Source organism: Panulirus ornatus, chromosome 3 (assembly GCF_036320965.1).
Source record: "Panulirus ornatus isolate Po-2019 chromosome 3, ASM3632096v1, whole genome shotgun sequence".
Classification (NCBI taxonomy): domain Eukaryota; kingdom Metazoa; phylum Arthropoda; class Malacostraca; order Decapoda; family Palinuridae; genus Panulirus; species Panulirus ornatus.
In genome coordinates this window covers 10802776-10946954 of record NC_092226.1, presented here as the reverse complement: position 1 = coordinate 10946954, position 144179 = coordinate 10802776, and positions in this window count along the sequence as shown.

Genomic DNA, 144179 nt, shown 5'->3' with positions numbered 1-144179 from the left:
ATAGAGCCGTGTATCATGCCTGTGTACGTGCTGTGTTACACAGAGGCCAGAGGTGTATCTCCGCCTCAGTGTGTCTTTACCAACCTCTGTCTTTAGATCTTGGCCATGATGGAGCGTAGAGGCGGCAGCCAACACTCGTGTGTGTGTATGAGTATAAAGTGGTGGTATTTACGGGATCACCTCCATCGTGTTTCCAGAGATGGAAGGAAGACCGTGTTTCGTGGATGATGTGTTTCTAAGGAAGAGAATTGGCAAGTCCCATGTTGGTGTAACCCCCTGTGTTTACGAAGACCGAATGCTTTGGTTGCTTCTGTTGTGCAGACGACCATAGTGGTGAGGTAGCACCACTAGAACGATGTGTTGGTGAAGATAGTGTGTGTGTGTTGGTGTTGACCATCGTCACGTTCCTGCAGGGGTAGATGGTGTGTGTGTGTTGGTGTTGACCATCGTCACGTTCCTGCAGGGGTAGATGGTGTGTGTGTGTTGGTGTTGACCATCGTCACGTTCCTGCAGGGGTAGATGGTGTGTGTGTGTTGGTGTTGACCATCGTCACGTTCCTGCAGGGGTAGATGGTGTGTGTGTGTTGGTGTTGACCATCGTCACGTTCCTGCAAGGGTTTCGCCACTGCCTCCTTAGATGCCCTGATGGCGCAGCTCCCAAGTTTTGTGCAGGTTGTTCATGGTGAGTGGTGAGGGTTGTAGAGTGATGGAGGTGTACTGGGTGTTGGTACTATTTGGATGTTAAGGAATATTGAACGTGATCATAGACCAGATACTGAACGTGATCATAGACCAGATACTGAACGTGACCATAGACCAGATATTGAACGTGATCATAGACCAGATATTGAACGTGACCATAGACTAGATATTGAACGTGACCATAGACTAGATATTGAACGTGATCATAGACCAGATATTGAACGTGACCATAGACCAGATATTGAACGTGATCATAGATAAGATATTGAACGTGACCATAGACCAGATATTGAACGTGACCATAGACTAGATATTGAACGTGACCATAGACTAGATATTGAACGTGACCATAGACCAGATATTGAACGTAATTAGAAACCAGATATTGTACATGACCATAGACCATAAACTGAACGTGACAATAGACCATATACTGAACGTGACCATAGACCAGGCATTGAACGTGATCTAAGCTAAATATGAGATACAAAAAAAAAATGGCTGATAAATCTTAAGCTTAACCCTTTATGTTTACGCCTTTCGGAAACGAAAACAACAAAACAGAACAAAACGTAAACTCGTATTTCTTGAAGCCAAAACGCGTGAGCCTCGGGCGTGAACTCCCGGGAGACGAGACGTGAATACAACATGACAAGCTACAGGAGGAAATACATGCAAAATGTCGTCCTTGTGGGAGCGTCCTCCATCTCCCACTCAGCCGGACGCCTCCCGCCGCTCCCACGCCGCTGCCGGAGGGCTCCCCACAGCCACCAGGGACTGGTGCTGTGGTAAATCCCCCACACAGCGTTCCAGTGCCACCCAGAGCTGCTGCTGCTGCTGCTGCCAAGATCCCAGTACCACCCATCACTCCTGTCACAAGGTCCCAGTAGCATCTCGGGCTGCCACAATATCCCAGGACCCCCATGGGCTGCCACCACAAGGTCCCAGTACCACTATGGGCTGCCACCACAAGGTCCCAGTGCCACCATGGGCTGCTACAGTATCCCAGCACCACCATGGGCTGCCACCACAAGGTCCCAGTATCACCATGGGCTTCCACAAGGAACCAGTACCACTCACCAAGCAATAGTTTCCTCACTCCTCAACATCTATAGACAACACTGGACCCTCTTCGTGAAGATTAATCAGAAGTGTCCAGACGGTGTGGGAATCTACACCATAAGAACGTTCGGATATCTTAGTAAACAATATATACATAGATTTCATTCTAATACATGGAAACTGTGTGAAGCAGCACACCAACTTAACCGAGGGAGAGTAAGACACTCGTGACCCAGGCGTTACATACAAGTGTTGGAAGATCAGCTGACTCATTGGTCCTCCTGCCTCGAAAACCATGCTGATGGTGATGACCTCAGCTGCGATATCTTGCCTCCGCCCCTGGGGCACTGTAGTGTCTCCCTCGGGTGTACGTGAGTCCTTCCCTTGGAGCAGTATAGTGTCTCCCTCAGGGGTTCGTGTGCCCTTCCTTCAGGAGTACTGTGGTGTCTCAGGAGTATGTGAGTCACCTCCCCAGTGGCACTACAGTATCTCCCTCAGGAGTTTGTGAGTCCCTTCTTCAGGAGTACTGTGTGGTCTCTCTCAGGAGTATGCGAGTCACCTTCCCAGTGGCACTACAGTGTCTCCCTCAGGGTTCGTGTATCCCTCCTTCAGGAGTACTGTGGTGTCTCAGGAGTATGTGAATTCCCTCACCAGTGGCACTACTGTCTTCCTCAGGGGTTCGTGTATCCCTCCTTCAGGAGCAGTGTAGCGTCTTCCTCAGGAGACCGTGAGTCTCTTCCCCAGGAACACGTTAGTGTCTCCCTCATAGGACCTTTGTCACTGGGATCTGTGCCGTGCCGGCTGCTGGGAGCCTGTGCAGTGCCGGCTGCTGGGAGCCTGTGCAGTGCCGGCTGCTGGGAGCCTGTGCAGTGCCGGCCGCTGGGAGCCTGTGCAGTGCCGGCTGCTGGGAGCCTGTGCAGTGCCGGCTGCTGGGAGCCTGTGCAGTGCCGGCTGCTGGGAGCCTGTGCAGTGCCGGCTGCTGGGAGCCTGTGCAGTGCCGGCTGCTGGGAGCCTGTGCAGTGCCGGCTGCTGGGAGCCTGTGCAGTGCCGGCTGCTGGGAGCCTGTGCAGTGCCGGCTGCTGGGAGCCTGTGCAGTGCCGGCTGCTGGGAGCCTGTGCAGTGCCGGCTGCTGGGAGCCTGTGCAGTGCCGGCTGCTGGGAGCCTGTGCAGTGCCGGCTGCTGGGAGCCTGTGCAGTGCCGGCTGCTGGGAGCCTGTGCAGTGCCGGCTGCTGGGAGCCTGTGCAGTGCCGGCTGCTGGGAGCCTGTGCAGTGCCGGCTGCTGGGAGCCTGTGCAGTGCCGGCTGCTGGGAGCCTGTGCAGTGCCGGCTGCTGGGAGCCTGTGCAGTGCCGGCTGCTGGGAGCCTGTGCAGTGCCGGCTGCTGGGAGCCTGTGCAGTGCCGGCTGCTGGGAGCCTGTGCAGTGCCGGCTGCTGGGAGCCTGTGCAGTGCCGGCTGCTGGGAGCCTGTGCAGTGCCGGCTGCTGGGAGCCTGTGCAGTGCCGGCTGCTGGGAGCCTGTGCAGTGCCGGCTGCTGGGAGCCTGTGCAGTGCCGGCTGCTGGGAGCCTGTGCAGTGCCGGCTGCTGGGAGCCTGTGCAGTGCCGGCTGCTGGGAGCCTGTGCAGTGCCGGCTGCTGGGAGCCTGTGCAGTGCCGGCTGCTGGGAGCCTGTGCAGTGCCGGCTGCTGGGAGCCTGTGCAGTGCCGGCTGCTGGGAGCCTGTGCAGTGCCGGCTGCTGGGAGCCTGTGCAGTGCCGGCTGCTGGGAGCCTGTGCAGTGCCGGCTGCTGGGAGCCTGTGCAGTGCCGGCTGCTGGGAGCCTGTGCAGTGCCGGCTGCTGGGAGCCTGTGCAGTGCCGGCTGCTGGGAGCCTGTGCAGTGCCGGCTGCTGGGAGCCTGTGCAGTGCCGGCTGCTGGGAGCCTGTGCAGTGCCGGCTGCTGGGAGCCTGTGCAGTGCCGGCTGCTGGGAGCCTGTGCAGTGCCGGCTGCTGGGAGCCTGTGCAGTGCCGGCTGCTGGGAGCCTGTGCAGTGCCGGCTGCTGGGAGCCTGTGCAGTGCCGGCTGCTGGGAGCCTGTGCAGTGCCGGCTGCTGGGAGCCTGTGCAGTGCCGGCTGCTGGGAGCCTGTGCAGTGCCGGCTGCTGGGAGCCTGTGCAGTGCCGGCTGCTGGGAGCCTGTGCAGTGCCGGCTGCTGGGAGCCTGTGCAGTGCCGGCTGCTGGGAGCCTGTGCAGTGCCGGCTGCTGGGAGCCTGTGCAGTGCCGGCTGCTGGGAGCCTGTGCAGTGCCGGCTGCTGGGAGCCTGTGCAGTGCCGGCTGCTGGGAGCCTGTGCAGTGCCGGCTGCTGGGAGCCTGTGCAGTGCCGGCTGCTGGGAGCCTGTGCAGTGCCGGCTGCTGGGAGCCTGTGCAGTGCCGGCTGCTGGGAGCCTGTGCAGTGCCGGCTGCTGGGAGCCTGTGCAGTGCCGGCTGCTGGGAGCCTGTGCAGTGCCGGCTGCTGGGAGCCTGTGCAGTGCCGGCTGCTGGGAGCCTGTGCAGTGCCGGCTGCTGGGAGCCTGTGCAGTGCCGGCTGCTGGGAGCCTGTGCAGTGCCGGCTGCTGGGAGCCTGTGCAGTGCCGGCTGCTGGGAGCCTGTGCAGTGCCGGCTGCTGGGAGCCTGTGCAGTGCCGGCTGCTGGGAGCCTGTGCAGTGCCGGCTGCTGGGAGCCTGTGCAGTGCCGGCTGCTGGGAGCCTGTGCAGTGCCGGCTGCTGGGAGCCTGTGCAGTGCCGGCTGCTGGGAGCCTGTGCAGTGCCGGCTGCTGGGAGCCTGTGCAGTGCCGGCTGCTGGGAGCCTGTGCAGTGCCGGCTGCTGGGAGCCTGTGCAGTGCCGGCTGCTGGGAGCCTGTGCAGTGCCGGCTGCTGGGAGCCTGTGCAGTGCCGGCTGCTGGGAGCCTGTGCAGTGCCGGCTGCTGGGAGCCTGTGCAGTGCCGGCTGCTGGGAGCCTGTGCAGTGCCGGCTGCTGGGAGCCTGTGCAGTGCCGGCTGCTGGGAGCCTGTGCAGTGCCGGCTGCTGGGAGCCTGTGCAGTGCCGGCTGCTGGGAGCCTGTGCAGTGCCGGCTGCTGGGAGCCTGTGCAGTGCCGGCTGCTGGGAGCCTGTGCAGTGCCGGCTGCTGGGAGCCTGTGCAGTGCCGGCTGCTGGGAGCCTGTGCAGTGCCGGCTGCTGGGAGCCTGTGCAGTGCCGGCTGCTGGGAGCCTGTGCAGTGCCGGCTGCTGGGAGCCTGTGCAGTGCCGGCTGCTGGGAGCCTGTGCAGTGCCGGCTGCTGGGAGCCTGTGCAGTGCCGGCTGCTGGGAGCCTGTGCAGTGCCGGCTGCTGGGAGCCTGTGCAGTGCCGGCTGCTGGGAGCCTGTGCAGTGCCGGCTGCTGGGAGCCTGTGCAGTGCCGGCTGCTGGGAGCCTGTGCAGTGCCGGCTGCTGGGAGCCTGTGCAGTGCCGGCTGCTGGGAGCCTGTGCAGTGCCGGCTGCTGGGAGCCTGTGCAGTGCCGGCTGCTGGGAGCCTGTGCAGTGCCGGCTGCTGGGAGCCTGTGCAGTGCCGGCTGCTGGGAGCCTGTGCAGTGCCGGCTGCTGGGAGCCTGTGCAGTGCCGGCTGCTGGGAGCCTGTGCAGTGCCGGCTGCTGGGAGCCTGTGCAGTGCCGGCTGCTGGGAGCCTGTGCAGTGCCGGCTGCTGGGAGCCTGTGCAGTGCCGGCTGCTGGGAGCCTGTGCAGTGCCGGCTGCTGGGAGCCTGTGCAGTGCCGGCTGCTGGGAGCCTGTGCAGTGCCGGCTGCTGGGAGCCTGTGCAGTGCCGGCTGCTGGGAGCCTGTGCAGTGCCGGCTGCTGGGAGCCTGTGCAGTGCCGGCTGCTGGGAGCCTGTGCAGTGCCGGCTGCTGGGAGCCTGTGCAGTGCCGGCTGCTGGGAGCCTGTGCAGTGCCGGCTGCTGGGAGCCTGTGCAGTGCCGGCTGCTGGGAGCCTGTGCAGTGCCGGCTGCTGGGAGCCTGTGCAGTGCCGGCTGCTGGGAGCCTGTGCAGTGCCGGCTGCTGGGAGCCTGTGCAGTGCCGGCTGCTGGGAGCCTGTGCAGTGCCGGCTGCTGGGAGCCTGTGCAGTGCCGGCTGCTGGGAGCCTGTGCAGTGCCGGCTGCTGGGAGCCTGTGCAGTGCCGGCTGCTGGGAGCCTGTGCAGTGCCGGCTGCTGGGAGCCTGTGCAGTGCCGGCTGCTGGGAGCCTGTGCAGTGCCGGCTGCTGGGAGCCTGTGCAGTGCCGGCTGCTGGGAGCCTGTGCAGTGCCGGCTGCTGGGAGCCTGTGCAGTGCCGGCTGCTGGGAGCCTGTGCAGTGCCGGCTGCTGGGAGCCTGTGCAGTGCCGGCTGCTGGGAGCCTGTGCAGTGCCGGCTGCTGGGAGCCTGTGCAGTGCCGGCTGCTGGGAGCCTGTGCAGTGCCGGCTGCTGGGAGCCTGTGCAGTGCCGGCTGCTGGGAGCCTGTGCAGTGCCGGCTGCTGGGAGCCTGTGCAGTGCCGGCTGCTGGGAGCCTGTGCAGTGCCGGCTGCTGGGAGCCTGTGCAGTGCCGGCTGCTGGGAGCCTGTGCAGTGCCGGCTGCTGGGAGCCTGTGCAGTGCCGGCTGCTGGGAGCCTGTGCAGTGCCGGCTGCTGGGAGCCTGTGCAGTGCCGGCTGCTGGGAGCCTGTGCAGTGCCGGCTGCTGGGAGCCTGTGCAGTGCCGGCTGCTGGGAGCCTGTGCAGTGCCGGCTGCTGGGAGCCTGTGCAGTGCCGGCTGCTGGGAGCCTGTGCAGTGCCGGCTGCTGGGAGCCTGTGCAGTGCCGGCTGCTGGGAGCCTGTGCAGTGCCGGCTGCTGGGAGCCTGTGCAGTGCCGGCTGCTGGGAGCCTGTGCAGTGCCGGCTGCTGGGAGCCTGTGCAGTGCCGGCTGCTGGGAGCCTGTGCAGTGCCGGCTGCTGGGAGCCTGTGCAGTGCCGGCTGCTGGGAGCCTGTGCAGTGCCGGCTGCTGGGAGCCTGTGCAGTGCCGGCTGCTGGGAGCCTGTGCAGTGCCGGCTGCTGGGAGCCTGTGCAGTGCCGGCTGCTGGGAGCCTGTGCAGTGCCGGCTGCTGGGAGCCTGTGCAGTGCCGGCTGCTGGGAGCCTGTGCAGTGCCGGCTGCTGGGAGCCTGTGCAGTGCCGGCTGCTGGGAGCCTGTGCAGTGCCGGCTGCTGGGAGCCTGTGCAGTGCCGGCTGCTGGGAGCCTGTGCAGTGCCGGCTGCTGGGAGCCTGTGCAGTGCCGGCTGCTGGGAGCCTGTGCAGTGCCGGCTGCTGGGAGCCTGTGCAGTGCCGGCTGCTGGGAGCCTGTGCAGTGCCGGCTGCTGGGAGCCTGTGCAGTGCCGGCTGCTGGGAGCCTGTGCAGTGCCGGCTGCTGGGAGCCTGTGCAGTGCCGGCTGCTGGGAGCCTGTGCAGTGCCGGCTGCTGGGAGCCTGTGCAGTGCCGGCTGCTGGGAGCCTGTGCAGTGCCGGCTGCTGGGAGCCTGTGCAGTGCCGGCTGCTGGGAGCCTGTGCAGTGCCGGCTGCTGGGAGCCTGTGCAGTGCCGGCTGCTGGGAGCCTGTGCAGTGCCGGCTGCTGGGAGCCTGTGCAGTGCCGGCTGCTGGGAGCCTGTGCAGTGCCGGCTGCTGGGAGCCTGTGCAGTGCCGGCTGCTGGGAGCCTGTGCAGTGCCGGCTGCTGGGAGCCTGTGCAGTGCCGGCTGCTGGGAGCCTGTGCAGTGCCGGCTGCTGGGAGCCTGTGCAGTGCCGGCTGCTGGGAGCCTGTGCAGTGCCGGCTGCTGGGAGCCTGTGCAGTGCCGGCTGCTGGGAGCCTGTGCAGTGCCGGCTGCTGGGAGCCTGTGCAGTGCCGGCTGCTGGGAGCCTGTGCAGTGCCGGCTGCTGGGAGCCTGTGCAGTGCCGGCTGCTGGGAGCCTGTGCAGTGCCGGCTGCTGGGAGCCTGTGCAGTGCCGGCTGCTGGGAGCCTGTGCAGTGCCGGCTGCTGGGAGCCTGTGCAGTGCCGGCTGCTGGGAGCCTGTGCAGTGCCGGCTGCTGGGAGCCTGTGCAGTGCCGGCTGCTGGGAGCCTGTGCAGTGCCGGCTGCTGGGAGCCTGTGCAGTGCCGGCTGCTGGGAGCCTGTGCAGTGCCGGCTGCTGGGAGCCTGTGCAGTGCCGGCTGCTGGGAGCCTGTGCAGTGCCGGCTGCTGGGAGCCTGTGCAGTGCCGGCTGCTGGGAGCCTGTGCAGTGCCGGCTGCTGGGAGCCTGTGCAGTGCCGGCTGCTGGGAGCCTGTGCAGTGCCGGCTGCTGGGAGCCTGTGCAGTGCCGGCTGCTGGGAGCCTGTGCAGTGCCGGCTGCTGGGAGCCTGTGCAGTGCCGGCTGCTGGGAGCCTGTGCAGTGCCGGCTGCTGGGAGCCTGTGCAGTGCCGGCTGCTGGGAGCCTGTGCAGTGCCGGCTGCTGGGAGCCTGTGCAGTGCCGGCTGCTGGGAGCCTGTGCAGTGCCGGCTGCTGGGAGCCTGTGCAGTGCCGGCTGCTGGGAGCCTGTGCAGTGCCGGCTGCTGGGAGCCTGTGCAGTGCCGGCTGCTGGGAGCCTGTGCAGTGCCGGCTGCTGGGAGCCTGTGCAGTGCCGGCTGCTGGGAGCCTGTGCAGTGCCGGCTGCTGGGAGCCTGTGCAGTGCCGGCTGCTGGGAGCCTGTGCAGTGCCGGCTGCTGGGAGCCTGTGCAGTGCCGGCTGCTGGGAGCCTGTGCAGTGCCGGCTGCTGGGAGCCTGTGCAGTGCCGGCTGCTGGGAGCCTGTGCAGTGCCGGCTGCTGGGAGCCTGTGCAGTGCCGGCTGCTGGGAGCCTGTGCAGTGCCGGCTGCTGGGAGCCTGTGCAGTGCCGGCTGCTGGGAGCCTGTGCAGTGCCGGCTGCTGGGAGCCTGTGCAGTGCCGGCTGCTGGGAGCCTGTGCAGTGCCGGCTGCTGGGAGCCTGTGCAGTGCCGGCTGCTGGGAGCCTGTGCAGTGCCGGCTGCTGGGAGCCTGTGCAGTGCCGGCTGCTGGGAGCCTGTGCAGTGCCGGCTGCTGGGAGCCTGTGCAGTGCCGGCTGCTGGGAGCCTGTGCAGTGCCGGCTGCTGGGAGCCTGTGCAGTGCCGGCTGCTGGGAGCCTGTGCAGTGCCGGCTGCTGGGAGCCTGTGCAGTGCCGGCTGCTGGGAGCCTGTGCAGTGCCGGCTGCTGGGAGCCTGTGCAGTGCCGGCTGCTGGGAGCCTGTGCAGTGCCGGCTGCTGGGAGCCTGTGCAGTGCCGGCTGCTGGGAGCCTGTGCAGTGCCGGCTGCTGGGAGCCTGTGCAGTGCCGGCTGCTGGGAGCCTGTGCAGTGCCGGCTGCTGGGAGCCTGTGCAGTGCCGGCTGCTGGGAGCCTGTGCAGTGCCGGCTGCTGGGAGCCTGTGCAGTGCCGGCTGCTGGGAGCCTGTGCAGTGCCGGCTGCTGGGAGCCTGTGCAGTGCCGGCTGCTGGGAGCCTGTGCAGTGCCGGCTGCTGGGAGCCTGTGCAGTGCCGGCTGCTGGGAGCCTGTGCAGTGCCGGCTGCTGGGAGCCTGTGCAGTGCCGGCTGCTGGGAGCCTGTGCAGTGCCGGCTGCTGGGAGCCTGTGCAGTGCCGGCTGCTGGGAGCCTGTGCAGTGCCGGCTGCTGGGAGCCTGTGCAGTGCCGGCTGCTGGGAGCCTGTGCAGTGCCGGCTGCTGGGAGCCTGTGCAGTGCCGGCTGCTGGGAGCCTGTGCAGTGCCGGCTGCTGGGAGCCTGTGCAGTGCCGGCTGCTGGGAGCCTGTGCAGTGCCGGCTGCTGGGAGCCTGTGCAGTGCCGGCTGCTGGGAGCCTGTGCAGTGCCGGCTGCTGGGAGCCTGTGCAGTGCCGGCTGCTGGGAGCCTGTGCAGTGCCGGCTGCTGGGAGCCTGTGCAGTGCCGGCTGCTGGGAGCCTGTGCAGTGCCGGCTGCTGGGAGCCTGTGCAGTGCCGGCTGCTGGGAGCCTGTGCAGTGCCGGCTGCTGGGAGCCTGTGCAGTGCCGGCTGCTGGGAGCCTGTGCAGTGCCGGCTGCTGGGAGCCTGTGCAGTGCCGGCTGCTGGGAGCCTGTGCAGTGCCGGCTGCTGGGAGCCTGTGCAGTGCCGGCTGCTGGGAGCCTGTGCAGTGCCGGCTGCTGGGAGCCTGTGCAGTGCCGGCTGCTGGGAGCCTGTGCAGTGCCGGCTGCTGGGAGCCTGTGCAGTGCCGGCTGCTGGGAGCCTGTGCAGTGCCGGCTGCTGGGAGCCTGTGCAGTGCCGGCTGCTGGGAGCCTGTGCAGTGCCGGCTGCTGGGAGCCTGTGCAGTGCCGGCTGCTGGGAGCCTGTGCAGTGCCGGCTGCTGGGAGCCTGTGCAGTGCCGGCTGCTGGGAGCCTGTGCAGTGCCGGCTGCTGGGAGCCTGTGCAGTGCCGGCTGCTGGGAGCCTGTGCAGTGCCGGCTGCTGGGAGCCTGTGCAGTGCCGGCTGCTGGGAGCCTGTGCAGTGCCGGCTGCTGGGAGCCTGTGCAGTGCCGGCTGCTGGGAGCCTGTGCAGTGCCGGCTGCTGGGAGCCTGTGCAGTGCCGGCTGCTGGGAGCCTGTGCAGTGCCGGCTGCTGGGAGCCTGTGCAGTGCCGGCTGCTGGGAGCCTGTGCAGTGCCGGCTGCTGGGAGCCTGTGCAGTGCCGGCTGCTGGGAGCCTGTGCAGTGCCGGCTGCTGGGAGCCTGTGCAGTGCCGGCTGCTGGGAGCCTGTGCAGTGCCGGCTGCTGGGAGCCTGTGCAGTGCCGGCTGCTGGGAGCCTGTGCAGTGCCGGCTGCTGGGAGCCTGTGCAGTGCCGGCTGCTGGGAGCCTGTGCAGTGCCGGCTGCTGGGAGCCTGTGCAGTGCCGGCTGCTGGGAGCCTGTGCAGTGCCGGCTGCTGGGAGCCTGTGCAGTGCCGGCTGCTGGGAGCCTGTGCAGTGCCGGCTGCTGGGAGCCTGTGCAGTGCCGGCTGCTGGGAGCCTGTGCAGTGCCGGCTGCTGGGAGCCTGTGCAGTGCCGGCTGCTGGGAGCCTGTGCAGTGCCGGCTGCTGGGAGCCTGTGCAGTGCCGGCTGCTGGGAGCCTGTGCAGTGCCGGCTGCTGGGAGCCTGTGCAGTGCCGGCTGCTGGGAGCCTGTGCAGTGCCGGCTGCTGGGAGCCTGTGCAGTGCCGGCTGCTGGGAGCCTGTGCAGTGCCGGCTGCTGGGAGCCTGTGCAGTGCCGGCTGCTGGGAGCCTGTGCAGTGCCGGCTGCTGGGAGCCTGTGCAGTGCCGGCTGCTGGGAGCCTGTGCAGTGCCGGCTGCTGGGAGCCTGTGCAGTGCCGGCTGCTGGGAGCCTGTGCAGTGCCGGCTGCTGGGAGCCTGTGCAGTGCCGGCTGCTGGGAGCCTGTGCAGTGCCGGCTGCTGGGAGCCTGTGCAGTGCCGGCTGCTGGGAGCCTGTGCAGTGCCGGCTGCTGGGAGCCTGTGCAGTGCCGGCTGCTGGGAGCCTGTGCAGTGCCGGCTGCTGGGAGCCTGTGCAGTGCCGGCTGCTGGGAGCCTGTGCAGTGCCGGCTGCTGGGAGCCTGTGCAGTGCCGGCTGCTGGGAGCCTGTGCAGTGCCGGCTGCTGGGAGCCTGTGCAGTGCCGGCTGCTGGGAGCCTGTGCAGTGCCGGCTGCTGGGAGCCTGTGCAGTGCCGGCTGCTGGGAGCCTGTGCAGTGCCGGCTGCTGGGAGCCTGTGCAGTGCCGGCTGCTGGGAGCCTGTGCAGTGCCGGCTGCTGGGAGCCTGTGCAGTGCCGGCTGCTGGGAGCCTGTGCAGTGCCGGCTGCTGGGAGCCTGTGCAGTGCCGGCTGCTGGGAGCCTGTGCAGTGCCGGCTGCTGGGAGCCTGTGCAGTGCCGGCTGCTGGAAGTACATGTAAAATGAAACACGGTGATTATAGCGCTTCCCGTGAGTATTCACTTTATCAGGGGTATAGGATGAATGACCAAAGAGGGGTTTTACAGACGTATAGGAGAGGTAAGGCCCGTGACCTTAATAGGTGAGGGTCAGGTGAAGGTCATGTAAGGATCAGATCAAGGATTGGGTTGTGAACTTGTACATATCACTTGACAGTTCTTTCGATTATGAAAGAATATAATTCTAGACTAATGTTGAGATTGTCTCGAAAGCTGTGTATATCTGTCCACAACTGAATGATGTAACAGTCAACAGAATGGCTGGAGTCTCGTACACACAAGAATAAATCGCTATACTGTTGCTGGTTTATTCTCAAATTCAGTTCTTGTCCACTCTGTTACGAGAAAACTTTATTACACACGTTGCATGGTATTTGGTAAACACAACCATCTGAATTTTCAAGCCAGTTTTTTTGTAAACGCAATATTCCCACTGTATTGCTCTTCGTAAATCCCATGTTGATGTAAGATCCCATAAACAGCTAAGGGATTCCTAAGAAGTTGTTGTGATAGGATAGTACCAGAAGGCTTTTAGTGTTATAAGATTCGTCGGGTTTCGAGTTGTCATTGAAGGTCTAGGGGTACTTTAAGGACGATGCAGTTTCAATTATTTTTACAAATTTCACCACCAAAAAAAAAAAAAATTCCGTCGTGTAAATGCGTTTTACTTTAGCCTGGTGAGCTGAGCAGAAGTGCAAACATGAGTCCGACACAAGTGGAACTGTGTCGCTCAGGCGGTTCGAAAGCTTGAGCCACACGGACTGGGAACACGGGAGCCATTTGGTCCTAATCGGATTAGAAACTCTCGAATCTTGGGGGTAAGATTGCTCTTAAATTTCTTAATGAGTTTGACTGTTGCCTCATCCACTCCATGAAGGACTCGGGAGCTGCCAGGACCTTATCCTACTGTAGGAGGATTCCAACGGCTTCGTTCCTTCCCTCCCGACCGCCGGGGATTTGTAGGAAAGCCTCTGATCTCAAAAAAAAATATGAATTTCATTTTCAAAATCTTTCATTCTTCTTTCATTTAAGCAATCAACATCCACACTGCTATTTTAACCTGTGTTTCTCCTCGACTTTTGGTCTGTCACACGTTGTTGATGCGCCTGACGGTAGGACGTGAGAGCAGCAGCAGCAGCAGTACACGGGGTCACGAGCTGCTCACCTTCACCAAGTACGACCTCCAGCCACGACGTGCATCGCTCTGTACACCAGGTCATGTCCTCCAGCTATGACGTACACTCCTACACACACCAGGTCATGACGTACACTCCTACACGCACCAGGTCATGATGTGCACTCCTGCACGCACCAGGTCATGACCTCCAGCCATGATGTACACTCCTGCACGCAGCAGGTCACGACCTCCAGCCATGACGTACACTCCTGCACGCACCAGGTCATGACCTCCAGCCATGACGTGCACTCCTGCACGCACCAGGTCATGACCTCCAGTCATGACGTACACTCCTGTACGCAGCAGGTCATGACCTCCAGCCATGACGCACACTCCTGCAGGCAACAGGTCAGGATTGACCGTCGCCTCCCCTGGCCTCAGGATCATGGGTACGACACACGTTCTCACAGGAATGATAAAATGACACAAGAATGTAACTTGAAGATTTGTGTCATGAATAGTGATGATATTGGCGTCTAGGGTGTGGAAGCAGCCAGATATCTCGGTCCTCTTGATGGATCTACACCGTTCAGCAGTGATGGTCGGTAGTATCTGATCTCAAGCTTCTGTCATCACCCGTACAGACGTGTGTTCAGGTTATACAACGTCATAACGTGAAGAACATGCCTGCATGTGTTTTATAACCTAGATATTGTTGCATGTATGATAGTCGTGTGTGCCTTCATGTAATGTCGCTGTAGTACTGTGCGACCTTGTGGAATGTGTTGTAGCACTTTATTGCTTTAATGGAATGTATCATGGTACTGTATGCCCGTATAGAACGCATTACATTACTGTGCGCCTTTATAGAACGTATGATAGTACAGTATGCCCTTTTAGTACGTATTATAGTACTTTGCGCCCTGATGGAATGTCTTATAGTATTGCACGCCTCTAAGGAACGTATTAGAGTACTTACGCCCTTGCATAATGTGTTTTAGTAGAAGAATGAATTTGGTAAACATGCATGTTTACCAAATGGCGCCCTAGCTTCGTCTCTTTGATGTATATCAACTGACTTTTATTTCTCTCTTGTGTCTACCCTGATGATGTGATTATTACACGAAAGTGCACTTGGGAACTTATCGTGTTTCATTTTCTCAGTGGACTCAGAGGAATATCTTGATCACACTCAAAATTGTGATCCTTTCCAATAGAGGGTGTTTTGAAGTGATTTGGGCACATGGAGAGAGTGAGTGAGGAAAGATTGACCAAGAGGATATATGTGTCGGAGGTGGAGGGAACGAGGAGAAGAGGGAGACCAAATTGGAGGTGGAAAGATGGAGTGAAAAAGATTTTGTGTGATCGGGGCCTGAACATGCAGGAGGGTGAAAGGAGGGCAAGGAATAGAGTGAATTGGAGCGATGTGGTATATCGGGGTTGACGTGCTGTCAGTGGATTGAATCAAGGCATGTGAAGCGTCTGGGGTAAACCATGGAAAGCTGTGTAGGTATGTATATTTGCGTGTGTGGACGTATGTATATACATGTGTATGGGGGGGGGTTGGGCCATTTCTTTCGTCTGTTTCCTTGCGCTACCTCGCAAACGCGGGAGACAGCGACAAAGTATAATAAAAAAAAAAAAAAAAAAAAAAATATATATATATATATATATATATATATATATATATATATATATATATATATATATGTATATATATATTTAAAAAATAGATGTCTTAACCTCGGCTTCCCCACCAATTCGCTGTGTCAGAACTTTTAACGAAGGAGTCATTACGTCAAAAAACACACACAAAGCAACAGGTTGCTGAAGAACAAACGTCTCTGTGAGTCCCATGTTATCAGCTCACAACTTGGTAATGACGACTACTCTGCTGTTTACTTATTTTTTTCCCACCCAAACTGGAATCAGCTGTTTTCTGACAACAAACCAGGCCAGGCAGCTGAGACGTGTATGTTTACGTTCTGTGACAGTTCGTTGGTGTTGGAAGACCTGGGTATTGACTGACACCTGTTGAGAGAAACATAATCTTGCAGCTTCTCCAAACATCGAGGGTAAAAGAATGCTTCAGGTGTAATCTGATCCAGCCAGTCATTTGCATATCAAGAACTCCTGCATGCATGATAACAGCGTATGTTGAGAGAACGTGAGGGATATGTCTGACGCCATGCATGATGAATCTACACGATGAGTATACATGGTAGATTTACGTGATGAGTATACATGATGACTGTGCAAGATGAACCACCGTTCGCTTGTAGTCTGGTTCCATTACGTCGTCACTGACGTGTAGTAACGATCAACAATAAGAGAACAGCAGCCACACGGGAATGGCCGGACCACAGCTGACCTGCTGTTCCCCCGACCGTCCATACCTGGCCGGACCACAGCTGACCTGCTGTTCCCCAGGCCGTCCATACCTGGCTGGACCACAGCCGACCGGCTGGTCCACCCACCGTCCATACCTGGCTGGACCACAGCCGACCGGCTGTTCCCCTGACCGTCCATACCTGGCTGGACCACAGCCGACCGGCTGTTCCCCTGACCGTCCATACCTGGCTGGACCACAGCCGACCGGCTGTTCCCCTGACCGTCCATACCTGGCTGGACCACAGCCGACCGGCTGTTCCACCCACCGTCCACACCAGGCCAGCCAGTATGGCGCCGCGTGAGTTAATTCTTGATTGTCTCAAAAGTAATTGGAAAGTTTCACAGAGGAAATATTATGTTTCTTTACTCAGTGATTAAAGCATCTAGATCTTGTAGTGTTAGCAAGGAATACACCTACTTGGTTTACATCTGGGGATATGCCTGCTGGTTCTATATCAGGGTATATCCCTGGTGGGTTTACATTAGGGATATACCTGCTTGGTTTACATCTGGGGATACACCTGTTTGGTATACACCTGCTTGGTTCACATCAGGGAATGCACCTTCTTGGTTTATATCAATAAAGACACCTGCTTCGTTTACATCAAGGGGGACACGTGTTTGGTTTACATCAAGGGAGACACATATTTGGTTTACATCAAGGGAGACACATGTTTGGTTTACATCAAGTAATGTAGAAACCTAATCGGTTATGAGCTCTGAATTATTCATTCTGGTCATTATTTTGAGACGGCTATTTTGCCGACGATTTTATTATTCATAACATCCGGAGAAATAATGGAATGTTATACGTAAGTTTTTGTTTGCGTTTAGTGGTTTAAACACAGCATGGTTCTAACTCATACGTCATACAGTAGGAATGTCGACTTGTGTTTGCGTCTAGTGGTTTACACACAGCATGGTTCTAACTCATACATCAAGAATGTCGACCATGTGTTTTGTATGCAAAAAGGGCGTATCTCTCTGTTTTCAGTGTATAGCCTCTTCTGCCGCGTGTAATATGCATGCAACATATACAATATTGTTTTTGGCTGTTATGTTCTGGCAGTTTTAGGACATTATGTACATTGGTGACGGTATAAAGTGTATTTTACGTTGATGATACTGTTGGTTGTATGAGGTATATCAGTATACTCAATTTACAAAGTAGTTTACATTATCATAAGTAAGTTATTCATGTTGATGTGTCTCTCGCTTCTAGTGTAGCGTTATATTATCATTATCATCATTATTCATATATATATATATATATATATATCTTTTTTTCTTTTCTTTTATACTATTCGCCATTTCCCGCGTTAGCGAGGTAGCATTAAGAACAGAGGACTGGGCCTTTGAGGGAATACCCTCACCTGGCCCAATTCTCTGTTCCTTCTTTTGGAAAAAAAATATATATATATTTAGATAGACAGATAGATATATGTGTGTGTGTGTGTGTGTGTTTGTGTGCGTGTGTGTGTGTGTGTGTGTGTTTGTGTGCGTGTTTGTGCGTGTGTGTGTGCGCGTGTGTGTGTGTATGTGTATTGTGTTTCAAATAAAATAATTTTTTCAGTAAATGTTTTATTGCCCTCTTCACGGCATGATGAATAGCCGGGTAAATTCAAGTTGATGTATTTATACAAAACTCATGAATAAATTTGAAAAGCCTGACTGCATACGAAAGGGAGATAGCTGTTTCGGCCCCATTCATTATTCACGTGTGAATGTGAATCATGTATTCTATGAATGGTTCTGATTTGAAAGATGATTCATGAGGGCGTGACTGTAATGATATTGTCTGTTTAGACTCACAGACAAACTGGCGGTCAGACAAACAGACAGACGGATATACAGACAAATAGATAGAAAGACACCCAGACAAACGAGAGTGTTCTCAGAGAAACAGACAAATATGGTGAGAGACAGAGTTTCAAATGAAGAAAAGGACAGACAGACAGAGACACGAGGTTATAGTCTGACGGACAGATGAGCAGACAGACGTATATATAGATAGAGAGACGTAGTGACAGACGGGTTTGTGGACAGAAAAAATGTCTAGACATACAGAAAAAATGACAGACAGTCAGAAAGACAGATACAGATGGACACACACACACACACACACACACACACACACACACACACACACACACACACACACACACACACATAAACTTGATCCCCTTGCCCTACGCCGCAAAGTTGGTCCACTTTCCCGCTTCTGTAAGTATAAGTTTGGTTTTTGCTCCCGAAAGCTGGCTGCTTCTGTGCCCCCACCACTAGCTAGACCACACAATACTCGGTAAACTGCAGCGTCACATGATTATTGTGTGGCCGTTGGCAACTCAAGGGTGGGCCGTTTTGATACCTGCCTCTTTCCCTCCACGTCGAAGCTTTGGAACTCTCCACCTTCTCATGTCTTTCCCAGTAACTATGACCTAGCACATTTCAAAAGACAGGTCTTTCACTTCCTCCAAAATTCGTAGATACTTTCCGTTATCTTTTCTTTTTCCGTTTCATGATTCTCTCTATATTTGAAATAAGGCCCACACACTTACACACACACACACACACACACACACACACACACGAAAACGAAAACAAAGAGACAAACAGACAGATACACACAAAGATAGAGAAATACACTTATGGGCAGGAATACACAGACAGAAAGACAGGCAGGTACGTAGAAAAATCAACTTTGAAACAGGAACACAGAGACACGGACAGATATAGAGACAATGTGAACCGGAAAAACAAAGTAACATACAGAAGAACACACGGGGAAGGGAATGGGGGTGTTAATGAGGGAGTGTTCACTGTTATATGTTCACCATTCGTCCTCAGCACAACACTGGGTGACTCCCGGACCAAAATGCTTATTTTCAAAGACTTGCCGACTTGTTGTGCTCGCTCGCTCACTAAGGTGTGGAACTGATGGATGTGTGAGAGGCTCTCGGGGAGAAGAGTTGACCACTGTAATACCTTCAGTCGAGTGCGTGTGTGTGTGTGTGTGTGGGTGGAAAGGCCCACATGAATCTTATACGAGTGTCTCCTCTTATACCATGCATGTAGGAAATGTATTCTGTGTGTGACGTGAAAGACAACCCTCTCGTAAAGAACACACAAGAAACAGGTAAACCAAACAGGTTCACCGACATTGCTATTGATCAAGCGAGTTCACCGCGGTCTGGACACTCGTGTGGCACGGGACACAAAGGATCCACTACCATCCACGTGGCTTGGACAGGTGTAGCGAAGTATTTATTGCACGTTCTCTCAGGGCCACAGGCAGCCTCTGCCTCGCTCCTGGGGAAGGCAAGCCTTAGAACCACTACCAATCCCGGCCAAGTCCCCCACCCAGCATTCGTCAGGCTCGAATATCACGGTAGAAAAATTGAGAGGGATTGTCAGCTCCGCCGCCACACCGTGGCTCCATAGTGGACGTCCAGAGCAACGGGTCGGGTGAGTGACGGGTTTATGCACCTTACCAGGGACCAGGGGAGCTGCCCACCAGGGACAGTGTGGACCGCGGGCACTGCCCACCAGGGACAGTGTGGACCAGGCATGGTGCCCACCAGGGACAGTGTGGACCAGGGGAGCTGCTCACCAGGGACAGTGTGGACCAGGCACGGTGCCCACCAGGGACAGTGTGGACCAGGCATGGTGCCCACCAGGGACAGTGTGGACCAGGCATGGTGCCCACCAGGGACAGTGTGGACCAGGCACGGTGCCCACCAGGGACAGTGTGAACCAGGCATGGTGCTCACCAGGGACAATGTGGACCAGGGACAAGGGACATTGTGGACCAGTCATGGTGCCCACCATGGACAATGTGGACCAGGGACAAGGGACAGTGTGGACCAGGCACGGTGCCCACCAGGGACAGTGTGCACCAGGGACAATATGTACCAGGGATGTTCAGTAGCGGATGGCCAGTGACTAGGGGTGTATGACAGAATGTCCGGGAGTCTTACAAACCATTGTATCGCCCGGGTTACGTGCCTCACGCCTGGATCATATGGCAAAGATCAAGAAACCACCACAGGTGTTGTGTGGCCACAGTGGCTCAGGAAACCGACCTGGTAATGATCAGCAATAGTAGTGTGTGTGGGTCAGTTTCTCAGACAGCTGGAGCCATGGCCTCCCTTCTGGCTACCTCAGGTCACCCGGTCAGGGGAGGTTCGTATGAGATCCCAGAGTGTGTGTATGTTTGTATATGTGTGTGTGTGTGTGTATGGATGTGTGTGCCTGCATGATATATATATGTGTGTGTGTGTGTGTGTGTATATGTGTGTGTGTGTATGTATGTGTTTGCGTGCATGATATATGTGTGTGTGTGTGTGTGTGTGTGTGTGTGTGTGTGTGTGTGTGTGTGTGTGTGTGTGTGTGTGTGAAATCAATCTAAACAATTCTACCTTTGCGCGCCTGAGAATCGAACCCTGACGGCCGAGAATGGCAGTGCGGACAGACTGTTCTCCTGGAACACCCGATGACCTTGAAGAACACACCATTGACCTCATCCGTTGCTCAGAGGCTTCCCTGTCCCTTCTACCACTCTCGGCGGCCCGGGTTCGATTCTTGGGCCAGCAGGAGTGGAACTGTTGTCTACAAGGAAAACTATGAGGAAAATTTACTTTGTGTAGCTAACCAACTGAGCTTAAAAATGGCACCATGCTTGAGTATGATGACCTGACCTTTGACCTTGATCCTTGAGGGTTAGGCTTACACCCACACCATCGTAGTTAAGAGTCGAATCATCGTGCTCGAGGGATGAAATGTTGTGCTTAATGATCGTACCGTCGTACTCAAGCATCGTGCCATCATACTCAGTGATCGTACCGTCGCACTCAGTGATCGTACCGTCGTACTCAGTGGTCATGTCGCGCTAAAAGATCGTACCATCGTGCTCAGTGATCAACCATTGTGCCCAAGGACTGTGCCATCGTGCTCAATGATCGTACCGTCGTGCTCAATGATCGTACCGTCTTGCTCAGTGATCGTACCGTCGTGCTCAATGATCGTACCGTCGTGCTCAGTGATCGTACCGTCGTGCTCAATGATCGTATCGTCGGGCTCAGTGATCGAACCGTCGTGCATCATGGTCGTCCTGTCGTGGTAAATGAGCGTACCATCGTGCTCATTGATCTACCTTCGTGCTCAGTGATCGTATCCTCGTATGGAAATACTAATCATTATTAATCAGACACATCACATGATAAAAATTTCATCGGGTAGATAATTACTTTCACATTAAATGTATAATCACTTACGTGTCATTAGTCTTCATTACCAGCAGCATCTGATCATGGTATGTGCCTCTCACAAGGGCATTACAAAATGGAATAGTCTTTGCTGTCACACATACTCCATCAACCTTCCGACACAAACCAGGCCTGATCATATATATACATATATATATATATATATATATATATATATATATATATATATATATATATATATATATATATATATATATGTGTGTGTGTGTGTGTGTGTGTGTGTGTATAGCGAGATAGAGCAAGGAATAGAAGAATCCTCATTTGCTCACCTTTAGTCTTTAGCTGTCATGTATAAATACATCGGTACCAGACCCACCTATTCACAGCCAAACCCCGTAGATCTCTCTGTGCTTTCCTCAGATCATTTCATATGCACTAGTACGGCCTACTGAGAGTATATCGCCCCTTGTATACCATATCAATCCAATTCGTTCTATCCCATGCCCGCCTTACACCCTCCAGTATGTTCAGACCCCGGTACCTCCTAACATCTTTCACTCCGTCTTTTCACCTCGTCATCAGTCTCCCTCATCTGACATGTAAACCAATCTTAGTAAGTTCCTCCTCACCCATTTTCTACATCCACACAAACCATTTAATCACATTCGCCGCCAGGTCCACTCCCAGGTATCTAAAACACTCTACTTTCTCGTAGTTGACTCCATTCAAACTAACATTCCAACTAACCAGTCTCTCTCTACTGCTAAACTCAGTAACTTTATTTTCATTAAAATCAGTTTTTCAAATTTCTCCTTCATCCATTCCTCCAAACTCAGACAACAGCTTCGGCAATTTCTTACCCGAATTTGCCTTGCGTGACATCAGCAAACAGCAACTGACTAAACGCCAGGGCTTCCCTCCCCACTCCAACAGACTGCAATCGCCCCTTCTCACTACGACCCTTCAATTTACTTCATTCATAAACAGATTAAACAGCCACGGCGTCACTACACACCACTACCGGAGACACACCTGCACCTGGCATCATCACTCACCTCCTGTCTTACTCCTCGCACACGTGCCTTTTTCTCCTGGTAGAAACTCCACTGCTTCCAGTAGGTCTTGCTCCCACATCATATATTCGTAACACCTTCCACAAAGCATCTTTATCAACCTTATCATACTCCCCAGATCTATATATGCCTCATACAGAACCTTCTTTTTCTATGTGTTTTCCTCGTACAGATCCTTCAAAGCAAACACCTGATCCACATATCCTCTACCACTCCTGAACCGCATTGTTCCTCCCTTTTCTGATTCTTTGTACATGCCGCCACCCTCTCAATCACCACTCTCTCATACAACCTAGCAGGTATACTCAAGGAACTTGCCTCTGTAGTTCGAAAATTCATTTTGTCCTCCTTCCCTTTACATGATGGCACAATACAGGCAATCCATCTATTCTCAGGCACCTCCCCATGATCCATACATGAATCGAAAATCAAAAGGGTCATCCCTGTCTTCAGAAATGCCACAGCAGTCTCATCCACTCTGGTTGCTTTGCCACACTTCATCCTATGCAACACTTTCACCACATCTTCCCTTGCCACTTATCCACTTGCCATGACTCTTTCACTTCGCATACTTACACTTCCCAAACATCCCACTTCATACAACCAACATCTGACACATTTAGTAGTCCTTCCAAATACTTACTCCTTCCCCTCTTCAACTCTTCTTTGTCCGTTTCCATTTTCCCATGTTCTCCCTTCAGTAATGTTCTCATGTGCTTCCTTGTTCTCCTCACACTTTTCATCTCCTTCATAAACATTTTCTGAATGTCCTTAAAGTTTGTCCATACTCTCTCACCCCATCTCTCGTACGCATTCTTTTTCTTGTCCATTTCCAGTGACCCACACTCCCTTCCTGCAAGCATCGCCCATACAAATTTCTTTTCCTCTTTCCATAACAACCTCACTTCTTCATTCCACCACTCACTACTCTTTTCCAAATGCCCGCCTCCCATCTTCCTTACGCCATACACTTCTCATGCACTTAGAAGCACATTCCTCGCCTACTTCTCTCTTTCCATTTGGTCTTTTTCCCTTTCGCCATCGTTCACGTGCGCCTTCGTCTTCGTCTTCGTCAGGATGTAATCAGACATTCCACCAGCTGCGCCCCTGAGCACAGTTACATACAAGAGTCTCTTCTTAGCATATTTATCAGTTGGTAAATAATCCAATGACGCCTGCTCACTATTAAACCCACTTACCCATGTATAAATATGTATGTTCCATTTTCTTTTAAGCCAGGTACCCCCAATCACCCGTAATTTTTCAGCCCATAATTCCACAAGCTGTTCACCATTTTCTTTTATCCGGGGTGCCCCATGTTCCATAATCATAACCTCAACCACCTCATCACCCAATCTTGCATTCAAATCACTCATCATTAAAAGTCTAGCCCTCGTATCAAAATTACTGGCGCGCTCACCATCCCTGGGGATAGGGAATGGTGAATGTTACCCACATATTTTCATAAGGCGTTGCGTCAGCCACGCTGTTTTTTTTTTTCTGATTGGCCAAGCTGCACACCAGGCCTTTTTCTCGCGTTAGTAGACGCTGTCCATTCGCTCGCTGCCTGGTCAGGTAGCCTGGACCGGGTCAGTAATCCAGGTGCTTAGAGCAATTTCCAAGAAGGATGCGCACTGCTCCGAAGGCCTTTCTCGTGTACCTACCCCTTGCGTGGGTGCAACGCCTGAGCTTCACACCGTAGAGGGAGAAGTGCACTCACGTAGGTATGCATTACCAAGGTGTTTGAAGGGTTTTTTTTTTTTCTCTAGCGTTTATAAGTCCATCTTGTGTCCTGCTTACTGACCCTTATCATCAGGTATTGGCCACTCTCTCCGGCACAGCGCTATCACTCCTACCACACGGTAGCTCATACACTATGCTATGTTCTTCCTGTCGAATGTCGTCAGCTGCTTTTAGTGAGTTAGGGACTACCACAAGTTTCACCTGTCTTTGACTGCTTCGTTCTGAACCAGACATTTATTACCATAATTCTAATGGCCTTGATTCTAAGCTGTATCAACAATCCACTGGAGTATAGCACCTTTTGAAACGCCTCGATCATGTATTCATTTTCCTCGTCCAGACATTCATCACCGCGGATCCTCATCTCCCTGGGGGTGATATCCTATATCCACTCCAGACTTTACATTCTCACTGTACACCGACGGGAAATGTATAAAATTATCATTGATCGTTGGTTTTCTGTACAGTGCGAGTTTCAGCCCACGATCAGGTCTTCCTAAGATGTCGTCTGTTAACGGTAGAGGGTCCAATCCTCTTCCTCCTCAACTGTATACTGAGTTCCAGGATTAATTAGTTCGACAAAGCTGCCTCGACTGTATTCCTTATTCAGAGGGTCACCCCCACGCTCCTCTTTGACTTTATCGTGCCTCTTGCTACCGTGTGTGTGTGTGTGTGTGTGTGTGTGTGTGTGTGTGTGTGTGTGTGTGTGTGTGTGTGTGTGTGTGTGTGTGTGAAATCTTCTCTGCCTGACTGTCACTTTGTTTGTGTGTGTCTGTGTGCCTGCCTCTCTGTCCGCCCGTCTATACTGCATCATTACAGTCACGCCCTCATGAATAATCTCTTAAATCAGAACCATTCAGAGAATACATGATTCACATTCACACGTGAATAATGAATGGGGCCGAAACAGCTATCTCCCTTTCGTGTGCAGTCAGGCTTTTCAAATTTATTCATGAGTTTTGTATAAATACATCAACTTGAATTTACCCGGCTATTCATCATGCCGTGAAGAGGGCAATAAAACATTTACTGAAAAATTGATTTTAGTTGAAAACAATATATATATATATATATATATATATATATATATATATATATATATATATATATATATATATATATATATATATATATATATATATATACGCGCACTTGATCGCTGTGTCCCAAGTTAGCGATGTAGCGCCAGACGAACAAAGACCGCATCCGCTCACATCCATTCTCTAGCTGTCATGTGTAATGCACCGAAACCACAACTCCCTATCCACATCCAGGCTCCATAGACCTTTTCATGGTTTACCCCAGACGCTTCATATGCACTGGCCCACTACACTGAAAGCCCGTCGCACCCAGTATACCACATCGCTCCTACTCTCTTTGTTCTGTGCACGCCTCTCACCCTCCTGCATGTTCACACTCCGATCGCTCAAAATATTTTTTACTCCATCCTTCCATCTCTAGTTCATTTCCTCTGTTCTTGTTTCCTTCACTTTAGGTACATATATCCTCTTTGTTAACCTTTCCTCACTCATTTCCTCCATGTGTCCAGAAAATTCCAGCACACCCACTTCACCTCTCTCGACCACACTATATTACGACACATCTCTTACTCTTTCATTACTTACTCGATCAAACCACCTCACGCCTTATTTTGTCCTCAAACGTTTTATTTGCAACACATCCACTCCTCTCCGCACAGCCTTATCTAACGATAGCCTATGCCTCGCAACCGCACAATATTGTCGGGAATACTATTCCCTCAGTCATACCCAGATTTGCCCTCCCAGATAACGTTCTCTCTTTCCACACATTCTTCAGCGTTCCTAGAACCTTAGCCCCCTCACCCACCCTATGACTCACTTCTGCTTTCATGCTTCCATGCGCTGCTATGTCCACTCCCCAGTATAGATCACTTCACTTCCTCTAAGTTTTCTGCATTCAGACTCATACCTCAACTAACTTGTCCCTTACCCCTGCTAAGCTTAATGACCTTGTTTTTATTCATATTGACTCTTCAACTTTCTCCTTTCACACACCTTTCCCAACTCTGTCACCAACTTCTGAAGTTTCTCACTCGAATCAGCCACCAGTGCTGTATCATCAGCAAACAACAACTGACTTACTTCCCAGGTCCTCTCACCGCCCTTCTCTTCAAGACTCTTGTATTTACGTCCCTCACCACCCCATCCGATAAGCAAAGTGAACAGTCGTGGTTGGGTCAGAAGAGGCTATTCACTGAACATAGAGATATACGCCCTTTTTACGTACAAAACACAAGGTCGACATTCCTACTGTATGACGTACGAGTTAGAACCATGTTGTATGTAAACCATTAGACGCAAACAAAAACTTACGTATAACATTCCATTATTTCTCCGAATGTTATGAATAATAAAATAGTCGGCAAAATAGCCGTCTCAAAATGATGACCAGAATGAATAATTCAGAGCTCATAACCGAACAGGTTTCTACATTACTTGATGTACACCAAACATGTGTCTCCCTTGATGTAAACCAAATATGTGTCTCCCTTGATGTAAACCAAGCAGGTGTCTTTACTGATATAAACCAAGAAGGTGCATTCCCTATGTGAGCCAAGCAGGTATATCCTCTGACGTATACCAAACAGGTGTATCCCCAGATGTAAACCAAGCAGGTATATCCCTAATGTAAACCTACCAGGTATATACCCTGATATGGAACCAACAGGCATATCCCCAGATGTAAACCAAGTAGGTGTATTCCTTGCTAACACTACAAGATCTACCTGCTTTAGTCACTAAGTAAAGAGACATAATATTTCCTCTGTGAAACTTTCCATTTACTTTTGAGGCAATCAAGAATTAACTCACGCGGCGCCATACTGGCTGGCCTGGTGTGGACGGTGGGTGGAACAGCCGGTCGGCTGTGGTCCAGCCAGGTATGGACGGTCGGGGGAACAGCAGGTCAGCTGTGGTCCGGCCATTCCCCTGTTAGTGACGACGTAATGGAACCAGACAACAAGCGAACGATGGTTCATCTTGCACAGTCATCATGTATACTCATCACGTAAATCTACCATGTATACTCATCGTGTAGATTCATCATGCATGGCGTCAGACATATCCCTCACGTTCTCTCAACATACGCTGTTATCATGCATGCAGGAGTTCTTGATATGCAAATGACTGGCTGGATCAGATTACACCTGAAGCATTCTTTTACCCTCGATGTTTGGAGAAGCTGCAAGATTATGTTTCTCTCAACAGGTGTCAGTCAATACCCAGGTCTTCCAACACCAACGAACTGTCACAGAACGTAAACATACACGTCTCAGCTGCCTGGCCTGGTTTGTTGTCAGAAAACAGCTGATTCCAGTTTTGGCGGGGAAAAAATACGTAAACAGGAGAGCAGTCGTCATTGCTAATGTCATATACACGTAGCAAGCGAGTGTCTCTGTGGTCTTGAGATTTATCTTGAACACCTGAAGAAGGCGTTGAAGAATTTTCAGCTGGTGGTTATAACTTGATATTGACAGCTTTAACGACCCTAGCAGATGATAGGCTTAAAGCTCAAATGACTTAACCAATCAACCAATCATCATTACCCAATCGTGCGCTGCATGAACTGGACTGACAAATATACCTGCTCTTCAGCAGCTTGTTTACAATGACCTGTGCCACACTGGCCCCTAGGAGGGCTGTATCATGGTACAGAGGTGGTGGCTACTTTGAGGTTAGGACATATACTTCATGATGATAGCTATTCCTCAGTCTTGAGCTGTTCCTGTGACCACTACACTATTTATTTTTGCAAATGTAACGATAACGTTTCATATATCAGTAGATGTACGCGTATGTTGGTGGGCATAGCAGTATATCTTGGTTTATGAATACATCTGTACACCCTGACTTGTGTCTGTCAAAACAGCTAGAATAGATGTGACAATGTATTTGTGTGAGGGCGTTCTATGAGGCAGGATAGAACTATATGTTGTTTTAGGGCGTATTGTACTATACTTCGTTCTACATTGCTGTTTAAGGGCGAGCAGCACTATAATACATTCTTTAAGGATGTACTGTAATACATCTTGTAAAGGCGTATTTTACTATAATATATTCTATAAGAGTGTTCAGTACTGTAATACATTCTTTAAGGATTTTTGTACTATGATATATTACAAAAGAAAGTACATTACTAAGTACATTTTATAGGGGTGTACAGTACTATGATACATTTTCATGGGCGTATAGAACTGTAGCACATTCTGTATGAACACACAGGACTATCGTACATGTAACATTATCTGGCTTGTAAAACACACGTCACTGATGTTGTATAGCCTGAAGACAAGTCTGTACGGGTGATGACTGTAGCTTTAGACTAGATACTACCGACCATCACTGCTGAACTGAGCAGACCTACTAAGAGGACCGAGATATCTGGCTGCCTCCACACCCTAGACGCCAATATCATCACTATTCATGACACAAATCTTCAAGTTACATTCTTGTGTCATTTTATCATTCCTGTGAGAACGTGTGTCGTACCCATGATCCTGAGGCCAGGGGAGGCGACGGTCAATCCTGACCTGTTGCCTGCAGGAGTGTACGTCATGGCTGGAGGTCGTGACCTGCTGCGTGCAGGAGTGTACATCATGGCTGGAGGTCATGACCTGGTGCGTGCAGGAGTGTGCGTCATGGCTGGAGGTCATGACCTGGTGCGTACAGGAGTGCACGTCATGACTGGAGGTCATGACCTGGTGCGTGCAGGAGTGTGCGTCATGGCTGGAGGTCATGACCTGCTGCGTGCAGGAGTGTACGTCATGTCTGGAGGACATGATCTGGTGTACAGAGCGATGCACATCATGACCTGGTGCGTGTAGGAGTGTACGTCATGACCTGGTGTGTGTAGGAGTGTACGTCATGGCTGGAGGACATGACCTGGTGTACAGAGCGATGCACGTCATGGCTGGAGGACATGACCTGGTGTACAGAGCGATGCACGTCGTGGCTGGAGGTCGTACTTGGTGAAGGTGAGCAGCTCGTGACCCCGTGTACTGCTGCTGCTCTCACGTCCTACCGTCAGGCGCATCAACAACGTGTGACAGACCAAAAGTCGAGGAGAAACACGGTTAAAATAGCAGTGTGGATGTTGATTGCTTAGATGAAAGAAGAATGAAAGATTTTGAAAATGAAATTCATATTTTTTTTGAGATCAGAGGCTTTCCTACAAATCCCTGGCGGTCGGGAGGGAAGGAACGAAGCCGTTGGAATCCTCCTACAGTAGGATAAGGTCCTGGCAGCTCCCGAGTCCTTCATGGAGTGGATGAGGCAACAGTCAAACTCATTAAGAAATTTAAGAGCAATCTTACCCCCAAGATTCGAGAGTTTCTAATCCGATTAGGACCAAATGGCTCCGGTGTTCCCAGTCCGTGTGGCTCAAGCTTTCGAACCGCCTGAGCGACACAGTTCCACTTGTGTAGTACAGCGAAGCCTACATTGCTTTATATCTCCAGAGAGTACGAGACGAAGTCAGGAACTCCTCTGATGACCCTAGTAACCCGTGTTTGTCTGCCGTGCCTTCCAGTAGAGGCAGCTCAGTCATTTAGCCGAAGACATACTGCCATTTTCAGTCTGGTGTCGTTGGTTGTGTGTTGTTAAAGACTCGAGCTTCGTGGATTTTATAAGACCAGTTCGAGCGTAACCAAAAGCAGTTTGAGTCGTTTGTCTCCAAGGTTATCGTCCATTTCTTTTCCTTCCTGCATTGTCAGTGTTCTCTTTACTGATTGTTCATCATGTTCCATTGGTTTTGGATATTTCTGTCTACTTTTCTCATTTGTTCTTAGTTCGTTCATCATGCATTATGTTAGGAAAATGCTATGTGGTTTGGATTTGTCGGTGCATGAACCTACCTTCCTGTTCCCTTTTGCATATATACAATTGTCATATCTATAGCACATTTTTGGATGCGTATATACCCATTTGTCTTTCTTATATCATCCTTTGCTATCTAAATTTCCATAAAAGTAGTGCTATCATACACATTCTAAGGTGTTTATGTGAACAGTCGTCAATATGTCTGAACCTACACGTAAAAATAATGTCTATATATTTCATTGTCTTTCGTCCTATTTACTGATGCCATTCTGTCTTTTTTTTTCAGTTTTTTTAGTTTCCTGTCATCCATTGACTTCATTCATTGCTTTTTCCTTCGACTTCATTCATGTCCTCTTTTTTCTCTCATATTTCTATCACCTTCATCTACGGTGCTGTTTTCTCTTTCATTTGACTCATTAACATGTTTTTCACATACATACGTAGGTTCATATTTTACCAATCTTTATGATCCCGTCGTCATTTTCAAGCTCCGTACCAATTTCGTCTCCTTGCTTAACCTGTGCACTTTATCTGGGTCTATCCTCTGTGTGACTTTACATTACGGTGTCAGAAACAATTATCCACTTCGTCAGTTATGTGTTCTAAGTAGCGCTTACATTATCCCACTCCACAAACTACCTACACACTTCATTTCAGGTCAAACATCCCAGTCCCCTATATGCTACATTTAACATTTTCTTCACGTGGAAAGAAGACTAAGTTTTCGTTTTATGGATAAGCAACACAGAAAGTTTGTCCTTGTTTCTTTTTTTATATATTTTAGCTGGTTTTTATGGTTTCTGTGTTGTGTGCCTGATTACTTCTTCAGATCCATATTATTTTCTCAAAACTGATTCCATTGACTGATTTGCTCATTATCATTATAACTTTAACTTTTGCTGTCATATGCATGATAGTTTGTGAATGGATGGACCTCCTGCCACTATCTCCAATGGAGCCTGCTGATGCATAAGATAATCATATTGCTCATGCAAGCCTGTTCATCTTCAGTTATTTCATCCCACGTCAGAACACGGTCTTACTCATCCATTTACTGGATTAATGACGATTGAAACTCACTTTTTTTTCCCTCTTGGCTGACATATGACTTAATAGTTTTCCTTATTATTCCTCTGACCCAAGTTTCATTTACTCACTAAGTTTCAAGCTGACACTCAAAGCTTTATCGTCAGTTTTTTTTTATCAGTCAGTTCTCCTTTACTCATTACGTTTCGAGTTAACACTCAAGTTTTTATCATTAATGTTTCATTTATCAAGTCTCCTTTGTCTATCAAGTTTCAAGTTGACACTCAAGCTTATCATGAGTGATTCATTTATCAAATCTCCTTTATCTATCAAGTTTCAAGCTGACACTCAAGCTTATCATTAGTGATTCATTTATCAAAACTCCTTTATCTATCAAGTTTCAAGCTGACACTCAAGCTTCATCATCAATTTTTCATTAATCAAACCTCCTTTACCTCCTGAGTTTCAAGCTGACACTCAAGCTTTATCAATAATGCTTCAATTATCAGATGTTCTTTACCCATTAGGTTTCAGCTGGACATTCCAGGTTCACACTCAGTTAATTTTCTTATTGTAGGGTCTTCATCATCCTTCATATATGATGTAATTTGCTGAGTTTTTAATTCTAGAATTCATATCATCCCTTCGTAGGCTTTTTAAGTGTAGCTAAAACTTAAACTTATATTTGCAATTAGGAACAGAGGGTGTTATTAGCAATAGATAAAGCGAATGGTATAACTATAAGGCTTGTTACTTAGATAGACCAGTCAATTAAGATCCGCTGAGGCAATTTTTTATGTCATTATTATTTCAATCATCTGCATTTCTTTAGGTTAAGTGTTATTTTTCTACATTTACCGTTGGTTAGTATTATCTCGACACAAACATTGTATGTTTCGGTGGAGTATTTCAAGGTATATTTTATGATAATTGTTCAGCTGGTCTAATGAATTTGATTTTCCTATTATACTTACGTATATTTTCCAGCAGTAACACTTCTGCAAACCATTGCTCTGGTTTCTTTTATTTCTAATGTTATTACCACAGCTTTTAGTAACATTGTATTTTGTAGTTACTGATATTACCGGATTTTCTTTTAGAGCAATTGTTTATCTATTGTTTGTATACTTCCTGGGATTATTTTTGAATTTGTTTTTCATATATTCTCACTTTACTGATGCGCTGCATTTTTTTTTTTTATATAAATGTAACCCCGCATCATTATGAAACCTATAACACTTTTGCGTGTGAAACATCGTCATGATTATTCATGGTCTGTTTTTAAGGTTTGCTTCGGGGTCGGTCGTGTGTGTGTGTGTGTGTGTTGGTGGCGCAGAGAGAGAGAGAGAGAGAGAGAGAGAGAGAGAGAGAGAGAGAGAGAGAGAGAGAGAGAGAGAGAGAGAGAGAGAGTATATATATGTGTTCAAAACAAGAACCATCCCCCCTCATCTACAGTAGCATCAGATCCATAATAAACCCACTTCTCTTAACCCCAGCATCAGTCTGCGCACACATACATACATTCACGCCAGCAGATACTGCAGCCAGAGCGTCGGGACCCACTGAAGTTATATATACACACAGGAGTACAGACCGAACCTATGTTTACAATCGAGTCTCACCGACCCCCTCCACCCAAACACAGGCCTTAGCACAGAGCTGGATATATATATATTCCTCATCCTCTTCCCACAGCCCCCCTTACACCTCGAGTAATGCCACAACACACGTGAACATCCTTTTTTTTTTTTTGGAAAATAAGGAATCCACAATAAGGCACGAGTGGTAATAATTATCGATGAAACTTCAAAAAAATCAATCGGCAGGATTATCCCAGAGGGATATACTGTGGTGTAAGAGCATAAGAGCATTATACGATGGATCATACTTAACTGCCACACATACTCGCTGCACTTACCAATGCCATGGAAGGGCACCGTTCTGATTATATATATATATATATATATATATATATATATATATATATATATATATATATATATATATATATATATATATATATATATATATATATATATATATATATATATTCTTGCTTTCATACTACTCGCCATTTCCCGCGATAGCGAGGTAGCTTTAAGAACACAGGACTGAGCCTTTGAGGGAAATCCTCACTTGGCCCCCTTTTCTGTTCCTTCTCTTGGAAAAAAGAAAACGAGAGGGGAGGATTTCCAGCGCCCCTCGCTCCCGTCCCCTTTAGTCGCCTTCTACGACACGCAGGGAATACATGGGAAGTATTCTTTCTCCCCTCTCTCTCTCTCTCTCTCTCTCTCTCTCTCTCTCTCTCTCTCTCTCTCTCTCTCTCTCTCTCTCTCTCTCTCTCTCTCTCTCTCTATATATATATATATATATATTCTTGTGTAATCATAGTACCCGACATGGTGACGCCTGGTGAATTCATAAGATATAAGATTTTTGATACCACTCCCGTTGACTGAGGGTTGATGGACGCAAACCATCACAGAAGTGTTGAGCGCTGCGCCCTACGCCAGGCGTCATGCAGACGCTCACGAGAGAAAAATGATCGCGGAACGTTTACGCCGCCCAAAGCTTCGGGGAAGCAGAATTAGTGAGGCTGAGTGTAATAGGTGGTTTCCGAATCACATTGGAGGATATGGTTATGTCCAGCATGTTTATGTTATAACACCGGTTGAATTTGGGTGTTTGGAAATGGAACAGAAGGGACAAGTGCCATTTTGCAAACACATATAAGGAGTAATGGCGTTTTAGTACTAGTGAGTGTAACCAGGTTACTGTGTCCCCACTGTGAGGGAGAGAGAGAGAGCGAGGATTAGAGAGAGAGAGAGAGAGAGAGAGAGAGAGAGAGAGAGAGAGAGAGAGAGAGAGAGAGAGAGAGAGAGAGAGAGAGGAAGGAAATGGGAAGGGGACTGAGGTATGCAAGCTGGAATCATTAGGTTGAGGAATAGGGTTAGAAGGTGAAGTGAGAGAGAGAGAGAGAGAGAGAGAGAGAGAGAGAGAGAGAGAGAGAGAGAGAGAGAGAGAGAGAGAGACAGAGAGAGAGTAGGGAATAGGACAGAGCCCCGAGGAACATAAAGAGACGACAAGAGAGGGAAGCCGCTCCAAAAACGACTACTGCAATGTATTAGAGAACAGAGAGAAGCAAAAAAAAAAAACCAGTCAAACGAACGTGTGTAGAATGCAGTGACTTATGTATGCCACACCCTGTTAAATACTTCGCAAATGGTGACATAACTACAAAAGTTTCACCAGAATCAATAAGTGAGGAGGACTCACAGCGTGAGGACCAGAGGTGACTCACAGTGTGAGGACCAGAGGTGGACTCACAGCGTGAGGACCAGAGGTGGACTCACAGTGTGAGGACCAGAGGTGGACTCACAGTGTGAGGACCAGAGGTGACTTACAGTGTGAGGACCAGAGGTGGACTCACAGCGTGAGGACCAGAGGTGGACTCACAGTGTGAGGACCAGAGGTGGACTCACAGTGTGAGGACCAGAGGTGACTTACAGTGTGAGGACCAGAGGTGGACTCACAGTGTGAGGACCAGAGGTGGACTCACAGCGTGAGGACCAGAGGTGGACTCACAGTGTGAGGACCAGAGGTGGACTCACAGCGTGAGGACCAGAGGTGACTTACAGCGTGAGGACCAGAGGTGGACTCACAGTGTGAGGACCAGAGGTGGACTCACAGTGTGAGGACCAGAGGTGACTCACAGTGTGAGGACCAGAGGTGGACTCACAGTGTGAGGACCAGAGGTGACTCACAGTGTGAGGACCAGAGGTGGACTCACAGTGTGAGGACCAGAGGTGACTCACAGTGTGAGGACCAGAGGTGACTCACAGTGTGAGGACCAGAGGTGGACTCACAGTGTGAGGACCAGAGGTGGACTCACAGTGTGAGGAGGACCAGAGGTGACTCACAGTGTGAGGACCAGAGGTGACTCACAGTGTGAGGACCAGAGGTGGACTCACAGTGTGAGGAGGACCAAAGGTGACTCAAATGGGATAGAACATTACCAGTAGACCTGGCACTGCGAGAGCCGGACTGGTGATCAGAAGGAAAGGGAATGGGACTCTGTGATTGCTGAAGAGCGTGAGAGTTGAGGAGACCTGCAGAGACACTGGAGATGGGAGTGGGGGGCGGGGCGCACCCAATAGACGTGCATCCAAGAGAAAGGAAAAGTCTTCCTTTTTTTTCGACGTAGACGAAAACGGCGAGCGAGGATTCGTGGTAGCTCAGAGGAGAACACTCCCTGAGGACGCGAGAAGGTAAGCCATCTGAGCCATACGCCTTACCCAGGTAAAGCTTGGGGGAGAGAGAGAGAGAGAGAGAGAGAGAGAGAGAGAGAGAGAGAGAGAGAGAGAGAGAGAGAGAGAGAGTACACACAAACGGCCTTGAACGAGGAAAACACAGGAGATGTTCACCATTTCCTCCAGTCAGCGTTGTAGCGCCAGGTACAGACAAAGAATACCTTCTTCCGCTCAACTTCAAGTCTTTAGCTGTCATGTATAATGCATCGGACACAGCTCCTCTAGCCACAGCTAGGCCCCCGCAATCCTAGGTTCAGAGGGAGGAGGAGAGAGACGGGGCCGGGAGGAAAATGAAGCAATGGTCATCCCAAGCTGCCTTAGAGGAAAATAAGGCGCCAGAGAGAGAGAGAGAGAGAGAGAGAGAGAGAGAGAGAGAGAGAGAGAGAGAGAGAGAGCGGCTTTATCAGTTGGCGAGTTAGCTATACATTGATGAGGTCGGAAAAGCGAGGAGGAGAAAGTGAATTTCAGATGGCATCTGGGATGCTTTTGATTGAGGTGAGGAAAGACTTGTAAGCGGAGGAAGAAGTCAGGTCAGAAGACTTTTCCTTTTTGTGGGACTGTGTTTGACTTTACGAAGAGAAGATTTGCCGTGATCTTGAGCAATAGATGAGAGCGGAGTGTGGGTTTCATGGGAAGGGAAGAAGACTTTCGTGGTCCGGCACGCTTTGTTCCTTTTATATATATATATATATATATATATATATATATATATATATATATATATATATATATATATATATATATTGGAAAAGATCACATTTGAGCGCGTGATCTAGTAAATTCCTTTTAATCCACGGGGGGGGGGGGGGGAAATGAAACACGATAAATTCCCAAGTGCACTTTCGTGTAATGATCACATCATCCGGGGAGTTACAAGATGATTTTGTTTATTTCATAGTCATGGATGACAATCAGAAATATCAGATTCCTCTTAATCTATTGTCAGGGAGTTGTAAAGATTACACCAGCTTATTAGGAAACTAGTTAAATGGAAACTGCGATTGAAACAAATCTAAAAAATTATACTTGCTGACGACATTCAAACGAACAAGCCATCACCTAAAACACTTGAGAGAATTATCCAGTTGTCACAATGTGGAAGTTATAAGTCTCATAATGTGGACACAGTTACTCTGGGAATCTCAGATTTGGATTATATTGTATTGTAAGATCAGACGACTTAAAACCGGGTAAGAATTATGATTAGAAAGTTCGTGGACTCAACAAAACCTAGCCATCTGTTCCATCCAGGTATGTTAGACTTGTCTGTCTCCACCTGTGAGGCATTGTAAACCCTTTCACAGTTACATTTGCATAATTCATATAGGTATGCTTAAAGTCAGGTGTACTTTTATGATAGTTTTCTTTCATTTGTATAACACACTTATCGTGATTCGTTGTGAACTCTATAATTGTTGTGCCTCATGATATATATATGATATTTTTTTTTTTTTTTTTTTTTTTTTTTTTTTTTTCCAAAAGAAGGAACAGAGAGGGGGGCCGGGTGAGGATATTCCCTTAAATATTATATATATTATATATATATTATATATATATATATATATATATATATATTATATATATATTATATATATATATATATATATATATATATATATATATATATATATATATATATATATATATATATATATATATATATATATATATATATATATATATATATATATATATAGTTGAAGCGGGAAATACGAGTGAATTATGTGTGATGGTTAAGTCCATTCCATTTTGCAATACTCTTTCACGAAGCACCTGCTGTGATCAGTTGCTGGTTGTAATGAAGACTAATGACCTGCAAGTGATTATGTTCTTAATATGGAAAGTAATTATCTGCCCGATAGAATTTTTATCATCTCATACGTGTGATTAAAAAATGATTAATACAACATATCAGGTTGTGATCATGTTGATCGTTCTTGGTTTTTGTGTTGTGTTATAATCATTTGCTGTTGTTCGAGATTTTTTTTTTTCACTCTGTATTTCGTATTTGTTTGTCTTTATCAAGCTAGTGATGCCCTCTTTGAGCAGGATGGTTCGAGCCGGAGATACGGTGTCGTGAACTTTGACCTTGCCCTCAAGGATCAGGTCAGAGGTCAAAGCGTTAAGGGTATGTATCGTGTGTCAACATTCTCTGACATTGGTAGTGTGTGCTGTTAAATTATCTGTCTATCTATCTTTCTATCTATCTATCTATCTACATATATATATATATATATATATATATATATATATATATATATATATATATATATATATGTATATATATGTATATATATGTATATATATGTATATATATGTATATATATGTATATATATGTATATATATGTATATATATATATATATATATATATATATATATATATATATATATATATATATATATATATATATATATATATATATATATATATATATATATATATATATATATATATATATATATATATATATATATATATATATATATATATATATATATATATATATATATATATATGTGTGTGTGTGTGTGTGTGTGTGTGTGTGTGTGTACTATATGTACGTAATTTTCTTAGTGATCAAACTATCCAGTAAGTTTCTGAATATGTATGATGTATATTGTTAATCTTATAGGCCATCGAAAGACTCAATGTTCATTAAGTCAGCCATTGTTATCACAACTTTAACAAACGTAATGACAAATAGCATTTTTTTTCTCCCCCTCTGAATACAGTTGTTCCATATTTTATAAATTCCATTCCTATAATTATGATACGCCATCTTCCTTGATACTGAGGAAGATTCGATCGTTGTATAGACATCTAAAAATGTCGAATGTTATAATAAGGTAATTATACACAGTGTTGAAATGTTTCTTAAGCTTTAGTGTAAAGAAGAGAATGTTTGAGATGAGTTGATACCAGTTCTGATGGACGACACTCGTCTATCTCTCTCATGTAAGAATATACTATTTCTTTTTTGAAAACGCGAGAAATTCATTGTTTATGGACAGATCTAAGTAAGAAGGGCCGTGGGGTATGTGTGTGTGTGTGTGTGTGTGTGTGTGTGTGTGTGTGTGTGTGTGTGTGGGGCGTTGCATCGAGTGGGATTTTATTACATTCATTATAAATGCCGGGGATATTGCCATAATTGCAGTGAAACCGTTATATATCGCAGTGACCTATAACACCGCCAGACAGCTGTAGGTACAGTATACATTTTCCATGAAGGCAGTGAATCACGGAGGAAAAGTGGCAAGTGTAGCTTGAAAGATTAATGTACTACACTGCCGGGCTAACTTGTGTATCATCATCATCACCATCATCATCATCATCATCATCACTATCTTATACATCATCATCACTATCTTATACATCATCATCACTATCTCATACATCATCGTCACTATCTCATACATCATCATCACTATTCTATACATCATCATCACTATCTTATACATCATCATCACTATCTTATACATCACCATCACTATCTTATACATCATCATCACTATCTTATACATCATCATCACTATCTTATACATCATCATCACTATCTTATACATCATCATCACTATTCTATACATCGCTTCCTGATTTCGAACGTGCTTTTGGGGGGCACTCGCAAACGACCAGCTAAGCTGTGAATACAATTGATCGTTTCGTCCTGGTTGAGGAAGGTGTTGAGGGAAGTAGAGATAGGAGGGTGGTGTGGCGGTTAGCGTTCCTGACCGTGACGCATTCACGGGCCGCCCAGGGTCGAACGCATAGGGTCGAATCCTGGGTGCGGTAGTCGGCCCACAGGCAACCTAGTTGCTCATCCAGCTCTAGGGGTTGGTCGATGAAAATGGGTACCTGACTCAGGCTAGGGTATATATATATATATATATATATATATATATATATATATATATATATATATATATATATATATTATCCCTGAGGATAGGGGATTAAGAGTACTTCCCACGTATTCCCTGCGTGTCGTAGAAGGCGACTAAAAGGGGAGGAAGCGGGAGGCTGGAAATCCTCCCCTCTCGTTTTTTTTTTAATTTTCCAAAAGAAGGAACAGAGGGGGGCCAGGTGAGGATGTTCCACAAAGGCCCAGTCCTCTGTTCTTAACGCTACCTCGCTAACGCGGGAAATGGCGAATAGTTTAAAATATATATATATATATATATATATATATATATATATATATATATATATATATATATATATATATATATATGTGCAAAGTGAGAGGGTTAGGGAAAATGATTTGGTAAACAGAGAAGAGGTAGTAAAAGCTTTGCGGAAGATGAAAGCCGGCAAGGCAGCAGGTTTGGATGGTATTGCAGTGGAATTTATTAAAAAAGGGGGTGACTGTATTATTGACTGGTTGGTAAGGTTATTTAATGTATGTATGACTCATGGTGAGGTGCCTGAGGATTGGCGGAATGCGTGCATAGTGCCATTGTACAAAGGCAAAGGGGATAAGAGTGAGTGCTCAAATTACAGAGGTATAAGTTTGTTGAGTATTCCTGGTAAATTATATGGGAGGGTATTGATTGAGAGGGTGAAAGCATGTACAGAGCATCAGATTGGGGAAGAGCAGTGTGGTTTCAGAAGTGGTAGAGGATGTGTGGATCAGGTGTTTGCTTTGAAGAATGTATGTGAGAAATACTTAGAAAAGCAAATGGATTTGTATGTAGCATTTATGGATCTGGAGAAGGCATATGATAGAGTTGATAGAGATGCTCTGTGGAAGGTATTAAGAATATATGGTGTGGGAGGCAAGTTGTTAGAAGCAGTGAAAAGTTTTTATCGAGGATGTAAGGCATGTGTACGTGTAGGAAGAGAGGAAAGTGATTGGTTCTCAGTGAATGTAGGTTTGCGGCAGGGGTGTGTGATGTCTCCATGGTTGTTTAATTTGTTTATGGATGGGGTTGTTAGGGAGGTGAATGCAAGAGTTTTGGAAAGAGGGGCAAGTATGAAGTCTGTTGGGGATGAGAGAGCTTGGGAAGTGAGTCAGTTGTTGTTCGCTGATGATACAGCGCTGGTGGCTGATTCATGTGAGAAACTGCAGAAGCTGGTGACTGAGTTTGGTAAAGTGTGTGAAAGAAGAAAGTTAAGAGTAAATGTGAATAAGAGCAAGGTTATTAGGTACAGTAGGGTTGAGGGTCAAATCAATTGGGAGGTGAGTTTGAATGGAGAAAAACTGGAGGAAGTGAAGTGTTTTAGATATCTGGGAGTGGATCTGGCAGCGGATGGAACCATGGAAGCGGAAGTGGATCATAGGGTGGGGGAGGGGGCGAAAATTCTGGGAGCCTTGAAGAATGTGTGGAAGTCGAGAACATTATCTCGGAAAGCAAAAATGGGTATGTTTGAAGGAATAGTGGTTCCAACAATGTTGTATGGTTGCGAGGCGTGGGCTATGGATAGAGTTGTGCGCAGGAGGATGGATGTGCTGGAAATGAGATGTTTGAGGTCAATGTGTGGTGTGAGGTGGTTTGATCGAGTAAGTAACGTAAGGGTAAGAGAGATGTGTGGAAATAAAAAGAGCGTGGTTGAGAGAGCAGAAGAGGGTGTTTTGAAATGGTTTGGGCGCATGGAGAGAATGAGTGAGGAAAGATTGACCAAGAGAATATATGTGTCGGAGATGGAGGGAACGAGGAGAAGAGGGAGACCAAATTGGAGGTGGAAAGATGGAGTGAAAAAGATTTTGTGTGATCGGGGCCTGAACATGCAGGAGGGTGAAAGGAGGGCAAGGAATAGAGTGAATTGGAGCGATGTGGTATACCGGGGTTGACGTGCTGTCAGTGGATTGAATCAAGGCATGTGAAGCGTCTGGGGTAAACCATGGAAAGCTGTGTAGGTATGTATATTTGCGTGTGTGGACGTATGTATATACATGTGTATGGGGGTGGGTTGGGCCATTTCTTTCGTCTGTTTCCTTGCGCTACCTCGCAAACGCGGGAGACAGCGACAAAGTATAAAAAAAGAAAAAAAAAAAAAAAAATATATATATATATATATATATATATATATATATATATATATATATATATATATATATATATATATATATATATATGGCCTTGATTAGGGCCTTGCTCGCCCCTTGCTGTCGCAGCTAACATAAAGAAAAATATAGAAAGCCTTACGATGTAGAAATACTTAATCTGTCCGGGAATTTCCTGTTTTATTGTACACATTTTTAGTATTAAAAGATGAATAACGATAAATGTAAAGATTATTATTATTATTATACTTTATCGCTGCCTCCTGCGTTAGCGAGGTAGCGCAAGGAAACAGACGAAATAATGGCCCAACCCACCCACATACACATGTATGTATATACATAAACGCCCACACACGCACATATACATACCTATACATTTTAACGTATACATACGTATACATACACAGACATATACATATATACACATGTACATATTCATACTTCCTGCCTTTATCCATTCCTGTCGACACCCCGCCAGACATGAAATAGCATCCCCCCCCCCACTTTCACCCCGCGAGGTAGCACCAGGAAAAGACAACAAAGGCCACATTCGTTCACACTCAGTCTCTAGCTGTCATGTAATAATGCACCGAAACCAGAGCTCCCTTTCCACATCCAGGCCCCACAGAACTTTCCATGGTTTACCCCAGACGCTTCACATGGCCTGGTTCAATGCATTGACAGCACGTCGACCCCAATATACCACATCGTTCCAATTCACCCTATTCCTTGCACGCCATTTACCCTCCTGTATGTTCAAGCCCCGATCGCTCAAAATCTTTTTCACTCCATCCTTCCAACTCCAGTTTGATCTCCCACTTTTCCTCGTTCCCTCCACCTCTGACACATATATCCTCTCTGTCGATCTTTCCTCACCTATTCTCTCCATGTGACCAAACCATATCAATACACCCTCTTCTGCTCTGTCAACCACACTCTTTTTATTACCATACATCTCTCTTACCCTTTCTTTACTTACTCTATCAAACCACTCCACACCACATATTGTCCTCAAACATTTCTTAGCCAACACATCCGCCCTCCTCCTCACAACCCTATCTATAGCGCATGAATCGCAACCATATAACATTGTTGGAACCACTATACCTTCAAACATACCCATTTTTGCTCTCTGAGATAACGTTCTCGCCTTCCACACATTCTTCAATGCTCCCAGAAACTTTGTCCCCTCCCCCACCCTGTGACTCACATCCGCTCATGATTCCATCCGCAGCCAAATCCATTCCCAGATATCTAAAACACTCCACTTCCTCCAGTTTTTCTCCATTCAAACGTACCTCCCAGTTGACTTGTCCCTCAACCCCACTGATCCTAATAACCTTGCCCTTATTCACACTTACTCTAAACTTTGTTCTTTCACACACTTTACCAAACTCAGTCGCCAGCTTCTGCAGTTTCTGACCCGAATCAGCCACCATGCTTTATCATCAGCAAACAGCAACTGACTCACTTCCGAAGCCCCGTCATCGTCAGCAGACTGCATACTTGCCCCTCTTTCCAAAACTCTTGCATTCACCTCCCTAACAACCCCATCCATAAACAAATTAAACATCCATGGAGACAACACGCAAACCGAAATTCACTGGGAATCAGTTACTCTCCTCTCTTCCTACTCGTACACATGCTTTACATCCTCGATAAAAACTTTTCACTGCTTCTAGCAACTTACCTCCCACACCATATACTCTTAATACCTTCCACAGAGCATCTCTGTCAACTCTATCATATGCCTTCTCTAGATCCATCAGTGCCATATGCAAATCCATTTGCTTTTTTAAGTATTTCTTACATACATTCTTCAAAGCAAACACCTCATCCAAACATCCTCCACCACTTCTGAAACCACACTGTTCCTTCCCAATCTGATGTTCTGTACATGCCTTCACCCTCTCAATCAATCAATACCCTCCCATATAATTTCCCAGGAATACTCAACAAACTTACACCTCTGTAATTTGAGCACTCACTCTTATCCCCTTTGCCTTTGTACAATGGCACTATGCATGCATTCCGCCAATCCTCAGACACTTCACCATGAACCATAGATATATTGAATATCCTCACCAACTAGTCAACAACACAGTCACCCCCTTTTTTAATGAATTCCACAGGAATACCATCCAAACCCGCCGCCTTGCCGTTCTTTCATCTTCCGCAAAGCTTTTACAACCTCTTCTCTGTTTACCAAACCATTCTTCCTGACCCTCTCACTTCGCACACCACCTCGACCAAAGCAACCTATATCTGCTGCTCTGTCATCAAACACATTCAACAAACCTTCAAATACTCACTCCATCTTCTCACTTCACCACTACTTGTTATCACCTCCCCATTGGCCCCCTTCACCGATATACCCATTTGTTCTCTTGTCTCACGCACTTTACTTACCTCCTGCCAAAACATCTTATTCTCCCTAAATTTTGATGATACTCTCTCACCCCAACTCTCATTTGCCCTCTTTGTCACCTCTTGCACCTTTCTCTTGACCTGCCTCTTTCTTTTATCCATCCCCCAGTCATTTGCACTATTACCCTACAAAAATCTTCCAAATGCCTCTCTCTTTTCTTTCACTAATAATCTTACTTCACCACTCTCTTCACTACCCTTTCTAATCTGCCCACCTCCCACCTTTCTCATGCCACAGGCATTTTTTGCGCAAGCCATCACTGCTCTCCTAAATGCATCCCATTCCTCCTCCACTCCCTTTACGTCATTTGCTCTCACCTTTTTCCATTCTGCACTCAATCTCTCCTGGGACCTCCTCACACAAGTCTCCTTTCCAAGCTCACTTACTCTCACCACTCTCCTTACCCCAACATTCTCTCTTCTTTTCTGAAAACCTTAACAAATCTTCACCTTCGCCTCCACAAGATAATGATCAGACATCCCTCCAGTTGCCCCTCAGCACATTAACGTCCAAAACACACACGCGACTATCAATCAACACGTAATCCAGTAACGCTTTTTGGCCATCTCTCCTACTTACATACGTATACTTATGTATATCTCTTTTTGAACCAGGTATTCCCAGTTACCAGTCCTTTTTCAGCACAGAAATCTACAAGTTCTTCACCATTTCCATTTACAACACTGAACACTGAATACATATAATCCTTAGTCGTGAATTAGAATTGTGAATACATATTTCAGTAAGTATAACAACGTTTTACGTAAGAGAAGTTTAATAATGAATAACAAGTCATCAGAATAACTGATAAACTTTTCAATAAATGTGCGGTACTCACTGTGCAGAGTGGAAAAAGTATGAAGCACTTTTGTAAGTGTGAAAGTCCATGTTTCACTTTACACACTAGGCATGGGTTTTGTGTGTGTGTGTGTGTGTGTGTGTGTGTGATTATTGCTCAGAGGCTCACTGTACCTGATCCAACACAGCAGTTGCTGATGCAGAACTGATACTAGATACATAGATGGACAGATAGTTGAGAGAGAGAGAGAGAGAGAGAGAGAGAGAGAGAGAGAGAGAGAGAGAGAGAGAGAGAGAGAGAGAGAGAGAGAGAGAGTGTACACCTCTGTGATGTAATATGGCAAACTGATTTGCTAATACTCCGTTGGTCTTCACGTGTTCACGGTGTTGCTGCAGCGAATATCGTCAGAGAGCGAACCGCGGGTGAAGATCACGTTCCACGATCTTGAAATCCTTTTGAAGATGGGAAATGTAACAGGAGGTAACAGAAGATGAGGTAGATGGGCAGCAGCCTTGCGGGGCACTGAGTGTAGTGTGTCTGGGTGCATTAACCACGGCACTATCGCTCCATGGTATTAGAGTTAGAGTTAATAACTGAGATGGCATTACTCCAGTGTTTGCTCTGGCTTTCCCACCCCCATGGCGCCAATTCCGTGCCATGGACAGCCTGTGTTTTCCCGGGGTAATGGAAGCTTTCCGATATCCTTCAGAGAAATGTCGCCCCCACTCGGTATCCTAATTTCCTCCTTCCAGCCACAGTAACTGGGGCGCCCCGGACCCCGTGGTTGGTGGTGACCCACGGGGTCTGCAGCCTCGACTGGAGCGCCCCTGACCCCGTGGTAATGGTGACCCATGGGGTCTGCTGCCTCGACTGGAGTGCCCCGGACCCCGTGGTTGGTGGTGACCCACGGGGTCTGCTACCTCAACTGGAGCGCCCCGGACCCCGTGGTTGGTGGTGACCCACGGGGTCTGCTGCCTCGACTGGAGCGCCCCGGACCCCGTGGTTGGTGGTGACCCATGGGGTCTGCTGCCTCGACTGGAGCGCCCCGGACCCCGTGGTTGGTGGTGACCCATGGGGTCTGCTGCCTCGACTGGAGCGTCCCGGACCCCGTGGTTGGTGGTGACCCATGGGGTCTGCTACCTCGACTGGAGCGCCCCGGATCCCCACCACCACGGGGTCTGGCCCCTTGTGTATATAAGTGACTCATTAGATAATGAAATAAGTATTTAGTATATATATTAATATGATATAACCCCAGAACCTCAACCATAAAGAGGTTCTGGGTTAGAACCCCTGGACTCAAAATATTCAGGGTCCCCTGCAGCTCCAAAGCCTGCGCTCCACCCAGGAGCAGGGCAAGGATGGACTCCTTTAAAGCGAGAAGTTCGTTGACGAGACAGTCTTGCAAAGGTGACTCTTCACTCGTGGTGTGAGCTCAAGCGGGTGGAGTCCAGCAACACCTCCTCCTGTAGCGCAGCTCCAACACCGTAGCCTACCACACAACACCACAATTCACCACTCAACCCCCCACATCCCACCACGCAAGTCTCCACACAACACCACAACTCCCTACACAGCGCCGAAACACTCAGCGCGCACCACGGTTTACCACAGTGCACCAAAACCCATCGCAAAGGACAACTCACCACACAAAACCACAACACTGTGCACACAACACTTCAACTCACCATACAACACCACAGCTCATCACCCAACAACAAATCTCACCACACAACACCACAACTTACAGCACCACACACCACACCACCCCCACACAACACCACAACTCACCACACAACCCATAAAGTTCACCACAGCACAACACTTCTACACCCCGCGCACCACAACACTACAACTCACCATACATCACCATCACTCATCACAAACATCACAGCACCACAACTCACCACACAAAATTACAGCACACTTAACCCCATCTGAACTTACTGCACAAAACCACAACACCTCCACACAAAACCACAGCTCACTGCCGCAACACCACAACACACAACAAACTTACTACTTAACACCATAACTCACCACACAACACCGAGACGTCATCATAACTGCACAAAACCATAGAACACCACAACCGACCAAACAACATCTCAACTAACCACACAACACACACTCCCCAGATCTCACTCACCATAGAAAGCCATGAAACTCCATACAACGCCATAACGTACCACCACAAGTCACAGCACAGCACCACAAGTCGCGCTACAACACCACCACACAGCACCACAGCACCCGATACAACACAACGATTCACCACAATAATCTTTAACTCACAGCACCACACCACAACCCTACCACATGAAACACAACACCTTACACAGCACCACAGTTCACCAATAAACATCATAATTGAGCATCCAACACCACAACTCTCTACCAACAGCAGCTCACACAGAACCACAGTGTTACCCCACAGCACCATCTCTCATTACGCAGCAGCTCAACCTACCACACAACACCACAGCTTCCCAACACAACACGTTAACTCACCACACAACATCGCAGTTTCCCACACAACACGTTAACTCACCACACAACACCACAGTTTCCCACACAACACGTTAACTCACCACACAACATCACAGTTTCCCACACAACACGTTAACTCACCCACAACACCATATCTCCATACGACACAGTTCTTCTCCACCCGGCACCACACGACACCACACAACACCGCAACTCACCACAGAGCGTCACATTTCACCACACAGCTTCACAACTCACCACACATTAATATCAAAGTTCACCGCAAAACACAAATACTAACCACACAACTCCATAACTCGCTGCAGGACACCACGGTTCTCTGTACAACCCTATAACCAACCACACAACACCACAACTCACCACACAACACCATATCTCACCACACAACACCCTATCTCACCCTATAGCACTACAGGTCACCAGACGACACTGAAAATCACCACGCAACACCGCAACTCACCGCACAGCGCCACAACACACCACAGCACACCACGCCACACATCGCCAAAGGTATGCTCATATATTTCACTCTATTTAGTAATGAGGTCAGCCAGGCACACCACACCACACCGCAGATGACTACCACACCGCCACACAACCACACACTCATATATTCAACTCTAGCCATGTGATAACGAACTCAGTCACGCACACCACACAACACACTCCACCGCGGGATTAACCCACACTGTCATTAAGAGAGAGAGAGAGAGAGAGATAGAGAGAGAGAGAGAGAGAGAGAGAGAGAGAGAGAGAGAGAGAGAGACCTCCATACCATCTTGAATTTGCGCTGGCCTCATACTTTCCACTGATTCGCCTCATAATCCTCATAGGACGAAGTGGATCCGGTCATGTGAACCATCAGAATCATCATGAGGGACGGATAGCCGTGAGGAAGGAGCCATCTCCTCACGGCTTTGAACTCGTGCTGGAACTCATAAGCTACCGTGAAGCCCTTATAATTCCCTTTGGACACATGGGACTGTTTATATGAATGCATTCTAGAGCAGCCCAAGGTCTGGGTTCGCTCTACCGAAAGGACGAGATCGATTCTTCTTGTTATTGCTACACAACCGAGTCGGGATCGCTGGTCATCGAAACGCTTCGAACTTCATCTCGAAGCCTGACCCGAACCCGTCCTATTGATGCCAAAAGAAATTGAGGAACGATAGTAATTGTCGATAATAAGGAACATCAATGTGGCACATACTGGGAGGGATTGATGGTTTGATGTTAGTATTTAGAGAAATATTGTCGAGCTGGCTTTCGTCGTGAAGCAGATGGGTATTTTATCATACCTTCATTTTGCGGCGTACGACTCTTTGAACCCGTGGGAACAACCCCCTGAGCACGGCAGTACGACTTCCTGAGCACGACGGTTAGACCATTGAGTACGACAATGCAAACGTATAGTTATGATATACAGGGCTTCCGATGAAAGGCCAGGCCTTACCGTCGTACTGTGTGGCCGTACCTTCGTACTCTATGGTCGTACCTTCGTACTCTGTAGTCATACCTTCGTACTCTATGGTCGTACCTTCGTACTCTGTGGCCGTACCTTCGTACTCTGTGGTCGTACCTTCGTACTCTTTGGTCGTACCTTCGTACTCTGTGGCCGTACCTTCGTACTCTCTGGTCGTACCGTCGTACTCTATGGTTGTATCTTCGTACTCTATGGTCGTCCCGTTGTACTCTATGGTCGTACCTACGTACTCTATGGTCGTACCTTCGTACTCTGTGGTCGTACCTTCGCACTCTATGGTCGTCCCTTCGTACTGTGTAGCCGTACCGTCGTACTCAAGTGGGGGTAATGGACGCATGCAGCAGCACGCTGAAGGTGTCACATCTCGTGAAAGAGAAGAGAAATTCAGTCCAATTCCCTTCGCTCCACCCTCCACCAGCGACGGCTGAAGCAGCGTGCTTGTGCTTGCTTGTGTCAAGACCACAATCACTTGTACTATTTATCCTGTAGAGATCAGTCTCTGAATCTACACTTTCACTTGTATTTTAAGGAGATTCTTGGCTTAAGTATCGCTGCTTCGTCCTTAATTTTAAGATGATTCTGGACTCCCATGGTGTAGTGGTTAGCGTTCCTGACCGTGTGACGCATTCACGGGCCGCCCAGGGTCGAGCGCATAGGTTCGAATCCTGGTTGCGGTTCAAGGTGGTCCACAGTCAACCCAGCTGTTCATCCGTCTCTAGAGGTTAGTCGATGAAATGGGTACCTAGCTTAGACTAGTGTGTGTGTGTATATATATATATATATATATATATATATATATATATATATATATATATATATATATATAGCGTTAATGGAAGGATTAGGGCCTCAGCTGGCCGTGGCGTCTTAGCTAACATAAAAAAAAAGTCTCGCTCCCTCGTCTTAATGGGGGCTGACTGCGTTTAAGAGACGTCTCTCTCTCTCTCTCTCTTTCTCACTCATGGAGACAAGAGAGATGGTAGAGACGGGGGGCGCGTCCGTCCTGCCCGTGTCTGGTGACCACAAAGTTATAATTATCATTCTATGATTTTAATTATATATTTACTGACTATTAAGATAATTACCACTTTTCTTTGTCTGAGGTGGATGAATAGCTGAATTTACTTCCTGAGTGTTAGAGACCGTCTTTAGCTCTCTCTCTCTCTCTCTCTCTCTCTCTCTCTCTCTCTCTCTCTCTCTCTCTCTCTCTCTCTCTCTCTCTCTCTCTCTCTCTCACGCACACACACCTTGCCAAAACAATTGACAACTGGAGCCTTCATCAACCTGAGATCTCGTCAGAGAGTGAAGCGTGCTGCCCCTCCAGCCACCCCTCCAACCAGAGGGTGCAGGGTACTGCCTCCCTCCGGCCACCACTCCAACCAGAGGGTGGAGGGTATTTCCCCCCTCCAGACACCCCTCATACCAGAGAGTGGAGGGTACTGACTCCCAACCACCCATTCAACCAAAGGGTGGAATGTAATGCCCCTCCAGCCATCCCTCCAAGGAGAGGGTGGAGGGTACTGCCCTCCAGCTACACTTCTGCCCCAGGGCAGGTAGATAGTACCCCTCCTTGCATATGGCTCTGTATATCTTTCTTAAACAAGTACTGAAGAAACTCTCACTTATTTCTATACTCATGATTCTCCACTCTCACTTGTGGGAGAGTACACGGGTTTGGGGCCCAAACATTTGCTTTACAAAGGCACTCATAAATCGTTGCTTATTTCAGGATTAAATTGTTGGTTGTATTTCTTCCTTACAATGTGGAGATGAGGTGTGTGTGTGTGTGTGTGTGTGTGTGTGTGTGTGTGTGTGTGTGTGTGTGTGTGTTGTGAGGAAGGCGAGAACGAATATGAGACAAAGGGAATCAGTGAAGAGAATGTGGTGTGTGAGGAGGCACCTTCATGATGTGTGAGGTAGGGAGGTATCTCCATAGTGTGTGTGGGGTAATGAGGTACCTCTGTGGTGAGTGAGGGAGGGAGGTGCCTCTCTCGTGTGTGAGTGGGATACGGAGTGCTTTTGTGGTGTGTGAGGGAGGTGCCTCTACGACAGTGTGCGAGGGTGGCACCTCCATGGTGTGTGAGGGAGGGAGGTACCGCCACGATGTGTGAGGGAGGTACTTCCATGCCGGGGTAGAAAGAGAAGATAATACAAATAATGACAGATAGCTAGCCAGATAGGCGCGGCAGTCGGCCCACAGTCAACCCAACTTTTCGTCCTTCCTTCAGATTAGTCGATAAAACGGGTACCTAGCTTAGGTGCCCACGCTCCTGCTGCGTGTCGTGGAATGCGAGTAAGAGGGGAGGGAGCAGGAGAAATGCTCCCATCCTGTGTTACTGTCCAAATGAAGGGACAGAGGAAAGAGCCAAAGGAGGATATTTTCTGCTCAGAGACTCAAATATCTATTTTGGACACTACCACGCTCATGCGGGAAAGGCAAATGGATGCGAAGGAAAGATAAGATAAGATAAGATAAGATAGAGCGAGTATTTAGAAGGACTGTTGAATGTGTTTGATGACAGGGTTGCAGATGTTGGGTGTTTGGTTTGGGGAGATGTGCGTGATGCGAGCGTCATTGATGAAGAGAGAGGAGGTGGTGAAAGCCTTGCGTAAGATAAAATACGTATATGCGATAGCTATAATATGGGCATTCAGCCATCCGTGCCGTGTCAAACTACCATGAAGGAGAACTGCTTAAATTGACTGGATGGATAGATGAATAGCGTCGTGGAAATGATCCATGGTTAGTACTTTGCCTCCTCCAGCTGGATGCATCGCTACGCTGACCCACACTAACGTGCTGTTACGAAATACCATTCTCTTCATCCTTCTATTCGTCACCACCCACCACCCACCTTTGACTCCCTCCCTAACCCCTTCCCCTCCACCTGGGGGAGGGTAATGACAAGGACCTCTGCAACACACACACACACTAATTAGCAAGTGGTGGTGGTGGAGGGGTGGGGGTGTTGCTACTGGCGCCTCGGGCTTGTGTTTCACGAAAACTTGCTAATGAGCTTCTCTAAACAGAGCCAATATCAGAGGTGATTAATTCGTGATTATGGCCTCCACCAGATTTAACTCCCGATGGCCAGGATGATGGAGGCCTTGCTTGCTCATGATATAGAAAGTGGGAATGATTTACCCTATAAGGGAGGATGACTGAGAACTGTCTGGTGTGGTGTTTCTCTCTCTCTCTCTCTCTCTCTCTCTCTCTCTCTCTCTCTCTCTCTCTCTCTCTCTCTCTCTCTCTCTCTCTCTCTCTCTTACAGATGGATAACCTAGGAATGTGTAAATGGGCTTTCTGATACCTGTCTCTCTCATTTACCTCTCAGTATTATCTCTCTCTCTCTCTCTCTCTCTCTCTCTCTCTCTCTCTCTCTCTCTCTCTCTCTCTCTCTCTCTCTCTCTCCTATACTCTGAAAGTAATCTGTTCATATACATGAAAATAACTTTCATAATCTTCAAGACTCGTGATCTGGTACATTGTAGAGTTGCTCTAGCAGATAGCTAAGTAGATAGATAGATAGACAAAGCATCATCTCTGCAGCGTCACCCAATTTCTTTCTGCTGAGCGAAGTTCCTCAGGGCAGCGTCCTATCACCAACACTATTCCTGTCTTGTGCAGCTGATATACCACCCGTCACCAGTTGGTGCTATGAGCGTGGACATCTCCTGGGCCTATGACACCACTCAGACAGTAGTAGTCTCGAACAACTCACTTCCACTACACACACACACACACACACACACACACACACACCCTTGTCTGGTGCAACCAGTGGCAAACAAACTGAAAAAGGGAGTGAAAGATTAGAAAATCAATAAGTTACTATGGTAGGACCAGGGGAGAGCAATACCCAGCGATGAAATGATAGAAGGTACCACGACAGCGCACAGGAAGAGCTGCAGAATCCTGGGTCATACTTTAACATGAAGGGTTATGGTAACAGATCATGTCAACAGGAGATCAGTGTAAGGGAAAGCGGGCTTGACCTGTCTGTATAGATTCTAACACCTTCCAGCGAACCAAAACTTTACACCTAGTCATGGCCATGATAGTACATATCCTAACATACTCACCCATACCAGTGTTCCTCGCCTCCAATTTACGCTTGCAGAAGTTACAGAGGATATTAGATAAGCCTCTACGATTCGTCACGAATGGAGAATGCCCCTAGATTGAAAACACCCTTAAAAGAGCGCGAACGATTAGAGATTAAAACAGTCGGTTTTCATACCCAAGAGAAGCAGCCGAGAAAGTATAGCAGAGACTTGAAGGACAACGATGATACACACTACAGACGAGTCTGAGATCTGGACCTCAGTACAAACGTGGAACATCCTTGGTTCCCTCGAAGCCTCAGAACGTGAACTCAGGGAGGCTCCGGTCATCTATCGATGTACACAAGGAACAACAGTGTTTACCTTAGTGATTCACCTTCAGATAACCAAAGATACAACACGAATACACACACACACACACACACACAACACACACACACACACACACATACACACACACACACACACACAGAGTCTGACGAGGGCATATAACTAAGGCACCAAAAGAAAAAAAAAAAACAAGCTTCCAGGTAATCACCCACGTGCACTAAAAGGCTTACCCCATACACACCTGTTCACACCTCAGTCTTCTCCTTCCATTTCGTACCATCCCTTCCCCCTGTCCCACCTCTTCTTCCTCTCCTCCAACCATCCCACTCCAAGAAAAAAAAATATAGAAGGAGTGAGAGTAATCTGGGTGGCAGGTAGCGTGGTTTCTCCCCAGTATGAGGTCGCGTCCGGCCTATTGTCCTGGTGTTATTATCCGACGTGGGTGCCACGGTCCTCTCTCCTCCCGCCTCCCCTCGTCCTCCTCCCCGCTCACCAACTGGGTGCCATGGTCCTCCCTCTCCTCTCCCTCCTCCCACAACCAGCTGGGGGTTCCACAGGCCTTCCCCTTCCCCACCACCAACCAGGTGCCACGGAACCTCAACACCTGGGAGGCTAGGTCCCCACCACAACCTGGGTGCCTTCGTCCCCATCACATGGGTGCTCCACCACCACCAACACCATGGTTGTCACTCCAACCCTCTGGGTGCCACGGGACGTTCTCCCCCATCTGGGAGATGCCATAACGCCCCATCCCCTTCACCTGGGAAGTACCCAAGTATCCTCCCCTTCCCTCCCATCATGGGGCGGGGGCACTTTTGTATGCCCCCTTCCCCCCTTACTCAGGAGAAGCCAAAACGCCACAACCATGTGCCTCTCCCTCATCCATAAGTAACAACGGAACCGCTTCCATCCTCCTGCACCTGACCCTAATCCTCAACACGGCCATGTTCTCAGCCCTGACCCGGAGGTCTGTACTTTTCCCCCCCCCTGAGCCTAAGCCCTCAGCACAGCCTCCGCACCCAGACACACAACACCACAACACACACACACACACACACAACACCACAACACACACACACACACACACACACACACACATACAGGTGTTCTCGTGGTGCCATACGGCGCCATCTGTGTAGAGATAATCTTATCACTAGGTTGTGGCCAGACCTGAAATCCTTTTTTTCCTATTATTCATCATCACTCCAGACAGACAGAACACAAGGCCATGTTTTGAAGGACTTCTTGCGCAGGATTTTTGTTACTATATGCAGTCATCAGTGGGCATCCTCCTCGGGCATAGTAAAATTCATTTGGATTCTCCTTGTATTTCGTCTTCGGCGTTCCTTATGTCTTTCGTCCATTCCGTCCTGTTTGATCGTCTCCCTCCCCATTAATCTTGGTTAGACCGTCCTCCTCATCATCTCCCTTCCCATCTATGTGAGGTAGATCATCTGCGGTTAAAGGACAGTTTTGAATACTGACTGTAAATGCTCGTGAACATGAAAATCGCGAGAGGAAGAAGCAGAGTTTAGTGTGGCATATTTTTGAATGATATTTCGCATCACACTTGACTGGATGGTCAGGGAAGACGACATCATAGTCTGTGGAAACGATATGACGGGAAACCTTTAGTAAGACACTCCGAGCAGAATAGGAAACATTACCTACCACTGTATTGCAAATGGTCATTTTCCACAGCTTATGGCAAACCGGAGGACTGACTGTTCGTTGTCTTAGAAGATATTTTACACAAAAACAAACTAAAACAGTAAGAACAACAACTAACATGACTGGGTAAGTTATAAGGGATTGTGAGGAAAATCTAAAGGAACTTATTGGTCAAAGAAAACGTCAGAATGAAGCATGTAGTGCTCAAAACAGCGAAAGAAATCTTAAAGAATATTATAGTCATGTTAGATACAAGGGAGTCAATACTTAGAGTTGGATGCTCGTTTGATTATGGAAAACAGTGACGTGGTTCAAGCCAGTGAGGCCATAGCAAGAATCTTAAATGATCTTTATCTATATCTGTATTCACCCCTGAAGACACAGCTAATGTCTCAGAACTAGTCCCACGGCTAAGAGAGGGAGACGAATTTACATCATCCTGACACTCACATTCAAGGTGAACTTTCAGCATTGATAAGACATGATGATACGGTAAGCCTCACTGACACGTTCTAAACCCACAACAATGAAAGAAGCTGAGGTGGTTCATCCACCTCATTCTTCTACTAAGTAACCCTCTCGCTACAGAGAAAGTACCAGAGGATCGGAAGATTGCCAGCGGAACTCAGATATCGAAAGAAAAAAGAGAATCTAATCTTCTTACCTGACGATTGTATCGTCTAATCAGCTCATCATCCGTCGATGAGCAGATCATAGGCAGAGAAGATCATGATCTCATGAATGATTCACGTCTGACAAATCTACTTGTGTGTCTATTTTTTTTTTTCTTTTTTTGACGATAATCAACCCGTGCCACGAAGACAGGTGCGTGGTGTCTTTCTGTTCTGATCCTGAGAAGGCAACGGATGAAGTCTCGCGTGAAAATGATACAAGCAGAAGTTGTCACATGGTATAGATTCCTTTGGTATAGATGATGAGGCTGGACTTGAAGTTGTCACATGGTATAGATTCCTTTGGTATAGATGATGAGGCTGGACTTGAAGTTGTCACATGGTATAGATTCCCTTGGTATAGATGATGAGGCTGGACTTGAAGTTGTCACATGGTATAGATTCCCTTGGTATAGATAATGAGGCTGGACTTGAAGTTGTCACATGATATAGATTCCCTTGGTATAGATGATGAGGCTGGACTTGAAGTTGTCACATGGTATAGATTCCCTTGGTATAGATAATGAGGCTGGACTTGAAGTTGTCACATGGTATAGATTCCTTTGGTATAGATGATGAGGCTGGACTTGAAGTTGTCACATGGTATAGATTCCTTTGGTATAGATGATGAGGCTGGACTTGAAGTTGTCACATGGTATAGATTCCCTTGGTATAGATGATGAGGCTGGACTTGAAGTTGTCACATGGTATAGATTCCTTTGGTATAGATGATGAGGCTGGACTTGAAGTTGTCACATGGTATAGATTCCCTTGGTATAGATGATGAGGCTGGACTTGAAGTTGTCACATGGTATAGATTCCCTTGGTATAGATAATGAGGCTGGACTTGAAGTTGTCACATGGTATAGATTCCCTTGGTATAGATGATGAGGCTGGACTTGAAGTTGTCACATGGTATAGATTCCCTTGGTATAGATAATGAGGCTGGACTTGAAGTTGTCACATGGTATAGATTCCCTTGGTATAGATGATGAGGCTGGACTTGAAGTTGTCACATGGTATAGATTCCTTTGGTATAGATGATGAGGCTGGACTTGAAGTTGTCACATGGTATAGATTCCCTTGGTATAGATAATGAGGCTGGACTTGAAGTTGTCACATGGTATAGATTCCTTTGGTATAGATGATGAGGCTGGACTTGAAGTTGTCACATGGTATAGATTCCCTTGGTATAGATAATGAGGCTGGACTTGAAGTTGTCACATGGTATAGATTCCTTTGGTATAGATGATGAAGCTGGACTTGAAGTTGTCACATGGTATAGATTCCCTTGGTATAGATAATGAGGCTGGACTTGAAGTTGTCACATGGTATAGATTCACTTGGTATAGATGATGAGGCTGGACTTGAAGTTGTCACATGGTATAGATTCCCTTGGTATAGATGATGAGGCTGGACTTGAAGTTGTCACATGGTATAGATTCCCTTGGTATAGATGATGAGGCTGGACTTGAAGTTGTCACATGGTATAGATTCCCTTGGTATAGATGATGAGGCTGGACTTGAAGTTGTCACATGGTATAGATTCCCTTGGTATAGATGATGAGGCTGGACTTGAAGTTGTCACATGGTATAGATTCCCTTGGTATAGATGATGAGGCTGGACTTGAAGTTGTCACATGGTATAGATTCCCTTGGTATAGATGATGAGGCTGGACTTGAAGTTGTCACATGGTATAGATTCACTTGGTATAGATGATGAGGCTGGACTTGGATGGTTGGAATACTGGTTGACTGGCCGTCCACAATGAGTGGTGATTGATGCCCAAGATTCAATAAAGTTTGAGGTAATGAGTGTTAGCGAGGTAGCGTTAAGAACAGAGGACTGAGCCTTGGAGGGAATATCCTCACTTGGCCCTCTTCTCTGTTCCTTCTTTAGGGGAAATAAAAAAAAACGAGAGGGGAGGATTTCCAATCCCCCGCTCCCTACCCTTTTAGTCGCCTTCTACGACACGCAGGGAATACGTGGGAAGTATTTTCTCTCTCTTATCCCCAGGGATTATATATATATATATATATATATATATATATATATATATATATATATATATATATATATATATATATATATATATATATACATAAAACATAATGCCTTCCGACAGCAAGGATTCGAACCTAGGACCCTGGGTTCGAATCTTTGGTCTTGGAGGGCATTATGTGTTCTATGATAAGTGTGCGTTCATATGCACTATACTTATGTATATATATACATATATATATTTATATATATATATATATATATATATATATATATATATATATATATATATATACATATATATATTTATATATATCCCCATCCTAAGCCAGGGACACATATCATCCACCACCTCCAAGGGAAGCAGAAACAGCGGGTTAAACTGTTGCTTTCTAGTATATTCTCTTACACACAGACTCCAAGATTTACTGACACTCAGGTCAGGTCAGGTCAGGTCAGTCCAGGTCAGGTCAGGTCATTCTAAGCCGGGGGACAAGATCGTTTGACCTTTGGCGGTCATCTCCCCCTCCTCCGCCGTGTTTTTCTCCCAGTGTAATGTAAGTGCTGATGTGGTGGCTCGGTGTGTTGTGATTACTCGTCCTGTCGATAAAAATGAGCCAGTTCATTGCCGTGAAAGGTGACATGGCGGCCGCTGACGTAGGAGGCACCCGAGCAGCGCTAGCGATGTTGCTTGTGAAGATGTTATATATCGCCGCCCGCCAGAAATCATTTATCGCCGCACGCCAGGAATCATTATCGCCCCCAGGAATCATTATCGCCCGCCAGGAATCATTATCGCCCGACAGGAATCATTATCGCCCGCCAGGAATCATTATCGCCCGCCAGGAATCATTATCGCCCGCCAGGAATCATTATCGCCCGACAGGAATCATTTATCGCCCGACAGGAATCATTATCGCCCGCCAGGAATCATTATCGCCGCTAGGAATCATTATCGCCCGCCAGGAATCATGATCGCCCGCCAGGAATCATTATCGCCCGCCAGGAATCATTTATCGCCCGCCAGGAATCATTATCGCCCGCCAGGAATCATTATCGCCCGCCAGGAATCATTATCGCCCGCCAGGAATCATTATCGCCCGCCAGGAATCATTATCGCCCCCAGGAATCGTTATCGCCGCGATAGATAGATAGATACATCGCCCCACAGACATGCAAACAGAGATAGACGTAAATCGTGAATGGTTATTTTTCTCTAACTGGACGAAGGCTCCGGTGGTGAACGGGCGGAGAAGGAGGAAGAAGCATTGATCCAAAAGGACCTGGTGAGGCTGTGGACATGCCTGCTGTAGCTAGCAAGATAAAGAAATAGAGACAACCGTGGTCGATAGATACAGATGAGACGGAATGGGGAGAGAGAGAGAGAGAGAGAGAGAGAGAGAGAGAGAGAGAGAGAGAGAGAGAGAGAGAGGGAGAGAGAGACCTAGGACGTGTACTTAGTCTGGCTAGGAAACTTGCAGACGAGGAGGGTGTTCAGTGAGAGGCGATAGGCCGAGAGAAGAGAGGTAGATAGATAGATAGATAGATAGATAGATAGATAGAGAGAGAGAGAGAGAGAGAGAGAGAGAGAGAGAGAGAGAGAGAGAGAGAGAGAGAGAGAGAGAGAGAGAGAGAGAGAGAGAGAGAGGCTGCGACAGGAATGTGAGGGACAACGTGGCTGGTATCGCCCATCACCAGCGTCGACCCGACAGACATAATCGTCCCGCTCCCTCTCCTCTCCTCCTTCCCTCACACACACACACACACACACACACACTCTCTCTCTCTCTCTCTCTCTCTCTCTCTCTCTCTCTCTCTCTCTCAGGGACGTCCTGTTGCCACACACACACACTCCCAGGGACGTCTTGTTGCCTCACTCACCTGCAGGCTCTCCAGACGTGAACTGAATTACCTCACCGTCATCGTCCCTGGACCTCGCAAGCAGCCACTGGGGAAGTCAGGTTAGGACGTCCAGGAAGTTGACGTAAATATAAGGCGAATATGGAAGACCCTCAGAAGGGGACTTCAAAGGGGGAAGTTTATTATTTAAGGCTAGGAGACAGCGAGAGAAGTCAAGTGAGGTCAATTTATAGTCTGGGGAGATGAAGATAATGTTATATAAGGTAGAGGGGACCCGTAGGGGTGGGTTTTAATAGGATTTGTGATTGATAATGACAGCAGGGGTCAGTGGTAAGGCCACACACACAACTGCTGCATGTCAAGTGTCACGTCCAGAGCAATTTATATATATATATATATATATATATATATATATATATATATATATATATATATATATATATATATATATATATATATATATATGTACTTTTCTTTTCTTTCATACTATTCGCCATTTCCCGCGTTAGGGGAGGTAGCGTTAAGAACAGAGGACTGGGCCTTTGAGGAAATATCCTCACCTGGCCCCCTTCTCTCTTCCTTCTTTTGGAAAATTAAAAGAACGAGAGGGGAGGATTTCCAGCCACCCGCTCCATCCCTTTTTAGTCGTCTTCTACGACACGCATGGAATACGTGGGAAGTATTCTTTCTCCCCTATCCCCAGGGGTATAGGCATGTGTACGTGTAGGAAGAGAGGAAAGTGATTGGTTCTCAGTGAATGTAGGTTTGCGGCAGGGGTGTGTGATGTCTCCATGGTTGTTTAATTTGTTTATGGATGGGGTTGTAAGGGAGGTAAATGCAAGAGTCCTGGAAAGAGGGGCAAGTATGAAGTCTGTTGGGGATGAGAGAGCTTGGGAAGTGAGTCAGTTGTTGTTCGCTGATGATACAGCGCTGGTGGCTGATTCATGTGAGAAACTGCAGAAGCTGGTGACTGAGTTTGGTAAAGTGTGTGGAAGAAGAAAGTTGAGAGTAAATGTGAATAAGAGCAAGGTTATTAGGTACAGTAGGGGTGAGGGTCAAGTCAATTGGGAGGTGAGTTTGAATGGAGAAAAACTGGAGGAAGTGAAGTGTTTTAGATATCTGGGAGTGGATCTGTCAGCGGATGGAACCATGGAAGCGGAAGTGGATCATAGGGTGGGGGAGGGGGCGAAAATTTTGGGAGCCTTGAAAAATGTGTGGAAGTCGAGAACATTATCTCGGAAAGCAAAAATGGGTATGTTTGAGGGAATAGTGGTTCCAACAATGTTGTATGGTTGCGAGGCGTGGGCTATGGATAGAGATGTGCGCAGGAGGATGGATGTGCTGGAAATGAGATGTTTGAGGACAATGTGTGGTGTGAGGTGGTTTGATCGAGTAAGTAACGTAAGGGTAAGAGAGATGTGTGGAAATAAAAAGAGCGTGGTTGAGAGAGCAGAAGAGGGTGTTTTGAAATGGTTTGGGCACATGGAGAGAATGAGTGAGGAGAGATTGACCAAGAGGATATATGTGTCGGAGGTGGAGGGAACGAGGAGAAGAGGGAGACCAAATTGGAGGTGGAAAGATGGAGTGAAAAAGATTTTGTGTGATCGGAGCCTGAACATGCAGGAGGGTGAAAGGAGGGCAAGAAATGGAGTGAATTGGAGTCATGTGGTATACAGGGGTTGACGTGCTGTCAGTGGATTGAAGCAAGGCATGTGAAGCGTCTGGGGTAAACCATGGAAAGCTGTGTAGGTATGTATATTTGCGTGTGTGGACGTGTGTATGTACATGTGTATGGGGGGGGGGGGTGGGGCCATTTCTTTCGTCTGTTTCCTTGCGCTACCTCGCAAACACGGGAGACAGCGACAAAGTATAGAAAAAAAAAAAAAAAAAAAAAAAAAATATATATATATATATATATATATATATATATATATATATATATATATATATATATATATATATATATATATATATATATATATATATATATATATCCCCCTGAGAATAGGGTGGAAAGAATACTGTCCATTTATCACTTATATAGAGAACTCTACTGCAACAAACATCTGACATCGCATCAGATTATCACACCAAACACTTTGGCCCAGTTGCCGTCTGAGCACTTACAGTGATCTTCAACAAATTCGTCAACGCCTGGAAACCCACCAACATAACACTAGCCATAGAATCCTCCAAGCCTTCCAAACTTTCCCCTTGTACCGCCATATATTACTTGACAAACACATCCACAACAGAATCAACCAAATGACCTACAGTCACGACCACAAAATGGCTCTAGACCCAACCAGTCCACCAGAAACATCTCAACCACTCCACCACGAACACCTCAACCACTCCACCACGAACCCCTCAACCACTCCACTACGAACCGATACAAAGACTTTAAACAAAACACTGTAGATGGTTTCAGCCATCTATACCCCCAGCTCCAGAATTGAGGAAGCTAACTCTCAGAGAAAGATTAGACGGAGAGAGAGGTGAGTAGGGAGTGACTTGATCACAAACTTTGAGTATGTGAACGAGTCTGACGATGTTGACAGTGGTAAAGTCGTCGGTATATGCCGGTATTGTGGGAAATGAGACCGTAACAAGAAATGAAGGACGATGCTTGTTGGAAGAGATGGGGTCGAATACTATTGCAGTATAAGAGATAGTGTCGAATACTATTGCAGTATAAGAGATGGGGTAGACTACTATTGTAATATAAGAGATGGGGTAGAATACTATTGTGATATAAGATTAGCGGGTGAGTGGATGAAGCCATATAATGATATCATAAATGGTGATAACATTTGAAATTTATACAACCTGTATGACGGTAGATAATTTTCAAAAGATGTGGGCCCACGAGTGTAATACTTCTTCCTCGTAACTTAAAGAGAAAGAAAAGATTATTACGACTAGGTTGCTACAGAACAGGTAATTACACATATACAAACAGACACAGTGAAGTAGACATACACATATGCAGACAGACAGACAGACAGACAGACACATACACATGCACGAACAGACACAGAGACACACGCTCTCTCTCTCTCTCTCTCTCTCTCTCTCTCTCTCTCTCTCTCTCTCTCTCTCTCTCTCTCTCTCTCTCTCTCTCTCTCTCTCTCTCTCTCACACACACACACGCACACACACACAGAAACAATTGCACGGGCCACATAACATATATCAACAAAGCGCAATGTTATTTCCAGAGTTATCCATTAAAAAGTGTCAGAAAATCCATCATATTTTGTTCATATTACAAAATTACAAATAGAATAATCGAAAAAATACAGAATTTACGCTAACACGTAATCAAGCTTTCCATTAGGATAACTAGATCAGTCAAGCTTTGTGATGTAGGGAGCTTAAGCTGCGCTGCCTCATGGTAAAGCATAAGCTCCGTCGAATGATGCGGTCAAGTTTGAGCTGCATCCTGTGTCATGCTGAAGTTTAAGTTGCACTGTGTTTCGGGCTGAAGCTTTACCTGCGTTATATGTCATGCTGAAGCTTTACCTGTGTCGTCTGTTGTGCTGAAGCTTAAGCTGTGTCATGTGTTGTGCTGAAGCTTAAGCTGTGTCGTATGTTGAGCTGAAGCTTAAGTTGTGTCGTGTGTTGTGCTGAAGCTGAAGCTGTGTCGTGTGTTGTGCTTGAGCTTGATCCTCGTCGTGGGTCGTGCTGAAGCTTCAGCTGCATCCTGTGTCGTCCTGAATCTTGACAGCGTCTTGTGCTGAAATGGTTTGGACATATGGAGAGAATGAGCGAGGAGAGGTTGGAAATGAGGATGTACTGTGTATGTCAGAAGTGGAGGGGACAAGAAGAAGGGGGGAGACCAAACTGGAGATGGAGGGATCAACTGAAAAAGATTCTGGGTGATCAGGGCCTGAACATGCAAGAGGGTGAAAGGCGTGCATGGGATAGAGTGATTTAGAGCGATGTGGTATATACTGGGGTTGACGTGCTCTCATTAGACTGAGCCAGGGCATGTGAAGCGTCTGGGATAAGCCATGGTAAGGTCTTTGACCCTGGTTGTGTATAGGCAGCTGTAGTTTCGGTGCATTACACATGACAGCTGGAGAATGGATTTAAGCGAATGAGGTCTTCCTTCCATTCCTTCCATTCCTGGTGCTACCTAGCTAACGCGGGAAATGTCGAACAAGTATGAAATATCACGACAAAAGGAGAAGTAAAATGGAACGCTGCTGTGCTCTGTGGCCACGAAATATACAAGATGAGATTCGTATCATGGAGAGAGTTCCGTCACACTCCTTGGGTAAGACAGAGGAAGTTGAAATACACGAAATAACGTGAGAGGCTGAGGGACCTGGAACCCTTTGCCGTAGGAAAGGGCAAGAGTCCGGTATATGGTAACGTATACGTGGTAACAGGTGGCAGGAATCAGGGAAAACATCCTGGGATTTGAAACTTAACCAAGTGGAAGGAAGATACATAGTGTTGACATCAGCAAAATGATCGTGGAAGAGATTAAGAAAGTAAGAGACATAAATATGCGAGAACCCGACAAGGGAGATGGAGAGAGATGTTTGTATTCTATCCCGCGAGACTGGAAGTTTGAATGCAGTAATCAACGAGACTCTCTAAAGAAGTTTGAGCAAATGGCATAGAATAGTGTCAGGTGGAGTCGAGCTGGAGAGCGAAGCGGTGTGTGTCGCAGCTGGAAGAAAATAAAACCTTGTGATCAAAGCCAAGTTCGGTAACGAGGAACTGATGGACGATAACCTCTGACCTGACTCGTAAGGATGAGTTCAGAGATCAGTGGCGTCCAGGTTATACTGTAGGTGTGGTGGTAGTGGTGTTTGACGGTGGAGTGAAGATGATACTCACCGCCCTATACCTGAGACAACAGCTCACCGTAGGTCGTGGTATGTAGGTTAGGTTAGGTGAGGTACTCTCCATCACTCCCTCCCTCCCTTCCTGTCCTCTCACCTTCCTTTCCTCACCGTGCTCTCTCTCTCTCTCTCTCTCTCTCTCTCTCTCTCTCTCTCTCTCTCTCTCTCTCTCTCTCTCTCTCTCTCTCTCTCTCTCTCTCTCTCTCTCTCTGCCCCGTCCTGGTGGCCACTTCCGGCACTCATCACGTGGTTAACAACAGACCCAGACCCTGAATGGCCGTCTTTTGAGCGTCTCTTAATGGACGTGGCTGGTGGTGTGGTGAGGGCGAGGGGGGTCGGGGCCCGACGCCTGTGGCTCCACCTATTGTTTCTCTTGGCGAACCTTACTGCTGCTGCTGCTGCTGCTGGTGTGTTGACAGTCCCTTGCTGCTCCTGCTGTTGCTGCTTGCTAACGTCGTCCTCGAGACCTTGCAGCTTCGTCATGATCTTTCGGACGTAATTATCTGCATGAGGACTGATTACGTAGCTTTGTCTGGATTACGACGCCTTGGGTTTGTGTTGCTTGTTGACTTGCTTATTTAGTTCTTTGGGGTTAATGGAAGGTGACGGTAGCGTCCAGTGTACGTCATGGGAGGGAGTCGTGGCATCCAGGGGAAGGGGCAATACTCTTGGATCATTGAACCTCTGGTGTATAGAGGAGACACCTAATGAGGATCTCGGTGTCCAGGGAAGGAGGGATACTCCTGGATCATGGAAGATCCCTGGTGCAAGGAAGAGGCATCTGGTGGAGGGGTCGTCCACCAACTTCTACTGGGACTGTCGTAAGAGACGAGTCAGATATGATATGGTGAGCCTTCCCACATGGCGTCTCGAGGGAGTTCGTGTCATGACTCAAAGGGAACAATGAGTAGTTAGAGGCAAGTGTAGACAGAAAAATCCGTTACTGTCTTGCTGATGGATATAGGACCCTGTATGTAGTAGTAGCTGTAACGGCAGTAGAAGCAGTAGTGATAGTTGTAAGGAAAGTAGAAGTAGTGGTACTTACAGCAGCAATAATAGTGGCAGTCGTGTTACCCCCCCCACTCTCTCTCTCTCTCTCTCTCTCTCTCTCTCTCTCTCTCTCTCTCTCTCTCTCTCTCTCTCTCTCTCTCTCTCTCTCTCTCTCTCTCTCTCCAACCCACGCATTGCATGACTAATTACAACTAGTTATGTTTACAAAGTTAATTTAGACGTCATATATTAACACCTTGTGCACTAACTCTCTGCTTCTCGTTTGTTTTTTTCGTTCCTCCAACTCGTCTTCTCTTCTCGTGTGACGGACATACATAACGAAGAATAACTATGATAAATGAATAGATATACTTTAGCTTCAGTTATCGCTCCCCTCCGGTGGACCAACTCGTGGCACAACTCTGAGTTTCCCCTCCTCCTCGGGTTCAAGGTACTTGTTGTGTGTGTTGGGGGGGAGGATCAGGCTGAGCATCGAGGTCAAGCGTGGATTCATATTCTAGTTTTCAGAGCGTTGCTCCAGGATCTGTTCCTGGCTGGCTGGCTGAAGGGAGGGAGGGAGCCTCTTGGTTGATCGCCCTCGACGATGTGATCAGGTGTGTGTTTCTTGCACTAACTGTCGTTCCCAGCCTAGCTCTTGATTGGCTGGTTTCCCAATATCGGCAAAGCCAAATGGTACTTAATTAAGGAATGTTTGTTAGCGTAATGTCTCTCGAGGTTCGTACAATTAACAGTGGAGATTATTTTTTTGAAGGTCGTCACCGTTTCTTTGGCGCGACACTGAGCGGAATACCCATAGATTGTCTTATGACCTTTAATCGTAATCCTGGACGTTGAATGGTTATAAGTAATCCTGGAGGCTGAATGGTTAAAAGTAATCCTGGTTGAAAGAAATCCTAGACGGTGAATGGTTAAAAAATCCTGGACGCTGAATGGTTACAGGTAATCTTGGACGCTGAATGGTTAAAAGTAATCCTGGACGCTGAATGGTTAAATGTAATCCTGGAGGCTGAATGGTTAAAAGCAATCCTGGAGGCTGAATGGTCAATGTGATCTTGGAGGCTGAATGGTTAAAAGTAATCCTTGACGCTCACTGGTTAAAAGTAATCCTTGACGCTGAATGGTTAAAAGTAATCCTGGACGCTGAATGGTTAGAAGTAATCCTGGACGGTGAATGGTTAAATGTAATCCTGGCATTAAGGTCCTCATGTCAGACGGCAGCGCGGGACGAGGCCCGGGAGGGTGTGTTGTGCGAGTTTTAACCAGAGAGAACCTCCTCCTTGCTGGACCACTCATGAATACAGTCATGAGGAACTGTTGATTCGTTTAAATGACAAGAGATACACAAACCTCAACCTTTTCCCTCAAGTACCTGACTTACAACAGCTTTTTCATCAGTGCTCTTCATCTTGGAATGTACATTGAGTTCTGTGTGGTTCCATGTGGCAGGAGGTGTTGAGGGCAGAGGGTAGGTGTTTGGTATCTAGGTCACCTTAATGTGACGACGGAGGATGAATATGAGAGTAGATATCTGAGCGATTATAAACTCCGTCCATCTTCACATAGTTTGTCTGTGTTGAAGGTAGACGTAACGGTAGAGCGACTGAACGTTTCTCATGGTTTATTGGTGGGTCTGTCTGTCTGTTCCTTGGGGGGGTGGTCTGTCTCACCCGTTCTATTGACGGACTGTTACTCTCAAGTGCACCAGCAGGTGGCTGCAGGTCACCCACTCACAGGTCACCAGCAGTAGCAGCAGCCCCGTTAGGAATCAGCTAGTCAGTCAGTGGGGCAGCTCCGTCTAACATTACTTGCTCCTCTGCTCCTGCCTCCTGCAATCCTAGTTTTCTCTTACCCTGGGCATGTTGTGTGTGTGTGTGTGTGTGTGTGTGTGTGTGTGTGTGTGTGTGTGTGAGGGAGGGATGATGATGATGATGATGGTGTGTGTGCAGTAGACCCGTGGCAACCTCTCAGGAGACGTTGTTGTGGTCGATGGGGGAGAAAAATTTTTCCTCACCCTCCTCTCGCGTGAAGGGGGGGAGCAAAAACGGCCGGCGGTGTGGCCGCCTCCTGAACATAATTACGAGAATAAATTGATGGGATCCACGTCAAGCGAGGGTGCGTCAGTGTCGTCCCTCACATAGGCCTCGTGTCAAATGGCCTCAGCAGTTTTTTTTTGCGACGCGCCGAAGATTTGAGTGTGGACGGACGGACGGTCAGTGGGTGGGTGGGGGAGTCGCAGACATCCGTGTGGTGTCGCTGGTCAGGTCACCTGAGCCAGGCGGGCTGAGCGGCACACAGGGAGGGACTGGTGTAGTAACCCGTCCTTCCCTCACAGTTACACAGATGACGTGACGATCGACGTATGGTGGTGGTGGGCAGTGTCATCTCTGAGGGTGATAGGCATATGCAAGTAAAGGCTGCTCAATACGAGGGGAATGGATGAAGGCAGCATGTATGGATATGTACTTGTGTATGTATGTGTCTGTGTAGGTATTTGTATGTATACGTTGAAATGTATATGTATGTATATGTGCGTGTGTGGGCGTTTATGTATAGACATATGTAAGTGGGTGGGTTGGGTAATTCCTCGTCTGTTCCCTTGCGTTACCTCGCTAACGCGGGAGACGACAGTTAAGTATAATAATAAAATAAAATGGTATATATATATATATATATATATATATATATATATATATATATATATATATATATATATATATATATGTATATATATATATATATATATATATATATATATATATATATATATATATATATATATATATATATATATATATATATATATATGTATATATATATATATATATATATATATATATATATATATATATATATATATATATATATATATATATATATATATATATATGTGTGTGTGTGTGTGTGTGTGTGTGTGTGTTTACTGGTGCTACGTTTTCTAGGTAGTGACCTGATTACCAGATACTAATCATTAATGGAAAAAAAAAAACAATAATATATATGTTCAATTTTTGAAACAGGAATATCATATTACCGATAAATTTGTGTGTGTGTTTTACAGTCATTATATACAAACGAATAATTCACCTGAAAAACAAGATTGTTGACCCACACGTATTACCGACTGATAAACACGTCATTAAGACTCGATATCATATATTTTTTTCAATCCGAATATCTTTTTTTATCTATATCTTTTATCTTGATGATGCACAGTAATACCTCTAGTTTACTGGGGTAATTACCAGACGATAACTAATGGTCGACAACAGATTTATTTTTATCCTCTACTGAGCGGCTGAAGTGATTATACAACTGTTGTGTTGTGTGATGGTTATGAGGACTTAACCTACTCTGTGCTTAGGAGAATGAAGGCTTTTGTTTCCACGTAGCACAACCCCATAAAGTATACAATAATGATGATAGACTCTAATGTTATCTCATTTCATCTTTTGTTTATATAGTGTGGATTCCAATCGTGTATTTGACCCGAGCTGGTGTAGTGATGATGAACAGATGAAAGAGGTGTCGAACAAGATCGGGAGGATTAGATTTCTCTTTCAAGCGACGGTATCAGGATACGATCGTGTTGGTACATATTAGTCATTATTATTAAGGGAAGACTGTTCCTCTTCAACCAGGAGAGCTTGGCCATCCATCCATCCACACACACACACACACACACACACACACACACACACACCTTATAAACATGTCAAGACGGTCTAGGGACGTATGATATGCACTTCGACTGTACGCCTGGGAAGGCGTACGGTCACCTCGGCCACACGGGGGTCATAAGACACAGCCACTAGTGTACTGGTGATCTGTGCTGTGCCCCACCTTCATCTCCAGGGGTGAAGGGAGGAGTAACATGGACTTGGAACTCTCGTGGCACCGATGACGTGACATATACACCGGAAAGAAAAAAACGAATATTTTAGGATCAAAGTTGGATTAAAGATGACAGAAGAGGCCACGTCCTGTCAATTGCTTTGGGATATGTCGAGGGTCACAACGAAAGTTTAACCAACTGCCCCTGAGACAGAAAGTCCAGAGTTGAGTCGCTTGGTGGAGGTGAACGCCAGTAGACCCATCACTGCCAAGTCCATTCTGGGGATCAGCGAGGAAGGGAATGGGACTCTGAACGCTTTGAGATTGTGAGAGTTAAGGAGAGTCTCGAATGCTCTGGTGAGAGTTAAGGAGAGTCTCGAATGCTCTGGTGAGAGTTAAGGAGAGTCTCGAATGCTCTGGTGAGAGTTAAGGAGAGACTCGAATGCTCTGGTGAGAGTTAAGGAGAGACTCGAATGCTCTGGTGAGAGTTAAGGAGAGTCTCGAATGCTCTGGTGAGAGTTAAGGAGAGTCTCGAATGTTCTGGTGAGAGTTAAGGAGAGTCTCGAATGTTCTGGTGAGAGTTAAGGAGAGACTCGAATGCTCTGGTGAGAGTTAAGGAGAGTCTCGAATGCTCTGGTGAGAGTTAAGGAGAGTCTCGAATGCTCTGGTGAGAGTTAAGGAGAGTCTCGAATGCTCTGGTGAGAGTTAAGGAGAGTCTCGAATGCTCTGGTGAGAGCAGAAGTGAGAGCAGTGGAGGGAAAGTTATTTAGAGCGGTCTGAGGGATCACGTTTCTTCGAGATGGGCTGCAGCAAGACCTACTTCCAAGAGGAAAGGAAGCGTCTGGTTTTTTTTTTTGTTTGACGTAGGTGAAGTACGCGATCAAGGACCGGAGCTGGCGCACGGGCACACTCCTGCAGGACTCGAGGAGTGTGCCATCTGGCCCATACGTCTTGTCCAGCTGGGAGAGGATCCTTGGGAGATCCTGTTCGAGGAGGGTGAAGGAGATGGCATAGGGTCAGTGGGAAGGATGGACGAGGGAGGGAGAGGAGGAAGGGGGAGGTGGAACACAGAAGGAGAATCATCCAACGTTGAATCAGAAAAATATAAAGTGCCAGACAAAGCGGCTTATATATATATATATATATATATATATATATATATATATATATATATATATATATATATATATATATATATATATATATATATATATTTATGGATCTGGAGAAGGCATATGATAGAGTTGATAGAGATGCTCTGTGGAAGGTATTAAGAATATTTGGTGTGGGAGGCAAGTTGTTAGAAGCAGTGAAAAGTTTTTATCGAGGATGTAAGGCATGTGTACGTGTAGGAAGAGAGGAAAGTGATTGGTTCTCAGTGAATGTAGGTTTGCGGCAGGGGTGTGTGATGTCTCCATGGTTGTTTAATTTGTTTATGGATGGGGTTGTTAGGGAGGTAAATGCAAGAGTCTTGGAAAGAGGGGCAAGTATGAAGTCTGTTGGGGATGAGAGAGCTTGGGAAGTGAGTCAGTTGTTGTTCGCTGATGATACAGCGCTGGTGGCGGATTCATGTGAGAAACTGCAGAAGCTGGTGACGGAGTTTGGTAAAGTGTGTGGAAGAAGAAAGTTAAGAGTAAATGTGAATAAGAGCAAGGTTATTAGGTACAGTAGGGCTGAGGGTCAAGTCAATTGGGAGGTGAGTTTGAATGGTGAAAAACTGGAGGAAGTGAAGTGTTTTAGATATCTGGGAGTGGATCTGTCAGCGGATGGAACCATGGAAGCGGAAGTGGATCATAGGGTGGGGGAGGGGGCGAAAATTTTGGGAGCCTTGAAAAATGTGTGGAAGTCGAGAACATTATCCCGGAAAGCAAAAATGGGTATGTTTGAAGGAATAGTAGTTCCAACAATGTTGTATGGTTGCGAGGCGTGGGCTATGGATAGAGTTGTGCGCAGGAGGATGGATGTGCTGGAAATGAGATGTTTGAGGACAATGTGTGGTGTGAGGTGGTTTGATCGAGTAAGTAACGTAAGGGTAAGAGAGAGGTGTGGAAATAAAAAGAGCGTGGTTGAGAGAGCAGAAGAGAGTGTTTTAAAATGGTTTGGGCACATGGAGAGAATGAGTGAGGAAAGATTGACCAAGAGGATATATGTGTCGGAGGTGGCGGGAACGAGGAGAAGAGGGAGACCAAATTGGAGGTGGAAAGATGGAGTGAAAAAGATTTTGTGTGATCGGGGCCTGAACATGCAGGAGGGTGAAAGGAGGGCAAGGAATAGAGTGAATTGGAGCGATGTGGTATACAGGGGTTGACGTGCTGTCAGTGGATTGAATCAAGGCATGTGAAGCGTCCGGGGTAAACCATGGAAAGCTGTGTAGGTATGTATATTTGTGTGTGTGGACGTGTGTATGTACATGTGTATGGGGGGGGTTGGGCCATTTCTTTCGTCTGTTTCCTTGCGCTACCTCGCAATACGCGGGAGACAGCGACAAAGTATAAAAAAAAAAAAAAAAAAAATATATATATATATATATATATATATATATATATATATATATATATATATATATATATATATATATATATATATATATATATATATTATCCCTGGGGATAGGGGTGAAAGAAAGCTTCCCACGTATTCCCTGCGTGTCGTAGAAGGCGACTAAAAGGGGAGTGGAGAGGGGGGGGGGGGGGCTGGAAATCCTCCCCTCTCGTTTTTTTTTGATTTTCCAAAAGAAGGAACAGAGAAGGGGGCCAAGTGAGGATATTTTCTCTAAGGCTCAGTCCTCTGTTCTCAACGCTACCTCGCTAACGCGGGAAACGTCGAATAGTATGAAATAAAAAGAAAAAAAAAAAAAAAATATATATATATATATATATATATATATATATATATATATATATATAAATATATATATATATATATATTATCCCTGGTGATAGGGGTGAAAGAATACTTCCCTCGTATTCCCTGCGTGTCGTAGAAGGCGACTAAAAGGGGAGGAAGCGGGTGGCTGGAAATCCTCCCCTCTCGTTTTTTTCAATTTCCCAAAAGAAGGAACAGAGAAGGGGGCCAGGTGAGGATATTCCCTCAAAGGCCTAGTCCTCTGTTCTTAACGCTACCTCTCTAACGCGGGAAATGGCGAATAGTACGAAAGAAAGAATATATATATATATATATATATATATATATATATATATATATATATATATATATATATATATATATATATATATATATATATATATATATATATAAATATATATATATATATATATATATATATATATATATATATATATATATATATATATATATATATATATATATATATATGACCATGATTAAGGCATGCAGTTGCTGGTGTCGTCTCAGCCACTACAAAACAAAGTTGAAAGAAGTCCCTCCGGTTGTTCCTACTTCGAAGCGGTTGACCAAACCAGGGAGAGACAACCAGAATATATTTTCCCTGTGTTAGTAATCCACATTTTTTCCCTCACCAACATGTTTACCTCCGGCCGCTAGAAACCACAGTCTGAGTTCACTGCATGATCATGATATGGTATGTGCAATCCATCGAACAACTCTCTCTCTCTCTCTCTCTCTCTCTCTCTCTCTCTCTCTCTCTCTCTCTCTCTCTCTCTCTCTCTCTCTCTCTCTCTCTCTCCACTGACTTTTTCTTCGTCATGTCTAACAAATTTGAGTCCACAGCTGGAGGGAGGGACAGACAGACAGACATCTAGTGAGTGAGTGGACCTGTGTATTGCCTCAGGTGGAGGCACAGGGAAGAAAGATGGCTAGAGAGAGAGAGAGAGAGAGAGAGAGAGAGAGAGAGAGAGAGAGAGAGAGAGCACAAGTAGTAATGATGGGGGATATCATTGTACTGCCCCGACCCCACATCGATTCCTCAAAACAAAAGGGGAAATCCTGGGCCGAGTAACGAGGCCGTGATCCTTCAAGCAGAAGTGTGTTGTGTGTGTGTGTGTGTGTGTGTGTGTGTGTGTGTGTGTGTGTGTGTGTGTGTGTATGTGTGTGTGTGTGTGTGTGTTCGTGCGTCCCCGCGACGTCCAGGTGGGCCAACCCTTGCGCACCTCTCATGCACTTACGCTGGACAAACACACACTCACGTTGAGCAAACGCACTCACACGATATAAAGGCACTCACGCTGTCTAAACGCACTTAAACTGGACGAACAGAAATTTACGTTGAAGAAACACAGGTGTGTGTGCGCCCGCCCGCACACACACACACACACACACACACAAACGGAAGAGAAAAGAGTGAGGGGTGACCTGATTACAATCTTTTAAGCCAGACTGATGACTTAGATAGTGAACAGTCCTTCGTAAGATGGAAGGATAGACGAACAAGAGAACATGGCATGAAATTAAGTTCGAAACTTGTTAGGAGAAAAAGAAGAGAAAAGCGGTACTTTTATAGTATAAAGAGTTTCGAATGACTGGAGTAAGATGACTTAGGGTATAGGAAACGGAGACAGTACGCAGAACTTTTCGACAGTAGGGTGGTAGAGAATCTTCAACAGATGTGGCCCCACGAACGTAAAACTTCCTCTCCGTACAGTATAGACAGGTAATCTCCCTGGGCTTCCATGGTGTAGTGGTTAGCGTGTTACTGACCATGAGTCACCATGGTCCAGCGCCCAGGGCCGGATCCGCGTGGGTTCGAATCCAGGGCGTGGCAGTCGGCCTAAACCCAACCCAGGTGTTCATCCTCCCTTTGGGACTGGTCAATAAGTGGGTACCTGACGTAGATTGGTGTGTTTGCTTGTCTGTGTGTGTGTGTGTGTGTGTGTGTGTGTGTGTGTTTACACATATAACAATAACGACTTGGTACATAATATACACAAGGTTAAGTGACGGGGCAACACGCGTGTCAAACTTTCTCCCCGTAACTCAAAAATAATAATCACGAGAAGTATTCACACACACACACACACACACACACACACACACACACACACACACACACACACTTTATGACAAGAAAAAATGCAACAAAGAAAAGGGATCAGTCAAATAAATATCAACGGAATAAGGAATTAAACACAGAGGCCAAGCAACGCGTCTGACTGTAAACACGTGAAAGAAACATGTACTCACCAAACCCCACAACAACAGAAAACGTACCCACGTGTAAATAAATACGTTAAAAAAAGGGACCATAATTAATTTTCTGTGTCTCTGCTCTAAATGAAATGCTGGTTAGCTTCCTCCGGGACCTTGACTGTCACATTTTCCTGACATAATATGACCGTGTACCATGCCAGCCAGCGGGGCACCCGTGTACCATGTCAGCCAGCGATGTACCCGTGTACCATGTCAGCCAGCGATGTACCCGTGTACCATGTCAGCCAGCGATGTACCCGTGTACCATGTCAGCCAGCGATGTACCCGTGTACCATGCCAGCCAGCGAGGCACCCGTGTACCATGTCAGCCAGCGATGTACCCGTGTACCATGTCAGCCAGCGATGTACCCGTGTACCATGCCAGCCAGCGAGGCACCCGAACCCGGTAGGACCTAGCAGGATTCATCCGAACCCACCAGGACCCAAGTGAACCCACTAGGATCTAGAAGGACCCAACCAGATATCTCCACCTGGACCCACTAGACCTCACCCAGACACGGCAGGATACCCGTTTGAAACTCACTTTACTCACACTTTAGACTCACCGGAACCCCCGAACGCACCAGGACCCACTGGCACCTACCGTGCCCCATCTGTATCCACCAGGGCCCACCAGGACCCAGCTGAACTCATCAGGACACATGATAAACCACCAGGACCCACCAGGACCCACCCGGACCCATCAGGACCCACCTGGAACTCGTCAGGAACTATCCAGACCCAGCTGGTCCGTCGTGACCCAAGAAGACCCTGTACAGGGATCCTGAACCTGTTGGAACCCATCAGGGCTTAGCAAGCCAACCAGGACTCACCAGGACCTACCAGGACTCACCAGGACCTACCAGGACTCACCAGGACCTACCAGGACTCACCAGGACCTACCAGGACTCACTAACACCTACCAGGACTCACCAGCACCTACTAGGACTCACCAGGACTCACCAGGACCTACCAGGACTCACCAGGACCTACCAGGACTCACCAATATCTACCAGGACTCACCAGGATCTACCAGGACTCACCTGGACCTATCAGGACTTACCAAGACCTACCAGGACTCACCAGGACCTACCAGGATTCACAGGGACATACCAGGACCTACCAAGACTCACCAGGACCTACCAGGATTCAGGATTCACCGGGACTAACCAGGACCTACCAGGACCTACCAGGACCTACCACGATTCACCAGGACCTACCAGGACCTACCAGAACTTACCAGGACCTACCAGCATTCACCAGGACCTACCAGGACCTACCAGAACTTACCAGGACCTACCAGCATTCACCAGGACCTACCAGGATTCACCAGGACCTACCAGGACTCACCAGGACCTACCAGAACTTACCAGGACTAGATGAACTGCCAAACGTTTCGTCATTTTTATCCGATCCTTCTTTCCCCTTTGTGTCCATCCCACGCGTTCACTATGTCCGGGTGTAATCGTTTACCCAATATTCAGCGTCCTGTAACAATGTGGCTCTCAGTGTTACATGACCAGTGTACCTGTCTGTACCATACACACACACACACACACACACACACACACACACACACACACACACACACACAAATACCCATTCATGGACCACTCCGAAGGGAGGATGAACACTTGGGTAAGGTGTAGACCGACTATCGTCACGCCCAAAACTCGAACCCGTTCGGGTCCGACCCTGGGCTGACTCGTGACGACTCATTGGCGGTAACGTTGACCACTACACCACGGAGGCCTGTGTATGGTTAGGTGTTTGATTCTAGATGCGGGGACTGAATAGTTGGAAGTATGAGTCGTAGGGTGAGGGTTGTAAGGATGGAGTAGGTGTAAGTTACGAGGGTGTGACGGTGATGGGGTATGAAGGACCTCCCTCGCATTAACCACCCTCACCTCACCAGCACCATCTCCACCTCCACCTCCACCCTCTCTATACAACCTCCCTTACCATCCACGTTCCCCCATCACAGACTGTAACCCTATCTACACCCCTTCCATACACTTTCCTCAACTATCCACTACAGTATTGTATACCCCCACGTTATATACCTCCCCAACTATCCACAGCCCCAAATTAAGCCCCCACTCCATGTATACCCCTCCATGTACGTCCCCCTACCATCCACAACCCCATTATAAACCCCAACTTCATGTATACCCCCTCCATGTGCCTCCCCTACTTTCCACAACCCCATCACAAACCCCAGCTCCAAAAAATATATTTATTGCCCATATCAAAGGCCCCTTCCCCCCTTTCCCCCCTCGTCCCAATACCAATATGTACAAAACAATTAGTGATGATTGACTACCAATAGCCTGCCTATACAGCGTCCCAGTTCAGCCAGGGTTATGTGCAGGTCAGGTCACCATACTAGAGGTCACCCGTAATGAGGACTCCCCTCCTGCCACGGGTCATTTGGACGAAAAGTCACTCCCACTAGGGCTGGTCACTCGCACTAGATGGGGTCACCCACGCTAGGGTGAATACGCGCACTAGATGAGGCAACTAATTCAAGGGAGGTCACGCGCACTCGGCAGGTCACCTGCACAATGGAAGGTCACCCCACATCGGGAGATGCCTCCTACATTTCTTTGCATTTTGTGTGATTCGTCATCCACAACAGAGAGTCATGCAACACATGAACTGAACCACAGTAACCCCTTGAGCATTGACTGCACGATCCTTCAACTTGACGGTACGACCCTTGGGTACGTCGGTACGGCCTTTGGATATTATGGCCACTCCTATGACCTAACCCTTGAGGGCCAGGACAAAGCCAGGTCATCGTGCCCAAAGGTCGTACCATTTTGTCTATGGTTATCGTAAACCTGTCCAGCTGATACGTCGCTACGCCGATCCAGCACAGATAGAGTGACGAAATCAGTCACAGGTTGAGCACGCTCCTGTGTGGACACTTAGTTCCGCTGTCGCAGCTGACAGTAACGACATGTAACCTCACTTGACCTCTCCCTAATCCCGAAGGGGAACGCCAACGAGCATTGGAGCCACGCCCATACAATTAATGCCATCTGCGTGGCTGACTCGACTGCTTCATATATACCCATGCATCACTGAGGACAGTCAGTTCATTAGTCTCTGGCTCAGACATGCAAGTGCGCTAATTATGCATGAACATGTCTCCTGGCATGATACGCTGACTCCAGGAACACTTGGAGCTCCTCCACCCTCATTAGTAGCATACCATGCGACTCCTGACTTTCCATCTTTCCAGCAAGGCTCTGTGGTGCCTCAGTTTCCATGGGCCTTCTACAGTGGAAACTCCGTGTGAGATCGTCAACGCCCACCTTGACCACAGTTCTCACTGGGTCTCGCTTGCACAACCCGGTAACTTCAGCATACTTTCGAACTTCTGAACTTTAACGGCCTCCCTTCTGGTACGTTGGTATCAAAGTCTCAGGACCTCGGTATCTTCACTTCCCTTCGACTGCAGTACTTAGTGACTTTGGTATGTGATCGCTCCTGCAACTGCATCATGAGACCTAGGGAACGACCATCTCTCCTATGAGACGCCTGCTTCTCCTCTTGCATCTACACCAGCACCGAGGGACTCTTGCCACGTCTGCTTCCTTCATTTCACCTTATCTCACTCAACTCACCTCACCCATTTTACCTAAGCCTTCACCACTTGTATTGGCTTTCCCTGAAGCACATCTCCTTTGTACTCAGTAAGGCTCTGTGCCGTTGCTGTTTCTCGCGCCTGGAAACGTCCACCATTTGACTCCTGGCAACCAACTATCCAGTAGAGGCTCTGTGGTGCCTCATCGTTCCTGGCCTCCTTCAGCAGGAGCTGCGCGTGACATCATCAACATCCTTCTTCTACCTCGATTCCTAAAGGAACTGCTACATCCTCTCTGGACGATGGAGCGTCATCTGCCTAGCTTCTGCTGCACTTACCAGCAAATCTACGGGGCTTTCTCTGCTGCTCAGAACCTTGGTATGCCATGTTTCTTGTAGCTTTATCATTAGACCCAGCTAACGACGCCCCTTCTCCTCCCGCACCTGCTGCATCTACAGTAATGCCACGGGGCTCCCTCCCGCTCACCTCATCTCACCTTACCTCAACCCTCACACTTGACGCTGCACGTAGCCGAAGAATCACTGTGTTGATATTTGTGTTTCTGTACCCCCGTCTCTCTCGGTTCCTGGCCGATACAACAGAAGCTTCAACCACGCGAGAACGTCCCCCGCTGAACTATTGATATTCCCTTTAGAGGTTAGGGGGAGAGGTCAGGTGAGGTCAAAGTGTCAGTCGCGCCGGCAGACCAGGTGATCCTGTGGGATCCTGATCGCCTTGAGACTAATGCCATGACTACGTGTGTGGAGGACGGGCGGGTAGCGAGTAGCCAAAGCCAACTACCACGTGTATGGAGGACGGGCGGGGAGCGAGTAGCTAAAGCCAACTACCACGTGTGTGGAGGACGGGCGGGGAGCGAGTAGCTAAGCCACTACCACGTGTATGAAGGACGGGCGGGTAGCGAGTAGCTAAGCCACTACCACGTGTGTGGAGGACGGGCGGGGAGCGAGTAGCTAAGCCAACTACCACGTGTATGGAGGACGGGCGGGTAGCGAGTAGCTAAAGCCAGCTACCACGGTCTCACCGTCCTGGTCGTTGGTCGGTCGTGGTGGCCAGTGGTCGTACCACCAGCCCCAGGAGTCGTAGTGTCGTGCTCGTGGGTCGCACTTCTCTCCACCCTTCTCCCTCACGGACGATCTCATCACGGAAACCCAACCTGTCCGTCACGGAACCCAGATTGAAACTCCCTCCACTAGAAACCACTACGTTCTCTCTCTTGTAGGACATTGTACACTAGAAACCACTACGTTCTCTCTCTTGTAGGACATTGTACACTAGAAACCACTACGTTCTCTCTCTTGTAGGACATTGTACACGAGAAACCACTACGTTCTCTCTCTTGTAGGACATTGTACACTAGAAACCACTACGTTCTCTCTCTTGTAGGACATTGTACACTAGAAACCACTACGTTCTCTCTCCTGTTCCACATTGTACACTAGAAACCACTACGTTCTCTCTCTTGTAGGACATTGTATACTAGAAACCACTACGTTCTCTCTCTTGTAGGACATTGTACATTAGAAACCACTACGTTCTCTCTCTTGTAGGACATTGTACACTTGAAACCACTACGTTCTCTCTCTTGTAGGACATTGTACACTAGAAACCACTACGTTCTCTCTCTTGTAGGACATTGTACACGAGAAACCACTACGTTCTCTCTCTTGTAGGACATTGTACACTAGAAACCACTACGTTCTCTCTCCTGTTCCACATTGTACACTAGAAACCACTACGTTCTCTCTCTTGTAGGACATTGTACACTAGAAACCACTACGTTCTCTCTCTAGTAGGACATTGTACACTAGAAACCACTACGTTCTCTCTCCTGTTCCACATTGTACACTAGAAACCACTACGTTCTCTCTCCTGTACCACATTGTACACTAGAAACCACTATGTTCTCTGTACTGCACTAAACTGTACCCTAGAGACCACTACGTTGTCTGTACTGCACTAAACTGTACATTAGAGACCGTTACATTCTCTGTACTGCACTACACTGTACACTTAAAACCACTACGTTCTCCATATTGCACCACCCTGTACACTAGAAACCATACACAAGAAACCACAACGTTCTCCACTCTAGCCCACGCTATGCACTCGGAAACACTGCGTTTTCTGTACTTCACCGTACTGTACACCAGAGATCACCAAGTGTTGCATGACAGTGCAACAAGATCGACTGTGCCGAGGTCGAATCTGTTCCGTGTGAACCCTTGTTAAGTGAGGCAGGTATGTACTTCCACCCGTGTCGAGTTAGGCAAGTGTGCCCTTAAACCTGTGTGAAGTGAGGCAAGTGTGTACTTACACTCGTGTCAAGTTAGGCAAGTGTGTCCTTAAACCTGTGTAAAGTGAGGCAGGTGTGTACTTACACTCGTGTCAAGTTAGGCAAGTGTGTCCTTAAACCTGTGTAAAGTGAGGCAGGTGTGTACTTACACCCGTGTCGAGTTAGGCAAGTGTGTCCTTAAACCTGTGTAAAGTGAGGCAAGTGTGTACTTACACTCGTGTCAAGTTAGGCAAGTGTGTCCTTAAACCTGTGTAAAGTGAGGCAAGTGTGTACTTACACTCGTGTCAAGTTAGGCAAGTGTGCCCTTAAACCTGTGTGAAGTGAGGCAGGTGTGTACTTACACTCGTGTCAAGTTAGGCAAGTGTGTCCTTAAACCTGTGTAAAGTGAGGCAGGTGTGTACTTACACTCGTGTCAAGTTAGGCAAGTGTGTCCTTAAACCTGTGTAAAGTGAGGCAAGTGTGTACTTTTACCCGTGTCGAGTTAGGCAAGTGTGTCCTTAAACCTGTGTAAAGTGAGGCAGGTGTGTACTTACACCCGTGTCGAGTTAGGCAAGTGTGTCCTTAAACCTGTGTTAAGTGAGGCAGGTGTGTACTTACACCCGTGTCGAGTTAGGCAAGTGTGTCCTTAAACCTGTGTAAAGTGAGGCAAGTGTGTACGTACACTCGTGTCGAGTTAGGCAAGTGTGCCCTTAAACCTGTGTAAAGTGAGGCAGGTGTGTACTTACACCCGTGTCGAGTTAGGCAAGTGTGTACTTAAACCTGTGTACAGTGAGGGAAGGTGTTTAAGCGCACCTGTGTCAATTATGTACTTTAATAATCCGTGTACAGTGAGGGAAGTGTGTACGTATTTCATTTGTGCACTGTGTACACTAGGTCTCCTCCACCTTAGTGTACATCATCTGTCAGTAAGTCGTGGGAGTGTCTTCCTACTGCTGTCCCAGGTTTGTGTGTGGTTCACAAGACTGTTGTTATAAGTTAGTCACATCTCTTCCCCAGTGTTCAAGTCTCCTGTACACACAGAATCTAGTGATATTCTCTCTCTCTCTCTCTCTCTCTCTCTCTCTCTCTCTCTCTCTCTCTCTCTCTCTCTCTCTCTCTCTCTCTCTCTCTCTCACGCGCGCGCACATTATTATACTACGAAAAACCAAAGAGACGTAATTATCTAGGCATCGTCCCTTTTCGTGTGGAATAGCACGTGTTTTTTTTTGTCTTCCAGTTTCGTGAATAAGCGTTTGCATCACGAATTCGTCCATCACTGTGCCGGGTGGATGGAGTGGAGCCCCAGGCTTCACACACACACACACACACACACACACACACACACACACACACACACACACATACTTCAGGGCGATTCTAAATTTCGGATCCATCAGAATATTCTTGCCGACGCATCGCACAGTTTTACGACTTAGAGAAAGTTATGAAATCGTTTACGTTGTGTGTGTTAGCGAGGACCAGCTATTCTCTCACGTCGCTTACTCTCAGTTTTATCTTGCCATGAGTACCTCACTGTACCGTGCTGACACCGTACCGTGCTGACACCGATCGTGCTGACACCGATCGTGCTGAGACCGATCGTGCTGACACCGTACCGTGCTGAGACCCTACCGTGCTGACAATGTACCTTGCTGACACTGTACCCTGCTGATACTGTACTGTGCTGACACTGTACCTTGCTGATACCGTACCGTGCTGACACCGTGCCGTGCTGACACCGTGCCGTGCTGACACTTTACCTTACTAGGAGGGGTAAACCCTAGATGTTATACCCCCAGTGTACTGCAGGACAGCAGTGTATACTGAGCGGTAGTGCTTCCCTCCGCCCCTCAGTCTAATTCACATACTGAATTTCTCTTTTGATCATCCATCCAGGGCAAGATTTTCAGAGCGTCATCCTTGCTTTACCGATCGGTAAATAGATGATTAAGATATCTCCCGATACACTACCGCCGGTACCGATACACTACCGCTGGTACCGATACACGATCGCTGGTACCGATACACTACCGCAGGTACCGATACACGACCGCCGGTACCGATACACTACCGCTGGTACAGGTCAGTAAAGTGTATATCAACAATGTCTTTTACTGAGTGTGGCTGCTTCAGTTGACTGTTACATTTCTTTCTTGTATCTCGCCTGATGATGTGATTATTACACGAAAGTGCACTTGGGAACTTACTGTGTTTCATTTCCCCGTGGACTCAAAGGAATATATATATATATATATATATATATATATATATATATATATATATATGGGTAAGGAAATATTCGACAAGGTGTTCACGTTCTCCATAGGGCCAGAACTAGAATATGCTTCTCACGTTTGGCCGCCTCACTTAAAGAACAGAGAACCACCAGAAGGAGAAGTCCAGAGGAGAGAGCCAATAATGGCAAGAAGAGAGCTGGGTTTCAGAGGCTTTATAGTTACCAAAACAAGGAGGAGAGAGGAGTGGGCAGTGACCTGATCACAACCTTCAAGTATTTAAACTAGTTTCGTGATGTCAGCAGTGAACAGTTCATCGAAAGATGTAGAGAACAACCAGAGAACATAACGTGAAATTTAACAACAAACTTGTCGAAATGAATGTAAAGAACAATTTTGTTAATACCGTCGGCGAATGTACCAACAGAATGATGAAATTGATTGGACAACACGTGAGAAAGCACAACAGATGAGGACCCAGGAGTGTACAGAACTCCCTCTCTATACAAACATATGATACAGTACAAACATATGATTATAATTACAAAGTCAGGGAGGTAAGTTGTGGTTAACACACCCAATGGTGATATTTCACACATAACTCCTTGACGATGGGACCATCTGGATATACCAGCTGTGTCTGGATAGACGGGTCCTAAGTTTTGTAAAAAACTAGAGAAAAGAATAAATTGAGGCAGCTGGAACATGGGTAGGAGGAGGTCGGGGTCTGAAAATACGAAACGGGAGTGAGAGGAATCTACCTCAACATAGGGGCCTGAAACGATCCCCCCCACATGACTTGAGATTCGAGTGCTAGTTTTGAACGCTGGTCGTCCCAGGGTAAGGGAAGGTACGTATGTCCTGTGTCTCCCAGTGATGTTTTAAAACAAAACACAGCAAACAAATTAAACCAGCAGATCGGATGCGGGAGAGCAATCCGAATAAAAGGAACTTAATCGATTTAAACTTGGTGGGGTCCGGCTGGTTGAGTGGATGATGGAGTCTGTCAGGACAGCAGGCGACTGGGTCGGTCCTCAGCAGTGCACGGACCATACCCTCAGCAGTGCACGGACCATACCCTAGTTTGTGAAGTAAGTGATCTGCAGGTCTTCACCGTGGCTGGAAGTTCAGGTGAGTAATAGGTAAGCTCCAATGATAGCAGACTGGTAAGACTGCACTCCCAAAAATGGATATTCACATCCCCGCCCGATGGATCAGCTGGCCGTGGGTGGCAGATGTGAAAGAAAGCGAGATACTACGTGAATGTCGCCCTGCTGCTGGAGCTGTGTGGCTTTAATGGTTAGGTTAGGTCATCTCCATGCTCATGCGTGTGCCTCTGAGCGTTCACCCACTGCCGTCAAGTATATCGATGGAGCGTATCTGAAAAAGACGTGATTGGAGGAGGAGAAGAAAATGACATCTTAGAAGCGAAAGGGGTATTCCCATCGAATCCTACAGAGTACAGTTGGTTCTGTGCATCATAGCAACGGGGATGTGATACACACCGAGAGCATATTACGTGCCATCAAGGGGGAGATCATACAAGACTGAGGGATGAATTGATACGCTGAGGAGCGACTTGAGGCAGCCAAGTGTCACAGTAGGAGGCTAATGCTAACTAACAAACACTAACCAAGAACAAGGAAACAAAGTGAGAGGATGAATTCAATAACCCGGATATAGAACAACGCCATATTAGATTTCATGGAATTTGCATATTCACAGTGAAGAGAGAGACGCGAACGAAACGGTAACATACAATGAGAAGGAAGAGTGGAGGGTGAACTGAAAAAATGGTTTTATAGGTAATGTGTTGAAGCAAAGGAACCCAGGAACACACACTGTGGAGGAGGTGTATGAGACATGAGACAGGCCCACGTCTGTCAGATACAAAATGGCAGGTGTGACAAGTGGGACCAGCGGGACATGAAAGAAACAAAGAAGATAGATAGATAGATAGATAGATAGATAGATAGAGAGAGAGAGAGAGAGAGAGAGAGAGAGAGAGAGAGAGAGAGAGAGAGAGAGAGAGAGAGAGAGAGAGAGAGAGAGAGACTACGACTACACAAAATTGTAAGGGTCGGTCAGACAGCCAAGAACTAGATCATTCGATTAAGGGACTCAAAAAGGGGAAGTTCCTGATCCTGACGAGGAACTGTGTGAGGAGTTGAGAGTATGAAGTCCCAGGGTGTGTTCACTTTCAAGAGACCCTGAGGCGTCCTTTCCTAGTACCCGGAGAAGGAGGAAGCACTTCTGAGGTTATTGAAGTCAATTCAGCGGACACACGTACCAAAGACTGGCCAGGTTGCTTAAGATCTCCCTCAACGATGGTAATGTTCCAACTGTATAGAAGAGAACCAGCCTTGTGTCAGTATTAAAGAAAAAAGGAGGGGCGACAGAGAAGACTGTCTGATTTATAGGCTAGTATCCCTCGTGAACATTACTCGTAAAGTATGATACTTAAGAAAATACACCAAGAAAAGGATCCTTTCTCAGGAAGGAACTTTCTAAAGGGAACACAATATGGGCTCAGAGGGAAAGGATGTTGTATGACGTATCTCCTGTTTTTCAAGAACTGGTAAATAACTTCCTGCTGTAGTATGTAAAAGGGATGGATGTGGGACCTTGATGCTGTCCTTCACAGAACTCTTCAAGAACCTACATGTCCGAACGTAAGTCAGGTGAGGTCTGCTCAAGATGCTGTCCTTCACAGAACACTTCAAGAACCTACACGTCCGAACGGTAGTCAAGTGAGGTCTGCTCAAGTGGGCTAACAGCCACGTAACTATGTGGTAACAGAGAACACATACCAGAGGATCGTTTTCAAATTGGAGGGAGGTGACAAGTGGTGTCCCCAAGGGTGTAACTCTGGGGGAACTATACTGTTCCTGATTTACGTAAGTGATTTATCAGACGAGGTGCATTCATATCTGAACATATATGCTGATGATGCAAAGATTAGGAAGGAGTTGCGGAAAAGCAGATTAACGAAATTGCTGGAATGAAACCTAAACAAGATGCAACAGCGTTGGGGCAGATGGCTAATGCATTCTAACTCTGGAAAATGCAAAGGCATGAAGACATTACAGGGATTCAACAGACCTGACAACGAGTACTATATTGGCAGAAATAGATCATAAACACGTGAGAAGGATCGTAAGAGGGAAAGAGACTCTATTTTGGTTTGTGTCAGAACTTCCCCTGAAGTTCATGGTTTGTGTCAGAACTTCATGGACGACGAGAGATGTTCATGATAATGTACGTGACAAATATTTGGCACAAGACATGATATGCTGCGACCGTCTGGTCTCCTCCCTTGAAGAGTCATGCAGAGATGCAGTAAGAATGGTACTCGACCTGGAAGGTGTGAGTTACCAAGAGAGAGGGAGGTGGAAAACTCGGAAACTGCTGAACTTGGAAGAATGAGGTGTTAGGGGTGGCTTGATAACTACATATCAATTCTTTAGAGGCCACGACGACACTAGCATCGTATACTTCCTCGACACTATTAGAGGGTCCAGAGTGGAGGTTACATCTGCATTCTAGGCTGGAGGAGTGCACGGAGGGACGTGAGGGAGAAAGTGTACGGAAGGACGTAAGGAGAGTGTAGGGACGGTCGACGTAAGGAATGTGCACGGAGGTAGGCGTGAGGAAGCATTCCTTCAGCAGTAGAGTTGTGGACTCGTGGGAGCGACTGAGCCAAGTATGCCACAGTGATGGCGACAACCATTGGAAACATTCAGGTACCCAATGTCTTTAAGACGGGGCTACGTGGAGAGGAGGAGAGGAGGAGGGCACGAGTGCAAAGCTCCCTCCCCGTATACACAAATGATAGCACACACACACACACACACACACACACACACACACACACACACACACACACACACACACACACACACACACACACCTTGACTGTCGCACTTTACAGATACAGACACATACTCTTGTTCTTGTGTTAACTGTGTACATTCGACCTCCGTGTTCACATGAGAACAATTCAAAGACGCGAAGTTCAGAACACTTTATGTAGGCACAGTGACCAGTGCTTTGCCCCGTAGACTTATATAAACACTTTACAGTGACGCTTTGAACACTCGACTCCCACAGTCACGGTCGAGCAGACTCCGCACGTACGAAGCTCCGGCTAAAAACACTTGACAAGTGCCGGTAGGGGAACGTGCTTGCACTGTTGCCAGCGCCGGCTCACCTGCAGTGTTGCCAGCCCCGGTGATTACCCTGGTCCGGGAGGTATTTAGCGAGAAGACAAACTTTGTTCTCAACTTTGTTTGTCCTGCCACCGCTTGGCAAACAAACCTTGTTTACTCGTCATTTTGTTGACTTGTTTGTGTTTGCCCTTGTTGTGGGGGGGTCATATAAATATACCTATTTTTTTTTCTTGTTTTTCACGAGAAAAGCTCATTTACAGCCCGCGTAGCAAGATGTTTAGATCCGGGTTATTAAAGAGATAAAGCGTTGAAGAGAATATGAGCCTCCTCTCTCTCTCTTTGTTTTCTGTTGACAGACAATTTTTTGATGGGTGTCTCCTCCTGAAATCGTCTTCTGCGAAAGGGAGCATTGTTGGTCGACCTTGCAATTATTTCAGGAGTTTTTTTTTAAAATGACTCGACAGAGATGGTTCATGTCTTGGGTGGGGAGAGAGAGAGAGAGAGAGAGAGAGAGAGAGAGAGAGAGAGAGAGAGAGAGAGAGAGAGAGAGAGAGAGAGAGAGAGACAGAGAGAGAGAGAGAGAGAGGGAGGGATGGATGGATGGATGGGTGGGGAGTAAGGGAGGGGTGGGATGGTGGGTGAGGAGCTAAGCCTTTGATTCAGGAGGAGGAGGAGGAAGAGGAGGAGGAGGAGGAAGGAGGAAGCCTTAGGAGTGTCTGTGGTGGATGGGAGGAGGTGGATGACTTTAGGGGAGGTGGGGGGAGGGAGGGAGAGAGGTGGAGGCCCTAGGCATGGTTGTGGTGGAGGGGAGAGAAGGAGTGTGAGGGGTGAGGGGGTGTTGGGGAGAGGAGGAGGAGGAGGAGGAGGTGGGTGGAGATGGAGTGGGAGGGAAGGAGTGAGGTGTGGGGCGTGGGCGGGGGAAGCCTGCTGATCAAAGAGGCAGATGGTAGTCAGTAGACACAATCTGTTTGCCAATGGTGAAATTTTTTTTTTTTTTAGGGTCTGGACAAAATATTTTTCTTTTCATTTTTCTTGAAAAACTTCCCGGCTTCTGCCTACTCTCCCAAGTTCTACTCTCACAGTTGGTGGTACTCTCCCACGTCTTAGTCTCACAGTTGGTGCTCTCCCAGGTTCTATTCTCATAGCTGGTACTCTCCCAGGTTCTACTCTCGCAGCTGGTACTCTCCTAGGCTCTAGTCTCACAGCTGGTACTCTCCCAGGTTCTAGTCTCACAGCTGGTGCTCTCCTAGGTTCTGCTCTTACAGCTGGTACTGTCCCAGGTTCTACTCTCACAGCTGGTACTGTCCCAGGTTCTGCTCTCACAGCTGGTACTCTCCTAGGTTCTACTTTCACAGCTGGTACTACCAGGTTTCATTCTTACAGCTGGTACTTTCCCTGATTCTACTCTCACAGCTGGTACTCTCCCAGGTTCTACTGTCACAGGTGACACTCTTCCGGTACCTTATTCTCAAAGCTGGTGCTCTTCCAGGCTCATACTCTTACATCTGCTACTCTCCCAGATCTTACTCTCACCGATCCTACTCTCCCATTTACTGTTTTCCCACTTTGCTCTCACAGGTCCTATGATCCTGCTCTCACAGATGATACTCTCCCATGTCCTACTTTTATAGCTGTTACTCTCCCAGTTACTGCTCTTACACTTTGGAACCTCCCAGATCTTTACTCTCACAGCTGGAGAACTTCCAGATGTCACTCCAGCAGATGCCACTCTCACTGCTCTTCCTCTGTTAACTGCCTCTCCCAAGCTATACTCTTTCACCTGTCTCTCTCCCAGCTCCTCTCTCTCTCTCTCTCTCTCTCTCTCTCTCTCTCTCTCTCTCTCTCTCTCTCTCTCTCTCTCTCTCTCTCTCTCTCCCACCTGTCCCTCTCCCCATCTCTTCTCCTCCATCTGTCCCAGCTCTCACTTCTAACTTGTCTCCCAGCTTCTGTCCTAGCTCTCCTCTCCCACCTGTCTCTTTCTCCGTTTTCCCCTTTCCTATATGTCCTTCTCATACCTACCCGTCTTCCATTTGTCCCTCTTACAACTCCCCTTTCGAACCTATCACCCTTTCAACTTTCCTCTCCCACTTATCTTTTTCCCAGCTCCTCTCTCTCATCTGTTCCTTTCCCAACCTCCCTCTCCCGTCTGTCCCTGTTCCACTTTCTCTCACTCGCCTCCCTTCCGCTCATCCCTCTCCCGGTTCCCCTATCCCACCTGTACCTCTCCCACGTATTCCTCTCCCGGCTTCCGTCTACCACCGGTCCCTCTCCCACCTACCACTCACTCACCTGCTTCTCTCCCACCTATCCTCCCCTCCAGCTCTCCTCCTCTCCCTCCCGTTATCTCACACTCCTCACCGATCGTATTCCCGCATATTTTCCTGCTCTGCTGTTTATTTCTGCTGCCCGGACTGCCAGAGGAACGCTAATATGACCAGGAGACTCTGATACGTGATGGCTGGGTGGGAACTCCAGATAATAGCTGGTCGTAGGCGAGGGAGAGAGAGAGAGAGAGAGAGAGAGAGAGAGAGAGAGAGAGAGAGAGAGAGAGAGAGAGAGAGAGAGAGAGAGAGAGAGAGAGAGAGAAAAACGATTTTTTTTTTTTTTTTTTTTTACAAACGAAGCAACCAAAGATAGAAACTGTAGAGGATGAGAGAATGACGGTGATGGTGGATGCGTTTGTGGTGCGGGGGGGTGGGTGTTGGTGGAAATGGTGGCGATGGTGGTGGTGGTGTTGGCGGTGGTGGTGGTGGGTGGAGGAGGATGAATGTCACAGAGGGATGAGCCAGTCAGTGTTCGCTGGGTTATTTTGCTACCCTGAGCTTGAGCTCTCAACACTGGGGTTACCATAGTATAGACACCCTCCAGTGCTGGAAACATCATACCGGAGAGGCCCTCTAGTGCTGGCTCTACTGCTGGAAACACCATGCCAAAGACGCCCTCCAGTGCTGGAATCACCATACCAAAGACGCCCTCCAGTGCTGGAATCACCATACGAAAGACGCCCTCCAGTACTGGAATCACCATACCAAAGACGCCCTCCAGTACTGGAATCACCATACGAAAGACGCCCTCCAGTACTGGAATCACCATACCAAAGACGCCCTCCAGTACTGGAATCACCATACGAAAGACGCCCTCCAGTACTGGAATCACCATACCAAAGACGCCCTCCAGTACTGGAATCACCATACGAAAGACGCCCTCCAGTACTGGAATCACCATACCAAAGACGCCCTCCAGTGCTGGGGTCACTAAAAGAACCTCCAGTGCTGGAATCATCAATTCCCAGGCACCCGCTAATGCTGGGGTCACTATAGCACAGGCACCTCCCAGCCCACAGGCTCAACTCAGCAACATCTCCTCTCTCTCTCTCTCTCTCTCTCTCTCTCTCTCTCTCTCTCTCTCTCTCTCTCTCTCTCTCTCTCTCGGCAGCGTTTTATGGGCCAGACCACCTCGCTTGGACCTCTGGGGTGTCTGTGTGGTCTGTGTATCAGTGTCGCATTCTCTCTCTCTCTCTCTCTCTCTCTCTCTCTCTCTCTCTCTCTCTCTCTCTCTCTCTCTCTCTCTCTCTCTCTCTCTCTCTCTCTCCCACATTAACTTAATTTGCATATATTTTTGTACAGCAAATGATTTAAATTTCTTATTTGTCGTCCAGAGCATGTGTCTGTGACGTGGGAGGCCGACACATCTGATCCCTCCCCTCCCGGAGCTCGTTGTCAACTGCTATGTTCTGTTTTGTGTGGTGGGGTTTTGTGAGAGACAGATCCAGATGTTTGCTCCTCTGATTGATGTGTCTCCTGAGCGACGGCCGCGTCTGAGTGGTCCTGGACGGATCTGACTGAGCCACTCAGATAAAGTTACTTGAGTCCTTAGCTCTTGTTTTCCCAGACTAAACTATGCTCTTGAGTGATTCATTTTCGTCCCTCTGAAGGAACTTCATTGTGTATTTATATATACATATATATGATTATTATTGTATATTTATATATACATATATATGATTATTATCATTTTCTTTCATTGAAATGACAGTAAGAAATGATATATAAACATGCCTTATATATATATCTGGATTCATATCTCTTATTTTCTCCTCTACTGCATACCACCTAGATTTATTAGATTCGTTGCTCTATCTCTTTGCTCTACTTCTCGTGTCTTTCAGTTTTGTTTTTTTCTGAAGTTCGTATTTAGCATGGCGATTTGCTTCATGTTTTCGTGTCTCCCGTGGAAACCATGTCGGTTCTTTTAACATGACGATAACATTTGGCTTCTAAGCCTTCTGCTGTGGCTATGGTAGAGGAGAAGGAATCGTTTACCATCTCTCTCTCTCTCTCTCTCTCTCTCTCTCTCTCTCTCTCTCTCTCTCTCTCTCTCTCTCTCTCTCTCTCTCTCTCTCTCTCTCTCTCTCTCAGTATCTGTCATGCATATGTTCCATTCATTCTGACTCTCCTCTTTGTATGAGTGTACCTCTCCGTCTATTTATCTTTTTATCTGTCTGTCTATCCATCTACCTCTCTATCTATCTATCTATCTATCTATCTATCTATATCTATCTATCCAGTGTATTTGTCTATCAGTTTACTTATCTATCCATTAGTCCATTTCTATGCCTCTATAATATCTAACTGTATATATCTATGCTTCTGTTATATCTAGCTATACATCTCTGTGCCTCAATAATATCTAACCATATATATATTTATGTCTATGCTTCTACAATATCTAGCCATGTGTATGAAATCTATAACAATTATGACGCGTGGCTCGCCCACTCAAAGTCAAACTGAGTGGTACTTGTTCACGAAATGTGAAGGTAAAAAAAGATAAAGAAAAAATTTCAATTACATAGTTTAAGAAAAATTCACCAGAATTTTTATGAACGCGATCTCTATTTCACACTCATACACTTGGCTCTCATAACCACCCAATGAGGCCATTCCGTATAAATCGATGAAAAACACACGGTTGTCATCTGCAGTTCTGGATGAAATGTATTGGTCTAATAAACTTTTAAGAGCCAGAGTGGCTACGTACACGGGAGGCGTATGTAAAAGTAAGGTAGCTAACATTAGCAGAGTCACTGAGGGACAAGTAAGGTAGCTAACATTAGCAGAGTCACTGAGGGACAAGTAAGGTAGCTAACATTAGCAGAGTCACTGAGGGACAAGTAAGGTAGCTAACATTAGCAGAGTCACTGAGGGACAAGTAAGGTAGCTAACATTAGCAGAGTCACTGAGGGACAAGTAAGGTAGCTAACATTAGCAGAGTCACTGAGGGACAAGTAAGGTAGCTAACATTAGCAGAGTCACTGAGGGACAAGTAAGGTAGCTAACATTAGCGGGGGCACTGAGGGACAAGTAAGGTAGCTAACATTAGCAGAGTCACTGAGGGACAAGTAAGGTAGCTAACATTAGCGGGGGCACTGAGGGACCGACTCACTCACAGTCGTGAAGGTAAACACATACAACACGCATCCATCGTCTGTGGGCGATCATACATCAGCCTCCACTGTTCACACTGGGAGCTGGCTGTACAGAGACTGTGTAACCCATATATATATATATATATATATATATATATATATATATATATATATATATATATATATATATATATATATATATATATATATATATATATATATACATGTTTATGTAGGTGGGTTGGGCAATTCCTCGTCTGTTTCCTTGCGCTACCTCGCTAACGCGAGAGACGGCAGTTAGATATTATACTAATAATAATGATGATATATATATATATATATATATATATATATATATATATATATATATATATATGTATATGTATATGTATATGTATATATATATATATATATATATATATATATATATATATATATATATATATATATATATATATAAATTAGTGTGTGTGTGTGTTACCGGACTCCACCTGCACGGGGTTATACCGCGAGTGAAAAGCCATCTTAGGTGAGGTTGCATTACTGAGAGTACAGTCTCGTCAAAGGACTTTTCACATCAAAGGAGTCTACGTTTCCCTCCTACTGGAAGTAGCTTATTCTTGAAATGGAGGGGCACCTGCAGAGAAATGGGTCCTGGATGTTAATGGTAATGATAATAATAATGATAGAATAATAATGATGATAATGATAATAATGATAATGATTGTGATAGTAGTTATAATGATGATTATAATGATAGTAATGATAATGATAATAATTGATATTAATAATTGATAATGATAATTGTAATGATAATTGATAATGATTTTACTGTCTACCTCTATCTAAAGGTAGACCAATTGAAAGACACTTCACCTTGAAGCCAGGCCACTCGTAAGAGGGAGGGGGGGGGGGCTTCCTCAGAGCCAGGTGAAGCCAGGTCACTCGTAATAGAGGGGGCTCCCTCAGAGCCAGGTGAACTTGTAACCACCTCACCCAGATCCACCTCAACCTGACACCTATTTCGCCGGGAATTCAGCTCACCTGAGAGAGAGAGAGAGAGAGAGAGAGAGAGAGAGAGAGAGAGAGAGAGAGAGAGAGAGAGAGAGAGAGAGAGAGAGAGAGAGAGAGCTATTTAAACCCAGAGCCACTTAACCCGAAATCTATTGCCATCATCCAGTTTATTGAGAACTGTGGACCTTCGAGGCGAAGAACGACTCCTGGCTCATGCGAGGCCACGCCTCACATGAGCCAGGTGGGGGGTCGAACCAGCCCACTCACAATGCACCGGAGTTGGGGATGGGTCCATCCTACTCACAGGAGGGCGCCAAATGTAGAATTACGCGGAGTGCAGCGAATTAAGAGGAATGTGCTATATTAACTCAGGCAGGCGGGTTCCATGAACAGAGGCAGGTAATATAGGAGGAACCCCCGGTTATAGGGACCGTGTCGTGGTCTTGTATATCGTCCAGTTGGTGACAGGTTGTAGAGACGGGTGGGTTAGGTGGCCGAGAGTGTCTTCTTTAACGGGAAGAACTGGCAGCCAACCCGTCGCGTGGGGCTCGGGAGGACGTCCGTCCGTTGGGCGTGGTGTGTCAGTAGCGGGGGCGTGGCGTTTTGTACGGCCACGCCCATCACAGCGGACGGGAGGGATTGGGGCCGGGTGGGATGGGATGGGGCCGGTGATGGTGCTCGGGGAGATGTGACGGGGGATGGGGGAGCGGCGGGGAGGGAATGGGTGGTAGGGATAGTATTGGAAAGCCTTGTCGCGGGGGGGAGAGAGAGAGAGAGAGAGAGAGAGAGAGAGAGAGAGAGAGAGAGAGAGAGAGAGAGAGAAGGGGAGATAACTGACGGGGCTAACAAGGGCGACTGACGCTTGGCATTAGGGTAAAAACGCGCACATTTAGACCCTGTCGATTAGCGCTGTTTTTCATTCAATTCTTTCTCCTCCGCCATCCACCCCTTCTTCCCTCCCTGAGCCCGGGAGGTGTGGGAAGCTCGCTGAGTGGCTCGCCCAGTGGACTTAATTGGACATGATTTCAGATTTAATGAATGCAACGTGTAGTGGCCGTCAGGCAGCCAAGACAAATATTTATATCCCGAACGAAGGAAGATCATAGGATCCCGCACTACTTGCCTGTCGCACTGTAGGACACCTAACGGGTTGAATTCCCTTTAGTTTCGATCCCATGACTCTACAAACATTTTGTTCTAAAGACCTTCAGATTTTTTCTTTTTTTCTTTTTTCTTTCACCGTACCTCATCGTCTCTCATTTCAACGTGAACGTGTTTTTTTTTCTGGTAAAAAAAAAGAGAAAGACAGAGAGAGGGGTTTTATCAATGCCTTGGCCATGGAGTCATGCAGGGAGAGGGTGCGAGACGTGTGCCATGCGTTTGACTCCTGCCCCGAGAGAGAGAGAGAGAGAGAGAGAGAGAGAGAGAGAGAGAGAGAGAGAGAGAGAGAGAGAGAGAGAGAGAGAGAGAGAGAGAGAAGGCACCATTCTATTAAGGTGTCGGTCCAGTTCACCCGCTTCTCGAGTCAGTACACCAAGATAATCACATACGCCATGATGACCTCCCTCCCTCTACCTCCCTCTCTCGTCCCTCACCACCCTGTGATGTTCAGTGTCACGACTGGAGGAGGAGGAGGAGGAGGAGGAGGAGGAGGAGTAGGAGTTGATGACGACTCCATCGTGACCCGGGCTGTTTCCGTGGTCGTGTGTGTGTGTGTGTGTGTGTGTTACTGCCCCAAGCGTCGGGTGAGTGGGAGGTACACTGATGCACAGGGAGAGTTGGCAATTATATATGTGTACCAGTACTTTACTTACTTCCCGCCTCTGGATTCCTCTCTGTCTTCCTGAAACTCCCGCAGCGGCCAGGAAGTCGGCCATGTCCACCAGACGGGACCATAGACCATAAAGCGTAGGGAATGGTGTGTGTGTGTGTGTGTGTTGAGGTATGCAGAATGCAGAGCATATGAACATTAAAAGTGTTCGTTGTGTGCCCTATGGTAGTCGCATCGTGAGCATGAAGGAACCTGGGGATGTGGTGAATCGTTGTATGTGGTGATGTAGGGATGGCTGGTGCTCTGGCTGTGGACGGGGGAGTGTGCCTCGTGTGTGTGGGTTTCGGTTGGACGTACATTTGATGGGATGGTGTTTGAGGCCTGAGTTGGGAGGTTCTTCAGTGCTCGTCAGTGTGTACGTGTTTGGCTAGTGTGATGTGAACTGGGGGTAAGGGGATCTGTGCATTTAGGCTGCTGAATGTATGAGGCTGAGGTAGACTCTTAAAGTCTATTTAGGGGATTTGTGGTAAGTTAAGGAGTGGTGTGGTTGGGAGGAGTCTCATGCTGTTGTAGAGAATGGAATGGCCATCATGTTGAGGCTGGGTGTTAATGGGGTCATTTGTGTTCTAGTGTGGTGCTGAGCATATGTCGGCTTATATATATATATATATATATATATATATATATATATATATATATATATATATATATATATATATATATATATATATATATATATACATATATATATATATATATATATATATATATATATATATATATATATATATATATATATATATATATAAGTATGTGAGAAATACTTAGAAAAGCAAATGGATTTGTATGTAGCATTTATGGATTTGGAGAAGGCATATGATAGAGTTGATAGAGATGCTCTGTGGAAGGTATTAAGAATATATGGTGTGGGAGGCAAGTTGTTAGAAGCAGTGAAAAGTTTTTATCGAGGATGTAAGGCATGTGTACGTGTAGGAAGAGAGGAAAGTGATTGGTTCTCAGTGAATGTAGGTTTGCGGCAGGGGTGTGTGATGTCTCCATGGTTGTTTAATTTGTTTATGGATGGGGTTGTTAGGGAGGTGAATGCAAGAGTTTTGGAAAGAGGGGCAAGTATGAAGTCTGTTGGGGATGAGAGAGCTTGGGAAGTGAGTCAGTTGTTGTTCGCTGATGATACAGCGCTGGTGGCTGATTCATGTGAGAAACTGCAGAAGCTGGTGACTGAGTTTGGTAAAGTGTGTGAAAGAAGAAAGTTAAGAGTAAATGTGAATAAGAGCAAGGTTATTAGGTACAGTAGGGTTGAGGGTCAAATCAATTGGGAGGTGAGTTTGAATGGAGAAAAACTGGAGGAAGTGAAGTGTTTTAGATATCTGGGAGTGGATCTGGCAGAGGATGGAAACATGGAAGCGGAAGTGGATCATAGGGTGGGGGAGGGGGGCGAAAATTCTGGGAGCCTTGAAGAATGTGTGGAAGTCGAGAACATTATCTCGGAAAGCAAAAATGGGTAGGTTTGAAGGAATAGTGGTTCCAACAATGTTGTATGGTTGCGAGGCGTGGACTATGGATAGAGTTGTGCGCAGGAGGATGGATGTGCTGGAAATGAGATGTTTGAGGACAATGTGTGGTGTGAGGTGGTTTGATCGAGTAAGTAACGTAAGGGTAAGAGAGATGTGTGGAAACGTAAGGGTAAGAGAGATGTGTGGAAATAAAAAGATCGTGGTTGAGAGAGCAGAAGAGGGTGTTTTGAAATGGTTTGGTCACATGGAGAGAATGAGTGAGGAAAGATTGACCAAGAGGATATATGTGTCGGAGGTGGAGGGAACGAGGAGAAGAGGGGGACCAAATTGGAGGTGGAAAGATGGAGTGAAAAAGATTTTGTGTGATCGGGGCCTGAACATGCAGGAGGGTGAAAGGAGGGCAAGGAATAGAGTGAATTGGAGCGATGTGGTATACCGGGGTTGACGTGCGGTCAGTGGATTGAATCAAGGCATGTGAAGCGTCTGGGGTAAACCATGGAAAGCTGTGTAGGTATGTATGTTTGCGTGTGTGGACGTATGTATATACATGTGTATGGGGGTGGGTTGGGCCATTTCTTTCGTCTGTTTCCTTGCGCTACCTCGCAAACGCGGGAGACAGCGACAAAAAAAAAAAAAAATATATATATATATATATATATATATATATATATATATATATATATATATATATATAAACCTAGCTTCGTCTCATCGATGTATATCAACTGACTGTTATATTTCTCTCTTGTGTCTCCCCTGATGATGTGATTATTACACGAAAGTGCACTTGGGAACTTTTCGTGTTTCATTTTCCCCGTGGACTCATAGGAGTATATATATATATATATATATATATATATATATATATATATATATATATATATATATATATATATATATATGGAGGGAAAGATTTATGTGGGCTCGCCTCACATGCCGTGACTGGCCCTGGTGATCGAAACGGAATTTATGGTCTGGAGGATCATGCTATACACGACAGTAAATGTGTCATGTGAAATGAATAATGAATTACGCTAGTCATGTGTGTGGCCCTGGATGTACTGCAGCTCAAAATTATCACATACATTAGTAAATGAAAATGTAGACCCGAAAGTGATACTATTTGGAAAAGTATGTTATCATTAATGCATTCGTGACACTGATTACACTAGACGTATGATTTATTGGTGCTACCGACTCGTCTCATGAGATCTGATGGAAAATATCTGTCTCAAGCGAACTGTGTTTCGAGGTTAAGTTTATAATAACGTGAACTGTTTACCTTAGGATTGAAAACACTTTAAAGGTATTACTGGTGTATAATGGCGATTTATCGGACGGTATATTTTAATGGCGTCGAGTGAAGAATGCCTTGAATGCCTTCGTTGTGATAGAGCTTTTGTCATTTGTTTCATACTTCAGACATTAATAGATATCAGGCAACAGAATGAATAAGTTCACCTATTGTCTGAGACTGCCCTCCTGAAGTGGTTAAGTCATACGAAGGGGAATGAGGCACCCGTTTTCTCATGTAGTGTCTGTATGTTGCTGGAGAGCCAAGTAGAAAGACACATCGGTAGTAACACTGACAACAGGCCAACGTCACGCTGGTGTTGCCGGTCGGTCATAGTGAGGTAGCTCCTGTGGCCTTGTGTTGACACAGTCACTCCCCTCACCACCACCTCCACGACCACTACGACCACCACAGTGCAGATGACCCCCTCCTCCCTACTCACGGTAGCGGTGCCCATGCCAATACCTGAGTGCAGTAGTCTCATCTTGTCATCCCATGGCCAGGTATCTGTACCAACACAGCAGCCAGGCACTGTGAGCTGTGCCAACACCGTGCAGCCAGGCACTGTGGGCTGTGCCAACACCGTGCAGCCAGGCACTGTGAGCTGTGCCAACACCGTGCAGCCAGGCACTGTGGGCTGTGCCAACACAGTAGCCAGGCACTGTGAGCTGTGCCAACACCGTGCAGCCAGGCAGTGTGAGCTGTGCCAACACAGCAGCCAGGCACTGTGGGCTGTGCCAACACCGTGCAGCCAGGCACTGTGAGCTGTGCCAACACCGTGCAGCCAGGCACTGTGAGCTGTGCCAACACCGTGCAGCCAGGCACTGTGGGCTGTGCCAACACAGTAGCCAGGCACTGTGAGCTGTGCCAACACCGTGCAGCCAGGCACTGTGAGCTGTGCCAACACCGTGCAGCCAGGCACTGTGGGCTGTGCCAACACAGTAGCCAGGCACTGTGAGCTGTACCAACACCGTGCAGCCAGGCACTGTGGGCTGTACCAACACCGAGCAGCCAGGCACTGTGAGCTGTGCCAACACCGAGCAGCCAGGCACTGTGAGCTGTGCCAACACCGTGCAGCCAGGCACTGTGAGCTGTGCCAACACCGTGCAGCCAGGCACTGTGAGCTGTGCCAACACCGAGCAGCCAGGCACTGTGAGCTGTGCCAACACCGAGCAGCCAGGCACTGTGAGCTGTGCCAACACCGTGCAGCCTACTGCTCTCGATCTGCTAAAAGATGACGGCAGGAGAACTCTTCCGTCTTATTCTGCCGACAGTGGTATTCCTCAAGGTTCTGTCTTATGGCCTACTGTCTTTCGTTTCTCTTGAAATGATGGTCTCTCTTCAACATTTGACTCCTCACTTTGATTCTCGTTTTCTTTCTGGTACTGAGCGTCTCTCTATTAACTCGAACCTGGTCTGTATTTCGAAATGGGGAAGCATTGCAAAATACATTGGTGCTAAAACACCGTTTCTACATATATATATTTTCTAAAATGTCATTCATTTCCTTCTGTTCAATTTCAAAACAACGTAATTCATCCCTGTCGTAGCGTCAACATGTCGGGCTTGACCAAATCCTCCGTTCTGTGAACACCACATCATCAGCATCATGAATTCTGTATCCCAAAGGCTGGGGGTGTGTAGTGTAGGTGTCGTCATTGTTTGTACATTAGCTGGTTTTTTTATTCGCTCCAGCGCGGCATGCAGCTCACGTAGTATTGTTCGAAATCAAAAAGTCATCTGCCTCGTGAGTTCTTCATACATGATCTCTCTTCCAAAGTGATGTCCACCGTGATGTTGCTGTCCTCTTCCCCACTTCTTCAACTGTCATTCTCACCGCCGCTCGTGTGAGCTGTCTGGATGCGTCCCCCACCACCAAGTCTTGGTCGGTCAGTGAGTGAGTGACTCGTGGCTACCTGCTGCTGCTTCCTATAGTTTGTGTTTGGAGGATTGACCGTGATGACATCCCCTCCTTCCTTCGACCAGCGAAGCTATGGATCACTCTTCCTTCTTCCATCTTTCCCCCCATCTCTCCCTATAACCATTCTATCTTTGAAAGTCGGGTCTCCTAACACACACGAGGATTTCTGATTGTTTTTGTCTTCCCTTATTTTCCATTTGCCTGAGATGGCCATTATATGGGCAGGTTTTGGTCATGCAGTGTCGGTCACGATATGAGAGGAAAAAAAAGAAAAGTTCCTTCGGTTGGACATCACCTTCAAACATTCCATCCTCAGATCACCAGCGACACTCCAACCTGGTCCACACCTGCTGACCTGGGTGATCCAGACATCACCGAAGTTCTCCAACTTCGTCAGGAGGTTCGTCTGGGTGTCGAAGAAGACCCCTTCCATCGCCCGTCTTCCCTCGGCATCAAGCGGCGCTGAAAACGTCGCCGAAGTCACCATCGGGTGTTGCGAGACCCGACCTTCCCCCAGCTCCTCCCGTCGTCTACAGACCCAGCAGCCCACATTTATAAGCTCCAAATTTATCGGCTTCAATTTATTCCTCCAATTGAGTTCAAGTTTCAAGACTGGAGGAGATTAAACTGCAACGAGACATTTAGAAGATTAGCTCAATTAGGAGGTGAAGTTGGGGTATATTAAATCCTTGATGTTACTAATTAACGTGATAAATGGGAGCAGAGTTCCAGGTCCTGGCGGTGTATAACCTTCGTCTTCTCTCTCTCTCTCTCTCTCTCTCTCTCTCTCTCTCTCTCTCTCTCTCTCTCTCTCTCTCTCTCTCTCTCTCTCTCTCTCTCTCTCTCTCTCTCTCTCTCTCACCTGAGGGTTGTAAGCTGCTGAGGTTGGGTTGTGATGTGCTTTCCACCCGATTTTGCCCTCCCTCCTACTACTCCCTTCTCTCTCTTTCTCGTCCTGGGGTTGTGAACTAGCGCGGTAAGGTTGTGAAGGCTGTGGTTGTGAAATATTTCAGACCTGGTCGTTCATTGCTGCTTCAACAACCCTCTCTCAAAAGTTACTACAACTTCTTGCTCAGGATGGATTTTACGGTTCAAGAGTTACAATTATAATACATGGAAGGGGGGGGGGGGTTAATGTTATGAAGTCTTTGTTGTGATGTCTCGCAGTTCTTCCTCCCTACTGGCTCACCTGGGGTCGGTGATAACGTCAGCAAAAGTGATGTCACGCTCATGGGTGGTGGTGATGATGATGATGTCACCGCTGAGAGCAAAGGGGGGTTCCTCGTCTAATGTGATGTCAACCAATGTATGGCTGTAGTGATGGTATATATATAAGTGATGTCTTAGTTATGATGACGACATGGCTGTGACGATCATGCAAATGATGTCAGTGGAAGTTGTGGTGTTATTGATGTCATTGTGGTTGGTTTGGGTGATGACATCAGCGACGGGAAGGATCCTCAGGTGATGAAGTCAGTGATGACTCCTGTGATGTAACGGAGACTTCCCCAAATGGCAGCGTTTTAACTGTGATGTCACTGAAGACCCCGAACTGTTATGGTGATGTCACAGAATAGAGCTTGGTTATTTCGTTGATGTCACTGATGGTAAGAATGTCACTGAAGGCAAGTAGTTCAAATTCTGATGTCAGTGGTGATGTTGGCTCTTCGTATGGTGATGTCATTGACTGAAAGCATGGTTTCTCTGATAGTGATTGTAGTCTCTTGCTGTGATAATGAAGTCAGCAACAGTAGTATGTTATGTGGTGTTGACATCAGAGGTACAACTTGGTTGCTTTAGTGAAGTCAGTGGCAGCGGCTGGTTTGCAGTGTTGACATCAGTTGATGGAGGAGTTGCTGTGGTGACGTCACTATTGGGATCGTGGCTGTAGGGATGATGTCAGTACTTGGACATTGCTGTGGTGTTGATGTCAGTGTTGAGGGACGTTAAAGTGCTCTTGACGTCATCGCTGGAGATGTGTGGCTAGGGTAAGTGGACCACTGCAGACGCGTTCCACTCTCGTGTTCAAGGGTCGTGTCGTCGTGGTCAGTGGTCGTACATCATGGTCAGTGGTCGTATCGTCGTGGTCAAGGCTCGTACTTCCTGATCAAGGGTCGTACGTCGTGCTAAAGGGTCGTGCGTCGTGCATATAGGTCGTATGTCGTGCTCACGGGTCGCACCGTCGTGATCACGGGTCGTACCGTTGTGCTCACGGGTTTAATGAAGGAAGATTTGCCGAGAGCTACAGGTGAGGCCATCAGTGGTGACGTCACTGATGTCAGCGAAGTGACTGGTTGTGATGTCAGCTGTGGAGGGGTAGTTGTTATGGCGATGTCGTCGGTTGTGGCGAATATGAGTGGTAATGCCTTATAAGCGTTGGTGATGATGTATGATGTCACCATGTGATTATAGTGATCCCGTCGGGGATGTCAGTATCGTGTAGTGACATCACCTTCTTCAGGGTGGTTGTAGAAGAGATGGGATTATGATAGCATTGTGGGTGTAGTGATGATGCCGAGATGGTTGTAGTGATGATGTGAACCTGTTTGTGATCATGACGTCATTGATATCAATGGAGTGTTTGAATAGAAGAAAATGTGGTGAGTCCCTCTTAAAAGGCTATTAGTCTTCTCAGTTGCCCTGGTCGTCCCCTGGTCGTCCGTCAAGCAGGTCGTGATGTCGTAGTGTTGTCGTGTTAACACTGTGCATACTCGGATCTTAAGTCATTCCACGTTTGAAGAAATACATCTATAATACTAGAGTGATGATAGATTATTGTTTACCTCTTCACACCCCTAATAGATAGATTATTGTTTACCTCTTCACACCCCTAATAGATAGATTATTGTTTACCTCTTCACACCCCTAATAGATAGATTATTGTTTACCTTTTCACACCCCTAATAGATAGATTATTGTTTACCTTTCCACACCCCTAATAGATAGATTATTGTTTACCTCTTCACACCCCTAATAGATAGATTATTGTTTACCTTTCCACACCCCTAATAGATAGATTATTGTTTACCTTTCCACACCACTAATAGATAGATTATTGTTTACCTTTCCACACCCCTAATAGATAGATTATTGTTTACCTCTTCACACCCCTAATAGATAGATTATTGTTTACCTCTTCACACCCCTAATAGATAGATTATTGTTTACCTTTTCACACCCCTAATAGATAGATTATTGTTTACCTTTCCACACCCCTAATAGATAGATTATTGTTTACCTTTCCACACCCCTAATAGATAGATTATTGTTTACCTCTTCACACCCCTAATAGATAGATTATTGTTTACCTTTCCACACCCCTAATAGATAGATTATTGTTTACCTTTCCACACCCCTAATAGATAGATTATTGTTTACCTTTCCACACCCCTAATAGATAGATTATTGTTTACCTCTTCACACCCCTAATAGATAGATTATTGTTTACCTTTCCACACCCCTAATAGATAGATTATTGTTTACCTTTCCACACCCCTAATAGATAGATTATTGTTTACCTTTCCACACCCCTAATAGATAGATTATTGTTTACCTTTCCACACCCCTAATAGGATGATTTATCATATATATTTCGCTATTTTTTGATCTGGATCTCTCCATTTTCTGTTCGTTTTGTATTTTCCTCTTTATTGTTATGAGTGTAAGCTTATTATTCTTTGTTTATAAAATTCTGTTTTCAAACCTTACCTCAGGTGAGACTTAGTCCATTAGTGTACCTCGGTAAAGACTGTATTAGCCGACTCGAGCACATTTAGATAATATATATTATATATATATATATATATATATATATATATATATATATATATATATATATATATAGATATATATATATATATATATATATATATATATATATATATATATATATATATATATATATATATATATATATATATATATCCCTGGGGATAGGGGAATAAGAATACTTCCCACGTATTCCCTGCGTGTCGTAGAAGGCGACTAAAAGGGGAGGGAGCGGGGGGCTGGAAATCCTCCCCTCTCGTTTTTTTTTTCTTTTTTTTAATTATCCAAAAGAAGGAACTGAGGGGGCCAGGTGAGGATATTCAAAAAAAGGCCCAGTCCTCTGTTGTTAACGCTACCTCGCTAACGCGGGAAATGGCGAATAGTTTAAAAAAAAAGAAAAGATATATATATATATATATATATATATATATATATATATATATATATATATATGTATATATATATATATATATATATATATATATATATATATATATATACATATATATATATATATATATATATATATATATATATATATATATATATATATATATATATATATATATATATATATATATATATATATATATATATATGTATATGACATATGGAGAAAATGAATGAGGACAGGTTGACAAATAAGATGTTTGTGTTAGAAGTGGAGGGAACAAAGAGAACGTGGAAGCGCTACCTCATAACGAGGGAAACGGCAATCGAGTGTGAATATATATATATATATATATATATATATATATATATATATATATATATATATATATATATATATATATGTATTATGATTACTTGCTAACTCATGTGGTTCTTGCCAGAAGGTTTCGACATATTGTTATTATTACCGTTTGATGGTTTCTGTTGACACCTTTGTCTTCCTTCTGTTAGCCTTTTGGGAAGATTAGTATCAGAAGAGGATCTTACACTGTAAGGCTTCCGGTTTGTTGACGCTAGGTTCAGTATAGACCAAGTTGGTAATCTCGTTGACTGTTTCATTAAATTTTGCTTACTTGAGGATTGGATATCTGCTCCTTGTGGGGCCTGTGTTGGTCTTGCTGGGCGACCAACACCTACAAAGACCACCATGCTACAGCGGACACCACGTATCTACATGTCCACAATGTATCAGCTTCTTACAGCGTCAGTCTGGCTGTAGGGTCCAGAGCTGGGCTGTTTCACAGGCTGGTTAGTGTCTTTAATGTTTAAAGAACTACAAGAACTTATCTTTCCCTCTCCTGTAAACCATTAAGCTCATCAGATTCGCTCTGTTAACAAGTCTGGGCGTCTAAACCGAATGCAATCAAGTTGACCTTAATTCTGCGTCATTTGGGCAAGAGTTAGTTAGTGGGCGTGGCGCGGCCTGGTCTTGCTGTGTCCGGACCCACCGCACTTACGTAACTCCCCTGCAAGACCTGCTTACTACACACAACACACTCAGTTCTCAATGGGGCATTACAGGCATTACAGCCCTCTCAATTTTCCCCATGAAAGATTTATGTGCGTGACGGGGCAGAGTGCGTGTGTGTGTGTATGTCTGTGTGTGTGTGTGTGTGTGTGTGTGTGTGTGTGTGTGTTGGTGTGTGTGTCTGTGTGTCTGTGTGTGTGGAGGGAGCGGAGGGTTGATGGAAGAAGCACGACTTGGGAAGAGGGTAGGAGCGCTGGGGGGTAGAGGACAAGCTGGTGCGGTAAGGGCGAAGGTGTTAGATGTGGTCATAGTAGTACGTCAGAAGGTTTTATAACAGAAGACTTGATGATCCACGACGAGGTCATCTGCTGCAGGACGGAAAGTAGCCTCTTGATAGACGTGTCTCATTACTGACAAGAGTGAGGATATTGAAGCACAAAGCACCTCCCCCAACCACTACTTCAGGAGAGAAGAACCATGCACTATGTAGAAAGGTACTGACGTGGAAATCTTATATAAGAAAGTGTGGATTGGAAGTGCATACTGAAACAGGGCTGTCCTGTCTTCTGTCTACAGGTACAGCGAGGAAGTTGTTAGACGCACGATGACTGACCCCCAATACACAGTTGCCAATAATTCATGAATTTCCTTGACCGGGTAGACATTGTTGGCTGCCAGGGGTCTTTTGTTTTGGGGAAAATATTTCACTGTTCAATTGGGAGGTATAATGGAGGGTTCAGTAGTCATGCCATTTCGCAGTTTAGGTTGTGGTGGCGGGGAGGAGTTGTGGTGTTGAGAGAGGGTTTGGTAGCCTGGGAGGGAGGTGATGGGGTGGGAAGGGAAGGTGAGGTGAGCAGAGTGGGAGGGACGTGGCGGTTGTGAGGGAGAATGTGGTAGCTTTCCACAGAAGCGAGCAGGGAGGGACCGGAAGGCCCGAATCTGCTTGTTACACCAAAATTATCGCTGCAGCGGTAAAATCTAGGAGTTGATATTGTGATTACGAAATCTGCATAAGTCTATTCTCTCTGTGAGGTTTATTTAGAGCAATAATTGATATTGTGAAAGTATTTGTGTAGCCGTGATATAAAGGTATTGATAGACTTTCTCTGGATACCTACTGCTTGTAGTGCATTCCAACGCTCTACAACTCTACAGCTGACGCACCTTTGGCTTACGTTGGCAGTATATTTCATTCCTTTTAATTTCATTCCATTATCTCCCGTTGTTGAAGTGTGTGTGTGTGTGTGTGTGTGTGTGTGTGTGTGTGTGTGTTGGTCGTGTTGCTGCAGTGTGATGGTGATGGTGGTGGTGGTGGTGGTGGTGGTAGAGTTGGAGGCGTTATAGAGCCACAGGGAGCAGGGCGGATGGCGTGAGCGTCGCCCACCAGATGAAAGGAAGTAATAACGGCAGAGTTGAACCAAGGTACCCCGTCTGTTGCTGGGCCGTGGTGTCTCCTGCTGGTGGTGGTGGTGGTGGGCCTGCTGCTGCTGGTCCTACTGTTACTACTGCTGGTGGTGGTCCTGCTGCTGCTGGTCCTACTGCTGCTACTGCTGGTGGTGGTCCTGCTGCTGCTGGTCCTACTGTTACTACTGCTGGTGGTGGTCCTTCTGCTGGTCCTACTGTTACTACTGCTGGTGGTGGTCCTGCTGCTGCTGGTCCTACTGTTACTACTGCTGCTGCTGGTCCTGCTGCAGCTACTGCTGGTGGTGGTCCTGCTGCTGCTGTTACTGCTGGTGGTGGTCCTGCTGCTGCTGGTCCTACTGTTACTACTGCTGGTGGTGGTCCTGCTGCTGCTGCTGCTGCTGGTGGTGGTGGTGGTGCTGGTCCTGCTGCTGCTGTTACTGTTGCCGTTGCTGTTCTAATTATCACTCCTGCCTTGGCTGTTATTGTGCTGTGTTGTTATTGATGCTGTCTGTACTGTTATTCTCTTCATGATGTGTGTGTGTGTGTGTGTGTGTGTGTGTGTGTGTGTGTGTGTGTGTGTGTGTGTGTGTATTGGCCTGTTTGTACTGTAAGGCGAGGGAGTTTTACCCTCGCGTGGCCCCATCTCCTGAAGATTCACTACTAACATGAGACGTTTTAAACTGATATATACTATCCGGAAATGCTGTATTCATAGTTTATTCCATTCATCCACCATTCTTAATACTTTGTTAGTATTTCTTGACATCGTTTCTGATGAAGTTTCTTCCATGATTCCATTCACCATTCTTAATACCATAATAGTACTTTTTGACATCGTTTCTGATGAAGTTTCTTCCATAATTCCATGCTAAGGTCTCCGCTCGTTCCATCCCTACATCATCCATAGTGTTGTGTGCGTCATCTGGCTGGTTTAGAAATGTAAAGATTGTGATCACGTTTGCCTTCGCCTTTATACCCATCCATGGTGGGCTAACCCAAGGCCTCGAGCCTTTTTCTGTGATTCGTCTCTCTTAATCCCGGTACCATGTTTCTTGACCTCCTGTGGACCTTCTCTGTTAGTTCTTTGTGCTTTAGGCGCCGTGACCAAACCTGAGAAGTATGTTCTCGTTCTGGCCTAAAGTAAGGAGCGACGAACATCTTATCCATGTGCTTGAACTCTGATCTAGTATTTGACACCAGACAATATGTCTCCTATACTATTGTCCCAGTGTGGACCTCTAGCGACAGGCTAAGGTCGTAGTCGACTCCTAAGTCCTAAGTCTCTCTCACACACAGATTCCTGTGGTTCATATTCGGCATGATAGCATTCACATTAAGTGCTGTCACTGTGGCCCAACCTCATTTCTTGACTCTTACTTGCGTCGAAATTCACCAATCACGTATTAGACTTACTTTCAAGTTGGTCTAGGACCCCCTTGCAGTTTGATTTATTCCTCCTCACTTTCAGTTTTCCTCATCACTGTGGCATCATCTGCTTACTTATAACTTTCCGGCAAGCCATTCACATAGAGTAAGAAAGGGTAACGGTCCCAGAACAGAACCTTACGGCACACCACTAGTGACCTCCACCCATTTCGAGAAGGCCTTCCTGGTATGCATCCTCTGTTCCCTTCCACTATGATGATCTTCTACCCATCAACGAAGTCCCCTCCCTTATTCCTGACGAGTGATCCAACTTCTTAACCAGCCTCCCATGCGGGACAGTGTCAGATGCTTTCATTTTTCCTCTTTTGTCTAAGACAAAGTTCCCAAGTTCCCTCTCACGTGGAAATTTAAGAGGTTTGTCAAAAATGACCTAGTTCCTTTGAGATCTTGTTGTATCTCACTTAAGTAATTGATTCAGTGCGTGTGTGTGTGTGTCTGTGTGTGTGTGTGTGTGTGTGTGTGTGTGTGTGTGTGTGTGTGTGTGTGTGTGTGGAATAATGAAAAAAGATAGATCCAGTGAATGAAGGCATACAAAAAAAATCTCTAATCATATACCTACAGAAAATTCGGTAAGGGAAACACGAAAAAGAAAATACTGAAAGACATAAAAGCGTAATGTGTGGAACAGAGCACAAATATTGACGAAAGAAAAGAATAAATAGAATTAGACAATTTATGCACTCACAGAATCTGTGTCTCTGGGAGTGAGACAGGAGGAGGAGGAGAAGGAGGAGGAGGAGAGGATCCTCGCAAGGATCTTCTACAAGAAGGACAGGAGGGAAGAAAGGACTCCTCACTTGATATGATAATGTAAACGCTGTTCGGCAACCTTGGGAGCAATACTGTGCGTAGTTTATCATGGAATTATACCACTGGCTTCCATGCTTGCTTGATGTGGTTCCTCCTCTCGTAGCGCATCCAGGCACTGGGTGGAGATACGACCACGCACCGGCAGAAGGCGCAGACGGTGGGACTGGAGGGCGCCACTAAATCACTGAGAATTGTTGGAAGAAATTGGCATTTATGGCCTTCGGAGGCGATGTTGTCTGTAGAGGTTATACAACCCACTACAGGTACTAGTCTGATGTACGAGGTACAGAACATAGGTAGAAATATATGATGAAATATGATGGCGCTCATATGATTTCTGTGGTACCAGACAGTAGTTACAGTGGCAGCACCTCGTAATGGTTATAATGATGTAAAGAAAGTTGTTATACTATCCTAGCACTTATGTGAAAGTTGTTATACTATCCTAGCACTTATGTGAAAGTTGTTATACTATCCTAGCACTTACTTAAACGTTGTTATAGTATCTTAGCACATATTTAAACGTTGTTATACTGTCCTAGCATATATTTTAACGATGTTATACTATCCTAGCTTTTATTAAACCTTGTTATACTATTCTAGTATATATTTTAACGTTGTTATACTATCCTAGCATATATTTTAATGTTGTTATACTATCCTAGCATATATTTTAACGTTATACTATCCTAGCGTATATTTAAACGGTCTTATATTATCCTAGCATATATAAAATGTTGTTATACTATCCAGCACATATTCAAACGTTGTTATACTATCCTAGCATATATAAAAACGTTATTATACTATCCTAGCACACGGTTAAACGTTGTTATACTATCCTAGCACACGGTTAAACGTTGTAATACTATCCTAGCTCATGTTAAACGTTGTAATACTATCCTAGCATGTTTAGTTGACATAAGTATATAAAGCTGAGAAGAATGACTTAGATTCCTGTCATCAGAGTACAACCAGAAAGCCAGGTATCTCACGTGAGGACAGTGTTTCACAACCAACACCTGCCCGAACATCGCTCGGTCAGAGACATAAACAAAAAACTAAAAGGGAAACTTTTAATGTAAGTTAGTATCAGTAGAGGAAAGATAACCATTCATATATGATTTCTCCTTCCAAATCCATAACCTCTCAGGTATGCGCTACGTTAATTCTGATATACAACAGAATTCAAAGTTTGTTGGACCTTCTCCCAGTGTTTTTCAGCAACCCGAAGTGTCTATTGTTCCTACCCATCATCTACCGTCAACATTTTCTTGCATTTCGACGGTCAGACAGTCTCCAGTCACGGCTACGTCATTCACAACTCGCAGGCACTTCACAAAGGCTGATCCAGGTTCCCATTAGCCTGTGTCCAGTTGAAGAGCTCCTCTGGCTTGAACCACAAAGCAACCTCCTTGTTCGCAGATTCAGTGGAGTCCGAACCATGGATAATTCCTGCCAACCAAACCATGGATAGTATCCCTGCCAACGTCAATACAGAAAACTTCACGGATATTGCCAAGTATGGAGTCAGCTGGACGTGTCTCACCCATCATGACGCGAGCTGTCTCCACCACACGTTAGTGCCTTCCCAGCACATGACAACCAGTGGGCCTGATAACATGTTGTATTTGCACAAGCCTGAGTAAAACGGCTTGTCAGCGGGATCAGCATGGTGCCTCTTGAGATAACCCTGGGTTGCCTGCACGACCTTCATGCCGACCAGCTTGAAGGCCCTTAGCCTCAAACTTCATGATGACTTCGCCTGTCACCTCCTTTGAAACTTCTGAAGATTTCCATCATGAAACTAAGATGACTACCGAAGACCGTCTGATCAATTCTAGGAGTTTTCAAAGCTAAATGTCCATCTTCCAGAGACGGTCGGTCAGACCGTGTCGTTGAGAGTGGGTCAGACCCTGTCTATCAAGCCATTGCTTCAAGGTGCTTTCAATTGTCTGGAGCTTCGTCAGGCCTACAGCCGTGTTGTGCACACCCGCTTTGGTACTGACGGTGTCGGAGACAAGTTATGAACAAACTAAGTCTTCAGTGAGGTAAAAGAGGAGCCTCTAGTTTGTTTGTTTTGTTGCCGTAGTTGTTGCGCTTTGAGAGGTATGAAGGCGAAGTTCCAGACGGGCCAAGAGTATAAGGCCGTTAAAAGATGCATCATTTGCTCTCTTGGAGAGGGACACCACGCTGGCATATCGACCAGGCATGTGATCCAGCTGAACGTTTTTCAAGGTTTCTTTTGTTCTTCGTGCAATAGGTGGAGCAGTTCTTTGAAAAGGTAGATTCTCACGCAACAGATAACCTCCGCAATCGAACGAGCTCTGTAGAAAGCATCCGGAGAAGGAAAGTGAATTCCTCTGGGTGATGCTTTACCACAGTCAATCTTAAGTCAGCTGGAAGTACCCTAACGTTCATGTGAAGTTTACAACGTGAATTACGTCGGTATGATTACTACTACATCACTCAGTCGACGTTTGGCAAGCCATCTTCAGAACGTAGGGCCGGAACTGCACACGCAGCAGCAAACATAACGTGAATCTCACACGTCAGTATCTTGCTGAAAACACGATAATGTTGAACCATTGCCACGACCCAACAAGACTACAGATAACAGAAGCCATGGACATGATATGATATAATCCCTTCATAATTCATCAGAGTACCTCACCCCCAAATGATCCCACTCTCTACCTCCACCGGACTTTCCCCAGGAGCGAAGACCTTAAGCAAACTCGCCAATGGTTGACCCAAAGAGTTTGACCTATAGCGACCACACTTCCCATGCCTGAACTCCGAGGGAACACGGTCCACCAATCAATATATGAGCTACGTCACCACTCTCATTGGTAACATGTCAAGAAAAGATTTATGCCGTCTTATATAGTGTTGTATCATTTATAATCAGTTTGCCTGAAGATGGGCAGTGTTCGCGTGCCCGAAACGTCTTGTGTATTTCAAAGAATAATCTGAAAATGAATATAGGACATTTGATTCACATTGTACCTGATATATCAAAATGTTTGGTGAGGAAAATTGGAAAAAAAGATCTACTAAGTGTTTAATATTCATTGGTCTTTAACAAAAAGTGTACCAGAGCAAATATTCTGCTTGCTTACACAATTATATATATATATATATATATATATATATATATATATATATATATATATATATATATATATATATATATATATATATATATATATATATATATATATTTATTAGCTCGGAGCAAGCATATCTTGTCTTCCGTCGGTCAAGCTAGAGCAACACACACTGACGGTGTGTTGAATGGTATCTGTGACTGACAGTGTCTGACTGAATCCAACATGGATTCATAGGTGGTCATCTCCAGATTCAGATGGACTGGCACTTACATGACTTACACGTTTCTTGTGGTGAGTCTTGGTTGAAAGTGCTTACGAGTCTTCCACACAATGTGCCACAGGCAACACGACCTTCTCCAACGCGTGCTGTCTTCACACATGCATCACACCCGGGGCTGCCGCAGGGTAGGAAGAGAACTGTCTTAAGAATTTGTTAGTAATGTCAAAGAAGTTGGTGAAGTTGATATGAGATGTTGGTGAAGACGAACGGTATCAAAACTCTACCATGATGAATTAAGAATTGGTGAAGAAGGCAATCTTGAAAAATGGTCCTGACGATCTAAAAAGTTAGTCGTACATTCGTTAAAAAATAGATGTACAGTCAACCAAAAAAGTATCGGTACACTTAGGGTCGATGGATTTAGAAAAGAGCAACGTTACTCCAGCTGTTTCGATACGGTTGTTATTTTTGGTTATTTTTGGTTAATTCTTATGCATCATAATAACATGAAAAAGATATTTGTGTTCAAAGAGAACAAACAAGTGTAATTCTTTGAACTGGTGGAACATTTGCTCCACATTTATAGAACGAAGAAAACTGTAAAGCTAAAGGGATGTTTTGTCATTTCCCATATATTACGAGGTTATGAAAATGAGATAAGACAATGAGAAGATCGACTGATATCGTTAGAAGATCGAGTACCTTTGCCGAGGGGAACATTTGAACAGATAAACAAAAATATACCTATTATCAGGACATCATTATTTTGCTCGCGAGGAAATTACTAAACTAATGCATGCTAATTTTATCTAATTACAGGAGTTTCGAAAATGAAAGACCATAAACGTGCAAAAGACACTTGCATAACTGAATGAGACTTGAAGTCTTATATGGCCGTTGCTTTTGTTCCACTGGCCAGAAATTATAATGGTGAAGTGATAAAGACACTTACTTCTCATGAAACTAAATCAAATTACAGTGAAGTTTTGCTGAAATAATCTTTCATTCCTTAGTGCATAATTTCTTATTTCATTTTGACCATAAAGTATCTTTTTAACAGATCCTGTATATCCAGGTATATCTTACCAACAAGCACGGGAAAGCTTCAGTATAACAGTTCATGATTATCTGGTAACTCTATTAAAGGAAGGTTCCTTCACCCCTTTGATTGTAAGCTCTCCTGACGTGTGCAGGCAGTGTCACTGCCGAAGAAGGAGGAGCTGGTGGAGTAATCCATGACGATACTTGAGGGATTGTATCCATGATCTTCGTCGTCCGTTTCATAATGTAAGGCAGGACAGTGGTAGAGATACTTTTTTTCGTTGACTGTACATGTCATTCGCAGGACTAGTGAACGAAAACAGCGTACTTGGTGCTAAAGCTCAGCCTTGTAACATTCCGACAGAGCTTGGAAATGGAAAGACGCAGAATCAGTCAAGACGATTAGGGCAGTCATACCAGTCACTCTAGCTGGGGACCAGGTCTAGGTCATACTGGCTGAAGTCCAGAGATACTAGGTCATACTGGTTGGGGATCAGTGATCCTGCGTCATACTGGTTGGGGATCAGAGATATTGGGTCATGCTAGTTGGAGGTCAGGGATACTGGGTCATACAGGTTGGGGGTCTGACCCAAAGTGTCCATAAAAGGAACGAAATTGCTTTGCACTGATGATGTGCGTGTTTACATATTCTCTTCCACGCAAGTTTTCACGTCATGATCAGACTATAATAAAACCCTGTCAGTTATCTCTGCCTTTCCTCGAACTTCACACTAAAATTCGAGGATATAATTCTTCAGTAAGGGATACACGTCTCCTGAAGATAATGTTGGAGAAAGTTTGACCAGGTTTCCCAGCTCGAGTGCAGAACGTCCTCCTTCTCCTCCTCCTCCGAGAGAGAGTCATGACGTTTCTTCTGGACGATGGTATATGTGAATGATCGTTTAAGCTTCGACTGTGACACCCTCTGACGACGGTGTTGTCTTGGCCGTCTGTGACTGGGTGTAAGAGCGAGTCCTCACACAGTCCAGGTTCCACTTGAATGCAATACTGCGTGTAACTGGATCCTCCTCCTCTCACTCGTACCCGTCCTGAAGTCACGTATATCTTGTGTCTCTCCTGACAGTGTCTCATCCCAACCTAACACCATAGCAGCATTTCAGCAGAGGTCTCGTCTGCTCTTAGCTGCTGTTCCTCCTACAATTACTGCTGTTCCTGCTGCACCCATTCTGCTGGTGCTAAAGCTGTTTCAGGTAAAGATACAGACTTCCCTGTTGGAACACCCCCTGCTAATATATCACGGTCTCTTTCTTCGTGTTGTAACCTTCCTGCTGTCACTGTAACTAGCTCTGTTGTAATTGCCTGCTGTCCCTGCTTAACACAGCCTGCTGGTTACTGATTCAGTCTACGTTCGCTGTGCCAGTGTTCTGCCAGCAGTTAGCCCTCTTGAGCTGGTTGAGAGACCTGCCATGATCCGGTCCGTCGTGACCTGCTTGCTGAAGCTTCCCCTTCCCCTCACACCCCCACCCTACACCCTCCCCCTCACATTTCCTTCCCCAACCCCAGCCCCTTCCCTCTGTCACCCTTACCCACATCCCTCTCTCCCCCCTTCCCCATCCCCATCGGCTCCCCTCTGGTGGTAGCAGCAAGGAAATTCCAGGGTCTCCATTTGCCAGAGTTCACTTACTTCGCTGTATCTTGCCAGCGAACTTGGGAGTTGTCTTCTTATCATTATGCAGATGCAAATTCAAATGCCCTGCACACGCTGCCAGGCGCACACATGACAAACTTGGCGGTACCTCCTACATATTCGACACACATGTATTGGCTCTTCGTCACTCCAGGATCTATCAACATTACATTACTAAAACCTGTAATACCTTCTTTTGCCACTATCTCAGGACTCAATGTCATAACTTTAGATTCTGTCTTTCCTTACTTAGATGACAAAACGATAAATGAAATACGCACTCAGAAGTAGGGTATTACAAAGCGTTTCTCCCTCTGTACACCTGGCGTATATATGACGTGACAGCAATACATCATATCGAACACACGTCTTACACATGGTTCCAAAGATTGGTCACAGTTCCTTACCATAGGTCACACTGCTTGTTAGGTCACCCCTAGGTCAGTCTGCTGCATTATGAGTGAGATCACTAAACGTTCTTTGATATGACGGGGAGTAGACTCTACTCCCTCAGCAAACTAGCCACCCTCCTGTCCTTATACCATACAAACACTGCCTCACCTGACTCCTCGTTCCTCTCCATCCTCTCACCTCACACTTCACAACCATTCCCACCATCTGAGTCCTCGTCCTTCCCCTCCTCCTCTCCTCACACCTCACAAACACTCCACCATCTTGGGTCCTCCCACCTCCCTCCTTCCCTCCTCACACCTCACACGCATTCCATCATCTGAGGGCCTTGCTCTCCTCCCCCTACTCACACCTCACGAGCATTCCGCCACCTGAGCCTCACCTTCTCATCTGGGTAATCCACTGAATCTGTTCTGATCTTCCATTTCACGCGGGATGAAGTGGGCGGAGAGAGAGAGCACCTGATAGCCATGCACCCGCTCCTCACTCCCCCACCTCTCCCCCGCTCTGCTTGGTATGGAACACACCTGGACAGAGACAGGGCCAATCACGAACTGAGTGTCAGGTGATATTGGTCCAGATAAGTGGGTGATAGAGTGTGTTGCTTTGAGTGTTTGGGGCTCATTACGTTGTTCTGACAGTGTGAGGAGCAGTTTCTATCGGTCCGAGTGTGTAGGTGGTGTATTACAGTGTTCTTCCCCAGATATTCTCAAAGGCGATGTCTCACTTACATTCTGATACCTTTTCATCTCTCATTTGGTCTTGATTGCCATCTACAGGCGTCTGGGCAAGGAATTGGCAAGGTTCCTGAAGTATTCTAGGTCCACGTTTTGGGTCTATAGGGGTTTTGATCTCCTGAATGAGGCGGGGCATTGATGAGGTGTTGCAGGAAGTAGTCGCCTGATGATGCATTCTGAGCGCCCAGTGCGCCTGGAAATCTCACGTGCACCCACAAATTTCTTGCTTTCATGAGAGATTTCGGCTTTATTCTCCTTATTAAAGGTTAGAGCCAATCATATTGAAGCCCTGATAGATGAAATACAGCGCCAAGAAGGGTAACTCCCTAAATGAAGTGGTCGCCAGGAAGAGTGAAGAAAGAACACCATTCCCTCAAGAAAGCCTGAGGAACATTGAGGCGTGTTTTTGCCAGTCCTAACACCGTTAAGCTTTCAGGAACATTAGTCTAAGCGATCAGATACACGTTGATTTCAACCTGAGTCGTATGCTTGTACCCACAACATACCTTCGCTATGTTTCGTCTTTGAAAATATATGGGAGGCGGGAAATGTTTTATACGGATACTGAATGTAGGTTTCAGTATATTGGTTCTAAATCATGTTGGTCTGAGTTTGTAGGTGGCATATTATTCTCTCCTGAGCGTGTGAATGGTACATTATGGTGGTCTGAGTATGTGGGTGGTACATTATCTTGATTTGATAGTGGGTTGTTCATTATGTTGGTCCAAGTATGCGACTGGTGCAGTATAATGACCTTAATTTATAGGGGACACATTACATTGGCTTTAGTGTTGGGGGAGAGGACATATTAAGTTAGGCAAAGTGTTTGGATATACCTATCTGATATCCACAGTGTTTGTAGCCAACTTACCACACGCCAAACACACCACCTCCATCATCACCCTACCACACCAGACATCACCTCTGCCACTCCAATACGGCATTCGAGTACCCTCTGGTACACCATACATGACCTTTCCTCTACGCAGTCTGGGTTCGCATCATGTAACCCATCCAATTCAAGCCAACCAGAAAAACACACGTGGAAAAACAACAACAAAAGAACATATTGGCCATTTCCCCATATCGAAATTGTCATCTTCCATCCGGACGACATCATCGACGCAAACGGCAAACAAAAAGCACGTACCGCGCAGACAAATATAACAAAAGAACTCAAACTTCTCACCACCGATAAACAAACAGAAAATGGGAATTCTTTCCTAAATTCAGTGTATCACATGACTGACTCACGATACATAGAATTCCCCCTCGTACCATCCCGGTCCTTACACATGTCGCCCTTCAGACCAACAGCATCGCTTCCATCAAGAAGGAACACACACACATACTCACGAAACAGCTCAAAGCATCGGCCACAAAAGCCACTACAGCATCTTCAATGCCAGGCCATATTTAAACTGCATAAATTCCATCCTAAAACTGCATCATGATCTTCCCCCCTTCACTGCTACCTGCACTGACTAATCTGTGAAAAAACCGTGGACAAACTACTTCCCTGCAACCCGCCCTAACTACCTGTCAGACGACGTAAAACGCTTCAGTCCAATAGCGGTCCAACCGCTGATTGCCAGCCTGTCTGACTGCTCTGGGGTAGACACGATGATCATGCGTTTCGGGAAATTTTACAGTATATATATATCCGCCTCATGATATATATATATATATATATATATATATATATATATATATATATATATATATATATATATATATATATATATATATATATATATTGGAAAGGATCACAATTTTGCGCGTGATGAAGATATTCCTATGAGTCCACGGGGAAAATGAAACACGATAAGTTCCCAAGTGCACTTTCGTGTGATAATCACATCATCAGGGGAGACACAAGAGAGAAATATAAGTTAGTTGATATACAACGAAGAGACGTAGCTAGGACGCCATTTGGTAAACATGTGATTGTCCAAAGCATACAACGAGCGTTCATAAACTTATCATTTTACAAATCTCATCAACAATAAAGTTATCTAATTTGAATAGACCATCACTAATATTAAGATCATAATTCTTTGTATATTCAATAGTAGAAGATTCAATGATATTTCTCTTGGTAATAGAGTTAGAGTTAATAACTGTGATGGCATTACTCCAGTCAATACAATAGTCATAGTTTTTAACGTGGTTAAACAAGGCATTTGATTCTTATCCGGTTCTTATACTATATTTATGTTGCTTAAGTCTAACAGAAAGATCCTTACCAGTCTGACCAACATAAAATTTATCACAATTTCCACAAGGCACTTTATAGATGCATCCAAGAGAATTTTCTGGTGAATTGCTGATTAAGATATTCTTTATAGTATTATTGTTGCTAAAGGCAACATTTACATTAAAGGATTTAAGCAACATGGGAAGTAAAGTGAAATTATTATTAAAAGGGAGAACTAAAAGATTCTTGGTGTCAATGGGAGGTTTGGGCTCAACTCTATAAAATGATTTCTTTGCTAACTTAAGGGATTTATCAATGAAAGATCTAGGGTACTTTAACATAGATCCAATAGAATATATATATATATATATATATATATATATATATATATATATATATATATATATATATATATATATATATATATATATATATATATATATATATATATAGTAATGAGACACTGATTGATCCAATGAATTCTGTTTCATTTCCCAGAGGTAATTGTCGCTTTGAAGTTAGCCAGACACAACTGTGCACACACATTCCCTTGCCATGTATTGCCCTACCTTCTCATACTGAACGCGGTCGAACATGCACCTAAGCTCACAGGATCGGCTGAAATAATCCCCATAGAAATCTCTCTGGCTTGTAGAGTATCAAATGTCCTTTTGGCTACCACAGTTTTACATTCCGTTTTAACTGTTGTGATTCCTAATTTGCATATGAGGATGTAAATCCTTTCATCAGTTGGGCAGGAGTGCAGTCGTTCATGCTCCATGGGATCTTGCTCGGTCGTAGACGATTGGATGAGTCTGTTTATTGTTGCCCTCTGCTGATGGTACAGATTAATTAGATCCTTCAATTAATCATGGATCCATAAGATGTGTATTTCATGGATTTAACGTCAAGAGGTTTGGCGATGATGATTTTTTATTTGTGTTGGGGGACGTGCATATATTTTTTCACGTTTTGTCCATTCGTACTTCCCATGATATATTTTTCCTCCCCCCCCAAACTCTCCCTCCTCCCTCCTCCGTTTTCCCTCCCTCCCTTCTCCCTCCGTCCGTGCCCTCTTTCTGTTCTCTCTCTCTCTCTCTCTCTCTCTCTCTCTCTCTCTCTCTCTCTCTCTCTCTCTCTCTCTCTCTCTCTCTCTCTCTCTCTCTCTCTCTCTCTCTCACACACACAGCAGGAAGGTAATATATTCCATTCCATCAAAAGTTATAAACAACTCTTCGGACAAGCAGATGCTCCTGAGCTCCCATGTAAAGGAGGGGAGAGGGCCTTCCCTTCCTCCCTCCCTCCCATGGTGGCTCCTTCCCCTCCCAGCGTTACCTGCCTATGCGATGACACGATTTCGCTCCCGCAGTGAGCCCACAGCTTCACTCTCTGTTATCCCACAGCTTCACTCTCTGTTATCCCACTGCTTCACTACCAAAGTGATCCCCCACATTGACTTCCGCAGTGAGTCTAGAGTTTGACTCCCACAGCGAGCCCTCGCCGTCACTCCCACAGTGATCCCACAGCTTCACTCCCACGGTAAATTCACAGCTTGACTCCCATAGTGAGCCCACACTTTCACTCCCACAGTACGTCCTCATCCTCACACCCACAGTAAGCCCACATCGTCACTCCCACAGTGAATCCACAGCTACACTCCCACAGTAACACACCTGCAACAATCGCTTAGTATGAGTGATTATTTTAATCGTTTTTCATGTTTTGTTTTGATTAACATAGTTATTTTGCAAATGTAATTCTGTAATTCTTTTAATCGTATTCATGTGCATTTATACATACATTCATTTTACCACTGTAATTCATTCTCGTTGATATATTGACTTCTTTCTCTCTGTGAGCAGAAAGATGAATAATTCTGTTGATTATGTTCATTCATCAAAATTCTCAATTATCTTTTCAAATCTCTCTTGTTTCTCTGTCCTCTCAACTCTCATTGGATTATCTATTCTTTCACCTCTCTTTAAATTATCTATCCTTTTACCTCTCTGTAGATTATCTATCCTCTCACATCTCTTTCGTATCATCTATCCTTCCCCCCCACCTCTCTTTACTCACATCTCTTTAGTATCATCTATCCTTCCCACTCTCTCTTTACTCGACCCATCCTTCATCTCTCTCTAATTCGAGCTGGTTCATTATCTCCGTTCCTCTGAATGGCTCATCCGTGGATGTGTATTTTCTATTTATTTATTTTTTTTTTCTCCTGGCCATTCTACACTACCTCAGTGTTGCGTGTGCGTCCACCATACCGGTACACTCACTTCCCCTACACCCCTACACTCACGCCCACTACACCGCTAAACTTGCGTCCACTCCACCGCTAAATTCATCTCTATTGCACTGCTGGACTCGCTTACACTCCACCGCTAAATTCATCTCTCCTGCACTGCTGGACTCTGCTACACTCGCGTCCACTACATCACGACTTTCCCGTTCGCTACATCAGTACCCTCGCGCCAAATACATCGTTCCAGGCGTGTCTTCACCATCACTACACTGTCATCCCGTGTATTAATGCTTTCCCCTCCACTACATCACTATACTCCCGTCCGCTGCACAGGCTACATTTCTGCTATTTCCCATCCGTCAACACACTACACTGCCGTTTGCCACAACGCTACACTCCCGTCCGCCAAAAAGCTACACTCCCGTCCGCCACATCGCCACACTCCCGTCCGCCAAAAAGCTCCACTCCCGTCCGCCACACCGCTACATTCATGTTCGCTACCCCACCGCTACATTCATGTTCGCTACCCCGCTGCACGTCACCTAAGTTATAACTTGGGGATGCTGGAGTAATTCATATTCCTTACTTATGTCGGTTCTTTCCAAAAGAAAACTTGCACGAGTCTTTTTTTTGCCTTGCATCATCTGCATGATATTAGTGGGAGCGGAAGAACAGTTTCAACAACAGTTTTACTGACAAAAATCTGCCTAATTTTCGTGGCGAGACACCTGCAGCCAAACTTGGCTTTAGTGGGCCGGGGTAAAACTCCTCGCTTCAAGTGTAGGATCCCGGGCTCCGCGACAACCCCCACTGGGGTTTGAGGTTGGTGGTGGGAGTGAGATTAGGTTGTCGAGGGTTGAATGTTCGTGTGTATAAAGTTCAAGGGTCCTTAGAGTGGTGGGGTTTGTGGGTGGGGTTGTGGGTGCATGTATGTGGCTAGGATGAGGGGAGGATGGGGAGGTTGTTGAAGTGGTTGGAGTGAGGTTAGAGGGCTAGGGGGTGACAGGGGTTGGCAAGTGGAGGTTGGTATTGGGCTATTGGTTGGTAAGATTGGGGGTGTGACTGACGATGCTTGGGGTTGGTACTGAGGTGTGGGGTTAGGAGGCTTGGGTGGGGTTGATATTGAGGTGATTGAGTTGGGGTTGGGATACTTAAGAATGCTGGTGAGGTGGTCAGGGAAGGGTTGCAGAAGGTTGGGATAGTGATGAGGAGGTCGGGGTGTGTGGGTGTGTGGGGTTAGGATGCTTAGGATGGCGTTGAGGTGGTCAGGTGGAAGTGGTTGGTGAGGTTGGGGGGTGTGGTTAGGTAGCGGGGAGAAGAAGGACCATCATTATCATCACCATTTCCTCTGGTCGTTCTCTGGAGGCTGTAAAGTCCAAGGATTTCCTCCCGCTAATACCTGCCTCTGGACGGCTTGGGTCTTATGCATTAGTTCACTGTCTACACTGTTATTCACGCTGATGCCCTCGCCAAAATAGTAGGTAATTACGTGAACGAACATTGAATGGGACACAGACAGTGAAATACATTGAATGGGACACAGACAGTGAAATACTTTTCAACAGACTTTTCATTGTCTGTTATTTCAGCGGGTCCTTCATTCACCCGTACATTTTTCACTTCCTTTCACTGTAATTCGTATTGGGTTTCCAAGGATTTTTGCTTGTTATAGATGTATAAATTTTCTTCAACCTTATTAAGATCTGTTTTCATGCGTGACAATGAGAGAAACACCTTCTGCTTCTTAGACACACTTTTAGGGACATTAGGTGAGCTGATCATAGGAATAAGAATTTGAAACAAGATTTGATATATATATTTAATTTGTTTATGGATGGGGTTGTTAGGGAGGTAAATGCAAGAGTTTTGGAAAGAGGGGCAAGTATGAAGTCTGTTGGGGATGAGAGAGCTTGGGAAGTGAGTCAGTTGTTGTTCGCTGATGATACAGCGCTGGTGGCTGATTCATGTGAGAAACTGCAGAAGCTGGTGACTGAGTTTGGTAAAGTGTGTGGAAGAAGAAAGTTAAGAGTAAATGTGAATAAGAGCACGGTTATTAGGTACAGTAGGGTTGAGGGTCAAGTCAATTGGGAGGTGAGTTTGAATGGAGAAAAACTGGAGGAAGTGAAGTGTTTTAGATATCTGGGAGTGGATCTGGCAGCGGATGGAACCATGGAAGCGGAAGTGGATCATAGGGTGGGGGAGGGGGCGAAAATTCTGGGGGCCTTGAAGAATGTGTGGAAGTCGAGAGCATTATCTCGGAAAGCAAAAATGGGTATGTTTGAAGGAATAGTGGTTCCAACAATGTTGTATGGTTGCGAGGCATGGGCTATGGATAGAGTTGTGCGCAGGAGGATGGATGTGCTGGAAATGAGATGTTTGAGGACAATGTGTGGTGTGAAGTGGTTTGATCGAGTGAGTAACGTAAGGGTAAGAGAGATGTGTGGAAATAAAAAGAGCGTGGTTGAGAGAGCAGAAGAGGGTGTTTTGAAGTGGTTTGGGCACATGGAGAGAATGAGTGAGGAAAGATTGACCAAGAGGATATATGTGTCGGAGGTGGAGGGAACGAGGAGAAGAGGGAGACCAAATTGGAGGTGGAAAGATGGAGTGAAAAAGATTTTATGTGATCGGGGCCTGAACATGCAGGAGGGTGAAAGGAGGGCAAGAAATAGAGTGAATTGGAGCGATGTGGTATACCGGGGTTGACGTGCTGTCAGTGGATTGAATCAAGGCATGTGAAGCGTCTGGGGTAAACCATGGAAAGCTGTGTAGGTATGTATATTTGCGTGTGTGGACGTATGTATATACATGTGTATGGGGGGGGGTTGGGCCATTTCTTTCGTCTGTTTCCTTGCGCTACCTCGCAAACGCGGGAGACAGCGACAAAGTATAATAAAATATATATATATATATATATATATATATATATATATATATATATATATATATATATATATATATATATATATATAGTATCCACACGAAAAGATTGCGAGTGACTAGGAAGACTACAAAAGAAAAGAGAAGGACGCACAGGTTGAAAAAAAGATGGGTAGAAAGAGTATCGATGAACGTGAGAGAGAATAAAACATTGTTTTAGAATGTCACTGGTATGAGGAGAAGGGAACAAGTGGGAGCAACAGTAAAGGAGCAAATGAGGAAATAGTAACAGGTGGAGAAGAGGCGAAGAAGACACGGAATCATTATTTTGAAGGACTGTTGAATGTGTTAAATAAGGTGACAGAAGTTGTGTGTTTGAAGGTGAGGTGGTATGCTGAGGGAGAATCTCCTGGCGAGTGAAAAGGTGGAAAGGGAGGAGACACTGAAAGTTTTAAAAGATGGAAGTGTGGCAGAGCGGCAGGAATGGGTGGCAATTCACTTCAGTTTCTCAGGAAACTGGATGATAATGTGGTTGACTGGCTAGTCAGGCTATTCAACGCTAGTATGGCCCAGACTAAGGTGTTAACTACTGGAAGAAAGCATGTATTAGGCTCGAATCACTGAGATATAGATTTGTTGAGTAAACCTGAAAGACGTATGGGAGAGTGGTGATAGAGAGGGAGGTGGCATGCACAGAACACCATGTTGTGGAGGAGTGTGTGGCTTTGATGATAGCGAATATGTGAACCAATGTTTCCCTTGCAGAGTTTGTGTAATATTCGTTTAGAATAATAAAAAAAAAAGTTGATTGTATATCATGGATTTGGAGAAAGCGTATGACAGGGTTGACAGAGAGGCCTTGTTGAAAGTGCTACGAATATATGGTGTGGGAGGAGAGTTACTAAATCCAATATGGGGTTTTAACCAGGAGGATTAAGGTGTGTGTGCGAGTGAGACGTGAGGAGGGTGAACGGTTCTAGGTGAAGATGGTTCTACGTCACGGATGTGTCATATCACCGTGGCTATGTCATCTGTGGATGAGGTGGAGGAATGGGGTGGGGGGATGACAGGTGACTCACCTGCTGTTGGAAATGACACGGTTCTGGTGGCAGGACCCCAGAGTGAAATTTCCACCAGCTGGCGAGAGAGACTGTGAAAAAATTGACGGTAAATAAGACCAAAAGTGAGTGAGGTGATGAGCTGCAGCCTTCAGTGGTTTCTAAAGATGCTCTTCCTCTCTTATGATCACGTGAACGTCATCAACGTATCAGCAATACGTAGCCCGACTACTTTCTGCTGATGATACGTTGATGATAGAATGGTATACCTGGCCCTTGCTGTCTCAGCTAACATAGAAATAAAACAAGTGTAAAAACCCACCTTTGCAAGAGTCGTCATGTCGTCTCAAGAGTTTCAGCTTTTGCCTCACCGTGAGACAGTGATTTTACCACGGTATATGACTCTCCACATTTAGTCTTTAGATTTTAAGCTGTTATTTTTATTTTCTTTTTATCGTTATCTCTGACTTAGAGTCTCTTAGGTCTTTTGAGGTTTGGCGATTACTCTTAGCTTACCGACCGGACAACGTGAGTGCCTTGCAGACATATGAACGTGGAAGAAAAATCTCTTGTAACACACTGAAGTCATGAGAATGAACACAATTCCTTACATGTAATTGTACTGCCGCGTCGTGAGAAATGAACTACGCATGGCAATATCATGTCACACTTTAGAAGAATAATCTGAACCCCGTGGTGCAAATCCTCTTTATATGACCTCAGCGTCAAGCTAAGCTGAAGTCCTTTCTGAAAACTTAAAACCATGAAAGAGAGAGAGAGAGAAAAAAAAGAAGAGCTTAAGTTATGACTCACGTGTCCATGAAACGTTTGTCCTGAAGCGTTGACAGTAGCGAGGTGTGAACGTTAATGATGATAATGTTATGTTCCACTCACCAGGTGACAGAACGCCCCTCTCCACCACCCGCTGTGGGGGTCACTCGTTATTCTCTGATTATAAACCCTGGTGTTTACCCCGACCTAGCAACCCTCCTACCACCCGATCTCCCACCCCTGGACAGAGTATTATGAGGTTGAGAAAGAAGGAGGAGGAAGAAGTGAAGGAGTTATGAGGGAAGGGTTAAGAGGTGGGTTGGGGAAGTTGGGGGTTCTGGGGTTAGAGGACTGGATAGGCGGACGGGGTGACCCAGGGATGGTGTTTCTCGTGGTGGAGGTCAACCTCCTGGGCTCACAGTTCATCAAGGTCCAGCTTCACGAGGGTAGTACACAAGTATTTTCAAGACGACAGTTGAGGCTGGTGTGAGTGTAGCGCGTGCGGGAGGGAGGGTCGTGGCTGGTACTGACACAGAGGGGGGGTCACCACCTTCGACATACCTGGCCTGTCGTTCGTTTACCCACCTTCAGCAAGACGGTCCGACTCTCGGTTATTTCCTCATACGTCGTACATCCATGTTAGAGGATAGTATGAATGAAGTCTTCAAGGATCGTACTCCCATTTTCAATGGTCGTATTGTCGTGCTCACTAATAGCGTCGTCGTCCCCCAAGGGTCGTATAGTCGTACTTACGAGGTAATAGACTCCGGGACAAATAAGTAGAATAGTAACGGGTTACTCATCATCAACGCCAACAGGAGACCTCGAAGCCTCACCGTGACTGACGACCAGCAAACATGTACCTGTGGAACATGGTGTGTGAACCGTGAGACTGGACTTGTAGTTAGAAAGACATGATTTTCTTCAAGCTTAGATTCCATGGTTGCCCCCCGGCACCCCGGTACCCGTGTGGTTCTATAACTTGACGGACGTGAGGTGGTTTCAGACTTCCACCTTGCAGAGCCACACTGACGATGAACACGGGTGGCTGACGGAGGAGACGGAAGCTGATAAATTCACTCGCCAGGAATGTTCGTTATCTTCTTTAGTGTCTCTGTAGCACACAGCAAGTGAGGGGAAAACTTTGATCTCCAATGTATCAAGTGGCAGTCTAACCATCGTGATGTCATAAGACTCAAACTCGAATTTCAGACATGTAGACACGAAGCAGACCACATTTATATTGCCAAGGTACTTTTCCTCTCTGCTTCTGATGCAGGATCTACACGACAGTTGTCATCCTTCACTTTCAAGAAATTGATTCTCGTATTTACCATCTATCGTAAACTGTCGTAACCTCCCGGATCATATACTCCGGCAGGGTAAGTGTGGATACAGTCTGGTCTTTTGGATGGGGGCTTTGGGTCTATCGGGTGCAAAGGTCTAGTGTAATTAACTTCGTAAATCCCAAATCGGATGGGAGCAAAGGTGGCTTCTTAACGCTTCCATCGGGCGCATTTGGAATCGCGCGTACACGCTAGCTATATTATATTTTCTTCCTCTGATTGGAATAAGGTGGCTATCCACTCCTCAGGGATCGAAACCCGTGATTGGCTCATGATGTAAACATTACGCAGCCATCTTGGTTGGAAGGTCGAGGAGGAAAGGCTGGCTGTCCATCAGTGAGACACAAGTTAACACACCGGGTGCAGGTGACTTAATGTGGTAACTAGAGATGAAAAATGTGTTAGGCAATGTATTACAGTGTTTAGATCTATTAATATTAACAAATTTTGGGAGCCTTGAAAAATGTGTGGAAGTCGAGAACATTATCTCGGAAAGCAAAAATGGGTATGTTTGAAGGAATAGTGGTTCCAACAATGTTGTATGGTTGCGAGGCGTGGGCTATGGATAGAGATGTGCGCAGGAGGATGGATGTGCTGGAAATGAGATGTTTGAGGACAATGTGTGGTGTGAGGTGGTTTGAGCGAGTGAGTAACGTAAGGGTAAGAGAGATGTGTGGAAATAAAAAGAGCGTGGTTGAGAGAGCAGAAGAGGGTGTTTTGAAATGGTTTGGGCACATGGAGAGAATGAGTGAGGAAAGATTGACCAAGAGGATATATGTGTCGGAGGTGGAGGGAACGAGGAGAAGAGGGAGACCAAATTGGAGGTGGAAAGATGGAGTGAAAAAGATTTTGTGTGATCGGGGCCTGAACATGCAGGAGGGTGAAAGGAGGGCAAGGAATAGAGTGAATTGGAGCGATGTGGTATACAGGGGTTGACGTGCTAAATACTGATGAATAAGTGGCTTGAAAGTGAAGTGTTATCTATAGAGAAATGAAGCAGACTGCAGGTGGTCAGAAATGTTGAAAAAGAGATTCAGTTTGGACCGCCAACACCTCGGCCTGTGGGAGGGTATTCAACAATATATATTTTTCAAAACCCATTTTTTTTTTTTGCGTGTTGGAGTGTAGAAGGATATCCTTGACACATTTTGTATTTTTTTTTTTTTGTCTTAAGAAATAGTAATACATGTGGCTTGAAGAGCAGTGGTTTTTATTCTTCTCACATGCACCGCTCACAGATAAACAAATAAGCCCCGAAATTTATTATATAAAGTCACGAACAAAATTGATATTAGATTATATATATATATATATATATATATATATATATATATATAGAGAGAGAGAGAGAGAGAGAGAGAGAGAGAGAGAGAGAGAGAGAGAGAGAGAGAGAGAGAGGGAAGGAGAGAGAGAGAGAGAGAGAGAGAGAGAGAGAGAGAGAGAGAGAGAGAGAGAGAGAGAGAGAGAGAGAGAGAGAGAGAGAGAGAGAGGTCTTGCAAATGGATACGGTATCTAGCTTTGCATATATTAACATTTTCAGTTTCTTGAATAGATAGAAAAAAAAAATATCAGTAAAAATCTCTAGAAAACGGGATTTTATCGCCATTGCATTGAACCCACGAGAATTTTGAGCTGGAGCAGGATGCTTTAAGGTCGCCAACGTCGTTGTAACCAACGATGAAACAGTCCTAATCACTTAACTAAAGTGTTATGGATTATTTGAGGACCACACACACCCTAGGCTCGTATGTGCACAGCTTACACCGTGACATTTATATTCCAGGGCGATTGTACTCCTAAGATCCTGAAAAAAAAAATAACGCTTGGAAAAATGTCTGCTGTGAGAGATTTACCCCCGAAAATAAATCCGTTTTACTGTGAGAAACGAACCCCGAAAAACCTTGATGCTGTGACAAATCTACCCCCCGCCCCCTCATAAACACCTTCGTTGTGTTTAAAACCCGACCCTTAAAAATCTCATTGTTTTGTAGGTTTGCTTGATTAAACATTTACATCTGTAAAAACAAATTACTCAGTAAATGTGTTCATTCTGCCACAGTCTTTCCTATAGAACTAACTTCCAGTCCTGACACACTTTTAAGTTGGTTAGTTTCTAGCCGTTGAAATATTACTCCGTAAATTCCTTCCTCCCGTGGAAAACCTACTCTGTAAAATCCATCTTGCCAAGAAAAAACTTCGTCAGATCCATCTTACAATGAAGAATTTTCAAGGCTAATTATTTTTTTTCCTTGCGTGAAATAACTTGCCCCGTAATATTTTTCCTGCTGTGAAAAAAAAAAAGAAACCGTATACATTCCTCCCTGTTGTGAGAAATTCACCCCCCCCTGTAAAATCCTTCCCGCCGTGAAAAACCTACCCTATAAAAATCCCTGTTTGGAAAAAAGTTACCCCCGGGAAATCCTTTCTCCCGTGATAAACTTACCCCCGTAAAATAATTCCCGCCGCGGAAAAGTCATCCCGTAAAATCCATCTTGCCCTGAAAAAAACCTACCCCTTATAAGCTTCTCCACAATGGAAAACGTAACCCCATAAAAGAAAAACCTCACGTAACAAAATACTAACTCAATAGACCTGGGTTTTGTCTGATGACACCAACACTCGGATGTCATACCGAAGTGCAGGAAAATACAAAATTTATTTCTTATTCCCCATACGGTACGACTGCTTCACTGAGGGTAATAATGTAACGGTGTCTCAGGGGGGATTAGTTGGCGGGCGTAGGTGAAACTCCTAATACTTAAACTAACTGGATGGTAATTGATCATCGCCGTTATGACTGCCTCGTATAAACTTTCCTATCACGTAAAAAAATAAAAGAAATACAAATAACGAAGCCGTAGGGACTTAACTCCTGCTCAAAGTTACACCTGTAGAAACATCACAGCTTTTTCAAAACTTTTATCTTGTGAACCGCCTACGTAAGCTTCCAGGGTAAGGCAGGTCCCTTTGTACAAGAATGTGGCCTCTCGTTATGGTGGATTGACATCTAACCATCATCCTTTGAGGGTCGGAATAAACGCATTGGTCATCTTAACCAAAAGGGTCGTACCACTGCGGTGGTGAGGGGTCGTACTATGGTGGAGGTGGTGATGGGTCGTACCGTGGTAGTGGTGAAGGGTCGTGTGTGGTGGTGGAGGTGAGGAGCCTACATGGTGTGTGGTCAGGTGAGGCTCCAGCCCAACGCCCACCTCCCGTGACACGGTCCCTCCGCCTCGCGTGACCACTCCTCGTTCTGGCTAATTGTTACAAATGCTGCCTTGGCCAGAGGGGCGGTCATCACCACTAGAGCCGTGGCCAGAGGGGCGGTCATCACCACGGGAGCCTTGGCCAGAGGGGCGGTCATCACCACTAGAACCTTGGCCAGAGAGGCGGTCATCACCACTAGAACCTTAGCCAGAGGGGCGGTCATCACCACTAGAACCTTGGCCAGAGGGGCGGTCATCACCACTAGAACCTTGGCCAGAAGGGCGGTCATCACCACTAGAACCTTAGCCAGAGGGTGGGTCATCACCACTAGAACCTTGGCCAGAGGGGCGGTCATCACCACTAGAACCTTAGCCAGAGGGCCGGTCATCACCACTAGAACCTTGGCCAGAGGGGCGGTCATCACTACTAGAACCTTGGCCAGAGGGGCGGTCATCACCACTAGAACCTTGGCCAGAGGGGCGGTCATCACCACTAGAACCTTGGCCAGAGGGGCGGTCATCACCACTAGAACCTTGGCCAGAGGGGCGGTCATCACCACTAGAACCTTGGCCAGAGGGGCGGTCATCACTACTAGAACCTTGGCCAGAGGGGCGGTCATCACTACTAGAACCTTGGCCAGAGGGGCGGTCATCACCACTAGAACCTTGGCCAGAGGGGCGGTCATCACTACTAGAACCTTGGCCAGAGGGGCGGTCATCACCACTAGAACCTTGGCCAGAGGGGCGGTCATCACCACTAGAACCTTGGCCAGAGGGGCGGTCATCACCACTAGAACCTTGGCCAGAGGGGCGGTCATCACTACTAGAACCTTGGCCAGAGGGGCGGTCATCACCAATGGGACTGAAGTTACCACCAGACTCTCTGTGAAGTCTGCAGACGCACAAAATGCTCTCAGACAACCCCATCATCTCCTCAGTGCAGGATCCCACCGTGACCCGGGTGACATGCACAACAAGGCTATACGTTCAAGGTCACGAAGGCCTACAGTGAGATGAGTGAATCTGTTAGGGTCATGGGAATTAAGCCCCGGTGACTCAAGGTCTCTGGGGCCGTCACGCCTGCTGGCCTGTAATTACATAACTGAATATAATTCAGAGGATGAATTATGGAAGTTACTTCGTGCGTGCTAATGGGGACGGCGGCCAGGTGGCAAATATAGGAGGCATCCTCAGCCACCGGCTTTATTGACACATAAATCTGCTCTTGTTTAGTTCCTGGAGGGAAAAAAAAGAAGGAAGAAGAAAAGTTATTCACGTCGAGTGAAAGAGTGAGTGAGTGAGCTGAGGAGGAAGGGGGGAAAAAAATAATGAAATCATTGTACTTGCAAGAGAGAAGCAGGTACGGTAAAGCTGAGCCCAACTGCCTTCTTAACTCAGGCTTTTCCTCAAAATTGCAGGTCGTGATATTATATTTCCGTACAGATGACTTAGTAGGAATTATGGTGTGTGTATGTCAGAAAATGAAGCCCCTCAATGAAGACATTTGCTATGGCAAATCAGAGGAAAGACTAGCAGGATGCATACAAAACTCTCTGTCGTTTCTGGATATGATTGATCAAAAGCTGAATTAGAGTTGCCTTGCGATGGAATCGCTCGTCGAGAGGCCCACTCCTGTTGTCTCCAGACCTCAAGACAAACTTGGGTCTCGAAAGGCCCATCTTCGAGCTGTGAGCTCCACACCCACTGACACAGCTGATGTGCCGTATACGGCACGGGCCCCCGCCACCGCCAGTTGGCTGTGAGTGTTGTGTATACAATATGGGGCAGCGGAGTGGGAAGTTAGGAAGCGGCTTCTGGCATCTGAGATAATGTTTACACATCCTTCGTCCATAATCTCTAGTCGCAATCCACGAAACGCAGAGAATACATGGGCAGTATTCTTTCTCCCTTACCATCTTATATATATGTTTGCCAAATGGCGTCCTAGCTACGTCTCTTCGTTGTATATCAACTGACTGTTATGTTTCTCTCTTGTGACTCCCCTGATGGTGTGATTATTACACGAAAGTGCACTTGGGAACTTATGTTTCATTTTCCCCGTGGACTCATCGGAATTTATATATATATATATATATATATATATATATATATATATATATATATATATATATATATATATATATATATATATATATATATATATATATGTAATACTTCAAAAGTATTATTCTTTGTAATCTATTGGAAGTTCCTGCGGTGAGGACATTAAACATCTAGAGTGGCCACAGTCAGTGGGTCACAGAGGAAACTTGACCAGGAGGGAACTTAACAGTAGTAAATATGCTTAGGACTTAAGTTGGGCAGCAGTAAACTTGAGCAGGGGGTAAATCTGGACGACAAAAAAAAAAAAAAAGATTAAGAAAGGCATGAATATCAACAGAAGATCCAAGACGTAAACTTGAGCCATGGTAAACTTACGAAGTAAGTTGTAAACTTATAAAGATGTAAACTTAGCCAGGATTAAAACCAAACAGGGGTCAACTTGAGCAGGATTAGTATAATGCAGGGGGGGTAAACTAGAATTACGCAAGGGGTAAAGCAGAATTAGACATGGGTAAACTTCGGCAGGAGGAATACTTGCAGTAAAGGGGGAGCAAGATTATTCACTTGTATTATCTTATCCTTAACGATATATCCTGTTACAGGCCGTCATCTGTACAGACACAGCCAGCCTACGTGACGACTAAGACGGTTACACGGAGGTGGAGCACGTTACCTCCTTCCTTACTGACAAACATTGTGCCTATGATTAAATTCGGGTCATCATTACGTTCTCTCTCTCTCTCTCTCTCTCTCTCTCTCTCTCTCTCTCTCTCTCTCTCTCTCTCTCTCTCTCTCTCTCTCTCTCTCTCTCTCTCCCGTGGCAGCATGGGAGGGACAGATCTCACAGGATTCCTTTTTTGTATATCCTTGACTCTATATCCTCCTCTGTCCGTCTCTCGTATCTTGAGTTCCTTTATCACCTTGTCCTTTCCTTATGTATCATTATCAGCTCCTGTGAAGGATTCCTGATCTCTTCCTGTTATACAGGACGAGAAGGTGGTACTCTCTACCTGTGGGGTTTGAGGAAGAGGGGGAGAAGGAGGAGGGAGGCCTAGCAACCCTCGACCCTCACTCATGATCAACCAACCTGGTATTACTTGCCAGTTACGAGCACACGAGTTGGCATAATGCTATCTCTTTCGTTCATGGCAAAAAAAAGAAAAAAAAAGGAGGAGAAAGAAAAAGAGGATCTTATGTCCATAGACAGAGTAACAGGATCTCGGGAGAACCATACATAGTGCTGATGCTGTTCTCAGCTTCGTCTCGGTGTGTCTGATGGCTTGGTCAAGTGACTGAATAGAAGAACATTTGCCCACCACGTCAACTCCTGTGTTATGTGAGGTGAACTGATCCTTTTGAGATGTCTAAATTTGAATCATAGAGATGAAAGGAGTACTTCCTTCCTTCCTTCCTCCCTTCCTTCCTTCATTTCTTACTTCCTTTCTTCCTTCCTTCCTTCATTCATTCATTCCTTCCTTTCTTCCTTTCTTCTTTCCTTCCTTTCTTCCTTCCTTCCTTCCTTCCTTCCTTCCTTCTTTTCTTCCTTCCTTCCTTCCTTCCTTCCTTCCTTCCTTCCTTCCTTCCTTACTTACTTACTTACTAACTGACTTACTTACTTACTTACAACCTTACTTACTTATTTACTTACGTACTTACTAAACGAGGACTGACGATGAAATTTTGCCCAAAGGCATGGTAGTGGATGAATGGATCACGAAGATGGTATTAAAAGTACAGGAGACGTGGCCTTACGAGCGTGAAACTATCTCCCTGTCCTGTACAGAGACGTAATTACAAATTGGTCATTACGACGAGTTTAAAGCTCTCTGGTTATAACTCGCAGATGGTAATCATCATGATTACCTCAGCATCCCTCCCTGTGAAAGAGGTCTTCTGTTACCTGTGTCCTCTTCCTTGAAGGTGTCTGTAGCCCATGGCTGCGCTACTTCGAGTAACAGGGAAAGTTGACTTCTTTGGAGTTCAGAACTCTTTAACGCGACCGAACTCCCAAAGATTCACCATGGGTGACTTTTCCACGTAGGGTATAACCTCTTGTAGGCGGAGCCCGGTAACACCCATAGACAATACTCGCGCACACAAATAAACACAGACACACAGTCGTCAAAACTAACTGAAACAATTCATTTTACTTGAACATTATTATCTAGCAATGAACTTCAAGTTTACGGACTTACATCTAAGAAACTTGGGTCATTTTGAACATATCACCTTGCAAGCTTAAGTTAGGCGTAACGTTTTGCTCTGTGAATTAAATTGGAATTAACTTATAAAGTTTCCAAGTTGCCAGATATGTAAAACACATGAAGTTATGAAACTGCACTAAATCAAACCTCTGATTGTAAGTCATGGTTGTAGCGATTGTAAACTTGGTCTGAAGTGAATCATACCAAGTTATGTTGCAGTAAACTTAACAAAGCCCACAGACTTAACTTAAGCAGTTTAAGTTCAGCCATGTGAACTTCCAGTACAATGATCTAGCGACTGTAAAAATGAAACTTGAGACAAGTTCACAATGTTGTCTGTGCCAAAACCCGACCATTTCTTTTAAAGTACCTCTGGTACTGGTACCAGGTACGAGGGGCAGTGGTATTAGTGCCAGGTACGAGTGGCAGTGGTACTGGTACCTGGTACGAGTGGCAGTGGTACGAGTGGCAGTGGTACGAGTGGCAGTGGTACTAGTACCAGGTACGAGTGGCAGTGGTACTAGTACCAGGTACAAGTGGCAGTGGTACTAGTGCCAGGTACAAGTGGCAGTGGTACTGGTACCAGGTACGAGTGGCAGTGGTACTAGTGCCAGGTACAAGTGGCAGTGGTACTGGTACCTGGTACGAGTGGCAGTGGTACTGGTACCTGGTACGAGTGGCAGTGGTACTAGTGCCAGGTACAAGTGGCAGTGGTACTAGTGATACCTGTACGACTGGTACAAGTGGTCGGTAATAGTGGTAATGAGTCTTGTACTGGTACCATGATCTTGGTACTAGTGGCACTTGTACTAGTGGTCCTGGTAGTACTAGGACTGGTACAAACGGTACTAGTGTTACTGATATTGGTTCTAGTGGTCGACTGCGGACCGGCTAAACGCGACAAGGATTCGAACCTAAGTGGGTTCGACCCCGGGCGATGAGACCTTAAGGATTCGAACCTAAGAGGGTTCGACCTCGGGGACGAGACTCAAGGATTCGAACCTAAGAGGGTCCGACCCCGGGCGACGAGACCCCAAGGATTCGAACCTAAGAGGGTTCGACCTCGGGGACGAGACCCAAGGATTCGAACCTAAGAGGGTTCGACCTCGGGGACGAGACTCAAGGATTCGAACCTAAGAGGGTTCGACCTCGGGGACGAGACTCCAAGGATTCGAACCTAAGAGGGTTCGACCTCGGGGACGAGACTCAAGGATTCGAACCTAAGAGGGTCCGACCCCGGGCGACGAGACCCCAAGGATTCGAACCTAAGAGGGTCCGACCCCGGGCGACGAGACTCAAGGATTCGAACCTAAGAGGGTTCGACCCCCGGCGACCCCCGTGAATGCGTCACGGTCAGGAACACTTGCCTCATACACCACAGAGGTCCACTCATGGTAATAGTTTATAATGAAAGACTGGCGTTCATGTGAAACAAGAGCAGAACGCGAAGGTACGACCCCCCGGGGGGTCAGGTCAAAGGTCAGTCCACTATAGTACCCAAAGGGTCGTACCTTCGTGCTCCAGAGTCGTGCCGTCGTGTTCCAGAGTCGTACCGTCGTGCTCTGGAGTCGTACCGTCGTGCTCTAGAGTCGTACCGTCGTGCTCCAGAGTCGTACCGTCGTGCTCCAGAGTCGTACCGTCGTGCTCCAGAGTCGTACCGTCTCGCTCAGGAATCGTGACATCGTGCTGCAGAGTCGTACCGACGCGTCGTACTCCAGAGTCGTACCTTCGTGCTCAAGGGTCGTACCGTCGTGCTCTAGGGTCTTTATGTCGTACCCAGAAAAGAAAAGAAAAGAGAAGAGAGAGAGAGAGAGAGAGAGAGAGAGAGAGAGAGAGAGAGAGAGAGAGAGAGAGAGAGAGAGAGAGAGAGAGAGTCGTACCCAGTGGGTTAAAAGAAAAAGAGAAGAGAAGAAAGAGAGAAAAAAATACACGTTACATATTTGTCATCAAATGAACAAAGACATTCATGATGAAGAACACTTATCTCAAACACTCCAACCTCTCCTTTGACATGTTCACAACAACACACACGTGCCGCCCCACCTTGCCATAGACCAACACACACACACACACACACACACACACACACACACACACACACACACACACGACAACTTCAAAGGCCAAACGAGTCACATAAATCCACTTGAGTACATAAACACACTCACCCGGGCGCGCGCACACACACACACACACACACACACACACACACATAATAACAGCCTTTCCCTGGCCAGTGTAAGAAATAGCTGGGTGGGTAAATATGTTGTAATGGCTTGTGGGAGATTGTGTTTCATGATTCAGGTGTGTGGCGGGTAATACACACACGGGACACGATACCTCTGCACCTGACACACCCTATTTACATATGCAAATTTGCTTCATATTTTTTTTTTATGCAGAATCTTATATTTCATTAGAATTTAATCATGTTAAACACACACACACACACACACACACACACACACACACACACACACACACACACACTCACCAAACACACACACGCGCGCGCGCCTGCGTGCGCGCGGGCCTTCATGGTGTAATGGTTAGCGTTACTGACCATGAGTCATCACGAGCCAGCACGTCGTTGGACCCACATGAGGCTACACTCAACCCAGGTGTTCATCCTCCCCTCGGGGCTTTTCGATCAGTGGGTACCTGGCGTAGGCTGGTGTGTGTGTGTGTGTGTGTGTGTGTGTGTGTGTGTGTGTGTGTGTGTGTGTTTGCATACATAGGAGTAAAGACTTGCTACATATACATACAAGGTTAAGAGACGGGGCAACACAAGTATAAAACTCTCGCCCCGTAACTCACCAATAGTTATCACACACACACACACACACACACACACACACACACACACACACACACACACACACACACACACACACATTCAAATGAGAATAGAATACATAAAAATGACTACTAAATGTGTGAATGTGATGAAGTCTCCTCATATGTGCTAAGAGAGTGTGCATTCCCGCTTGACAGGCCGCTTGAAATGTAATTCAAGACGTCGCTAGAGGAAGGTAGAATGCCAAAGGGATGGAAGAGGGTAAAGGTCGTGCCTTTCTTTAAGAAAGGAGACAGGGAAGGTGTGCTGAGTCGTAGCACACACTCTCTGACGAGTGTAGTCTGTGAAATGAACGGACGGGATGATCATAAAGTATATGGATGACCTGTCAGAGAGAAACTGCTGAAGCCAAAGGCATTCCTGGCTACGGAAAGAGCCACGTGTGACGAACGTCTTATAAGGACTTATGTGGGAGAGCGAACTCCTGTTAAGACAAAAGAGAAAGTTAGGGAGATTGAGTGTGTCTGGAGTGACAGGAAACATGTGACGTTGTGCCTCATATAAGGATCTGGTGAAAAGACTGGATTTTCGAGTAGGAATATGGAGGAGATTCCCTCGATGGAGAGGAAGATCACCCTAGTGGAAGGGAACAAAGCAAACATCAAGGGAGCGTTCTCGAAAGAGGGTTGAGGCCACCAGTGGCGTGCCTCAGGGTTCATTCCTGGGGCCATAGATCTTCTTGATCTGTTTACACGAACTGAGAGAAGAATTGACCTTTTATATACCTGAATATGTTTGCGGTTGATAACAAGGTGATCAGAGGAACGAGAATAGAAGAGTCTGTCATGAACTTACAAGAGGAGCCTTGGCAAACTCCAAAGTTGGTCTGATACATGGCTGGTGAAATTCAAACGAGTAATTGTAGAGTAATGAGGTTGAAACGCAATGAAATAAGGCCTATGAGAATCTGAGTGTGAGAGGGTCTTGCGTGTGGACACTATACCTAACACGTCACCAGAGCCCTGTCTTCGGATGATAGAGGCAAGGTGTCTACTGGCAGATATTTTGAAAGACAAAATATTCACATTTTGTACGAGCCTAAAACTAGAATATTCATCTCACATCTGGTAACCTCACTTACAAAAGTACAGAGAACTAATAAGGAAAGTCTAGAGGAAGGCAATAGAGATGGTACCAGAGTTAAGAGAGCTGAGTTATATAGAGGTTAGAGGCCATAAATTTCCCCACCATGGAAGAGAGAAGAGTAAGGGTCACAAACTTTAGGTTTTAAATCAGTTTGATGATATAAAGAGTGAACAGGTTCCTCGAAAGATATAGAGATGGAACAACCACAGGACAGGACAGGAAATTAAGCAAGAAGTATGTTAATGGAAGATTTGAGGAAGTCCTCTTTCAGTGTATAAATGATGGATGAACGGAACACACTGGATGAGAAGAAAATACACGCAGACAGCAAACAAAAATTTCTTTGATAGTTGAGAAGGTTCAGAAATAGGGTCCACGAGTGGATGACTCCCATGCTGTATAGTGATGTAAGGTAATTCCATACACGTAGACTGTACAACGAGAAATAGATGGTAAGAGAAATAGATAGATAGATGGATGGATGAGCAGATACATGAATATAGAACACAGCCAAGTAGACAGATAAATACATTTTTGTTGTAGAAAAAAAGATAGGTTGACAGGTAGATACATACATATATACTGTATATAGAAGAATAGATTGGAAGATAGATACAGGCCGCGAGGATGATATAGACTAACTCGTCATAAAATTTCATATAGCAGCATATAATGAAACATATGATATAGAAGTATATAACAGAAACGGAATAGTATGATATATAGTGGAGTATACACACAGTATATTGTGCTATAGGAAGATATGAGTCAGAGTATATGAATGCAATCATCTTGCGTGAGGTATATTCCTTCTGGTTTGTCTGCTTCATAAATCTACTTGTATGAATCTCTTTAGAGCGCATAAATCCCCTTCCAGCGTATAAATCCCGTTATGACGATGAGGTAAAGAGTGTTATGCAGCTAACGGGTTATTGGGATTTTCTCAGAGCCAGTTTGACGTGGCTTTAATCTCTCTCTCTTCCGCCAATATAACTCGTAGAGTGCTCGTCTGTCTGTCTGTCTGTCTGTCTGTCTGTCTGTCTGTCTATGAGGTTGTGTATTGCCTCTGCCGTCTGCGTAGGCTGTCTGTCTTAAGGTTAGAATGAGTGCGTGTCGACTTCAGTGTCCGGATGAGTCATTTTGATGCACAGAGAGAATATGCACAGACAGACAGACAGACAGACAGACATACAGATCGAGAGATACCCTGGCGCCCAGACTATCCCTACATGAATATGTTTACTGATGACGCATACGTCACGAGAGAAGTGGAGAGCGAAGGGGATTGCACCGGCTTACAAGGGGACCTAAACAGATTTCCAAAGTTGGCTAGAACATGGTTGATGAAATTCAAGCCGAGTACACGTAATGGGACAAAGGGAAAGACGGCATCAATATTATCGTTATTTGGCAGGACACAAGCTTCAGGATTTCGTGTGTGAGAGGGACTTAGGAGACTCCTAACCTGTCGCCGGAGTCTCTTGTTAGGAGAACAGTTGAGGAAACAAACTCTTGGTTGAGAGATATCACATAGCCTTTAAGTAGGATAAATAAGGAAGCAGTTCGTAAGTTGTTCATAACCTACATTAGGCCAGATGTAGAATATCTATTTCCCATGTTTGGTCACCGCACCTAAAGAAGCACAGAGAGCTAATAGAGAAGGTCCAGAAGAGGGCAACAAAGTTGGTACCAAAATTAACAGTGCTGAGTCACAGGGAAAAGGCTTGAAGGTTTAGAGGCTATGAATTTACCCTCCTTAGAAGAGAGAAGAGTGATAGGTGACCTGATGGCAACCTAGAACAGATTGATGACGTGGATAATGAACAGTTCTTCATGAGATAGAAAGCAACCAGAGAACATAACATGAAATTAAGAAAGAAACTTGTCAAAAGAGAGATGTAAATAAGTGCTTCTATAACATGAGTGTGGTGGACGTGGACGAACGGAACAAAATGACTGAGGACATGGTTAATGTAGACACCATTCAGGAATTCAAGAAGTTGTGTGAGAGTAGAAAATGTTCAAGAGATGTGGGGCCGGCCAGAGTAAACCTCCCTCCCCGTAAGGTACATATAGATAATCACAGCTGAGTGATCAGACAGACGCAGGTGGCACACTGCTCTTGTGTTGGCGCTTCGTTCACGAGTGGCCAACCCAACCCACCTGGCCACACTCACTAGACCCGGTCATACACAGGATACATGGCCACACTCACTAGAACTGGCCATACACAGGATACATGGCCACACTCACTAGACCTAGCCACACTTTCTAGACTTGGCCACACTCACTGCACATGGCCACACTCACCACACACAGCCACACGTACTACGCCTGGCCACACTCGTAACACATGGCCGCACATACTACACCTGACCAGACTCAACACACCTGGCTACACTCACTACACCTGACAGCACTACATCTGGCTGTGCTATAACTGGCCACACCCACTAACTTGGCCAAGCCACATATGGCCGCAGTACACCTGGCCACCGCACTCACTACATCTATGTACACCCACTACACTTAAGCAAGCCATCCCTGACCACACTACACACCGGGCCACACCCATCACAGTGTCCTAGATGATAACCTATCACACTTCATATCAATTTCCTTTTTTTCTCTCTCTGATAACAACTTGGGAAAGTATTATAGTTTTATTTCCAGGAAACACCTGACCATGTCCAGGTAAGGAGCAGTTCACGTGTCGGGTGGCAATCAGCCAACAGCCGCTCGATTCGGAAATCCAACTTCGAAATCGTTAGCGTCATTCATAATGAAACATGACATCGATGACCTGAATGAAACATGACATCGATGACCCGAGTGAAACATGACATCGATGACCCGATGAAACATGACGTCGATGACCTGAATGAAACATGACATCGATGAACCGAATGAAACATGACATCGATGACCTGAATGAAACATGACATCGATGACCCAAGTGAAACATGACATCGATGACCCGATGAAACATGACGTCGATGACCTGAATGAAACTTGACATCGATGAACCGAATGAAACATGACATCGATGAACCGAATGAAACATGACATCGATGACCTGAATGAAACATGGCATCGATGACCTGAATGAAACTTGACATCGATGACCTGAATGAAACATGACATCGATGACCCGGTGAAACATGACATCAATGACCCGATGAAACATGACATGGATGACCCGATGAAACATGACATCGTTGACCGGAATGAAACATGACATCAATGACCCAATGAAACATGACATCGATGACCCGATGAAACATGACGTCGATGACCCGATGAAACATGACATCGATGACCCGATGAAACATGACATCGATGACCCGATGAAACATGACGTCGATGACCCGATGAAACATGACATCGATGACCCGAATGAAACATGACATCGATAACCCGACTGAAACATGATATCGACGGTCCGTAGATTAACAATGAATGCAGCAGTTTCTTCACCGTGTGCAAATACACATAGGAAACACGATGACCTGGGTCTTCAATGTTGGCGTCTTGGGCATTGTCCGCGGGTGTGCGTGGGAGGGACAGATAATGGAAGGGGTTGATGGCCTGCGACGAGGGTTATCTGCTTCAGGAGAGTAATAAGGTCCTTCAGTCGTACTCTCCGTATAGATGGAGTGAGGACAGAGTAAAGGAGAAGGCTCCTCGCCACTTCCCTCAATAGATAGAGATAGGATAGGATAGGAAAGCAGAGGGGCTCCTCCCCACCCACCGCTAGAAATGAAGACAGGATAGTATAACAGAAGGCTCCATCCGCCTACCTATAGTATAGATGGGAGAAAAGACTGTAGAGCAGGAGGCTCCCCCTCTCACACCCGCCACTATGGATGGTGATAGGACAGTAAAGCAGAAATGCTCATCTCCACTCACCGCTGTTGATGGAGCAGGATGATAAAGGAGAGAGAGAGAGCGAGCGAGCACCTCCCTACCCACCGTTATAGATGGAGACAGTACAAGAAGGAGGTCCCCACCCATCAGTATAAATGGGGAAGGATGGCAAAACAGATGAAACCTACCCGCTACGTATACATGGTCGAGGTAGTATGAAGCAAAGTTCCTCTCCACCCACCATCATAGATGGAGATCAGACAGTACAACAGAAGGCTTCTTCTCACCCACTAGTACAGACAGATAGAGACTAGATAGTAAAACAGAAGGCCCCTCACCCACTGCTACCGACCCAGGATAGTATAAAGCAGAAGGCTCCTCCCCTCCCACCACTAAAGATGGAGACAAGATAGTGCTGCAGAAGACTCCTCCCCTCTCACCCGTGTGAACTGGAGACAGGAGAATACAGCTGAGGGCCTTATCGAAGCTCTAGCTGCATGGTTTTACCTGCAACGTGGATGCGTCCCTTGTGGGACGCCATGTTATCAGTCCTCATTTATAGACATCATCATCCTCGCGTCTTCCATGCTCTCTCCCCCAGCCTTCCTCACATATTTGATGTTTATTCATGATCTGATTACCCGCTGGCTCTACGGGTACGTTGACACAGGGCAGCGGAGGTGGGTGAGCTGGGGCGGGACGATCGCTCGTAGTAGATGGCAACAGCATCTTAGATCGCGGTCAGTGTCTAGAGATGGTTTGTCCATACTGGGAAATAATGAAAAGATTCTTGGCGATCATTCATAGACGTGAGGGCTGGGATGTACTGGACGGTAGATGATCGTTGGTTGTATTGTGCGCTGGCTGTGTGTACTGTAAGATACTTAGGTGTACAGTGAGGTCACCGGAGACAAAAGAAAATGCCTGGGTGTACTATGGTAAGTGTATGATTGTACTGTGAGTAAACAGTTGAGTGTAGGGTGAGATCTCGGGTGTTCTGTCCGTTATCCGGGTGTATGTGGGTTTAACACTGTGTACCTAGGCGTCGGGTGGAATGGTCAGGTGTACCAACGTTTAACTTAGTATACCTAGGTGTACTCTGGGATATGTGGGTGTACCTGGGTTGAACACAACGTACCTATGGCCTAGGATGCCCCGCTATGTGTGAAGGTTCAATCCCCTGGGGTCTGCCACTAAAGCCGTGTCATCTGCAAACAGCAGCTGATTCACCTCCAGGCCGAGGAGAGCATTATACCCTTCGTGTGCCGCGGGGTCATCCATACACCCAGATATTAATGATACACCTGGGATTACCCCGAGTGTTACCCATTACGTCCGTAAGCCAGGGTTCTGGATTACCTGTGAGGATTTAACGTGAGAATGATGGCTAATTTGGCAGCATAAATCCTCTCTTTTATCGAGGGGAGGGATTAGCCAGCTGCCTTTAGGGCCAGTGCGAGTCCCAGAGGCGGCTGTGTGGAGGGAGAAATACGACAGGACTGGGATGGTGGGGAAATGCCTTCTACTTTTATGAAGCTGGAGTGGAGATGGTGAGGTGATGGTGATGATGGTCCAGCGTGAAGGTGTGGAGATAAATGTTGTTTGTGGGTATGGTGTGATGGTGATGATGATGGTGATGGTGATGGGTCTGTGATACTGATTGGGTGCAGGTGAAAGTGAAGCGATGTTAGGGTGGTCATGATTAGGTGGTGATGGTGTGGGTGATTGTGATGAGAGTGACGGTCTAGATGCTATAGGGTGATAGTGATGGTCTGGATGTGATGGTGTAATGATGATGAAGTTGGAATTCATTGTGTGTCTTCATGGTGTGATGGTGATAGCATGGGTTTGATGATGCGATCATGATGGTCTGAAAATGATGGTGGGATGGTGAGGAAGGTTTCGTGTGGTGCTGATGGTCTAGGGGAGATGATGAGATAATGAAGGTGCGAAGTTGATGGTGAGGGTTTGCAGATGATGACGTGTTGGTGATGGTGTAAAATGTGATGGTGATGGTGTGATAGTGATGATGTAGGTGATGATGTGCCGGCAGTGGTGTGATAGTGAAGATGATAATGGCGATTGTTTGATGGTGATGGTTCAGCAGCATTTACAGTGACGCCCGTTGATACAGATGGTGACCCCTGGCTGGCCATCTGCTTATCGCCAGCTGGTTAGCAGCCGGGGTAGGGGGGGGGGAGGGTGGGTGGACACAACCATCTTAGGGTGGTAGTCAAAGCTGGCCACGAGTGAAAGCGATACAGATGGCCACTAGTGAAGGTGATACTGCTGGCCAACGGTGAAGGTGATTCAGCTGGTTACTAGTGAAGGATGATACAGCTGGCTGGCCAAAGGTAAAGGTACTGTAGTACATAATGACTCCATGACACATAACGAAGAAGTTATCGTAGATGATATATGGAGAGGATCTATCTGACATGTGTGTGTGTGTGTGTGTGTGTGTGTGTGTGTGTGTGTGTGTGTGTGTGATGACTGCTGGCGTGTTACGTGGAGGGAGTGTCACACTCATGTTGCCTCGTCTCTTAACTGTGTATATGTGTACCATGTCTGAACACCTAAGTACACACACACACACACACACACACACACACACACACACACACACACTCACACACACACACACACACGCTGGTCTAAGCCAGGTACCCACTGATCGACCAACCCCGAGGGGAGGATGAATACTTGGATTGGCTGTGGGCCGACGTTCGCGCCCACGATTCGAACCCGGGGTGGGCCCATGCGTGGATCATGGTCAGCAACGGCAAACACCACATCACATATGTGTGTGTGTGTGTGTGTGTGTGTAGGAGGGAGAGAGGGTGGGCGGGTGCGCTACCAGAGCTGCCGTGAGCGGCCCACGATAAATAAGATGCTATAAACGCTATAAACACTGATTCTATGCAGGGCAGGCCGTCAGAGGCATCACCAGCGGGAGCTGCAGCGGCGAGATGCAATGCCCCGCTGGGGATAGCATGGATCAAATGCTATAAATATTTATGTTATTGGTGACGCAGCAGGAGGAGGCGCCGAGCGTAGCAGGAGGAGGAGGAGGAGGAGGAGGAGGGAGGAGGAGGTATGAGGGAGGAGGAGGAGGAGGAGTGGGGATGTGGGAGAGGAGGAGGAGTGGGGATGTGGGAGAGGAGGGGGAGAGGGAGGGGAAGAGGGAGAGGAGGAGGGAGGAGGAGGAGGAGTAGGAGGAGGAGGGAGAGAATGGAGGAGGAGGAGGAGCGAGTGGGGGAGAAGGGGAAGGAGGAGGAGGAGGAGGAGGAGTACAAAAAAGACCATCTCAGGATCTTTCTTGAAAACTTAGACGAATATTTATGCCTGAAGGTCCGCGGGGAGAAGAAGGGAGGGAGGGAGGGACTGTGGGGCGTAGGAGGAGAGGAGGAGGAGGAAGGGAGGGGTGGTAGAGGGGGACTGTGGGAAGAAGAAGGGAGGGAATGTGGCAGGGAGGAAGGGTGAGGGAGGGAGGGAACCCATCTTTTAAAAAAGCAATATCTATATTCTGCTTCAGTGATTCTTCTCTCTCGCTCTTCTTCCTAAAGCCGAAGGTTTCGTATTGTGATCCTCTTACAGCTCACAAAATAATTCACCCAATATGGAATGAGCTTAGAATTTCCGAGACCTTCATTTTTTTTTTTTTATTCCACACACACACACACACACACACACACACACACACACACACACACACACACACACACACACACACAAGGAACATCACCTCTTTTTCCTATTTTTTTCCCCCCTTATCTTGAAGACATAAATCCTAAGAGCAGTGTTGTGTCACTTCATCTATTACATAAGAAGACCTATGGGGGATCAAGGAGACTCATATGACGGAGATATATCGGAGTCATAAATCTGATCTCATTTCGAGTCCTACTCGAACACACAAGTAACGTAACGATATAAAGGAGTCTCAAGTCTGTGTACAGAATACTGCAACTTTTGAGAGCAACACTGAGAAGACTTGTAACATTGTTTGAACATCCAACACTCAGTAGACTTGCAACATTTAGGTAAAACTGCAACACTCATTCAAC